General features: G+C 40.1%; 2 protein-coding genes across 5 annotated transcripts; one reads left to right on the forward strand and one right to left on the reverse strand.

Moving 5' to 3' along the window:
* The first annotated feature begins 28,759 nt into the window (after positions 1-28,759).
* Positions 28,760-95,906, forward strand: STK26 (serine/threonine kinase 26). Its single transcript, XM_055563770.1, has 12 exons — positions 28,760-28,924; positions 29,027-29,177; positions 73,134-73,364; positions 83,680-83,736; positions 88,511-88,619; positions 88,705-88,862; positions 89,718-89,903; positions 91,011-91,159; positions 92,242-92,335; positions 92,754-92,816; positions 92,899-93,035; positions 94,132-95,906. Exons 2-12 carry the CDS (start codon positions 29,136-29,138, stop codon positions 94,154-94,156), a joined length of 1,251 nt encoding a protein of 416 aa, XP_055419745.1. The 5' UTR covers positions 28,760-28,924; positions 29,027-29,135; the 3' UTR covers positions 94,157-95,906.
* Positions 95,907-97,697: 1,791 nt separating this feature from the next.
* Positions 97,698-115,744, reverse strand: FRMD7 (FERM domain containing 7). 4 transcript variants are annotated; one of them, XM_055563025.1, is made up of 10 exons: positions 115,569-115,744; positions 114,918-115,015; positions 107,932-108,046; positions 107,221-107,368; positions 103,180-103,275; positions 101,679-101,842; positions 100,219-100,287; positions 100,025-100,100; positions 98,835-98,942; positions 98,536-98,734 (listed from the first exon to the last, which is right to left on the reverse strand). In XM_055563025.1, the coding sequence occupies exons 2-10, from the start codon at positions 114,937-114,939 to the stop codon at positions 98,663-98,665; spliced, it is 870 nt and encodes a 289-aa protein (XP_055419000.1). In that variant the 5' UTR covers positions 114,940-115,015; positions 115,569-115,744; the 3' UTR covers positions 98,536-98,662. The 4 variants fall into 4 exon arrangements, with proteins under 4 accessions (XP_055418999.1, XP_055418997.1, XP_055418998.1 ...); XM_055563024.1 differs by having other exon boundaries at positions 97,698-98,942; positions 107,932-108,043; XM_055563022.1 differs by having other exon boundaries at positions 97,698-98,942.
* Positions 115,745-144,179: the final 28,435 nt, after the last annotated feature.

The following is a 144,179-nucleotide window of genomic DNA, read 5'->3' on the forward strand; positions in this document are numbered from 1 at the left end:
ATAAATATTTCTGAAACAAGCTAAATACATTGTAACAGTTTAAACAATAGCTGAATGACAAAATCAACAACAAAAATAAAAACCGTCATTTTTGAGTACTTACATATAGACAGTTTGCTAAATGTTTTATGTACATTATTTCATTTAATCCTCACAATAATTCTTATAGGTATTATTTTTTATTCCCATTTTACCCATGAGAAAAAATGAGGCACAGAAAGGTTGAATAATGCTTCCAAGATCAGAAGTTAGTAAATGGTACAAACAGGATTTGAAATCATGTTTTTCTATTCCAAAGTGTTTGCATTTTCTAATTTACCTCTTTGCTTCTCACTCATACACATTTTTCTTACTGTCTATTATATTTCTCTTCACGTGTTTATTACTTTAAATAATGATCAATTGTAAAATGCAGAACTAAATGTGATTTAATATTTCAACCTTAGAATAATTTATAACAACTTTATGTAAATAAATTCAGTCATGAGACAAAATCCTTTTCACGTCTGATCTGAGAATCATAAATTATAGTTGTCATATTCACAATGAGTCAAAAGCACATCACAATCAGGTCTGTACATTCCATATACTGGGCTTTTTAAAAAGTCAATATTCTATTTATTTTTTTTGGCTGTGCTTGGTCTGCATTGCTGTGTGGGCTTCTCTCTCTATGGTGAGCAGGGTTCATCTCTAGCTGTGGTGCATGGGCTTCTCATTGTGGTGGTTTCTCTTGCTATGCAGAACAGGCTCTAGGATGCACAGGCTCAGCAGTTCAGTATAGGGCTCAGTAATTGTGGCTCCTGGGCTCAAGAGTGCAGGGTCAATCATTGTGGCACAGAGGTTTAGTTGTTCTGCGGCCTGTGGGATCGTCCCAGATCAGGGACTGAACCCATATCTCCTGTATTGGCAGGCAGATTCTTATCCTCTGCACCACCAGGGAAGCCCTATACTTGGCTTTTTGACACTGTCAAGTCGGGCACGGTTTACACTTTTGATATTGCTATTGAGTTCCAAATTGTCACATTCCTGATTCAGAACTTAGCAGAGGCCCTTGCACATAGTAGGCTTTCAATAAATGGACTGAACTGAGTCCCAAGTTTCCTTACTGGTTTCCAGGCCCAAGGCCCTTGCCTAAGTTTAAAACTATAATCAACCCAATCACCAGGATTTGAGGCCATTGGTTTCTTCCCTTTGAAGTCAGTGATGAGAAGCTCTTTCTTTGACCTCCCTGCCCTCTAACACTCCCCCACCCCTACACCTACCCCTACACCGTCACCTCCGAAGCCCTGGACAATTTTCAAGGTGTTCTCCTAGGTCCTGGAGTTTGATCTGATTTCTAGGTCCTCAGGTTCCTAAATTTCTGGGCACTGACAAAAGATCTTCCCTGTTCTCAGAAGTGCTCTGTGCCTTCCAGCCCCTTTGCTGTTGTTCGCAGTTTCCCCTTGGCCTGGGATATCCCCCTCCCCCATGCCTTGGCATCTGCCTGGCATCTGCCTGGCTCTTGTCTCAGATTCCTGAACCCTGCCTGAACCAGGTGCAGACGTAATTCCAGCCCCAGCCTCCAGGTGTGCTCCCCAGACCAGCTGGGAGTACTCATTTCAGCCTACTGGGGTCTCCAACCTTGACCTGGCCCCTTAGGTCTGGTGGCTGGCCAGTGTGAACCTAATAAGGAGGCAGAGGGCCCCAATAGGTGTCCACCAGTATGTCTGTCAGCTGGAGGCCTGGTTTCCAGCATGTGCCGGCAAATATCTAACTTATTTATTCATCCTGCCTTTTGTTTGCATTCTTTGAACACAGCAGGTTCCCCCAAATGATTTCAGACAGAACAGAAAGAACCTTGCCCTCATCAGTCCATGAGCGAAATGGCAAGTCAGGCCTGTAAATAGGATTCTGACCTTTACTAAGGCTCAGCTGCCTGTAGAGACAGGCACATCCCCCACAGAGCTGAAGAGCCCGGACAGGAGGTTGGGAAGATGGTTTGTGCTCCTCTGGATACATGATGCTGTTTGAAAGGAGGACTAGACTTTGGTGAGAATCCTGGGGACTCCAAGGGGAGAGCAGTGATATGATGTGTTGTAACGAGGGTCCCACTGGATTTAGAAAATGCAGTTGGCCTGATCCGTGGCAGGCCTCAGCATATGTTGTCAACAATTTGCACACTTTAATTTTTTTTTTATTGTCTTCTGAAAACTGAACGTGCTTTATGTACTATTCTGGAATACAAAATAGCCAAGGGCTTCAGTGTTTGCCTGAGGTACATTTTCACTTGTGGCTGATGAAAGATAAGTCTGAGACCCCCTTCTTGCTACGTCAGCAAGAAGTACTCGCTACTTGCACCTTCAGCTAGAAATGAAAGCTCCAGGTGGTTGGAACCCTTACTCTCCCTGCTAATGGCCCAGCCCAGCAGAGGAGCTCCTTCCTATAGTGTGCCCTCGCAGAAGGACATGTCGTCACTTGCCTGGATGCTTGTTGTTTTGTAATTGCCTCACCCTGACCATCCGCCTTTCCCCTCCTCACCAACTCTTCAACTCCCCTGCAAGCCCTCACCACAGTCCAAACTTCCACCAGTGCTACTGAAAATTACTAGAGCACGTACATGGTGGTTGATTTCAGCCCTACAAAAATATTTCTACAAGTAAAAAGAGGTAACCTGTTGATTTTGTTTCCAATATATTGGCGTTTTTTCCAATAGAGCTGAATTCCATTTGTTAATGCTGCATTGCACTATTGATTGGAAAGACCAGGGAGGCATGTTCCCTGAAGCCTCTCTTCACACAGTGAAGGGCAACTTAAATTGGATTACTTTGCTTAGCAAGGGGTCAGCTCCTCTCAGACATCAGAGCCTCTGAGACAGTCCCTTCCATTTTAAGTTACTGATCTTAAGAAAGTTCAGATCCCTTTGAATAATCTGAGATGTGTGAAATAAGGTTAGTCACAGGATTTCCTGCCACCAGAGCTCACAAACAAACTTTCCTCACTTCCTCTTTTTTAAAGTTCAATTTAGGCTCACTGGTCTAGTTGCTTTTGTTTCAGTGGTTACAGTCTCCACCCTGTACCAATGGTTAAAAGGTTTGACAGAATCTCAAGTTCTCTCTTGGTCTGTGTCTCCTTGTCTGTCTGTCTGTCTCTCTCTCCTTCTCACATGCACACACACACTCTAGAGGCATTATGTTGAAATAAGACATTCTATCCATCAAAAGCTTAGAAAATTTAGTTTCTTCTAGTTTCAGTTTTGGCTTGGTTCTCTCTCTTCTTAACAGGCTTTGTTATCTGTCTTCCATCCACAGAATTTACCATCCTCCCATCCCAGCCTATCTTCTGCTTTGATCCTCTCCTTCCTCCCCAGACGCTTTGGTTTTTAACCCCCACGGAGCTCCAGGCCCTGAACTTTTACTAGCTGCCTGCACATTCTTTCTGTCCCCCTCCCCTCCTCACCCCCACTCCCACTTTCTCATGTAACCTCATCCCACCTAACCTCTTCATGAAACGAACTTCCCTGTACCATCCTCACACAAGGCCCTAAGCACAGCTAAACTGTGAGCTTCTTGGAAGGGGGGGATTAGGTTTTATAAATATGTGTACTCCTAGCATTGTATCAGGCCCTCGATGTTTGTTGAAAGAATGGAGACAAAACAAATGAATCAGATAAAGGTCATCCCTCCAAGGTATGAGGATGAGATGGTTAGATAGCTTCACCGACTGAAGGGACATGAATCTGAGCAAACTCCGGGAGATAGTGAAGGACAGGGAAGCCTGGCACGCTGCAGTCCATGGGGTCACAAAGAGTCGGACACAACTTAGTGACTGAACAAACAACAACTCCAAGGTAACAGTATTTTAGTTCAGTGAAAAAACCCTGTTTCCTCAAGGCCATGAAAGATAGAATCTAGTGGTGGGAATTTTAGAATCTCAGGCATGCTTCCCCCACTTTAACATAGCTCATATTCTTAAGATGTCATGTGTAATGGGGCTGGAGATTCCTTTACTTGGAGTTGTAAGTTCTCCATTTTCTCTAGACTGTCCAGGTTTTCCAGTACTATTCCTCTGCTCATCTTATCCACTGAGGACCAGCACAAGTAATTTATAACTCAGGCTTCCTCCAATATAAAGACATTCCAAGCTCCATACTTTATACCAGTGAAGTTTCTCCCAGGTACAGTTCACAAGGCTTAGTTTGAACAGATATAAGGCACAGGTGGATTCTATTCAGATCCATCACCTGGAATTTTTTCTAATCATGGGCCTTTTCATAGTGTGATGGGACTCAGGTTGGTTCACTTTACTTCCACCCACCAGTCCAGGATGGAGCTATTATCTTTGGTTCTCATTCTGGTTTCTGGAGGTCTATAGGGCTCTGTTTTGTTTGAGCCCTATATGGAACCTATTTGCTTCTGGTAGAACCCACTTCTATGTATGCAGTCTCTGCCTTCATCATCAACACAACTGGCACACTCTGACTACTCTGCTCTATGACCTTTGCTTTTTACCTCCTACTCCATCCAGCCCACAGCACAGGCCTTGCTCTCTCCATGAACTGTCCCATGCACTTTTCTGTCTTAGGAGATTCTGCCTGGCATTACTCACCATCATGCCTCTAGGATGCTCACTTTGAATCTTCCTTTTTCCTTACTTAATTCTTTAGCCAATTTCTTCCCCCTGGCCTACATTCTCCTATCATAGCTTGTCTGCTCCGTAAGTTTTCTTTAAATGCCTCAATTAATAACTTCATAACATACCAACTACGGGTCAACTTCACCTCTTCTCCCCATTCATGATCTAGCTAAGGGGTCCCTCGACCACCTAACTAAACAACTTAAGGGCAAGGAATCTGGTCTATGGGTCCACATGTCCCACACAGCAATAAGCACAGGGCTTTACAAATATCGAATACTCAATGAAGCTTATTGATTTGGTTTTCTTGAATAGCATCTCTCATTTAGAGCTCCACAATGCACATGTTTTAAACAAATTTGGATTTACTTCAATTTTACTGGGAAAACACGTAAGGCCCCACATTTATCAATGGAAACAACAATTTCCAACTCTATGTAGTGGTGGTTGGGGGCTGTTCAAGATCACTCTTGAGGGAAGACATGAAGCTTCGCAGTTAGCTAACTGATAATGGAGGGAAACATTTACACAGTCTTTGCCAGAGTATTACAGCGGGTGCAAGCCATAGACAGGAAAACCACTGGCATCACTTTCTGTTTGAGTGTAAGTGGAGACTAGGCAGTGCTAACCCAGGAAGGGGTGCCCAATGGGCAACACCAAATGTCCATCCTGATTTATTCAAATTTGGACTGATTAAATGAAAAGCAAATGTGCTTTCTTCTCTTCGATGAAAAGAATGAATCTGAATTGCCTTAACGAAGGTATTCCAACCGTGTCACATCCCAGACAGGTAGAATTCTGCCTCCTAACACTTGGAGGAATTTAGTTTCAGTTTCTGAGTACTTTCCTTGAGTCAGTCTCCCAGGGGATGATATTTCTCCTTAAATAACACAAAACACCTTCACCTTTTAAAAGGACTTGGGTTTATTAAATCTGATTTACAATGAGCACTGTGACAGTTGCCAGATGGCAAATATTCAATTACTATTGGCCCTTCATAAGCAATCATCATTTCTACAGGAAAGGGGTGCCTCCCTAGTTTCAAATCTTCTTCTAAACTGCTGGAGACTTTTAGTCAGTGCCACACAATATCTCAATTATAAAATGTCTTCTGTTGCTTCTTGGCAAAATGAATTGTGTAATTCTCCTCTTTTCAGTAAGGCTTGGACCTAGTACCTTCCCACATGTCACAGAGTTGTGCATATGGTAGATAATTAATCATTGATTATGAGTTTCATGTAAAAAACATTTTTTTTTACTACCTACTATGTTCCAAACACTGCAGAAAGCAAAAAAGCTGGGTATAAGTTTCACAGGACAAGTCTTTGGCCCTTATCTCAGAGTCCAGTGGGTCAGATGAACATGTAAATCAATGATTACTAAAGTTATTAAATGCCATAACAGGAGTTTATATGAAGGTGAACAGAAGGACTATGTCAGGGTTAGAAAATGTCACTGGAGACATTTGTTACAGGCTCTTCCCACATAATAAAGTAGGCAACAGGAGGAAGAGATTTTTCCAATAAAATAAAAAACCCAGAAATAAGAAAGGTCATGAGAGATTCAAGGAGGAGAAGAAGGAGAAGAGAGCTAGTTCTAGCCAGAACACAGGGTATATGAAAAGGAGAGGAAGAAAAGGACGAGGCAGGGCCAAACTAAGGAATTTGGATTTTATTCTGAAGGTGAGGAGCCATTGATGAGCTTTGACCAAATGAGTGTCATATTCAGATTGACACTTTTAAATAGTCCACTCCACTTTATTTTTTAGAGATTTTTAATTTCATATTGGAGTATAGCAGATTAACAATGTTGTGATGGTTTCAGTGTACAGCAAAAGGATTCAGCCACACATATACATGTATCCATTCCCCCCTCCCCAAACTCCCCTCCCATCCAGGCTGCCACATGACATTGAACAGAGTTCCCTGTGCTCTACAGTAGATCCTTGTTGGTTATCCATTTCAAATATAGCAGTGTGTACATGTCCATCCCAAATTCCTTAACTATTCCTTCCCCCATCTGTCCCCCTGTTAAACAGCCCACTTTAGCAGCAATACGTAGGACAGAGCAGAAAATCACAATCAGACCAGTTAGGAGACTACTGCAATAATCCAGATAAAAAGCAATGGTGGCTTGGGCTAGGGCCATAGAAGTAGGGATAGGAATTTCAATAGTGGGTAGATCTGAGAAGCACTATGGAGGTAAAATTAATAGCAGCTCATGACTAGTAGAAGAAAAGGTTTGAAGGAAAAGTCAGACACAAGGATTATAGACCAGGAACCCTGGTAGATGGAGATAGTGTTAATGAAAATTAGGGTGGCATGTCAAGAGCCTAGAAGTTGGAATCAATGTTGAAATGTTTATCACTTAACAGCTATGAGGTTTAGGACAAGTCTCTTTACCCTAGAAACTCAGTGTTCTCACAGTAGAAGCAAAAATAGCTATGACTTACCTCATATACCTATTATAGGAATTAAATAAAGTCGTGTATGAAAATATGCTTTATATGCTGGAAGGCACCATATACAAATGTTACTTGTTCTTCTGTTGACTCAAAAACTCACATTTCTTGAATCCAACAAAACAAAATCATGACCTTTCCCCTTAGAACCAGATACTGACACTGTCTACATAATGAAAGAAAGTGTTGCTTGTTCGGGACAGGTAGGCAGAAGGGATCATTCAGGTCATAATGACGAGTCAAGATGATAAGTCAGTCATCCACACTCTCCAGCACCCTCCCCCCATGCTGCCAAGCAGGAAATGGCTGTCAGGAGTTATTATGCAGGGGACAGTTAACAGCCATACTTTTAACATTCCATCAAACCTAGTACTTTGGTCTGCTTTTAGTCACATAGGTAAGGACTCTTTGTTTATGTCCTAAAAAAGCAACAGCTGTAACTTGGCGATTTGACATTTGTATATGCCAGCTAATCAGCAGATTTTGAACAAGGAGCAATGTCCTCCGGCTCAAGGAGGACACAAACATAAATGTTATTTTCTCTGAACTGTCAATTAAAAGTTTACTAAATAATAATAAGCATGACCTTTCAATTGATCATCAGTGATGTCTTGCCCTCAAACTCCTATCTTGGAAAGGAATTGTACCTTCATTCTCTTCTTCTAAATTGTGTTTTTGAGGGAAACTACAGGTTGACCAGATAACTTACACAGTTTCTAGGTGAATAAGTAACATTGGCTTCTGTTCCCAGCTTTGTTACATCTGCTGTCCTTCTACCCTGCTCTGAGTTCTCATGGTACTAATTCCAGTGTCCAGTCTATACATTAGATTAGACCTCATCTTTCTAAAGTATAGCTTTCAGGTCTCTGTTGGAACATAGGGATCCTCCTGTCTTCATATATTTCTTGGGCTTATTTCTTGTGTCATTTTAATCAGGTTTATTTCTAGCATCAGAGACATTTTATAGAGTTTTTATTTTGAGGTGGCATAAATCTGACTCCACTAAAAGTAGCCTTCCAATTGAGAATATATTAAACATACTTGAGACTAAGCAACCTTAATTTTTAATTTATATATAGTAATAGCTAACATTTCTTGATCATTAGTATGTCTCAGAAATTCCACTAAGTGCTTTACATGAACTATCGCATTTAATTCTCAAGGCAACCCTGTATGATAGGTACTATTGTTACCTTCAAAGATCAGCAACTTGAAGCTCAGAATAATTAGGAAACTTGCCTAAGGCACAACTGGAAAATGGCAGAATTATAATTTGAACCCAAGTCTGTCCGATATCAGAAATTGGTTTCTGAATCACTATGAGATGCTGTTTATATAATACCATTTCATGTATTATTATTATTGCTGACTAAAAGCCAAATGTGGACGTAAGACAGGCTTTTGTTACAGTACTGTTCTCTTTTCTCTTCTAGGACCATCCCTACTTCACCCCTATGTGTCCCATCCTGTACCTTGGGATATGGACTACTATCTTCCCATCAAAATATGCCAGTCAGGTGTCTTCCTTAAGGCACCTCTTTTAATTACATGTTAGTGGAAAGGATCTGATAAAGTAATTCTACCTGGGTGCTAATGACTGACAACAATTTATTACTTCTCTCAGATATTTGTTTATTAACAATGGATTTGTGCCTTAACCCAGAGTAAATAAGAGGAAACAAGAAAATTTCAGATCAGGGTCTTGATAATGCTACCACATAGGTAGTTTGTGATGTCATGGGTACAGAAGGTTGAGCCTGATGCTCATCACCTCTCTGTGAATGAGAAAGCTAATATGATATGTACAATATTTTGCTATTCACTCCAGAGAGAATATAGAAATTAATAAGTAGAATTATCACAGGGTTTATCTGAGGCTACATTAATAATTGTTACCAGAGTCATCAATAGAGATGAAACTAGCATTTAGACAGGAATTGTATAATTAGAAAACTACTATTGGAATGAGATATTTATGGAGCATCCTCTAGGGTCCTCAAAGTATCATTTGGGTAAATCATACTGTCTCTTTGTCTAGATGATTATCACCAAAATTTCTTTGTATAACTGCATATACAAAAATCTATATAACCCTGAGGAGTTACCATCATATTTGTTTTCAAGTAACAGGGTTGGAGGCATCGTGTAGATTTATCCATATTCTGTTACTCATGTTCCATTGGGACCTGCAATTGTGAAATAGTTGGCTGAGGTTAGGGTTACAGACTATGTCCATGAAACTGAATGAGGCTAACTTAAACAAATGGGAATTGAACCGTCAACTTTGACCTCAGTAATTGCATGCTCTAAACAACTGAGATTTGTCAGCATCTGAATAAGACTTAACAAATTGATTCTTTGGAACTGAAAGTTTGACTTTTCTTTAAGAGCACCTAGTCAACTCAACCAAATAGATCCAACACATATTTAATTTTTAATATGTCCACTGCATACTATGCACCACTGATACATAAAATGTTATACTTTCTCCTCAGATATAGAAATAAATAATACCTAAATCATAGGAATAATTTTCAAAAACCATGTAATAGTTGTGAAAACACTCTAAAGTACAATACATGGTAGACCAATATTCTTGTCATAATTAGAAGAGCCTATCTTCTGTTATAGAAAACTAGAATCAAAAGTATACAATAACAATCAGATACATATATGGGAATCAAAGTGTTAAGAAGAGGAGTAACAGGATCAGATCTGTGTTTTTAGAAATGTTACTTTGGTGGAAGTGTGGAGAATGGATTGGCAGGGGATGAGGGACACGGGAGTGGAACCAGGAGAGAAAGAAACATTGGCCGCAGGGAGACCAGTTATTAGCATACTGTTGCAAATAGCTCAGGCAAGAGATGATGGATTCAAGAGACATCATAGAGAGTAGAATCAGTAAGTTTTGGCAATCAGTCCATTGGTGGGTTGTTGTGGGGAGGTGAGTATGAAGAAGGGGGGAAATAGTAATTCTTCACATCTGAGAAGTCAGAACTATTAAATAAACCATCACTTTTCTTCCTCATGTACTGTAAATAATAGAGAAATTCAGTTGGCTGTTCTGTATCTAATGATTGGGCAATCAAATTCTTTCCCTTCCATTTGTTTTCTGTTCCTTCTGAGAGCAGTATCAAGGAGTCACAAATCTCTCATATCTGAGTTTTGTTCCCCGGATGTGGTGTATGGCACAGGGGTACCTTTCATGGGGGCCTGGATAAACGTCCTATGGAATGGGTTGGTCCCCATGCAGCACTCATTCATGGATCTCAAGAGCAGTCTAGTCAAGTAGAGAATCTGATAATTGACCAAGCGTTAGTCAGAACTTCCCTGGTGGCTCAGACAGTAAAGAATCTGCCTGCAATGCAGGAGGACCAGGGTTCGATCTCTGCTTTGGGAAGATTCCCCTGGAGAAGGAAATGGCAACTCACTCCAGTATTCTTGCCTAGAGAATCCCATGGACAGAGGAGCCTTGTGGGCTACAGTCCATGGGGTCGCAAAGCTGGTAACTGGCCAAAGAGGACTCCAAAAAGGTTCAAGTTGGAGAAGTATACCAAGTGCTAGTTCCTAAGAGGAAAAAATGAATCACGAGGTCAGACATTAGAGCGGACTGAGGAAGAGGTAAGAATGAGTATGAGATAAGCTGGGGTGAATGGTTCAGGACAGCAGCCATGAATTCTCAAAGAATGAGGGAGACCTGTTTTCATGCAATGTGGGTAGGCTGGTACAGGCAAATACTTGATAGCTTAAGGCACTGAACAAGCCCAAACACTGTATATGGAATCTGTAGTCTCTGCATCAACGGCTGAAGAAGCTTACATTCTTAGAATTCTAGCAGAGGTTCCTATTCCTGTTTCCTTTTCCTAAGATTTGCAGTAGAACTATATATTCTCAATATGTAAGAGCACAAGTTTCTTACACCTCCTTCAAATTCATGGGACAGATGATTTGTAATTCAGAAGTCTAAATCCAAGGCTATCTATCTTTTTCATTCTATTAGGTTACTATTTTCAAAGACAAATCCTCTGATTTATAAATACAGACTACTTCATTAACTGTGTTTAACAGGTAGCAGAGGCTTTGTTACTGACAACTGCCAGGCAGTGACTTGGAACACAGCCCTTGGTTTTTGAATTTGCTGTAACATGATACAGAGCACATAGCACATATTTTACTTCAAGAGAGATCTCTAATTTTGTTAAACTTCTTGCTCTGGCTGCCACAATCTGTGCATGCTGCTCTAGGCTCTCCAAGTTCATATTGGCCTTGTGGTTGACAAAGAATACAACAAGGGAGTAGGAAATGCTCAGAAAAAAAATACAGTGACTGTTTTCCCATTCCTCCCAATACAGTTGTAGTTATAAAAGGGATAAAAAGCTTAGGCAAGAAAAAGCTTGTGAGGGAAAATCCAAGCTGGGAATGGCTCTGTAATCACAGCTGTCTCCGATTCCTTTTCATCTGAGTCTTGACCTTTGTTCTGCTGTAAGAGTTCTCTCGGAGAAGGCAATGGCACCCCACTCCAGTACTCTTGCCTGGAAAATCCCATGGATGGAGGAGCCTGCTGGGCTGCCGTCTATGGGGTCGCACAGAGTCAGACACGACTGAAGCGACTTAGCAGCAGCAGCAGCAGCAGCAAGAGTTCTCTCCATCCTCTATCTGGGGCAGTCGTTGCCACCACCATCCCTGGTCTCCAACAGTCCTCTGATTGCCTAAGCTCTCAGTTACAGGCAATTCCCTCTGGTCTACCAGAAATAAGGGTGGCATTTTTCAGGTGAATTTTTTATTAAGACAGAAAGAGGAGACAAAAGCAAGGAGACTCGGATGCTTAGAACTGGACAGGATTCTTCGTTCTTTGACAATGATTCTCAAAGTGGGCTTCCAAGGTCAGGGAACTCATTAGAATTGCCAGTTCTCAGGCCCCATCCTCAACTTCTGAATCAGACACTCTGGGAATAAGGCCCAGCCCTCTGTCATTTAACAAGTCCCTCAGGTAATTCTAGTACAGGCTCAAGCTTGAGAACCACTGTTCTAAGGAAACTGCAACCTAGTCCTAGGTAGCGTTGACCAGGCTTCTAGTTCTTTCCTTGTGTCAACTATGTTTGGTTCTGTTCGCCTACAGCCTGCTTACTAGCAGCTGACTCTACTTTTGGGCCAGTGGACTTCATGTGGTGGGCTAGCACATGTACCAAGTATTACTACCACTCATCATTCCAGAAGATTCCAGATTTTTTTGCTTGTTTCTCATGTGCTCTGCACTATACTAAGCACAGTATACTCAGTGTTTCACTTAATCCTCACAATATCTCCTTAAGGGAAGAATCTGAATCTTCCAAATGAGGAAATGTAGACTCAGAGAAGGTGACCTGCTGCAGGGATGCCAGGTAAAATGAGGCAGGGTCAAGGTTTCATACCTATGTGTCTATGACTCCAAAGCCCATATGTACAACCTTGATTTCATACTGCCTCTGCACAGCTATGTGGCTCCTGTACCAGGCACCACAGTCTGGGCAGCTTCTGTCATCACAAATCAATTCACTGTCTTGGCTAGCTGACTCCTCTCCTTCCGCACTAGCCTTTTCATAAATTATACCAGGACAAGTTACTTCACCTCACTGAGCTTCAGTTTCCTTGCCTGTAGGCTGGAGAGATAACCCTTACCTCAGAGAGTGGCTTTGAGAACCAAACAGGTAAATGTGTGTGAGAGTGTTGTCAATTGCAATAGAAATGAAGGGTATTATTAGCTCCATTCTACAGATGAGGAAATGTAAGGTCACTGTGGTTACCTGATTTAGATAAAAACTGTTGGCTTTCCACCAGATATTTGAGGGTGTGAGGCGGCCTCTGCTCCCAAAATATCTTTACCTGGAACTCCAAGTAGAGAGACAGCCACATTTCATAAATATTCTTTTTAAGATGAATAAGATGAAAATATTCTCAGGTCAGGATATCAAACAGGCAGATATCAAACAGATATTAAGCAGGTCAGGGTATCAAACAGATACATTTTGACCAAGAGAGATGAGAATGGCCTAGAACTGAGGCATTGTGAGGAAGTACTGGCTTAGCCACTAGCTTTTGAAAAAAGCTTTGGGTAGCCAGAGGACCCAGGGTCAGAGTGAGGGGAATGAAGAGAGCATAGAGTCTCTGCTATGAGAAGTGGGACAGCTGAAGGATTGGGCAGGTTCGCCACTTTGCTGATGGCACAATTATCCATTTTACTATTTAGATCCACATTTAGCAATTAGCCTGCAATTAAAAATAAATAATTTTTTTAAAAGATGGAAAAAAGGAAAACAAATTTTGAAGAGATTTTTAATTTTTATTATTTTTGTTGTTGGCCGCACGGCACTTGTGCAATATCAGCTCCCTGACCAGGGAGTGAACCTGGGTCACAATGCTGAAAGTCCAGAATCCTAACCACAAGGCTACCAAGAAAGTCCCTAAACAATTTTTCATTGTTGTATAATATACTTCAGAACAATCTTCTCTCTTCATTTGTCCCTTTCCCCTTCCTCCGTATGTCAGCTTTCCAAGTTTTTTCATTTTGATCTTTTCATACTTCCTTCGACAGATAAGGTTAGTTCTCTGTAACTAGACATTCATACTCCAAGACTTTCCACTCTCTTTTTCATGGTATGCGTAGAGCACATACAATGTTTCAAAAAGGTAGAGGTCAGCAAGCCAAGGGAGGAAGTTCGTGGATTCCTAAACCCAAGAATCCCTCAGCAATAGTAGATGGTCTGTGCTTGAGTTCCATAAAGATTGATCTGACAGAGAAGATATCATGTAAGTTTTCATGTGATGGTTTTTACACAGGAGTATTATTTTAAGCTATGTCTTTCTCCTTGTATGAAATTTATTTTCTTTATTTATTTATTATGAAATAACCCCAAATAAATACTGACTAGAGGCTGGATATTAAAGCAAACCCCCTCTACCTGCTCTCTGTGTGGCAATTCACTCTTCTGCAAGTAATGTTTGGAAAAAGATCCATTTCTACAGGGCTAAGCTTTGCTTAAAATAGGATTCTGTGTATCAATGAAGACATTCAAGTATAGCACAAATTACAACCATCTTGAAATGCCCACAGGGAATTTATGTACCATTCCCTACTTATGTCATAATTAAAAGGAAAAGCCACACTTGGCCAAATTTCTGGCCCATCCAGCCCAGAATTTGTACAGGGAGACTCAGAGACATTTTGGCAGTAGGAGTGGAAAGGGTGTGGTGGTCCTCATTAATGACAGCCTCAAAGATTACGGATATTTCACAGGATTCTCTTCACAAGCTATTTTGGTTTTATATTCTACCAATATAGTCTAAATCCTTCTTGGAATCTCTTTTCAGCTCAACATGTACTTTTGCTTTGGGTGGTGAGCATCCTAGGTTTTTCTGCCTACTGTGTAAAGTCTCACTTCCTTTTGTTTGCCTTGGATTTGACTTTTTTTTTCTTTAAAAAATTTTTTTTTAATTTTTTTATTTATTATTATTTTTTTTTACTTTACAATATTGTATTGGATTTGCCATACATCAACATGCATCCACCATGGGTGTACATGTGTTCCCCATCCTGAACCGCCCTCCCACCTCTCTCCCCATACCATCCCTCTGGGTCATCCCAGTGCGCCAGCCCCAAGCTTCCTGTATCCTGCATCGAACTTGGACTGGCGATTCGTTTCTTATATGATATTATACATGTTTTAATGCCATTCTCCCAAATTATTCCCCCCTCCCTCTCCCACAGAGTCCAAAAGACTGTTCTATACATCTGTGTCTCTTTTGCTGTCTCGCATACAGGGTTGTCGTTATCATCTTTCTAAATTCCATATATATGCGTTAGTATACTGTATTGGTGTTTTTCTTTCTGGCTTACTTCACTCTGTATAATAGGCTCCAGTTTCATCCACCTCATTAGAACTGATTCACATGTATTCTTTTTAATGGCTGAGTAATACTCCATTGTGTATATGTACCACTGCTTTCTTATCCATTCATCTGCTTATGGACATCTAGGTTGCTTCCATGTCCTGGCTATTGTAAACAGTGCTGTGATGAACATCTGGGTACACGTGTCTCTTTCAATTCTGGTTTCCTAGGTGTGTATGCCCAGCAGTGGGATTGCTGGGTCATATGGCAGTTCTATTTCCAGTTTTTTAAGGAATCTCCACACTGTTCTCCATAGTGGCTGTACTAGTTTGCATTCCCACCAACGACTCTTTTGACTTTTAAGGTCTATTCCGAGCTCCGGCCAGTGAATAGTTCTGATTACTATTTACTCTGTACATACCCTTTATGATGCTTTCATAAAGAGGATACGAGTGGGACCTACCTTATAGGGATAATAGGTATTGAAAGATTCAATACACGTCAAGTGTTTAGACCAGGCACAGAGTGAGTACTAAATTAGCACTAATTATTAGTGAACTTTGGCCATTGCCTCTATCTTCATCTTCCTGGGTTAAAGAATCCTAACACTTTGAGGCTGTCTCAGAATAGCACCTTCTCACTCCATTCTTGAGGTACATTTTCCCTTTCTTAAATTAAAACTCCCAGAATTAAATATTCTGTTCCAGACAAGGCTGTACGAGGTTTAATTGTTTTTTCAAAAATAGGATAGTATGGTATTCTGTTTCTAGTCTGTTTTCTATTGACACACAGCATCTTGTTGACCTCACCAGCCAAAATGGCACAGTCAGCTGAAATTGTTCTAGAAATATCTACAACTCCTAGGTCTCTTTCCAGAGCCATAAGTAACAACAGATCTTATTATAGGTATTGTATAGTTAGGATTTTTTAAATAAATGTTTTACCTTGCTGAGGTAATGTATTGTACCTTTTCCCTACTCCCTCAATTTTGAGAGGTTTGCTTGCAATTTATCCTGTGCCAGCTTACCACTTCACTACTGAGAAGAGCTTAGTGCCAGCTACAATCACAGAAACACCACTGTGTATACCCTAGTTTACACAGCTCATAACATTTAAGTAAGGCAGGGACCATGGGAATCTTAATGCTGACACCTCTCCATCCAGAGAAGCACCCACTTTTTCCAATCCTCCATTTCATTCTGTAAGTTAGCTCAGCTTTCATGGCAAAATGTTTCCCCAAGTCCCGTAACAACTCATTTAAGAGCAACAAAAATGTCAACCGTATGGAAGCTTGTCAAAAGCTTTTTTAAAAGTCTATGTAAACTCTATCTCCTGGTTTCTCTTTGTCAATATGTTATTTACTAATAGATTAGTCAGACATGATTTTTCTCTCACAGAAACCCTGCTGTCTTTCTTCCGAAAGGTCATGTTTGTCTGTGACTCTAGATTTATTATTTGGCTATAAAACAATGACTCAGAGATTTCCAGATTTTGCTTTTTAAGAAAATTTTTTAATATAATCATTAAATGTCAGTGCTGGAAGGAACCTTAGAGATGGACCAATTCTCTCCATTTTACAACGAGGAAATTGAGGCCTGAAAAGGCTCCTGCCAAACTCATTTTTCATTTATCAGTCTTTTAACAATTTGAATAAAATGCTTATTCTAGATTGTGTTAAAATATTTGGGCATATGTTTTCTCTAATGTCTCAAATGGAATGTATTTTCTTACCAGGGAATATACAATAAATATAATTTATAGAAACAAAATGTTCTCAAGAACTCTAATATTTTTAAGAGAAGCTTCATATCCCTGGTGGCTCAGAGGTTAAAGCGTCTGCCTGCAATGCGAGAGACCTGGGTTCTGATCCCTGGGTCAGGAAGATCCCCTGGAGAAGGAAATGGCAACCCACTCCAGTATTCTTGCCTGGAGAATCCAATGGACGGAGAAGCCTGGTAGGCTACAGTCCACGGGGTCGCAAAGAGTCAGACACAACTGATCGACTTCACTTTCATTTTCAATATCTAATATTTAACGGTTGGCACTTCCTTTAGCTCACAGATTTGCTTTCGATTGCATTATTCCTATTAAGAATTCTACTCCCCAAACATACTTTTCTTGTTATGGTTAAAATCACTTTGGAAAGCTTATATTGTGTTACTGTGTGCCAGGGCTTCCTTCCCAGGTGGTGTTAGTGATAAAGAATTCACCTGCCAGTGTAGCAGACATAAGAGATGTGGGCTTGATCCCTGGGTCAGGAAGATCCCCTGGAGAAGGAAATGGCAACCCACTCCAGTATTCTTGCCTGGAAAACCCCATGGACAGACAGAGCCTGGTGGGCTACAGTCCATGGGGTCGCAAGAGTTGAATACGACTGAAAGTGACTAAGCACTAGCACTAGGCACTGTTCTAAGCATATCACATAGATCTTCATTTAAAGTTCAAAGGTAGACAATAGGAATCCACAACGCTTGAAGACAAGAAGTGGATACGTTTGGGCTGAAGGAGGTAATGACTGGATGAGGGCATCAAGAAGACTTCTGGGGTGCAAGCAGTGTTCTGTTTCTTGATCGGGGTGACATACAGCAATGTGCTAATTTTGTGAAATTCACTGAGCTGTTTGGCACATGATCTGTGTAACTTTCTGTATGTATGGCATACTTCAATAAAATTTAAAGGAAAAAATAACACACATTATGGACCTTAAGTCAACTCAATTAGATAGGTATTATTATTATTACCCACATTTGACAGATGAGGAAACTGAAATACAGAGAACAAAAGAATTTACTGACGATCACGGAGCTAGTGTGTAAACAAGACCGGAATTTGAACTTAAGTAGTCTGACTCCACAGTCCATGTTCTTACTTAGTACACTATATAGCACTTTCCTGGATTGATTTTTTTTTTCAATAGCAAAGTGATTTGCTTTCTAATATTATAATGACTTTGTATTTGATCATAACTGCATTTTATTTTATTATAGTAACCTTTGTGTTTTCCCTCATCATACATCACCACCTCTTGCTTCAACAACATACATGCACGTGCACACACATATACACAGGAAAATGCTTTAATGACATAATTTCCATGCTCTTACCATTTCTTTTTGTGCCTTTCTGTGTCCCTCAGAAATATCCATGGTGACTTTCCCCATGAAACTGAAGTATATAAACCCCTACCTGAAATTCTAAGAACATTCTCAATGTAGGGGGAACAAAACACCTCCCAAATCCTCACAACTAATCTCTAAGAGCAGAAATCACACTGTGGTTTTCTGTTTTAACCTAAGCATTTTAGGGATTCCCCCAAAAAAATCACAAAAGAAAGAAAAACATCTTAAGCACTCTGGATTCCAATTGACTCTACCTCTGATTGCTATGTAACCTCTGGACAAGTCAAAAGGCTTTCATAAATAAGCGGAAGATTTTCAAAGATTCACGAGGGTTGCTGAGGAGTACTGGAGGCCCGGGGAAGGGGCAAATGTACAGGAGGAAGGAACTACCGCTGTTTGTGCAAGTGTCAGTTCTGCATTGGATCACATTAGAGAAGGTTACGTTCATCAGCTCAGTTAATCTTCATCATCAGCATTTGGAAAAGGCATTCATAATCCCCATTTTGTAGATGAGGAAAACGAGGCTCAGACCAGTTCACACAACTAATAAGCTCTGCCTGGCTCCAAAGCTCATGTTATTTCCATTACATTGCATTACCTTTCAAAAAGCTGATGTCCCTTTGCCTGTTCTCAAGTAAAACTATCAAAGAGAGAGAGAAGAAAATGGTGTGAGTAAATATACGACATATTTTTCTTTTAAAAAGCACTTACTGAGAGAATGCTCTTACTCTTTATACACAACACAAAAGCTGCTTTTTGAAGGACGAGAAAGGTGTTTGGAACAATAATACTGATCAGTTAATTCCACTCATCACATTGAATCACACTTTTTCTTTAGTCTCTTTCCTTGGAGAGCACTGAAGAAAAAAATTAGTTCAAAAATGTTATGGGTCTTATCAGTTTCAAAACAGAAATTCTCACTATAAATACTGTGTCCAAACAATAGTACAATTAGAGTAAATTAAATAAATTCAAATTCATAAATCTATGATCCTGTCCATGAGGTATTCACGAGTCATATTTTTCAATATTCCATATATAGGTAATAAAGTACTCTACCCTTCATTCCTTATAATCAGTAAAAGCAGAGTGGTTACAAGCATGAATTCTTTTTTATATCTTTTTATTTATTTTTTAACTGGAGGAAAATTACAATGTTGTGTTGGTTTCTGCTATACAACAATGCAAATCAGCCATAATTACACATATATCAGCTCCCTCTTGAGCCTCCCTCCCCTCAACCCATCCCACCCCTCAAGGTCATCACAGAGCACCAGGCTGGACTCCCTGTGTGACACAGCAACTTCTCACCAGCTATCTATTTTACATATGATAGCGTATATATGTCAATACAGGCATGAATTCTCATGTCACACTCCCTGGGTTCATTCTGGCTCCACTTCTAAATAACTATACGACCTTTACTTGTAGGGTTGTCAGATTTAGCAAATAAAAATGCCGGACAGTCAGTCGAATCTGAATTTCAGAAAATAATATTTTAAAAGTATATGTCTCATCTAGAATTATTCATTGCTTATTGAAATTTAAATTCAATTGGGCATCCTGTAATTTATCTGGCAACCCTACCTTGGATGAGATACTTAATCTCTCTGTGCCTCAGTTTCATCAACTGTAAAATGGGAACGATATTATGATAGTAGTACCTAGCTCATGGATTGTGGTGAGGATAAATGTTAATTGCAACCATTCCTGACACAGAGTAAGCACTATATAAATAATAGCTTTGATTCCTCTATTTACATTAATACAAGTTTGACTTGAGCTTCTTGCTTTAAAAAGGACAATGAAAGAACTACTTTATACATAATTTACTATGTCCAGAACCAAAGTAGAAGAGTGATCCTGAAGTGTATTGTTATGCATACTCACACTGAATACCTTACTCTTTTCTTAACTAGGAAACATATTCAATAAATAGCCCAGTATTTTACAACCCAGACACAGTTTCTTCTGTTATTGTTCATACTAATGACCTTTCCATACAGCAGTAACCTTTTATGTTTTGAGAGTCTGGTAAAAAAAGAAAAAAATAATCTCTTTTTAGCATATGTTTCATGAAGTAAATCCATCCTTCACAACATATTAAGCACTCATTTCTCTATATTTGCATAGAAGGATTCTGTATACTGTTGATGCAAAAGTTACTTTAAAATTTAAGAGCTGGTATATTTCAGTTTCTTGTAACACCTGAGAAAAACCCAAACGCATAATAAAATGCATTGTACAAAATATTTAAAATGCAATCTATTTGTATCTGCTTTCATGATCTCAGATTGTAAATGTCTACCACTATTTTCACAATTTATACGAAAAGCATGATTTATCTGTGTTAATTTCAAGTTGGCATTTGGCCACTTGAATGCTTACCTTCACATATGGTAAACTATAGGGATGTGTGAAGTTTCATAAAAGGTCGATAGCACAGAAAAAATGGAAGAACCAGAATGGTATGAATGATTCTGAAAAATTGAAGACATATTAACTAAAGTTGCTGTGCACTTTCACAGCAGGCAAACATCATGATTTTGCCAGTAATCTGTGCTTTAGATTGCAATAAATTGTTCCTGTTTTTCTTTTCATTGTAGAAGACACTAACTTGGCTCCATGAAACCAGGCATGCATGTCATCTCCCACCTCATTTTCTTTTGAGTGTAGGAGGGGAAATATAATACAAACTGTTCTGGCGCACAATAATCTATTTTACAGTTGCATGCAAGAACACCATCCCAGAAAACTTGGCAACATAGCATTCAGATCTCTTCACATCATTTCTGTCCTTTGCTCATTCCTTTCTTTATTGTCACTATCATGCATTCAAAGGGTAATCTATGTATGCAGGGACACAGCAGAAGTATTTAGTAATATCATCTTATGGACATGAGATTAACTATCATTACTTTGAAGAAAAGTGTATAGTTTTTGCAGATAGATATTATGTCTGTAGGCATGACAGCATTTGACTGGACCAAAACATAGAATAATTATTCAAGAAGTGATTTTCTATATAGGAAGTGAACAGTCCCAACTTGATTTCTATTTTTTATGCCCTGTATTGACTTCTTGCCATGAGGTTACAAAGCATTTCTCTTTGCAATTCTCAGATGTGTATTTGCAATCTGACCTCTTGTTATTTTCAACTGCCTTCTAGACATCTCCACTTAGACGTCATACAGGCACCTTAAATTCAGTGTCCCCAAACTAAACTCCTTATCTTTCCTTCAAACCTGGTCCTCCTGCTAGATGCCCTGGCCCAGTTCCAGGCATCAACATTTACCCATTTCCCTAAGCTTGATGTCTCTGGCATTTTAAAATTCTCCCTCTGGTCTTGTCTACCTCCAATCAACCAAATGCTGTTGGTGTCACCTCCAAATTGCTTCTGGAATCTATCCCCTCCTCTTCACTCTCACAGCCATTAATTTAGTTTAATCCTTCTCCTGTATTTTTACAATGGCTTCCTAATAGACTAATAGGTCCCTCTGCTTCCAATGTCTCCTATATCCAATTTATCCTATATATACTAAATAAAGCGTGGTTATTTTTTTTTTTTCTTGAAAATACAAATCTGGAGCAAATTCCCCTCTTCCTTGAAACCACTCAGTGCTCCTAGGAGCCTACGGGATCAAGTCTCAAGTTTTTGGCATGGCAGACGAGGCTCACAGTCTGCCCCTCACTCTTCTTCCAACCTCATTGCTGGGCTGTCTCATTTAACAGGCCTCTGCTTGTTAAACCAAACTACCAGATCGTCCTCAAAGAGAGCTTGTCATTCCTCTGAGCTAGTGGTTTATAACCAAGAGGACATATCATAATCTTACCTGGGGAGTATTTTTTTTTAATAAAATACAAATACCCTTTCTTCATCCCAGACCTACAAAATCAGAATCTATACAAATGGAGCACAGTATCTGTAACGTAACTAGGTCACCAGGTGAAGGGAACACACACCTCGCTCTGGCATTTGCTCATGCTGTTCCTTCTATCTGGAATGCTCTTTCTTCTCCACTCCCTTTCCCCATTTCTCTACCTAGCTACCTCCTATCCATTTTTCAAGGCAAAGTGCAAATATCACCTTTTTTGAGAAGCCTTCCAGGATCCACACAAATAAAATGAATTGCCCTCTGGTGCCTGTTGCTGTAACCTTTTTGAAATTACTTGCTACTATCATTCTGTATCACTTTGAGTGCTCCTTGGTTTTTTTAAATTTTATTTTTAAAGTACTTTTCACATTTTTTAAAGGTTACTGAGTGTTCCTTGTCTTTTGTGTGTGCGTGTGTGGTATGCCTTGAAAGAAAGCAAACTCTGCATTTCTTTCTACTCCAAGCACTTAGCACAGTTACTGGCACTGTGCTCAAGAAGTATGTGAGAAAGCAAAGAAGGGAACAGAAGAGAAAGGAGAAAGGGAAAGGTGGTGTAGCCTAGACTGGCTCTGGGGCCCAAGTGCAAGTATATAAAAAACAATTTCCATCTTCCATTTCTCAGTGAAAATCCCCTGTTGCAGTCTATAGTTGCACTCTTGTAATGCGCCTCATGGTGGAACATACTAAATTCTAACTAATCTTAAAATATCGATTTGGTACAGAAAAACAAATGAGTAGAGTGGGAGCTTTGCTTGTCTACAATGCTGAGTTTCTGCCCCAGAAATTACTGGTAGTCCCTGATAACGGTCCTGTAAAGACTGCCTGCTCTGCTCCAGTTCTGTTCATGTTCTCTGAGTACAGAAGCAATAAAACCATGGCAGCTTCTACCGCAGGGTGACAGAACCTCAGTGAGCAAGTTGAAGGGTAATTTTTACACAGCTGCCTTTCTTAGAGGTCCTGGCGACAACTTCCTTTTCCTCAGCGCGAGCTGATGGCATAGTCACTTCCTATTCGGTCTCAACTGCCAGTTTTTTTTTCCTGTTTTTAACTGCCACCTTTGACTAGAACTGTTTTCTCAAGAAGCCTACAAATTAAAGAACAAGTGGTCAATTCATTTCAAAAAAAGTTAATTCCAAGGGGGAATGTATCACCCAAATTGGTTGTCTAGCATCGTTTCATGGTAACCCATGAATGGTTCTCCTGTGACTAAAATATGCACTCTGGAGAGTACAAAGAAGCTACCTGACTTCATTACAAAGAGCCTAGTCTCCCAAAGAATCTCTTCTAAGAAATTCCCCAGTCTCCTCATGTACCCTATAGCAATACAAAACACAATTTTAGGATGAGTGGTACAGCGAGCAGCGGTCTGTCGTCATTGAGGAGACCGTGAGTGAAGGCTGGCAAACTTCTGAGGCCTTTCACCTTGGATCCAAGGCCTCTGATGATCAACAATGAGACCGTGTGAGTTTAGGCAGGCAGCCAAACTGGAACCAGGAAGTTATTTCTTATCCTTCTATCTTTCGACTTCTATCTCTACATGTGAATAAAATGTTCAGGCCAGGTCTACCTCTCAGTTTTGGAACCAACTGGTAAAGGCAAGAAGTAATGAGCTCAATTCTTTTCATATCTAAATGCAAATATTTCGAAGCGTATATGTAAAGAAATGTTCTAAGCAGGAAACCGCTTAAACAGCATCTGCTTCCACCCACCTCCTCTGTTGCTCTACTCCCCTCAGTAGCATCAGGAAGTAAAGCTAGCAAGAAAAGTCAGCTGTGCTATTACTATGGCAGAGTACTGTGTGAGCCCCCAAAAGTGCAAGGTTATTCAGGAGCATTAAGCAATTACACAGGTTTAATTCTCCTTGACCAAGAATTGATTCAATATGTTTTTCATTGGGATGCTTTGCTGGAACAATAGTGAGCCTACAACATCTGCAAGAACTATTATTATTTTGTGGTTTCCAATTTGATACCCACAGAGAGTAAAGAGAGTTACAGTGTCACGTACACAAAAAGAAAAAGAAAAAGAACCCGTGAATGGTATATTTCCAAATATTAATAAAGTCTAGTATCTTACATCAAAATATTCCTATCACTGGATGGCGAGGTTCTAGAATTACCCAGATAATTTTCTGTAGTTTCAAATACTCCGATAATTGAAAGAAATTCAGATACTTGTATCAACTTCTCTTCACTTCAGACACATATGAACTTTATCCATTTTAAGGTAGTCATTAGTCTCAAAATGTGATGGTCCACGATATGAAACCCTACCTTTAAATTTGATAAAGTGGTGTAAGAGGTCAAATTTATCTCAATGAGGTAATATATTTGAAGGCTCCCAGGTAATGCCTTGTACATTAGAACATGCCCATGATAAAATTTTTAAAACAAATCATTAAATTTTTCCTAAAGTTATTTTCTGTTCAATAGTAGTTTTCATTAAGTAGTAGTCACTCGTTGGTGGCAGATGATTTATAGTTTATACAAAGGTAGCTTAAAAATACTGCTTTGTTTCCAGTACTCCCTTGATGTGGCCCAGTATCCTGTGGGATTATTTGTTTGTTTTAACCCCACCCACCACACTGAACTGAAATATTCAGGGAATAGGGATTCTTAGGTCTGTTACCTGGTTAGTAACCCCTAATGCAAAGAGTATAGAACATGGTGTTTCAAACGCAGGCACCACTGACGTTTGCTGCTGCTGCTGCTGCTGCTGCTAAGTCGCTTCAGTCGTGTCCGACTCTGTGCGACCCCATGGACGGCAGCCCACCAGGCTCTGCCGTCCCTGAGATTCTCCAGGCAAGAACACTGGAGTGGGTTGCCATTTCCTTCTCCAGTGCATAAAAGTGAAAAGTGAAAGTGAAGTGGCTCAGTCGTGTCTGACTCTTAGCGACCCCATGGACTGCAGCCCACCAGGCTCCTCCATCCATGGGATCCTCCAGGCAAGAGTACTGGAGTGGGGTGCCATTGCCTTCTCCACCACTGACGTTTAGGGCTGGCTAATCCTGAGTTTTAAGAGCAGCCCTGTGCATCAGACTGGGCTTCCCTTGTAGCTCAGTCAGTAAAGAATCTGCCTGCAGTGCAGGAGACCTGGGTTGGATCCCTGGGTTGGAAAGATCCCCTAGAGAAGGAAATGGCAGCCCAATCCAGTATCCTTGCCTGGAAAATCTCATGGACAGAGGAGCCTGGTGGGCTGTAGTCCATGGGGTCGCAATGAGTCGGGCACGACTGTCTCTGACCCCTACCTGCTACCAGTAGCGCCCTTCCCACCCCCTAATTTCTGACAACCAAAAATGTCTCCAGGAAGCAAATCTTCCCCTGGTTGAGAACCATGGTCCTAATGCATGACCCCATTATTGCCTACATTAAAGTTTGGCCACTTTTGTCTATCTGCACTTTAGCTATGGGCCCAATCCACTCAGTAAATATTTATAAACATAGGAAAAGCCAAGTATTTAATATTGGGGGCATGACAAATGTCAAGAAACTGAGGCCACAGGTTGTTAATTTTAATTATTAACTTCTGTTGGGCTCAAGGACACAGTCTAACTTGGAATTCACTGACTTTGCTTAATATATAATTAAGCATATAATTAGTATATAATTTTACTTTATTTATATGGCTATTAAGTATTCATAGCCACTCAGGTCACATCAATCAAGCAAGTACCAAATCTGATCTCAGACACTATGTCACACCCTCTGGGGCTACTCAGAACATAAGATATGGTATCTCCCTTCAAGCTGTGGGAACACATTGTAATATATTATCAGACTTTAGGCTGACATTTTGGAGTAAAAATATTCAAGTGCCCTTTTGTGTGGGGGATAACAAAAGCATCCTTGAGTTTCTTGTCATTTTATTTAAATTAAGAAATAGACACATGAAAAAGCATAAGCAAATTACAAATTCAGTTCAGTCCCTCAGCCGTGTCCGACTCTTTGCAACCCCATGGATCGCAGCCTGCCAGGCCTCCCTGTCCATCACCAACTCCCGGAGTTCACTCAGACTCACGTCCATCGAGTCAGTGATGCCATCCAGCCATCTCATCCTCTGTCATCCCCTTCTCCTCCTGCCCCCAATCCCTCCCAGCATCAGGGTCTTTTCCAATGAGTCAACTCTTCGCATAAGGTGGCCAAAGTAATTACAAGTAACTCCATGTAAAAACCCAAGAGATCTCTATCAATAATAATAACAACACATAGTTTATTTAATAGCACAAAAGCTAGAGAAAGGTAGAAACTTCAGCAAGATCTCAAACACAGTGTTTTTAAGGAAATGCCTCGATAGTTCAGGTCTCAAAATGTAGCATTCAGTCTTCCACATGTTTACATAACTCTAGCACAAAATCATGTCAGGAAAAGTCACTTCTTAGATATGTTTACATTATTTATTAAAATTATACAACTTGCCCTTTTAAGTAGTTGTGAAATTAAAGTAACAGAAAAGAATTTAGGAGACAGAAAAATGAAAGAGTTGAACCAGGCTATCAATAAAACACTATACCAACTAGCACTATACCAAACTCAGTGAAGAATTGAAAGGAAATCCATCCATTCATTCATTCAGTATATATCTACTGAGGGTTTCCTGTGTGCCAAACATTGTTCTAGGCTCTGAGGATACAGCAATGAACATAACCAACAAAAATCTTGCCCTCAAAAAGCTGACATTCTATCCAAATAATTCTTATGTAAGAGAAGCAAATGAAATGCATAAGAGAAAAGAACTACAATGTGAGTGCTGCTCCCACCAACATGCAATAGGAAGAGTCTGAAGGAAGACTTGCAGCAATGCGGAAGAATCAGTGGGGATGGGACATGAGATGAGCCTTAAATGATGGAGCTTGATTCAGACCCTTGCTACTCAAGATGTGCTCTAAGAATCAGCATTATCGTACCACCCAGGGACCGGTTAGCAATGCAGAATCTTGGACGCACTACAAGCTTGCTAAATCAAAATCTGCACTTTAGAAAGAATCCCAGGCAACTGCTATGGACACTGAAGTTTACATGGCACTGTGGGTTTCTGGTCAGGCTGGCATTAAGAGTGAACCGGACTGGTGGGAAATCCAGACTGGATTGAGGCCTATCATCAGGTTGGAAGTACTGAGGGCCTGGAATTGAGGATATCCTTTATCATCTGAATGGATAAAGACAGTGTGCTGTATATACATGCAAAGGAATATTATTTGGCTATAAAAGGAAATCCTGCCATTTGTGACAATGTGGATGGACTTTGAGGGCGTTATGCTAAGTGAAATGTCAGACAGAGAAAGACAACTACTGTATGATCTCACTTATACAGGGAATCTAAAAAAACACCAAACTTACAGAAACAGAGGGTAGATTGGTGGTTGCCAGGGGAGGGTGATGTGGGAAACAGGTGAAGGTGGTCAAAGGGATTAAATTTCCAATTAAAAGATTGTTACATTCTGGGGATGTGATGTATGGCATTGTGACTTATAGTTAAGGATACTGTTTTGTATACTTGACAGTTGTTAAGACAGCAGATCTTAAAAGTCAAAAGGACCTGAGTTTGAATTCCCAGCCCTCCCACTTCTTAATTATGTGATATTTGGGTCAAGTTATTCAAGCTCACTGAGCCTTTTTTTGCATTTCAGTAAAATGGAAAAAAGGTAATATGACCTCAGAGGGCCCTTGTAAAGATTCAATAAGGTAAGACACACACACACACATATATATATAGCACTTAGCGGTCCCTGACAGAAAGAAAATGGAATTCATTAATGATAGCTAAATATATTGATAACAATGATATGCTATCTTTTGAGACAGATTCAAAAGGAACAAGACAAACATTTCTCGTCGGCCAGAGCCCCAACACCATGGTGGGTACAGCCCTACAATAACCTGCAAGTTAGGGAACTCCATCCTCATTTTAAACTGGCACTTGTGATTTCCCAAAGGTGCCTTCCTAATGAGATGACTGCAATTGTTATTATTATTATTATTATTATTATTATTAATCTCGTTACTGTTAGGTTACTCTCCGAAGAGTCTGCCTCCCTGCTGGAGTGGAACTTCAAATGGGGTGGAGGCAGGGACTTGCCGAAACCACTGCTCTGTATGCTGAATTCAATAATATGTCCTGCGAATGACCCAATCTCATTTCCCAGGCCTCTATTTCCTCATTCATTTTTCTGCCGAGGTGCCATCTGTTTTCCAACTTCCGTCTCTTACACGTGCTTGTGATGAGGAGAAGCCCCAGTCTGGTCGCCCTCCCCCACAACCGCCCAACCGGTAGCCCAAGAGGTAGGGGTAACCCCAGTTCTAAGGCACCTGAAGCCTGACGGGGGGCGGGGAATCCGGAAAGAGGAGAGCGGCCACGGACCCCGCCCAGCGGCGCGGCCCCAGCTGGGGACACAGGACCGCGGGAGAGAGCAGGGGTCGGCCGACTCGGACTCGGCGGCTGTCTGTGCCCCCGCCCTCGACCACGTCGAGGACTCGAGAAGAAATTCCGACACCCGCCAAGTTTCAACTCAACACTTCTCCGAGGCTGCGCCGCCCGTGCCCTCGCAAGCCTGCCTGCAACGTGGCCGCGTCCGGGACGCCCTCGGACCCCGCGGGTCACCCGAACTCTTCCCTTCTCTCTCCAGGCCGAGGCGTGCTCCATGCCCCCCAGTCCCCGAGCTCTCCTCTCAGTGGGCCAAGAAAGCCTCCCTCTTCTCGGGCTCCAGGAGCCCCAGCCGAGCCCCTTCCCAGCGCAGTCCTAGCTCTCCTGACACCGCCCGGCGGCGGGGCGGGGGCAGGGCCAGCGGCGGAACCGCCCCCAACCGCCTCCCGGGCCCGGCGAGCGGGCGGGTGGCTGGGGTGCCTCCACCTCCTCTTCCTAAAGCGGCGAGGCGCAGACGAGCGGCATCACTGGAGCTCAGGTCCCGGCCACTGCCACACACGGCGTCCGGCCCTCAGGAGCAACAGCAGCGGCAGCGGAGGCGGCGGCCAGAGCGGCGGGCGGGCGCCAGAAAGGTAGACTGAGTCCCGGGGAGCCTCGCGGCGGACCGCCCACCTCCCGGCCCCGGGCCGCGCGCGCCCCCCGCCCGGTCACCCAACTCGTGTGTGTCCTTCCAGGCCCGGGTCGAAAAGCCTGAGAGGGCCGCCGACCTACCCCCGGAGGAGGAGCCAGTCGGAGCCCGAGGCGCCGCCGCCGCCGAAGCCGCGCGGAGCTGCTTTCGCCTTCATGGCCCACTCACCGGTGGCGGTCCAAGTGCCCGGGATGCAGGTGAGGACGCCCGGGCCGCCCCCGCCGTCCACGTGACTGCCCGGGAGCTCGGGGCGCGCTCCGCGCTGGGCGCCGGCGACGAGAGGCGGCCCGGGGCTTCCCCGACCGAAGCCGGGCCAGGCGCTCCGGCCAGGTGACCCGGACAGAGAGCTCTCGGTGTTTCCCGGCGTGTAAGCTAGGCGGTGCAGTGCGCCGGCCGGGCGAGGAGGGACTGGGGCGCGCGGCTCGTTGGGGATGCCGGGGGCTGAGGGGGGGCGTTAAAATAGGCAGGGGCGGGACACCTGCGCCGGCTGAGCTGGTGCGCTTGTGGGGGTGGGAATGGAAGCACTTCACTTGGGAGAGATGGAGGTGTCTCGGAATTCGTGGGGTAAAACGCAAGTGGTGCTTACACACACACACACACACACGACACAAGTTGGGGCAGAGCAAGGCAAGGGGGTGTCGGTGGTGGCGGCTTTGAATTGGGCTCTTCCTGTGTGCGTAGAGCAAAGAGCGAGGTGACTTTTTTCCCCTTTTGGGGCTGCTGCTTTGGGGCCAAGTTATGTCTCGCTCCCCCCACTGGGCCCAGCCCGTAGTGGGGTGTGAGAAACGCAGGGTCCTAAGTTAGAGCAGCCGAGGTGATGACTCTCCCGCCCCCGCCCCCTGCCTTTCCCACCGGAGGGCTGTGGCAGTGTGGTCGTTGCAAAGCTTTTTGTCCTCGACGACAAGATATTACGGCCTGGGACCTAACTGTTTATCTTTTACATCTTACCAGCCCTCCCCCCTTACATTTTCATTTTATTAAAGAAGAAACAAGCTATGTCCACAAACTTTATGCATTGTTGGGTTTTTAAATCGGTGCATTTCAAGCTATCTACTAAATGTTATCCAAGTTGAGTAGCTTTTAAGCTTTCACGTTTTATTTTTTTCCTTTGCTAGACAGCCTAAACACCCCCACTTATGAATAGGTAAAAGACTAGAAACACTTAAGCCTCATTATCTTCTAAAAATGTGAAAGCAAACGTTTTCTAAGTTCAGAAAAAATGTTTAGTAAATAGCTTATGTTGCTAGTAGAAATCAAAGCGCCATGGACTGGGGCCTCAATTTACTAAATAATGCATGGAATTCATCTTTAAAAAAAAAACAGTTGGTCATATTTGATGCATGATCACACGAAAAAAGTGATTTTTAAAATGCTTTCCCCCAAAAGGACTGTTTGTATCGGACATATATCTAACCTAGGACTCCTGTGTGTCCTAAGTACCAGGCCTTTCAGCTAAATATAGGACAAGTCTGGGTTGAGTCCCAGGAAATCGATGTGTAGTTAATTTAAAAAAAAAGAAAAGGAAAGGAAGCAAAAGGGAAATGCGAGACATTAGGGCCTTTTAAAAGGTTAATCCATTCAAGCTTTACAAAATGCCTCAAACTTCCTTCTTCTCACGCCACCCTCTCCTTCCCTCTCTCCTTCCCCCCAGCCACTGCCCCTCACCCCATTCATTCAGTTCTGCCTTCGATTATATCCAGAGAATTAGTAGTTTGCCTTATCAACTACAGTTTTGCTCTGTCTGATGTGGAAGAAAGTGGGAAAAACTTTCCCACCGTGCTCTCCTTTCCTTCGGGGAGTAGAGCAGTCCGCATGTGAAGTTCGTCTCTGTCTCAGTACTGCTCGCTCGCTCCATTGTGTGCACGCGCTGCCTGCGTGCGTGCGTCAGCAGAGTGAGCACCTCCCGATCAAGTTTGGTTCTGGGGAACCCTGCGTGCTGTGGAGAAAATGGTTTCTGGTCTTTATTGCATTTGTCTTGACTTTATTTGATTTATATGGTTTCTGGTCCTTATTTGATTTGTCTTTATTTGATTTACATGGTTTAGGGTTTAGGAACTCCTTACTGTTCAGTATTTCTTATGGCTCCTTGCTTTGTTTCATTATCTGATTTCCCTATCTTTTGAATTTTTAAATTTTTAAAAATCTTCATTAAGGTGGGTTAGAATGTGAGTCTCATATTTTAAATGATAAATTCTGCCTTTCATTTTATTCCTACCCAAAGTTGTGATGGCTTTGGGAAGGGCAGTCATCTCAACATTTGCAAAGAAGAGAGGAATACTTGTCACTGTCTCTGTCTGAATGAAATGGTAAATTCTTACCTTCTTATTTCCATGCTCTCTGTAGATGTGGTTCTTAAGCATTTGGGACAACAAAAAAGTTTTCCACAGTTAAAATTATGGGGTATCCTAAAAACAAATTTGATGATTTGCAGTGTGACTCTTGTGCCTAGACTACTGTGACTATTCTTTTGTTTAAAAGTAGTGAAGATGAGATGCAGGAATAGATCACGAGCTTGTAAAATTTTCCTCGAGTTTTCTGCAAGAGTTAGGAGCAACTTTTAGATCTTCACAGTAGTGAGAAAACTTGAGTTAGCCATGTGTTCCTGAAATTAATGTATAGTCTTTCCACAAATCAGGGTGAAGTGGTTGACCGGCCAGTAACTTTTTAACAGTTTATTTTAGGGAATTATGAAGATTGATGGAAAAATGATTTTTCCAGAAATAAAAACAAAATTACTTTATCCGCAGTGTTTTTCTCCCCCTGAGGAGAGACGTGAAGTCGAGCTACCTGTTCTATCACTTAAGACTTCCAGCATTCCTGATGTTCAAACAAAGAAATTTCTGTTGCCTCTAGTTTAAAATAGAAAAGAAACTTGGAGTGACGAAAGAAAACCCAGGATTTGGTCCAGTTAAAACCCTTCCTTATGAATTAGTTATTCAGACTCATATTGTTAATATTTCTTAATATTGTGGAAATGAAATGTTTGCCATATTACACCAATGTGAAGGATATGAATTTTTTGATGCTTAATTTGTGCTTGCTTTTGTAGTATATCGCTAAAGGAATTTTCCATACCAGGAGCTGAACTCTTGAAAAATATTTAAAGCACAACTTAAACAAAATAACCAACAAACCTGTTTCTTTCCACTCAAATATTTACTCTCTAATGATTTAAAACATGTTTTTTCTTTGAAGTTCACAGTTGTAAATCATACTTAAGTTTAAGATATTTCTCCTTAGAAACTGCATGAGTATTTATGAACACAAGTGTTCTAAATTGGGTGTTAAATCTTTCATAAAGTGTGGGTGAGAGAATGAAGTTAAATGTTGAATTAGAGTACTAACTGTTGTTATGTTATGCCTCTTGTGAAAGAATTTTTTTAAACTTCCTGCTAAAGAATTTAAACATTAGCCTTCATGTATCTTTAAATATGATCAAGGTGGTACAGTTTTTAAACGTTTGTTATTTGAGATGTGAGATGGAAATGAAGGTTAAGGCTTAATGAACACATTATTGAAGACTTTTATCTAAGAGGTGGAAAACCTTTCCTTGCATTGGTGAACCTAGTTACTGGGTTCTGGGAAGGATACAGAAGTATACTACATAATGTCTGCCCTTAAAGATCTTAAAATGTTGTTGGGGAATTAAATCTAGTACATGAAACATGAAATAATGCAAAATCTAGGATACTTACTCTGTAATAGAGGGTTTTGACTGGAACAGTTGAAGTCTTGCCCCCAAAAGATTGTTAGGGTCCATATTGGAAGGGTATTTCCAAGCAGGGAAATACCCTGAGCAAGTGTGTGTATGCACGCAGTCTTGGTCATGGGATAAAAATCACTTGGACTATGATGAAGAATTGCAATAGAGAAATAGTAGGAGGTAAGATTAGAAGACTTGATTGGGTCCAGATTGTGGCAGTTCTTGAATGCTGGGGAAGGGTTTGGCCTTCGGACTAGCCGCTATTGTTAAGTAAGGAAGGCTTAATGCACAAAGTTATATATAGGAAGAGAAATCTTAAGATTGGATGAATAGATTACGTGGAGGATTGAAAGACTTCAGGTAGTTTTATCAACTGAGGCTACTTCAATGAGGCAGTCATATCTGTACAGATGCAATGGACCTTACATTGATTGCCTTCCATATGCCTTGTACTATGAGGTAGAAAATATAATTACTAGACTTAAAATTAGCCAGTTACAGAAGAAAGCATCGAAGCCATTGTGATGTCGAATATGGGGAACTGGAACAATTATGATACATCCAAGAAAAAGCTGGAAAGTCAGGGAGAAGAGCCAGATCTGGTAGAATATTAATGATTTCTGTTGTAGGCTTGTGAAGTTTGAGGTAACAGCAGGATGACAAAAATGTAGAGCTGTATGTCTGTTACCTTGACTGTGGAGATGGTTTCAAAGGTGTATGTATATGTGCAAACCCATCAAATTGTATACATTAAATATGTACAATTTTTTTGTATATCAACACGCCTCAGTAAAGCCAGTTTTAAAAAATGTCCAGCGAATGCTTGAAGATATAGATCTGGAGCCTTAGTCATTCATCAGACATTTACTGAGCATTTACTTTTGGCCGGTTTCTTTAATTGAAGCAGAAGGATGGGGGCCACGAAGGAGGGAGAGGTCATAATGTCAGAGAGCATGTTGGAGTAAGGGCCCTCATGAGGCAGGAAGGTAAGGTGGAGGACTGTAAGAAAAGGAATGGTGACTTAAGATGCATTTGGGGATGAGAAAATGCGTCAGGATCAGGAAGGAGTTAACTGGGGGTGGGGGAGGAATTCTTTATTTTACTCTTATCATGAAACCTAAATTGGAGAAGGAATTCAGCTTGGTGTCAGAATCTAGTATGTAGGTTTCTTACCTTCCTTCCACCTTCTGAAGGGACTAATCAGCTTTGTAATTTGAGATAGAAAGCAGTGCTTGCACTAATACGTAAACCCAAACCATTGTCTTGGTTGGTAGGTGATTGATACAGAGATGTTGAATATGTTGCTGATGATGGGAGAAGACCAGCTGAATCAGAATGGTCAAAGACAGTTCTTAGCTGGGAGAGTTGGAGGTAGTTGCAAAGTATGGGGTAAGCAGGCTGGGGCTGAACAGAGAGTAAACAGGAATTGCTCATGGTAGGACATGTGCCTTGAACACTAAGGAGGGTCTAAAATGGCACAAGAGGACAAAGGTCCATCATGTACCTCCATTGCCTGAGTCATAGCAAATAAGAGAATATAATTTAGCTGGTACCAAGGAACCATTGAATATTGTGATACTGTGGTTTTTTTTTTATTCTGCCTTTCATTTATTCAGTGACCTTGAGCACATCATCTACAAAATGGGGAATAATAAAAGCTGTGTTTCCTTTGCCTCAATGAGATGTTATTAGGATGAATTAACTATCATCTGTGGAGTATATTTTGAACTCCTTCATCAAAGGTGTTATGATGTATATATGGGCAGTTCATTCTGCAAAACAGTGCTAGGCTAATTACATGAAAACACTGTCATTATCTCTTCTCACTCCTGCTTGGTATAACCTACAGTTTTTCTATTGAAATCCAGCCTCCCACCCCCACCCCAAAACACCCACACAAATACCACCAACACCAGACCTGAAGTCTTCTGCTCAGCTTTCCAGACTTCCTATCATCTGGCTCCTCTCTACAGATCTATACTTAGTTATTTCGACTCCCCAACAAGAAAGCTGTTTTGTTCTACCATGCCAGTTACAATTCAGTAATCACTAAATGGCCAGACCCTACCTGATTTTCAAGGTCTCCATCTTACTTTCTCCATGAACTTTCTCTGAACATTCCAGACTACAGTAATCACTCCTATTTCCCAGCATCTATTATATCCCTTGTCAGTAGCAGACAGTCCAGTCCTTGGTTTATATCCTGCCTTAGATTTTTCCTAATTATATATGTTATACTTGTCTCTCAAACTAGGTTGTAAATTTCTTACAGGCAGGGACCATCTATTTTACTTCTCTTTTCCATTAGGTATGAATTATGTGTAAAAGTGTAGGTGAGAACAGTACATATAGACTAGAAGTTTCTGACTTTTCCATTCTGTTTTTGTAAATATATTGTGTTCTGCATGAATTCTTGTAGATCGTGAAGGCTAATTTATGTGTGCACACTGAAGACATTTTCTACTTACTAAAAATGCATTATATGTGATAGGTCTAACAAAATATACTGGTAACTAATCAGCTGTCCACACACTGAAACTCTTATTCTCGTCTTCCAGGACCTTTGAGAGAAAGAGGAGCCCTCATTGCTCTCCTAGTAACTAGGCTGATTTCAGACAAATTTATGTCTTTGAGAAAAATAACCTTTTGTCCCTTGCCTGTGTCCCCCCCCCCAAAAAAATACAAACAAATAAATAAAACCTCTTTACTTCTCTGTCCCAGCCATCATATTAGAAAGAATCTGATAAATTTCACTGATATTGAGGTGTCTTTGATTAATGGCTCACTGTGTGCCCTCTCCCATGGGTGTTGTCCCTCCCCCAAATCCCATATAACTCAAGCAGATCTTCTGAAATGCACATTCAGAGAAACCAGGAGACCTAGTGCCAAGCAGATCCCATCCTTCTCCTCTGTTCCTGCTTGTCTCTCCCCATCACCTCTCACCGAGAATAGAGCTTACTCCCTGTCAGCCTCTTCTGGACTTGTTCCAGCATACCTCTGACAGCAACCCACTGAGCTTTCTTTTCCCTTCATTTATCATATGGTCATGGATTAGAATGACCCGCATCCTAAAATACCAGATTAGCCATTGGTACAACAGCTTTGGATATTCTAGCAAAATATGAACAAAACCGTGGTTCACCCTTCCTGGGGACTAGAGTAAACAAGATTGTAGACAGCTTAGGTCTACAAGTTAAAAATATTCTAATTATCTTTTTTTAAATGTCCACTTTCCTCCTTTGTGATCAAGTAATTTCATGAAAGCACTGCTGAGGAAATCCAAGGCACTGTGTTTTATCTTTTTCTCATGGAAAACATTTACAGAAAAACCCTTTTCAATGTTTCATTAAGATCCTTGTAACAAGAGATAGTGTTCTTAGTGGTATTTTTTTAAGTGAGGAAAAATCTGTAAAACCCTATCAATTTAAAATGCGAAGGACTGAAAAAAGTAGGGTTTAAATCACCCATCATTGAATTTTTCAATTTATTTATTACAGAACAATAGTGTGTCTAGCTGAAGAATAACAGTTGCTTTGAATCATAGAAATTGCTTCCCAGTATCAATTTAATGAAGTTTTACTGGATTTGAAATCCATACCACAGTAGATATGTTAGGGAATTTCTAAGCACACTAGTGAATTACTCTACCAGATTTCAGTAGAGCCTGGTAACACAATCCAAGGCACTGAATTTTTGGCAGGTGGAGGAAAGACTTCAAGGACATGTAGATGCATCCAGATTTTTCTTTGAAAATGCATTTTTGCGTAGCTCTGTGAGTGCCTTTTTATCCCCCTCCCCCAGCTTTCCTTTAAACCATTGGCTTTGGGACATATCACTTTACAGTATGTTATATTAAGCTAGGATTTAACTGCTTGCTGCACTATAGTATAAATAACACAGCAGTGGGTGGTGGGGAAGGGATGGACAACATAGATAATCAGGTGGGGCATAAGTTGGTTTTAATGCAAGAAAAGTTGGGGCAGCTGAGCCAGTAGAAACCAAGAGGTCAGAATTTCTTCCCAGAACCTAGGTTCATCATTATTGTTGCCCCCTAGAACTGGAAACAGAGAAGGCAATGGCACCCCACTGTAGTACTCTTGCCTGGAAAATCCCATGGACGGAGGAGCCTGGAAGGCTGCAGTCCATGGGGTCTCTGAGGGTCGCACACGACTGAGCGACTTCACTTTCACTTTTCACTTTCATGCATTGGAGAAGGAAATGGCAACCCACGCCAGTGTTCTTGCCTGGAGAATCCCAAGGACGGGGGAACCTAGTGGTCTGTCATCTATGGGGTCGCACAGAGTCGGACACGACTGAAGCAACTTAGCAACAGCAGCAGCAGCAGCAGAGCTGGAAAAGTTTCTGGACCCCCCCTGGTCACAATTTCCTGCTGCCTGTCTTAACTTTAAGTAGAAGCATAAAAGAAACCAATCAGCAAAGCATGCACACAGGCTACGAAGTATAGGGATAGAAAATAGAACTTTGACCTCTTGTGGTTAAGGAGGCTATAGTCAGTGTGTCTAGCAGCCTCGGGGAAAGAAACATACTTCAACTGTGTGCTTTTTAAGTGCTTCTGACATCATGAGAACAGTTAGCAAATTCATTGTTTAGGGTCCTGTTTGCTTCTGTAGTTTTATTTCAGATCCTCTGTCTGAACTTTGCTCTGAGCCTTCCGACATGCTCCCTTTGTCAGTTAATGGTAATATAGTAGACTTCCCAAGTTGGATACTGGTGATCCAGGTTTAATGTTTTTACACATTTAGTCTTCCGCACATCTAACAATGCAGAGCAATAGTCCATCATATAGTCATAGTGTTAGTCCCTCGGTCATGTCCAACTCTTTGCAACCCCATGCCAGGCTTCTCTGTCCTTAGAATTCTCCAGGCAATAGTAATGAATCCCAAATGAGATAGAAATGGACATAGTAGCATTCCAAGGCGGAGAAGGCAGTGGCACCCCACTCCAGTACTCTTGCCTGGAAAATCCCATGGACGGAGGAGCCTGGTGGGCTGCAGTCCATGGGGTCGCTGAGGGTCGCACACGACTGAGCGACTTCACTTTCACTTTTCACTTTCATGCATTGGAGAAGGAAATGGCAACCCACTCCAGTGTTCTTGCCTGGAGACTCCCAGGGACGGGGGAGCCTGGTGGGCTGCCGTCTATGGGGTCACACAGAGTCTGACACGACTGAAGCGACTTAGCAGCAGCAGCAGCATTCCAAGGAAGATCAAATTAAGGAAGGGAACTATCATTTATACAACACCTTTATGCTAGGCACATGTGTTTTTACCACTGCCCTACATTGCTTCTAGGCAAAGCAGCCCTGAACAGACCCTTAAAGGAGAGTGGGAGACTGGCAGGAGAACAGGCATAAAGGGGCACATACAAAGTTCCTTCTATAACAGAGGTTGCCATGAACTATGTCAAGCTCAAATTATGAAAGGCTTTGAATGCCAGAGGGCTTCCCTGGTGACTCAACTGGTAAAGAATCCACCTGCAGTGTGGGAGACCTGGGTTCGATCCCTGGGCTGGGAAGATACCCTGGAGAAGGGAAGGGCTACCCACTCCAATATTCTGGCCTGGAGAATTCCATGGACTGTATAGTATATGGGGTTGCAAAGAATTGGACACGACTGAGCAACTTTCACTTTCTTTGAATGCCTGACTGAGCCAGTTATTTTTAACTCAATCTACAACAAGGTGTGTTCTTTTTTAAAAAAAAAAAATCAAGAAAGTGAACTGATCAAAGCAGTGGTTTATTGTTTGGTTTTGGAAGATTAGGCTTGTAACCTAACAGGCTGGATTGGAGAAAGGCTAGATATAATAAGTGGATATTGTAATAGCCCAGGCTTTAGTTGTTAAGGGTGTGATCTAGGGCAGTGATGGTCAAGCTTGAGCATGTATCAGAACTACCTGGAGGCTTTTGAAAACACAGATTGCCAGGCCCCAGCTCCAGTGTTTCTAATTCAAGTAGGTCTGCAGTGGCCATGAGCTTGCATTTCTAATGAGTTCCCAACTGCTCTGCTGGTCTGGGGACCACTCTGAGTACCACTCAAGGAAGACTGCGAGACCTTGATGATTGATTGGACATGGGAAGGGGAAAAAAATGACAGTAAAGACTCAGAGATATGGCTGAGTTTGGGAGAAAATGGTTTTTGTTTTTTTTTTTTAAACTGTTGAATTTGTAGCACTGGCCACACAACCAAGCAGAAGCAAGTAGTAACAGGTTAGTTCAGGAGCGAAGAGGATGATGGGAAGTGCTACCTGGAGAGAGAGAGAGTAGATGAAATTGTGACAGATCAAAATAACATGATTTTCAGTCATCCTTCCAAGAAACTGGACTCAATTTTGTATTAATTTTTATAGCCTCCAAAATCTCGCTGTCAGCCATAACTTCTGTGTCCCTTGATCCAGGTAGGTTTGACAGTTCAGTAAATGCTCTTACCTTCAAATGTAAACACTTCTCTTAAGTTCATGAAATCTATATATGTTTATACTTGTGAAAATGCAAATTGGCTAAAGAGAAATAAAATGCCACTTTCCTAAATGCCAGTAAGTGGCACTATTTACCCCAAAGATAGACATTTTAAAAACTTTTTCCAATTTTTATACAGCTCATCATTTTTTTTGTACAGAACTCCTTTCCCTCACTCTGTATTATCCAACCCCCACCCCCCCAAAAAAAACCCCCTAGAAGTATTAACTCTGAGCTGCTATTATGTCAAAAATACCCATTCGGTCATCACATTCCAAAGCCAACTTGTGTTTACATATGGAAATTCTTGGAGGGGAGAGGAAGTTGCTTCAGAATCATTAAGGAAATATCAAACCACTTCCTAAATGGCCTTTCTGACTCCATCTTCTGCCCTCTAAAATATTCTCTATACCTGTCAGATTAATCTATTAACATCTGCCAACAGGTATCCTGTAGGAAAGCCTAGAGTTCAGTTTAAACAAAGGATTAAGTAAGTAAGTAAGTATTAGTAGCTCAGTCGTGCCAGACTCTTTGTGACTCTTTGTGACCTGGTGGACTGCAGCCCACCAGGCTCCTCTGTCCATGAGATTTTCCAGGCAAGGATACTGGAGTGGGTTGCCATTTCCTTCTCTAGGGGATCTTCCCAACCCAGGGATCGAACTGGGTCTCCTGCACTGCAGGCAGATTTTTTACTGACTGAGCTACAAACAAAGGATTAGAACTGAAAATAAGAGAAGCAAATGAGCCTATTTAATGAGTTTGCCAACACCAAACAATGTGAGCAAACTTGATCCCCCACTTCATTCACCAGCTTTGGACCTAAGTCACTTTTCAATATCAAAATGAACACACAACCAACCAAACCAAAATTATCCTTGAGAATCAAAGATTTGCCACCAATGAGGATGTTCAAAAACATTTAGAAATGAGCCTTTAAACAAACGCATTTCAGGTGATGTTTAGTTACCATTAAAATAAGTTTCTTGAGGGCTTTCTCCCCCTTTAGGGAATATAATTTGTTTGAGTTTAAAATTCTAAGTTTTCCTTATTCGTCACATCTCTTATGGGGTAGCTGTCTCTTTTCCAGGATACTTAATTACTTTTGTGATCCATTTTTCATTACTCTGTATGGTAAATTATATTTTTATGGGGAAAAATTCGTGGGGGCCACGTGTATATGCACATGTAATGTATATCATACGTGGAGTATATTTTGTGTTTGAAAAACCTTCAAAATCTGTTCAAGAAAATAAGGTTCAACTTTGGCCAGTATTTAGTCATCTGTACCAATTTTAGACATAACTATTAAAATAGAAAAGTGCATTGTCAAAATAAAAATGAGTAAAAGATAGGATGGTCACTAAGTTCAAGAAGCAGAAAATTATGACTTGGCAATGTCATATAAGACGGTCTGCATATAAAAGAAATTCAGTAAAATTGATGTAAAAAGTATGTACTCAGTAGAAATCCATGGATTTGCTAAGCATTTTTATTATATAGAAAATATATAGAATTCTTTATCACCTTTAAAAAGATTTATAAAAATCCTTAAATATGTATTTATGAAAGATAAATACATATGTCTATATGTACCTATGTCTACACACTTTACAGGGTTACCAGGATATTACACATGTTGCAGTTTTATCATGACTAGTTCTTTTTGCTGTATTTAATATTTAAACTATTACTGTTCTTAAAGAAAATGGACTCACAGCGGTCAGTTCCATACAGGAAACAAATCATGGTAAACAACTTTTAATGAAGTTTAGTACCAATGATAATCTATTTTAGTGAATTAGAATTGAATTGAACATTACGTAGAATGGTAGTATCAAGATTCTCAATTCTATGCTTAATTTCCCCCATAGAATAGTCTTACAAAGAATCATTGCATCAAAGGAACTGCTTTTGATAAGTATAAATCTGTTTGCCTATTAGCAAAATCAGAGGCATGTGAGTAGTATACAAATGACTTCTGGTTAACAGGAACTCGTGATCATTGTCTAAGCTCTTATTTTGAAGTTATAGTTGTTATAGGTACTTTACACTAGATTTTAGGGTGATAGGGAATGGAGGGGATAGGGCATTGGATTCTGTTTCAATGACAAAATCTTGTATAGGAGAGCTGCTTTTTTTAAAAAAAAAATTTATCTCTTCATGAAAAATGGTGACTGTCACTGAAAGATCTTTTTTTGGGGGGGTTCTCTGTCACAGGCTTTCCAAAGGGCACATAAAATGAAAACGTAGGATTTAACTAGTTAAATAATGAATCAAATTTGAGGTTTTAGCATAGGTGACACCTCCATCGTCGACTTTTTGGACTGTGATTTCTGGTAATAGCAAGTGAAAAAAACTATTACCGCTGTTGCTATGGATCTTCTATCTGCTGAGGTTCAGGCATCGTTTTGGAGGCTGCAGTGTAAACCCTGCTTAGGGAAGGTAGAATTTTATAATACCAGAGGATTACTGCTGCCTCATGAGCAAACAGAAAATGTAGGTGAGGGAAAAGGTGTTGGATTCTGGAAGAAGAGAAACAGTATTTCCCAGGAAGGGAAAAAGTAGTCTTTCGCTTTAAAGATTGAGAATTCTCTATATGTTTTTTTAGAATGGGAAATTTGTATACTTTCTGCAGAGAGGAGAAAAAGCTAACAGAAAAGGAAATTGGGGAGGTAATAGTAATTCGTTTCTTTCTTGTTGCTTATGAGTTCTGTGATAAAAGTTACATTTACATAATTGATTTGTTATGGCAAGAAATGTAAAGAGGCTTTTGGTTGGGAGAAAGCTTGTGAAAGATCAGGGGAAAGAGCTGACATCATAGGGATGGTGGTTTCAGCTGCTTTTCTGTTTAAGATGTGCAATTTTGGTGACGTGCATACTGGGCCAATAAATTGTTTCTAGACACTTGGAGTCATTTGGGGTGGCCTTTTCCCGCTTCTGAAGGCAAAATGAATATTTTTCATTAACAAGGAAAAGTGCTAGATTATCATTGGATTCTATTTGACTAATTTGGGCTGTTATTTGGGGGAGGGGAGGCTGAAGAGAAGAAACCTTTCTTTCCAATGACTGGAATTGATGTTATTGTTACTTCTCCAGTGGGTTCTGACCTTAAAATTCTCCCTTAGGGAATGATTAAAACAGTTTTTGGGGGGAGCATTTCAAGGCTGTGTAGCATCTCAGATTTACTTTAAAATAAGTTTGCCTAATAACTTTTTAGCACCAGTTGATTTATGTCTTGACTGAGAGAAGACTTCTAGAGAAGCATGTAGTCCATTACTTTTTTCTAAGAAGATCTATGGGTACCAAATACTGCATTATTGTTGCCTTTTAACTCTCCAGTAATTTAAAAGGTATAAATTTCTTCATATTAAACAACAACAAAAAAAATTCTATTTTGCCCAGGGATTGCAAGCCCCTCCCCACGTTCAGGTTAGAGACAGCTTTCTCTTGTTGGCCATCCACGTGCCTAGGTGTTTTGGGAGAATCCATCTGTATGACCAGAAGCATTTTGATATGATTACTTTTAGGTGTTATTTTTTTAATAGTGCATCGTACCATCATAGTGTAGGTACGATCCCGATTGAAAGAGCAAGCACAGTTGTAGATGATTTTTTTAAAACCCCTTTAGCTCAAAAGATGATCCATATATTGTGAAAGGATATTCTTATTTAATATGGCCACGTGATTCCAGAGCTTGAGAATTTAATTCCTTTTTTTCCTAGTAGGACACTAAATTGTTTTCTCCTAACTACTAGAATGAAGAGTATGGTATGTTCTGTTCCTTTATAGCATGAAATAATGCCTGCATGCATCTCCTCAAATGTAAAACTGAGCCTTGGGGATTCTGCTCAGAAGTCTGGACTAGGTTATTATTTATAAAAGATATGCGGTCATATATTCATTCTAAGCAAATTCTGAATTGGATGTAATTAATTTTCTACTGAGGCAATTAATGTGTAGTTACTTTTGTACTATGTGTAATTAAATTTCTAAGAGATAGCGAGCGGGGCTATAATGTTTGACTTCTGTTTTGTACAAAATGAAGTTTCCTTGAAATTGTGGGTTTTTCATTCTCCCTTGTAAGTATTTTTGAATGCCTGTATTTTTTAAACAATAGTAATGATCACCTTCTTCCAGTCGTGTTTTCAGAGTTTTGTTAATCTAATGCAACCTTTCTCCATTGGAACTGTCATTCTGAACCATAAAACAGAGACAATGATATGAGTGAATGTTTTCTCAATTCTGCCCAAAAAGACACAACTAAAACCATCCTAGATGCACTAGAGGAGTTTATTTATTACACACAGTAGATTTGGTGGAGCAACAGTTGCAAGCTACAGCCAAGGGCCAAATCCCGAGTGCAGTCTGTTTGTGTATAGGCTAAAAGCTAAAAAAAAAAAAAAAAAAAAAAAAAATCCTTTTTTTTTTTTTTTTTTTTTTACAATTTTAAGAGTTCTTTAAAAAGAATATGTGACAGAGATCACAGACTGTACCTAGCCCACAAAACCTTAAGATATTTACAACATGCTCCTTCATAGAAAAAGTTTGCCAAACCCTGTCTTAGGGCATGGAACCTCATTGAGAATTGCTGGAAGGAAGCAATTTATAGTACTTTCTCTGGGATTAGGGATACAGTAAGATATTAGGAAAGTTTCTCTTTGTTAAGGTAACTGACTTGTGTATTGGTCCCATTATTATAATGCTTAATTCAAGGAAAGACTCCAGATCATAGTAAATAGGGAGATGTGTTCTTGTTTTCTAGACAAAAACTATATTTAATAGTTGAATGATGTGGAAAGTTGTGTTGGAAACAATAATGAATAGCAAATTATGTATATGTATATACAAATATATTTTAGTGTTTTTCTTAGTTTCTACAACAAATATAAGTAAATTTTAAAGGACTGTAAAGGAAAGGATTGATTGCTTTTATCACTATTTTAAATTAAGGGGCTATATCTATTAGAGAAGGAAAGTGAATAGAGAGTGTTAAGTGTCAGATATAATCACAGTTGTTTCCTCCTTGTACTGAATAAGTGTCTTCACCCTACAATTAACATCTCAGGTACCTTGTCAGCAGTAAGAAGAATAGTACTTAATCAAAAATGCATTCAAGTTATTAGATCATAGCATATGAAATAATCAGGCTGCACCAAATGCCACTTAACTACTTGATTTAGTGGGGGAGGTGCCATCAGCCATAAAACATATATTGGTAAATCACAAAATTACCAAGGGAGAAAAAGACCAGCAGGCATTCTTTGTAATTTGCTGCTGATTTCCTTTATCCCCATATTCAGTTAATCGTGAAGTTCTAAGCAGTGTTTTTTCTCTTGGAAAATGTCAGACATCATCCCTTCTTTTATCAAGCCATTCTGGCCTCTTGCCACTAAGTACACTTGAGGCAATGTGCAGACATAATGTAACTACCTGAAACAGACTTTATTTTTTTACTCATTTGCTGAATGCGTTCAGTAGCTCACTGCTAACCTGCTCAGAAATTTCTAGGATGGGTGAGTCAAATGAGGCTGCTGAGATGGTCAGGAACGGCTTCACTGGCTGGCTGAGCTTGCTTTAAGACTGGATGGCAAGAAGGGAAGGAAAGGAAGGAAATGAAATTAGACAAGACAAGAAAAGACAAAGGAACTTCTAAGGTTGTGTTTTTCAAAATCTTTTATGGGTCCTTTTGGGGTGGGCGGTGAAGATTTGTTTGGTGAATGGTACTTTATCTCTGGTTAGGGCTGTAAAATGATAGGGTACAAGTCAGCTCAAGTTGTAGATCACAGATCTTTTCGGGTAGTGTACTGTTCAAAGCATTTTAATTACTTTGAATTGCTCATCAAGCTTATTTTGGCTATGGCAATTCAAAAACTAATTAAGGAACGTTGCCATTTGTCTCCATCCTGAGGTTACTTGTTTGTCATTGCCCTCCCCACCCCATCCCCAGCTAGAAAACTCTCATTATAAAATAAAAAAGACAAGTATTTTATAAAGATCACTTTCAGTTCTAAAATCCTGTGATCCTTTAAAGTTCCTAAAAAGATCACATAGTGTATTTTTTTGGAGGAAAAAAAAATCTGATTTTGTACATGTATGCAGATTTCATACATGTATTCAGATTTCATACTGGATGTTGGTTATCTTTGTTGGAGAATTACAGTTTTGTTGATTGCAAAATGAACAGGACCATATGCTTCAACTAATAAAATATATTATCCTAGCCGTAGTGGTATGGAGAATATGTAAACAGCCTTATGTTTATAGTAGTATTTCTTAAAAATTAAAAAATTCAACTCATATTAGTAGATATCTCATAATTTCAGTAGCATTTACCCCTTTATTTGAAAATTATTTTTTCTAATATTATGCTTTGGTAACATGAATAGATTTCAGTAATGTCAACACAGATCAATGGGGATTAAAAACTGGTGAATGTGTACCTTTAGGGGTAGGGATTAGAACATTCACAAATGCTGTTGACAGTGGGGCAGGATGGAGGTTGGTTTGAGAAACTTTAGTTCAGGGAAAGCTGATGAACTTTGAGAAGACACTAATTTATAACAAAAAGAAGATGAGTTCTCTAAGCTGAAATTCTTTGGGTAAATGGAAATATGGCAATATGTAGGGCTTTATTTTTTTGTTTTTTTTTCCAAATGAGCTGGTACTTCCTGTACAGAGGAAAGGGAATAATGATAATAAAATCATCATCAGTGAGGATGTTGAAATCCAGCCCCTGTTTTGTTAACGTAACAAATTTGGTGATGCAAGCTGATTTTTTATATATGTTGAGTGTATCTTGGTGCGAGGCACAGGGCTCACTTTTATGCTCATTTATGGTAGTTTGGGCTTCTCTGGTGGCTCAGATGGTAAAGAATCTGCCTGCAATGCAAGAGAAAGTGAAAGTGTTAGTCACTCAGTCATGTCTGACTCTTTGCGATCCCATGGACTGTAGCCCACCAGGCTCTTCTGTCCCTGGAATTCTCCAGGCAAGAATACTGGACTGGGTTGCCATGCGTTCCACCAGGGGATCTTCCTGACCCAGGGAGCGAATCTGTATCTCCTGCATTGCACGCAAATTCTTTACCCTCTGAGCCCCCAGGGAGCAATGCAGGATACCCAGGTTCAGTCCCTGGATTGGGATGATCTCCTGGAGAAGGGAATGGCTACATACTCCAGTATTCTTGCATGGAGCATTTCCATGGACAGAAGGGCTTGGCAGGCTAACAGTCCATAGATTGCCAAGAGTCAGACATGACTGAGTGAATGTCACTTTTTTCTTAGCTTAGATTTTCAGGTATAACTGTTACACCCACACATTCACATCTACTTGGTTTCTGAGTGTATTCCTATTTATTAATACACTGCTACAATTATTTTAAAGAAGTAGATGGGACATTAAAAACAATAAACATTATTCTTTTAGCCATGCACCCACCCCACACACACATATAAACACACACCGTGATATTTTTCACTTTGGGGAAATGAAAAGTGGGAAATGAATTGTTGAAAAACTGGAGACCATTCTTTTAGAGTATTCTATAATCTCCTCTCTGGTCCATTCATAGGGTTTGACAAGATTAAGATTGTTTGCTATTGACATCAGCATGCCATTGGTATCATTTTCTTGGGATCAAAGAATATTAAAGCCAGTAGGACCCAAGAGATAAATTTCCTTAGCCCTAAGATTCCACTGGGTAACTCCTTGCAAATACTATTTGATTAAATTCATTCAAAGTATAGATTTGATTAAAGAGAGAAATGTTGGAGGGAAATTATACTGCAGCCACTTTCTCATTAAGAATGAAAAGGTAAGTCTATGTAAAATTACACTTTTTCAATCAGTGTTAATTTTCTAAAAGAACTCATGGTATTAATAATTTAGTGCTGTGCTTACAAGATTCAAACCTATTGATTTTAATTGGAGTTCTGCATCAAGAAGGAAGATAGACAGTGAGCAAATCAATTTTATTTTAATCCAATGCATTTTAATAAGTGTGTTGAAGATTCACCATAACATTATCCATGATAGTTCGATATTTGCTCTAAGGGGCCTCTACCTTAGATTCTATCCCAAAGTGTTTATTTCTGAAAGTGCTAGAATGACATTCTTTAATTTTGTCTCCAGTATGGATAGCATAAAATGAGGCTGTCAGTGTTCATCATGTTAAAGTGCCCTGTGCTGATTTGATTAAATAATGCCCTGTTTTATCATTTATATATTAGCAGAATCTTTGTCTTCTTTTCACTGTATGGCCTTGTCCCCCTTTCCAAATGAATATTTTATAGTTAAAGCTTGTTATCAATCCCAGAGCATATTTATGTAACATACTGTCTATTCAGTAATAATCTCTTTAGTTTTAATCTTAACGCTTATGGTTAAACCTGATCCTTGATTGAATTGTGCATTTCTTTCTATATGTGTTCCGCCCAACTAAATTAAAAGCAATGTTCAGCAGAATGAGACACAGACTGTGGCTCTTTGAGGCCTCTAATCTTTACATTAGTGTATGATATCATGCGAGACTCTCCAGGACAGACAGCAGTCCTGTGACTCTGTTTGATAGTGATTACAGATGTGCTTCCAGTATCAGATTTGCATATGCCACTGGTATGCATGCTTTTGTGTATGGTTCCTGACAACTTTCCTTTGAGTACAGCTCCATATTATTTTAAGAATTGCTTTTTTGCTACTCAAAGAGCTCCCCAGTAGAAAGGAAAAATTCTGAATTTCCTATTGGAACAATGGGATAGTATGTACTTTTCACTTGAGTATACAACTGTAGAATTGACCATGTGGCCAGTGCCAGTTTATCCCTTACTTTAATGATTGCTTCAAAAGTAGAGTTGGGAGACTTTCCTGGTGTTCCAGTGGTAAAGAATCTGCCTGCTAATACAGGGGACATAGGTTCGATCCCTTGTCGGGGAACTAAAATTCCACATGCCAGGGGGCAACTAAGCCTGTATGCCACACCTACAGATCCCACTGCTCTAGAGCCCACCTGCCGCAACTACTGAAGCCCACGTGCCCAGAGCCCATGCTCCATAACAAGAGAGGATACTGCAGTGAGAAGCCCAAGCACCACAACTAGAGAGTAGCCCCTGCTCTCTGCAACTAGAGAAAGCCTTCATACAGCAACGAAGACCCAGCACAGCCGAGAATAAAATAGTAAATAAATAAAATTAAAATTTATTTAAAAAACTAGAACTGGGAACTGCTAGTGATAGAAGAAGGGAACAAAGGGATTTGGCTTCTAGAATATCACTAATTCAGTGTCAGAACAGTAGGGACTTACTGATCACTGGGCCCACCTCTCTCTCTCATTATACAGATGGTGAAGCTGACATTTAATTGTTGATTTCTTGTAATTTCTGGGGTAAGCACAATTATGCCAATTTTGCCTGACCTCTCTGCTCTTTACCTCTGTAATACTTCTAAGAAACCAGATCTTTTTTCCCTTAGAATGGCTGTAACGTCAGAGAGAAATGAGCTAAATGAAGCAGTGGAATCTGCATCCAGCATTTATTATGATGACAGCCTTGACTTTTGGTTATTGAAAGAAGAATGTGATTGTTTGCAGGATGTTTCCTTCCCTTTACCTATGAATATAGTTAAAGATTTAGGGAACTTCCACTCCCACAGAGTTAGTAAAAAAAAGACAAGATTATTTCCTTTAATTTAAGAGGTCTTAGATCCAAAGATGATTTACTTGGCTGAACAAAATAATCTGACATTTCCACTCTCAATTAAAATAATAAGAATTTAAAGGTCTGGGAAATGGAGCTAATAAATGTGCTGCTTGTCATGACTTTGTTTCTTACTTGAGGATTTCTAAGATGGGGGAAATTAAATTTCTTCTCATTCTTTCTGTAGTTCAGTTTTCTTAAGAAAAATGTGGCATGTGGTAAAGTGACAACAGAATCAAAGAAATGTTTCATTCTTCTTTACTCAATATAAATTGAACTGTCTTACAAACAGATGTAAAGAACTGCATTCTTCAAATCCCAGAATGTGTCCCGCTTACTTCATTGTTCTTTTCCTCTGATCTGAGCTTGGGTGAAAAGAAGAATGCAAGTTAGGAGGCAGAGGAAGCTCTTCTCTTATCCTCTCTTGAGTAGGAGGAATTCAGATGAAGGAGTATTATCAATTATGCTTTTGTTCTTAAAGATGAAGTAGATTCAAAATTATTAATCAGAAGAAACTCCTCAAACTGCTATGTTATTCATACAGTTGTGTCAAAATCTTTTGTAATAATTTTAACAAAGTTATCCTTTACTAAAATATTTGCATTCCAGGTATTTTCACTAATGAGGTACACTTAAAAGTAAGAATAATAAAATAAAGGGAAGATGAAAAAGTACTTATAAATTTATTTCTGCCTTATGAACATATTTTTCTTGTTGCTGTGCACAGTATGGCTGAAAGTTTAAATTGTTGCCTTAAGAGTACAAAATAATACTGTGTGAGACTTTTGACTTTATGCTTTGCTATTAAGACCAGGACTGCCTTATTGCTACCTCATCCATCTCAAAACTGCCTTTTAAGTGGGTGAGTAAAGACAGGAACTCAACTGTGAGTTTATAAAATGTGGTCTAATGACAACAAGGAAGCCCAGGGTTGTTTTAACTATATCTCTAACTACATTTCAATTGTCATTATATATACATAAAATTGAACAATTTGACTTCTAGTTTATGTTGCAAAAGCAGGTTATAATTACCTTTGAGAGATGTGAGTATTCCATAAAAACAGGTTAACTAAAAACATTCTCTCTTATGCACTTACATATTTTGAGCTCTCACAAATATGGAAATACAAACTCAAATGACCACCTCAAGAGGTTTGACTTCAAGCCCAGTTCTTTACGTTCAATTTGAAACACATACAGACATACTTAATTTTTTATCTTAGTTCTTATTCCATTATATGCAAAATGTAGTGAAGCTAAATATTTTACTTCAGAAATATAAATCGCAGAGGTCTCAAGAATTCCATAAAATTTATCAGATACTTGTAATATGAACCTGAGATAAGATAGAAAAGTACTCTGCTAACATCACATTCTTCAGAAATTAAGAAAAATTTATGAGGAGCTTGTTTTATCCTTCTCATTATTAAAATAATCTGAGTACTCACATGGTCATTTAAACAATTCTATGCCTGTATAAAACCTAGCACAAAAGTATTGTCTTTATTCTTAGATAATTTAATCAATTTGAGGGTCTCACACACTGAACAGAGCTGAAAACTGTAGTGTTAATGGTTACTAAAGTCTACAATAAATCACTGATAAAGCTGGAATTCGAGCTGTTGGCTTCCAGACATTGGGTCCTCTGGGAATCATGGTATGGAATACCATCGCTACCTTGCCTCCCACACTTTAAAGGCTAGTTACTGACTTGGAAAAAAATGAGCCAGAAAGTCAAGATTACATATGAGACACATCTCTGTAAGATTGTAATATGAACTGTTTGGTAATTGTCCATATATACAGAGATCAATCAGTTGCACAGTGGTTCAAAAATTTTAAGAAATCATGTCTCAAAGAATAGGAAAGTCCTATTTTAAGATTTTCAAATTCTTTTAAGTTTAAAATGTTGGTTTTTTCCAAATTCTTTGAATGTAGGGAAATTACTACGCAGATATTGGATAGTTGTGTGATCTGTGCATGATGGAAAAACAATTTGGTTTTATAGCCAAAGAATATAGTTTAGGTTACAAATTAATCCAAGCTGTAGTGAAAGAACCTTATACTTAAGAATCAGGGGGCTTGACTTCAAGTTTGAGCTTTGCCACTAGTTAATTGCCTTATGTCATTGAACAATATATAACCTCTCTAGACTACAGTTTTTCTCCCTGTAAGAATACATTTTGGATCACTCTAAATTCCTTTTATCTTGCTAAATTCATTCCTTGCCAAATTCTTGTTCATCCCAGGGACTCTGTAATTCTTTTAATTCCAGGATTTGTTTCCTTTTTTAACCTCTCCCTGTGTCTACCATCATGACTTCCCAGGTGGTGCTAGTGATAAAGAACCCGTCTGCCAATGCAGGAGACATAAGAGACGCGGGTTCAATCCCTGTGTCAGACAGATCCCCTGGAGAAGGAAATGGCAACCCACTCCAGTATTCTTGCCTGGAATCCTATGGACAGACAGAGCCTGGTGGGCTACAGTCCGTGGGGTTGCAAAGAGTCAGACAGACCGAAAGCAACTTAACACAGCACGTGTCTACCATCATTTTGACATAAATGGCCTTAAATTTCACATCTTGTGTTTGGTGGTATTAACCTAGGACACAGAAGGCATACAATAAATGCTTGTTGCTGATAGGGGTGATAAGGAGTTGCATTAAATGACCATTTCCTTCCAGCTCTAAAAGCCTGTGACTGTTTCAGTTCTATCCAAAGAGAAGTCTCTTGCGCTTAGATCATTATAGCACTTAAAACAAATAATGTCCTGTGGTATTGAACTCAAGCAGTGCTAAGGGGTAGATGGCTGTGGACTTTTAATCTTTATTTTTTTTCCTTCTGGCAATATCTTTTTTATTAAAAAAATTTTTTATAGAAGTATCATTGATTAACAATTTTGTGCCAATTTCTGCTGTACAGCAAAGTAACCCAGTCATGCATACATTCTTATTTATATTCTTTTCCATTATAATTTATCACAAAATATTGAATATATTGAATAGTTCCCTGTGCTATACATTAGGAATTTATTGTTTATCCATTTTAAATATAACAGTGACAATTTTTAAATGTGGTCAAAATAAAGAAATTCTTGGTTAGGAAGCATACGACAAACTTTTGAAGCAGTGTTCATAGGGCAGTTGAAAAATCTTAACATAATAAAACAAATTGAATTTGAGGCTTTTGGAACCACTTGAGAAAGATTTCTGTATATTCTATATTGTTAAACGATATGTAATAGTATAGACGTGAAAGTAATCTTGAAAAATATTTCCTCTTTAGCTTAGGAGAACTAATCTGAGCAATTTAAAGAGTGTTATCTCCAGTTTTTAGTATATTATTAACATTTTTAGTTACTCTCTGTGGTTCATTGCCCATTCCTTCTGGTGGTTAACACTTGAGAAGTTCAAGAGAGTAAGAGATACTCATTTCTAAGCCTGGATAGCATTAGCACATTCTTTGCTCATAATTTCCTGTGTACCCCTCCTCATTAGTGAGTCACTGATAGGCCTACACACAGATCTTACCTTGTAAAGTGCAAGAAGTATCTTATAGCCAAGAATGCTCATAGTATGGATTTTACTAAGGTTGGGAGGCAAGTGCAAAACGCAGTTTGAGGTCAGCCTTGCTTACTTCTTGGTTTCTGAAGGTTCGTTCACCTGAACTCAACCCTTCCTGGTCAAAACTTCAGAGAAATGTATCTTCATCTTCCTAAATCTATTGTTTTCACTTTCAGTTCCAGACTAGAGGGCTCACGTAGATACATCAGATTTAAAGAAACTAGATTCTTCAGCGTTGGTTCTTTCCCAGCTTTGACTTTCCAGATCTTCATACTGCTAGAACTCCAAGTCAAATTTTAATTCTGCCTGCAATTTTCTTGTTTCTTCTAATCACCTAATGTCCCCTGATGGCGTTCAGGGCACAGTAACCTCAAAATATAGCACCTTGACATGTTGAATATTTTAACTTGAAGAAGTTGGAGAAAGACTCACCCCTCCCCTGCTGCCTTAAAGTAGGTTATGAAACTGTCATTTGAGAGGTCCTCTCCCTATACCCAGATGGAAGGGGCATCTTTATCTCCAGAGACAATGGGATGCCAAAAAGCATTGGAACAAACAGGTGTTGCTAAGTTTCCCACAGTGTGTTATGTTCAGCACATACCCTTTGCCCAGTCACTCTTTCCATGATGTTCCACTCTGCACTCTTCATCAAACTTAGTATAAAAACACACAGGTTTAGCTATTTCTTTCAATCTTCGTTTCCTCATGGAGGTTAAAACTTTTATAAAATTACATTCATTTCTTCTGTTCATCTGTCTTAGTTTAATTTTCAAACCTAGCCAGAGACCCTAACAGGATTGAGAGAAAATGTTGTTGTTGTTGTTGTTTTGCCCCTGCATCCCACTGCACAGTTTGTACCCATTTTCTATAAGCACCTAGAACTAAACTTTTACTCTTTGTCAATGATGACTGTTGATTCAAAATGGTCATCAATTAAATCTTAACTTATTATGTATCCTGCTATTACATAGACTGTACTGGGTACAAATTGTTCAAGAATACATACATAAGGAATATGGGATATGTTGCATGTGTTTTGCTGAATATTACATTGATAGTCTTATTTGAAGTGTCCTTCCTTAGAAGAAGTATAACAGACTCAATTTTTTAAATATAGGTATGTATATATAAATACCAGAGATCTCTTGGTTTTATTTTAATCTCCAAGTTGTCCACTTTGAGTGTGCAGAGTTAGAAGAGCACTATATGCTTGCCTGGGAAAAATAGGGGAAATTAGTTCCCTATAATGAAGGATACCATTTTCAGATCTGTTTGCTCAATGGTTCCTGAATGCTCATTTTAAGATTGGTGGCAAAATAACTACATACGTAATAGTTTGGAATGGTTTTTTAAAAAATACTGATTCCTGGGCCCCTGTCTCAGAGATTCTGAATCAGTAATTTTGGGAGGCCTGTGTATCTGCATTTTAAAAGTTGTACTCGTGATTCTAATGTGTAGCGAGGACTGGAGATCACTTAGAAAAGACTTTAAGAGAGTTCTTCCAGCCCTCTTAATTCTGTGATTTAAGTATGTAAGAAGCCTTTCATCTGCCCCTGACTTGCCTTTTTTACTTTACTTAAATTATAGTTGATTACAATAGTATATTAGTTTCAGATATACAACATGGTGACCCAATATTTTTATAGACTATACTCCATTTAAAGTTAATACAAAATAATGGCTATAATTCCCTGCACTATACTGTATATCTTGTTGCTTATCCATAGTAGTTTGTACTTATTAATCCCCTACCCTTATCTTGCCCATCCCAAGCCCATCTCCTCACTGTTTGTTCTCTATATCTTTGAGTCTGTTTCTGTTTTGTTATATATGTTGATTTGTTTTATATTTTAGATTTCACATATAAGTGATAACTTTAATACACTATTTATCTTTCTCTGACTTATTTCACTAAGCATTATACCTTCCCGGTTCATCCATGTTGCTGCAAATGGAAAAGCTTCACTCTTTTTGATGGCTGAGTAATATTCCATTGTATACATATACCACTTCTTCTTTATCCATTTATCTATTGATGGACACGGGTTGTTTCCATATTTTGGCTATTTTAAATAAAGCTGCTGTGAACTATGGGGTACACATATCTTTTTTCAGTTGATGTTTTCATTATCTTTGGATATAGAGTCAAGAATGGGATTGCTGGATCATATGGTAGTTGTAGTTTTAGTTTTTTGAAGAACCTCCATACTATTTACATAGTGGCTACCCCAGTTTACGTTCCCATCACCATTGTACAAGGGTTCCGTTTTCTCAACATCCTGCCCAACATTTGTTATTTGTGGGTTTTTTGATGGTAGCCATTCTGACAGGTGTGAGGTAATATCTCATTGTGGTTTTGATTTGCATTTCTCAGATGATTAGTGATGTCGAGCATCTTTTCATGTACCTATTGGCCATCTGTATGTCTTCTTTGGAAAAATGTATATTCAGATCCTCTCCCCATTTTTAAATTAAATTGTTTGCTTCTTTTATATTGAGTTGATGAGCTGTTGATATATTTTGGATACCAACCCCTTATCAGGTATATCATTTACAGATATTTTCTCCCACTTAGTAGATCCCCTTTTCGTTTTGTCAGTGGTTTCCCTTGCTGTGCTAAAGCTTTTATTTTTTTTTATTTTTTTTTACAGCAAAATAAAATCCTTTATTTCCTGAGTTCAAAACTCTTATATAAAATTATTTTATAAAATTATATATAAACTCTAATATAAAATTAAAAAACAGTATGGTCACATTATGAACTTGTCTAGTCATAAGTACACAGTTACAGAGTTTCCCAAGCCATTGGCAAAGTTTGTGGCTCTATACTTATAATAAATTGTGGAATACACAAGAGGGACCAAAAATATACAGGAACATTCTTTTGAAAGAAAAAGAGTTGATGTTATGGCTTTTACATTTTTTTTCTTTTTTTTTTAAATTTTATTTTATTTTTAAACTTAACATAACTGTATTAGATTTGCCAAATATCAAAATGAATCCGCCACAGGTATACATGTGTTCCCCATCCTGAACCCTCCTCCCTCCTTCCTCCCCATTCCATCCCTCTGGGTCGTCCCAGTGCACCAGCCCCAAGCATCCAGTATCGTGCATCGAACCTGGACTGGCAACTCATTTCATACATGATATTTTACATGTTTCAATGCCATTCTCCCAAATCTTCCCACCCTCTCCCTCTCCCACAGAGTCCATAAGACTGTTCTATACATCGGTGTCTCTTTTGCTGTCTCGTACACAGGGTTATTGTTACCATCTTTCTAAATTCCATATATATGCGTTAGTATACTTTTAAATTTAATTATGTCCTGTTTATTTATTTTTTTGCTTTTATTGTCTTTGCCCGAGGAGACAGATCTAAAAAAAACTATTGCTACATTTGTGTGAAAGAGTTATCTGCTATATTTTCTTCTGCAAGTTTTATAGTTTCCAGTCTTATATTTAGGTACTTAATACATTTTGAGGGGTTTTTTTGTATGTGGTATGAGAAAATGTTCTAATTTCATTCTTTTTTTTTAATTTATTTATTAAGAGAAAGATAATTGCTTTACAGAATTTTGTTGTTTTCTGTCAAACCTCAACATCAATCAGCCATAGGTATACTATATTCCTTCCCTTTTGAACCTCCTTCCCATCTCCCTCCCCACCCCACCCCTATAGGTTAATACAGAACCCCTGTTTGAGTTTCCTGAGACATACAACAAATTCCCATTGGCTATCTATTTTACATATGGTAATATAATTTCCATGTTACTCTCTCCATGCATCTCACCCTCTCCTCCCCTCTCCCCATGTCCATAAAGTCTATTTTCTATGTCTGTTTCTACATTGCTGCTCTGCAAATAAATTCTTTAGTACCATTTTTCTGGGCTTCCCTAATAGCTCAGTTGGTAAAGAATCCACCTGCAGGAGACCCTGGTTCAATTCCTGGGTTGGGAAGATCCACTGGAGAAGGGATAGGCTACCACCCACTCTGTTATTCTTGGGCTTCCCTTGTGGCTCAGCTGGTAAAGAATCCACCTGCAATGCAGGAGACCTGGGTTTGATCCCTGGGTTGGGAAGATCCCTGTACAAGGGAAAAGCTACCCACTCCAGTATTCTGGCCTGGAGAATTCCATGGACTATAAAGTCCATGGGGTTGCAAAGAGTCAGACATGACTAAGTGACTTTCACTTTCACTTTCATCGTTTTTCTAGATTCCATATATATACGTTGCTGCTGCTGCTAAGTCACTTCAGTCGTGTCCGACTCTGTGCGACCCCATAGACGGACTCCCACCAGGCTCCCCCATCCCTGGGATTCTCCAGGCAAGAACACTGGAGTGGGTTGCCATTTCCTTCACCAATGCGTGAAAGTGAAGTCACTCAGTTGTGTCTGACTCTTAGCGACCTTATGGACGGCAGCCTACCAGGCTCCTCTGGTCCATGGGATTTTCCAGTCAAGAGTACTGGAGTGGGGTGCCATTGCCTTCTCCAATATATGTGTTAGTATATGATATTTATCTTTCTCTCTCTGACTTACTTCATTCTGTGTAATAGGCTCTAGGTTCATCCACCTCATTAGAACTGACTTAAATGCGTTCCTTTTTATGGCTGAGTAATATTCCATTGTGTATATGTACCACAACTTCTTTATCCATTCATCTGTAAATGGGCATCTAGGTTGCTTCCATGTTCTGCTGCTGCTGCTAAGTCACTTCAGTCGTGTCCGACTCTGTGTGACCCCATAGACGGCAGCCCACCGGGCTCCCCTGTCCCTGGGATTCTCCAGGCAAGAACACTGGAGTGGGTTGACTATGCCTTCTCCAGCTTCCATGTTCTAGCTATTGTAAATAGTGCTGCAGTTAACAATGGGATACATGTATCTTCTTCAATTTTGGTTTCCTCAGGGTATATGCCTAAGAGTGGGATTGCTGGGTCATATGGTGGGTTTTGTGGTCATGTATGGATGTGAGAGTTGGACTGTGAAGAAGGCTGAGCACTGAAGAATTGATGCTTTTGAACTGTGGTGTTGGAGAAGACTCTTGAGAGCCCCTTGGACTGAAAGGAGATCCAGCCAGTCCATTCTGAAGGAGATCAGCCCTGGGATTTCTTTGGAAGAATGATGCTAAAGCTGAAACTCCAGTACTTTGGCCACCTGATGTGAAGAGTTGACTCATTGGAAAAGACTCTGATGCTGGGAGGGATTGGGGACAGGAGGAGAAGGGGACGACAGAGGATGAGATGGCTGGATGGCATCACTGACTCGATGGATGTGAGTCTGAGTGAACTCCGAGAGTTGGTGATGGACAGGGAGGCCTGGCTTGCTGCGATTCATGGGGTCGCAAAGAGTCAGACACGACTGAGCAACTGAACTGAACTGAACTGATGGTGGGTTTCCTCCTAGTTTTTTAAGGAATCTCCCTACATACCATCTTCTATAGTGGCTGTATCAATTTACATTCCCACCAACAGTGTAAGAGCGTTCCCTTTTCTCCACACCCTCTCTAGCATTTATTGTTTGTAGACTTTTTAATGATGCCCATTCTAACTGGTGTGAGATGATATCTCACTGTAGTTTTGATTTGCATTTCTCTAATAATGAGCAATGTGAGCATTTTTTCATGTGTTTGTTAGCCATCTCTATGTCTTCTTTGGAGAAATGTCTGTTTAGGTCTTTTTCCCACTTTTTGATTGGGTTGTTTTTCTGGTATTGAGTTGTATGAGCTGCTTGTATATTTTGGAAATTAATCCTTTGTAAGTTGTTTCATTTGCTATTATTTTCTCCCATTCCAAGGGTTTTCTTTTCACCTTGCTTATAGTTTCCTTTGCTGTGTAAAAGCTTTCAAGTTTAATTGGGTCCCACTTGTTTACTTTTGTTTTTATTTCCATTACACTAGGAGATGGGTCATAGAGGATTTGATTTATGTCATCAAGTGCTCAGCCTATGTTTTCCTCTAATGAGAATTTTATAGTTTCCGTTCTTACATTTAGGTCTTTAATCCATTTTGAGTTTATCTTTGTGTATGGTGTTAGGAAGTGTTTTAATTTCATTCTTTTACATGTAGCTGTTCAATTTTCCCAGCACCATTTATTGAAGAGGCTGTCTTTGCCCATTGTATATTCTTACCTCCTTTGTCAAAAATAAGGTACGTGTAGGTGCATGGGTTTATTTCTGGGCTTTCTATCTTGTTCCATTGGTCTGTATTTCTGTTTTTGTGCCAGTACCATACTGTCTTGATGACTGTAGCTTTGCAGTATAATCTGAAGTCAGGAAGGTTGATTCCTCCAGCTCCATTCTTCTTTTTCAAGACTGCTTCGGCTATTCAATGTCTTTTGTGTTTCCATATGAATTGTGAAATTTTTTCTTCTAGTTCTGTGAAAAGTGCCGTTGATAATTTGATGGGGATCACATTAAGTCTGTAGATTTCATTTGGTAGTATAGTTATTTTCACAGTATTGATTCTTCCTACCCAGGAACATGGAATCTCTCTCCATCTGTTTATGTCATCTTTGATTTCATTAGTGTCTTATAATTTTCTGTGTACAGATCTTTCGTCTCCTTAGGTAAGTTTATTCCTAGATATTTAATTCTTTTTGTTCCAGTGGTGAATGGGATTTAATTCCTTAATTTCTCTTTCTGATTTTTCATTGTTAGTATATAGAAATGCAAGTGATTTCTGTGTGTTGATTTTGTATCCTGCAACTTTGCTAAATTCACTGATTAGCTCTAGTAATTTTCTGATAGTTATCTTTAGGGTTTTCTATGTACAATATCATGTCATCTGCAAACAGTGAGAGCTTTACTTCTTCTTTTCCAAACTGGATTCCTTTAATTTATTTTTCTTCTCTTATTGCTGTAGCTAGGACTTCCAAAACTATGTTGAGTAATAGTAGTGAAAATGGACACCCTTGTCTTGTTCCTGATCTTAGGGGAAATGCTTTCTGTTTTTCACCATTGAGAATAATGTTTGCTGTAGGCTTATCATATGTGGGTTTTACTATGTTGAGGTAGGTTCCTTCTATGCCCATTTTCTGAAGAGTTTTAATCATAAATGGGTGCTGAATTTTGTCAAAGACTTTTTTTTTTACATCTATTGAGATTATCATATGTTTTTATCTCTCAATTTGTTAATATAGTGTATCACATTGATTCATTTCCATATATTGAAGAATCCTTGCATTCCTGGGATAAACCCAACTTGATCATGGTGTATGAGCTTTTTAACGTGTTGTTGAATTCTGTTTGCTAAAATTTTGTTGAAGATTTTTGCATCTGTGTTTATCGGTGATATTGGCTTGTAGTTCTCTTTTTTTGTGTTGTCTTTGTATGGTTTTGGTATCAGGATCATGGTGGCCTCATAGAATGAGTTTGGAAGTGTTCCTTCCTCTGCAATTTTGGAAAGAGTTTTAGAAAGATAGGCATTAGCTCTTCTCTAAATGTTTGATAGAATTCTCCTGTGAAGCCATCTAGTCCTGGGCTTTTGTTTTTGGGGAGATTTTTGATCACAGCTTCAACTTCAGTGCTTGTAATTGGGTCGTTCATAATTTCTATTTCTTACTTGTTCAGTCTTGGAAGATTGAACTAAGAATCTGTTCATTTCTTCCAGGTTATCCATTTTATGGCCATATAATTGTTCATAATAGTCTTATATAATCCTTTGTATTTCTGCATTGTCTGTTGTAACCTCTCCTTTTTCATTTCTAATTTTGTTACTTTGATTATTCTCTTTTTTTCTTGATGAGTCTGGCTAAAGGCTTGTCAATTTTGTTTATTGTCTCAAAGAACCAGCTTTTAGTTTTATTAATCTTTACTATTGTTTCCTCATTTCTTTTTCATTTATTTCTGCTCAGATCTTTATGATTTCTTTCCATCCACTAATTTTTTTTGTTTGTTTTTCTTTTTCCAGTTGTTTTAGGTGTAAAGTTAGTTTATTTGATGTTTTTCTTGTTTCTTGAGGTAGGATTGTATTGCTATAAACTTCCCTCTTACAACTGCTTTTACTGCATCCCATAGGTTTTTGGTTGTCATGTTTTCATTGTCATTTGTTTATAGAAATTTTTTGATTTCCCTTTTGATTTTTCAGTAACCTACATGTAGATTCAGTAATCTACATGTAGATTCAGTAATCTACATGTGCTTGTGTTTCTTACAGTTTTTTTTTCTTGTAATTGATATCTAGTCTCATAGTGTTATGGTTGGAGAAGATGCTTGATATAATTTCAATTTTCTTAAATTTACTGAAGTTTGATTTGTGACCCAAGATGTTGTCTATCCTGAAGAATGTTCCATGTGCACTTGAGAAGATGTATTCTTCTGCATTTGGATGGAATGTCCTGAAGATATCAGTGAAATCCTTCTCATGTACCATTTAAGACTTGTGTTTCCTTATTAATTTTCTGTTTTGATGATCTGTCCATTGGTGTGAGTGGGGTGTTAAAGTCTCATACTATTATTTTATTACTGTCAGTTTGTCCTTTTATGTCTGATAGTGTTTGTCTTATGTATTGAGGTGCTCCTATGTTGGATGCATATATATCTATAATTGTTATGTCTTCCTCTTGGATTGATTCTTTGATCATTATGTAGTGTCCTTCCTTATCTATTGTAATATTCTTTATTTTAAGGTCTATTTTGTCTGATATGAGGATTGATACTCCAGGTTTCTTTTGCTTCCCATTTGCATGGAATATATTTTTCCATGCTCTCACTTTCAGTCTATATGTGTCTTGAGGTCTGAAGTGGGTTTCTTGTAGACAGCATATATATGGGTCTTGTTTTTGTATCCATTCAGCCAGTTTGTGTCTTTTGGCGCATTTAATCCATTTACATTTAAAGTAATTATTGGTACATATGTTCCTATTGCCATTTTCTTAATTGTTTGGGGTTTGATTTTGTAGATGTTTTTCTTCGATTGTATTTCTTGACTATATAAGTCTTGATAACATTTATTGTAAAGCTGGTTTGGTGGTACTGAATTCTCTTAACTTTGGCTTGTCTGAAAAGCTTTTGATTTCTCTATCAATTTTGAATGAGATCCTTGCTGGGTATAGTAATCTTCGTGGTAGATTTTCCCCTTTCATTACTTTAAATATATCCTGCTATTCCCTTCTGGCCTGTAGAGTTTCTGCTGAAAGATCAGCTATTAGCTATTAAACGTATGGTCTTTCCCTTGTATGTTACTTGTTGCTTTTTACTTGCTGCTTTTAATATTTTTTCTTTGTATTTAATCTTTGTTAGTTGAATAGTATGTGTCTTGGTGTGTTTCTCCTTTGGTTTATCCTGTATAGGACTCTTTTCACTTGGACTTGATTGACTATTTCCTTTTCCATGTTGGGGAAATTTGCAACTATCATCTCTTGAAAAATTTTCTCATACCCTTTCTTTTTCCCCTCTTCTTCTGGGACCCCTATAATTCGAATGTTGGTGTGTTTGATATGGTCCCAGAGGTCTCTGAGACTATCCTCAGTTCTTTTAATTCTTTTTACTTTATTCTGCTCTTCAGAAATTATTTCCACCATTTTATCTTCCAGCTCACTGATTTGTTCTTCTGCTTCAGATATTCTGCTATTGATTCCTTCTAGAGTATTTTTAATTTCAGTAATTGTGTTGTTTGTCTCTGTATGTATATTCTTTAATTCTTTTAGGTCTTTGTTAATTGATTCTTGCATTTTCTCCATTCTGTTTTCAAGGTTTTTGATCATCTTTACTATCATTATTCTGAATTCTTTTTCAGGTAGTTTGCCTATTTCCTCTTCATTTATTTGGACTTCTGTGTTTCTAGTTTGTTCCTTCATTTGTGCAGTATTTCTCTGCCTTTTAATTATTCATTTTTAAACTTATTGTGTTTGAGGTCTCCTTTTTCCAGGCTTCAAGGCTGAATTCTTTCATTTTGGTTTCTGCCCTCCTAAGACTGGTGCAGTGGTTTGTGTAAGCTTCATATAGGGTGAGATTTGTGCTGAGTTTTCTTTTGCTTTTTCCTCTAATGGGCAAGCCTGAGTGAGGTGGTAATCCTGTCTTCTGATGATTGGGTTTGTATTTTTGTTTTGTTTTTGTTTGGATGAGGCATCCTGCTACTGGTGCTACTGGTGGTGCTACTGGAGGGTGCTACTGGTGGCGAGGTCTTGTATTCAAGTGGTTTCCTTAGTGTGAGTTCTCACTATTTGATACTCCCTAGGGTTAGTTCTATGGTAATATAGGGTCTTGGAGTCAGTGCTCCCACTCCAAAGGCTTGATCTCTGGTCAAAAACAAAGGTTGCACAAGTGGTTTGTTATGGAATTAAGTGAGATTAAAACCAATACCCAAAAACGAACAACCAAAGACAAACCCCAAACAAATGGCAGTTACAAAATCAGGCAAATAATAATTAAAATAATGGGGTATACACATATACACCAATAAGCAAAGTCAAAACAGTCCAACAAAAATAAAGTAAAATAGATTGACCTGGTGAACAAAGGAAACCAAAAAGTATATCTGCCAGTTAAGAACAAAACTAACTACAGCACAAACTGAAAAACAAAATTAAAGCAAGGTGCCAAGTAGGGAATAAAGCAATGAAAGCAAAACTAACAAATATGTTGAGAGGAAAGGAAAGAAAGGAAGAATAGATATTCAAAGTTAAATAGAGGTAGGTAAAGAAGATTTATATACACTAAAGATTAACTGGAAGGGGAAAAGAACAATAGGAAAAGCAAACAAAGGAATAAATGTAAAAATAATAATAGGTTTAAAAAAATTAAAATTAAAAAAGAAGAAAAGAGGCAGAGGTTTGTAACAACAATAAAAAGGGTGATTAAAAAAAACTCAAAAGCTTAATTAGATTTCATAGTGCCAATAAAATCAACAACTACAACAGAGGGAGGAAAAAAGAAAAAATATCCAAAAGAAACTAGAGAACAGGTGAAAACATAAGAATAATAAATATTTTTCCTGAGTCACTGCTGTCAGGGTCCTTTCCCTCACTGGGAGTCACAGTCCACCTCACCTCCCTAGAATGCCCTCCAACACTGTGCTGGTCTCTGGACTTGCTGTGGGGGCAGCTCAGATTCTAGTCTGGTCCAACTCCTGTTTGTTCTTGCCTCCAGTGTCCACAGCTATGAGCACTAGTGCATCTTCTTTTGGGGGAGCTCTGTGTCTTTTTATATATTCTGTAGACACAGAGTCTGCCTAGTTGATCGTGTGGATTTAATCTGCAGCTTGTACAGCTGGTGGGAAGGTTTTGGGTCTTCTTCCTTAGCCACACTGCCCCTGGGTTTCAATTGTGGTTTTATTTTCTCCTGTGCATGTGAGTCATCCACTGGGGTTTGCTCCTGAGGCTGCCCTGGAGGACTTCGGTCTGCCCCAGTGAGGGCCAGTTGCAGAGGTGGTGCAGCTGCTTGGGTCTCAGGAGTTCTGGCAGCACTGGGTACTCAGGGGAGTTGGCAGCTAGGGCAGCAGGAAATCTAGTGCTCTAGAAGAGTATGGCAACCAGTATTGGCTGGTACACTCCAGTCTTCTTGCCTGGAGAACCCCCCTGACAGAGAAGCCTGGCAGGCCACAGTCCACAGGGTCACAAAAAGCTGGACACGACAAAAGTGACCCTGCGTGCATAGATGCAAGACTTTTTTTCCCTGTGGCAGCTCTTCCCCAGTGAAGGTTGAGTGTGAATGTGGCTCAGCTGCTTGGGTTGTGGGGACCCTGGTGGCACCAAGTGTGCAGGGACACAGACTGCCTCAGCCACAGGAGTTATGGCCCTATCAGAGTCTTTTTTGAGCTTCTGATAGCTGGTGTTCAGAAGGCCTCTTTGGCTAGTCTTTCTCTGTAGCTCTGCCGCTTCAGGCATTTAGAGGGCTCCCTTGCCTGGGGTCCTTCTCTGTTGTTTGCCCTGTCAGGCACATAGAGGGGCCCCCCTGGCTGGGGCCCGACTCTGTAGATCAGTGCATCAGGCACTTAAAGGGGCACCCTGGGTGGGGTCCTACTCTGTACTTGCGCGCATCAGTCACTTAAAGGGGCACTCTGCGTGGGGTCCTACTCTGTAGTTCTGTGTATCAGATGCTTGATGGGCCAGCCTCTCTATTGTTAAGCTGCCGATGCTGGCATGTGGGGAAAGAGAGGCTATGGTGATGGCTCCACCCCCTACATGTGACTCAGCAGTATCACCTTGCTTCCATGGCTGCCTGGCTTTCCTTCATAGGCATTTCCCACCACAGTCTCCTCCCTCATATCCCATCAGTCTGTCTCTCCACAGTCAGCAGAAGCCCTCACCCTGGGATTGCTCCACAGTCCCTAAGCTCCAGCTCCCAGCCGCTGCGGCTTCTAGGGGACCTGCATCCCTGTCCAGGGTACGTGTGGCTGCGGCAAGGACTGTCTAATCCTCATTCCATTTAGGCTGACAAAGATCAGCTGTTTCACTCTCAGCCTTAAGTGTTTCTCCTCTGACTCAATTTCCCTGATGTGGGGATTGGACTTCTGCTTCAGTTCCTACACCCGCCAAGGGTAGGTCCAGTCTTACTAACACTCCTGTTCCCCCCCCACTAGTTCCTTCATCCTACAGAGTTTTGCGTGGTTCTATATATTCTTTTCCACTGGTCAGGTACTCCTGTCTGCTCTCAGCTGGTGTTCTGCATGCACTTCGGTGTCTGAAGGTATATTCCTGATGTGTCAGTGGAGAGACATGTACTCCACATCCACCTACTTCTCTGCCATCTTGTTCTCCTAATTTCATTGTTTTACATGTAACTGTCCAGTTTCCCCAGCACCACTTATTGAAGGGACTGTCTTTTCTCCATTGTATATTTTTGCCTCTTTTGGCATAGATTAATTGACCATAAATGTGGAAGCCTATTTCTGAGCCCTCTATTCTGTTCCATTGATCTGTGTGTCTGTTTTTGTGCCAGGACCAAACTGGTTTGATTACTATAGACTTGTAGTAGTTTGAAGTCAGGTAGCATACCTCCAGCTTTGTTATTTTTTCTCAGGATTGCCTTGGCTATTCAGGGTCTTTCATGGTTCCACGTAAAGTTTACAATTATTTGTTTTAGTTCTATAAAAAAAAGTCATGGATATTTTGATAAGGATTGTATTAAATCCATAGATTGCTTTTGGTACTATAGACATTTTTAATAATATCAATTCTTCCATCCCACGAACACGAAAGATAACTTTCCATTTGTTTGTATCATCTTCAGTTTCCTTTGTCAGTGTTCTATAGTTTTAAGAGTATAGAAAGTTTCACCTCCTTGGTTAAATTTATTCTGGGATATTTTTTTCTTTTGCTGCAATTGTAAATGGTATTTTAAAATTTCTTTTTTGATAGTTTATTAGTAGTGTAATATAATTATGACAGATTTACATTGTTGTACAGCAGAAACCAAGACAATATTGTAAAGCAATTTTCCACCAATTAAAAAATAAAATCAGTTAAAAAATGAAAACAACAGATTTCTGTATATAATCTTGTATCCTGTAACTTTACTGTGTTATTCTCTTTTTTTTGGTGGAGACTTTAGGGTTTTCTATATAAAGTATCATGTCATTTGCAAATAGTAACAGTTTTACTTCTTTCCTTCCAGTTTAGATGTCTTTTATTTCTTTTTCTTATTTGATTGCTGTGGCTAGGATGTCCAATATGATGTTAGATAGAAGTGGTGAGAGTGAATATCCTAGCTAGTTGGATGGCATCACTGACTTGATGGACATGAGTTTGAGCAAGCTCCAGGAGTTGCTGATGGACAGGGAAGCCTGGCATGCTGCAGTCTATGGGGTTGCAAAGAATCGGACATGACTGAGCAACTGAACTGAATTGATTCCTGATTCTGGAGGAAAAATTTTGACCCTTTTATCATTGAGTATGATTTTAGTCATGAGCTTGTCATAAATAACCCTTATTATGTTGATATATGTTCACTCTGTACCACCTTTGATGAGGGTTTTTATCGTGAATGGATGTTGAACTTTGTCAAAAGCTTTCTCTGCATCTGTTGAGATGATCATATGATTTTTATCATTCCTACTGTTAATGTGGTATATTAAGTGATGGATTTGTGACTATTGAACCAATCTTGCATCACTGGAATAAATCCTACTTGATCGTGGAGTATGAAGTTTGCTAATATTTTGTTGAGGATTTTTTAATCTATATTCATCATAGATATTGGCCTGAAATTTTATTTTCTTACAGTGTATTTGTCTGGTTTTGGTATTACAGTAGTGGCGACCTTACAGAATGAATTTAGGAGTGTTCCATTCTCTTCAGATTTTTGGAATAGTTTGAGGACAGGCATTAGCTCTTCTTTATATGTTTGGTTGAATTCCCCTGTGAAGCCATCCAGTCCTGGATTTTTGTTTGCTGGGAGTTTTTATTATTATTACAAATTCAGTTTCACTAGTGGTAATCAGTCTATTATCTATTTCTTCTTAATTCAGTCTTTGCAGGTTTCATATTTCTAGAAATTTGTCCATTTCTTCTAGGTATCCAATTTATTGGCATGTAATTGTTTGTAGTACTCTCTTCAAGATTTTTTTGTACCTTTGTGATATTGATTGTAATTTCTCCTCTTTCATTTCTTATTTGTTCTTTTGGATCCTCTTTCTACTTGGTGAGCCAGTTTAGAGGTTTTCAGTTTTGTTTATGCTTTCAAAAAACAAGCCCTGGTTTCATTGATTTTTTTCTATTGTTCTTTAGTCTCTGTTTATGTCTTCTCTGATCTTTATTATTTCCTTCCTTCTGGTGACTCTTGGCTTTGTTCTTTTTCTGTTTCTTTAGACAGTAGGTTAGTCTGAGATTTTTTTCTTGAGGGAGGCCTGTATCACTGTAAACTCCCCTCTTAGATCTGCATTTGCTGCTTCCCATCGATTTTTGAAAGTTGCGTTTCCATTTTCATTTATCTTGAAGTATTTTCTGATTTCCTTTTTGATTTCTTCATTGATCCATTGGTCTTTTAATAGTTTATTGTTTAGTCTCCACCTGTTTGTGCTTTTCCCATTTTTCTTTTGTAGTTCATTCCTAGTTTTATACCACTGTAATTGGGAAAAAATGCTTGATGTAATTTCTATTCTCTTAAATTTGTTGAGAGACTTGTTTTGTGGCCTTGTGAGCTATCCTGGAGAATGTTTCCTGTACACTTGAAAAGAATGTGTTTTCTGCTGTTTGGGGATGGAATGTCCTATAAGTCAATACCTATTAAATCCAACTTGTCTATTGTGTCATTTAAGACCATTGTTGCCTTATTGATTTTTTGTCTGGATGATACGTTCATTGATGTAAGTGCAGTGTCACAAGTTCCCTACTATTGTTGTATTATTGTCAGTTTCTCCTTTTAAGTCTGTTAATATTTGCTTTATATTATTTAGGTTCTCCTGTACTGGTTACATATATATAAATGAATATAATATCTTCTTGTATTGATCTATTTATCGTTATATAATGCCCTTCTTTGTCTTTTGTTATAGGCTTTGTTTTAAAGTCGATTTTTCTGATATGAGTATTGCTATCCTTCCTTTCTTGTCATTTCCGTTTGCATGAAATATCTTTTTCTACTCGCTCACTTCCAATCTGTGTGTGTCTTTAGCTCTGAGGTGAGTCTCTTGTATAGCATATATATGGGTCTCATTATTTTATCCAGTCAGCTACTCTGTGTCTTTTTTTTTTTTTTTTTACTGGCGTATAGTTGATTTACAGTGTTCTATTAGTTTCTGCTGTACAGCAAAGTGAATTAGTTATATATAAATATATACCCACTCTAGATTTTTTTCCTATATAGGTCATTACAGAGTATTGAGAAGAGTTCCCTGTGCTATACAGTAGGCACCCTATGTGATTGGAGCATTTATTCCATTGGCATTTAAAGTAATTATTTATAAGTATGTCGTTATTGCCATTTTATTACTTCTTTTCCAGTTGTTTTTGTAGTTATCTGTTCATTTCTTCTGTTTCTTCCCTTGTTGATTGATGATGTTCTTTAGCGGTATGGTCCTTTCTTTTTAGTTTTTTTTTTTTTTTTTTTAATCTGTGGCAGATTTTTGATAGGTGGTTACCATCAGGTTCCTATATGTTGACCTATAATGTACTTGTTTTAAACTGGTAGTCATATAAGTTCAACCACATTCTAAAATATCTACATTTTAAAATCCTGTTCCCCTAGCATCTCTGTCTCTATAAAGTTGCTTCTGTGAGAGTATCCCTATGCAGTCTACGTGTACCCAGTGGCTTTGGTGGGAGAGCTGAATCTGACGTGAGCAGGAGTCACACCTTCGCCCAGGGTGTGCTGGCAGCTATCACCATGGTAGAAGGTGGGGCTAGAGATGGAATGGCTAGAGCCAGGGCTTCTCCTATGCTCAATGGCCATCACCACCCCATTGGGGGCAGTTGGCACCCAAGGTACTGGGGCAGAAGCCCTGAGGATCAGGTCCTAGCTGGTTCCATTTCAAGTGTGTGCATCCCCCCGGGCAGTGGCACCTCTGCCCTAGTGGAGAGCAGCGCTGAACAACAGGGACTAGCAGAGGACTGCGGGACAGGCCAGGGTAAGTGCTGAGACCGTCCTAGCAAGTTAGTCAGAGCCCCAGGCAATCTTCAGGCTGTTTCCTCGTGTGCATGCTGGTAATGGCTTCCTTCTCCCTGTTCAGAGGCAGGGATGTGTCCAAGGCAGCTTCCTTCTCTCTAAGAGTGAACACTCTTATTGGTGGTGGCAGCCTTTGCAGCAATGCACTGCACTGGAGCAAGAGAAGCTGGAGTGGGCACCCGGCCAGGCTGGGGAACAGGCTGTGGCAGTTGCGGGAAACCAGCCAGAACCCCAGGTAGTTTTCAGTCTGTTTCCTCTGCCTGGTTCCATGAGAGTAAGCAAGTGTGTGCATGTGCTTCATGAGCAGAGTGTTGGTTTGGTTTCTTACAGCCCTCTGCTAAGTCCCAGTGGTTTTCAAACCAGCTAAGGGGGCTGTCTTCCCAGAGTCATGCCCAACAGATGTCTTTAACCCATCATTCCCCAGGGAGGATCCCTGAGACTGTGAAATCCCCCTCCTCTTGTGTGTCCCGTACTAGAGGCACCTGTCCTGGCCAGATTGCATTTCCTCCCTTCCTACCCAAATCTGTGCATTCTTTGTTTGTAACCTTGGTTGTAGAGGAGCCGTAAAGATTCCAGATTGTTTTCAGCAAGAGTTGTTTCACGTGTAGATGTCTTTCTATGTGTTCGTGGAAGAAGGTGAACTCAGAATCCTCATACTCTGCCATCTTGATCTCCCACCCATCTGCCCCTGACTTTCCATGAGAGACAAGATGATGATCCTCCATTTTTTCCCTTTGGACTTTCTAAGAATATTTCCATAGTAAAAAGCTGTTATTATCATTGTTGTTTTAGTGGTGATCATACCCTCTAAGACTTCAGTTTGCAAAAATGTACCTATAGCTGAAGAGTTCAAATCCAAGCAAAGGACGGGTGATAAAGGTCAGGAATAACGAGAATGTCCTGAGGCGGATCTCTGAGGTTTTCATTTTCACAGACCCATTTTTGTGCAGCATGTATAAATCATCTAACATTAGTTGTTGAGTAAATGTGACATGAATTTAGCCATTCATCCTTTTTGCTGTTGCAGAACTTAGAGCTTCTTCCTGGGCTATGGCTTTGAGAAGGCAATGCAAACACAGATATTTCAATAATTCATTTGCAATAGAGATAGATTTAAACATTTTAATATTCTTAAAAGAATATTTGATTTGGGTTGAGAGGGAGCTGACTTGATTTTCTTAGAAGAGTGAATGTGAATGATTGGGCAAACCAGCGTCTTTATAAGGTGGTTTTTAAATTACATTGCTTGGAGTGTTTACCATTTATTTACTTGACTTTTGCCCTTGCTTGAAAAGCCGGAAGGAAATATGTCTTAATAAAGACTTAGGATACTTTGGTTTAAGAACCTGGTGACGTGGTGAATGGGGAATTAGGACTTAGGTATTGTCTATCCCAGATTTAGGAAGTCAGGGAGGTGAGGTTATAACTAGTGAAAACTTGTTTTCAAGATTCCCTTCACTCTGAAAATTGGGGTTTTGCATGAGAAAACCCCCAAACAATAATATTTTAGTCCCCCAATGAAAGATTGGGAAATGCAAATGTTCTATGAATGATAGATCTTTCTCTTTTTCCAATTTTGTATTTCTTGATTTAAAATCTTAAATTACACTGATGAGTTAGGATTCACTTCAGAGCATGTTTAAAATTCAAAATGTGACTTGATTTTTAAATCTTTGATTTACATACTTTCAGGAACCCATTTATTATAGAAAGCAAGAACAGCTGTGTTCTCCCTTGGGGTGGTTGTTTCAGTCAAATCCTTTTAAAACATGAATTAGGAAGATTAGGATTTAATCTTTGTTTCTTCCAACAACAAAAAAAATCTCATTATACAGTTAATATACCTCCTAGTCCAGAATGTGTTATCAGAAAGTACATATTGTCTACTTTTTAATCAACGGTATATTTATAACTTTTAGAGTATTTTGTATGTTACATCAGGAAACCTGAAAGATTTGCTCTTTTTATTTTTCCAAATTCACTGAATTTAGGAAACTGTAAGGTGATGAACCTATCACTGAGCCATTTGGTGAGTATTTTTGCCACAAGCTACTAGAAAGAAAAGAACCATTACCAAAAGTAGGAAGAAGTAACTTGTGGGTTAGCTATTATGTGATAGTAATCACAATGTCTTGGTAAGAAATTAAGCACCAAGTTAATCAATAATGATGGTACTCAAGTTTTGTAGAAGGTATTATAACAAAATGTTGGCATTAAAGAAACATTTGCAATTTACAGAAGTCTAAACTATTTTTTAAAGCCCATATGGGCAGCTGAAGATGTATTTGTCCCATGTGCATACTGGAGGTGGGTGGAGATAACAAGTAGCTTGCCATACCAAAGAGACTATGGCATACATGGAAAGTTGTCTTTTAAAAATGGAAAAAGTCCAATCAAGGAGAATGGGGAAGTTTGTAAATTAAGCAGGTCATGTGTAAACTGTCTTTTAGGCAGGTCAAAAAGAGAAAAATTGGTGAAATTCTTTAAAATCAGTCATAAGTTTTTAAGTTACTCAAAAGCGGGCAGTTTACTGGGTCTATTTGGTGATGATGGTACAATGAACTTGAGAGAAAAATAATGTTAATGATCTATTTGTCTAATAAAAAAGATATTAGGGAATGATGCTAATAACTCTATAATTTGCCTTCTGAAATTGATGACCAGGTTAAATTGTAATAAATGAACAAATAATCTAGGTGCAATTAACAAATTAAATATAGACAAGTTAGAACTATATAACATTCTTCTATATTTTGAAGGAATCCAAAGTAAAGTTTTAGATGTAGACTAATAAGGCAGTTAAGTATAAATTAGATTGACATGTACACACTACTATTATATTTAAAATAAAATGCCCTTCCATGAAAAAGTAAAATTAATTAATAACATGCCCTTTGGTTTGGAAATAAGGTTTGGAAATCCTTATTTCTACTTGATCAGCAGTATATATTCAGCAATATGAATTTAAGTAAGGTTAAGGGTTGCCCATTGAAAAAGACTCTGATGCTGGGAGGGATTGGGGGCAGGAGGAAAAGGGGACGACAGAGGATGAGATGGCTGGATGGCATCACAGACTCGATGGACGTGAGTCTGAGTGAACTCCAGGAGTTGGTGATGGACAGGGAGGCCTGGCGTGCTGCGATTCATGGGGTCGCAAAGAGTTGGACATGACTGAGCGACTGAACTGAACTGAACTGACTGAAGGGTTATCCTGTGGGAGTCAAATTTCAAATAAAAATTGTGCACTATTAGATATAGGATATTTCTGAGTCAGGGAAGGACAGTGAATTTATAAAATCTAAGTCTTGCCAATATATTTGTTAACCTGAAAACTTATGCTTGATTCAGATTTTGCTGTAGAAAAATATTGACTTATTCTGGAATTTTATTTTCAGCCATTGATGAGAGCATTACATACAGATGAAAGTTGAAAGTGTTAGTTGCTCGGTCATATAGCCTACTCTGTATGACCCCATGGACTATAGCCCACCAGGCTTCTCTGTCCATGGGATGCTCCAGGCAAGAATGCTGAAGTAAGTAGCCATTCCCTTCTCCAGGGGATCTTCCCGAACCAGGAATTAAACCCAGGTCTCCTGTGTTGCAGGCAGATTCTTTACCATCTGAGCTACACATACAGATAGGATCCCAAATAAAGAAGAAAAAGGAAAAAAAAGACTTGTAGATTCTTGGGTCTTTTGTGTTCTGTGTTGTTTACATGGTGGTTTTCAAGTACAGGTGCTGTGATTGGGTTTTCCAAGTCGGAGAGTTTAAAGGTAATATTTTGCTGGTGGAATGTAAGAATTTTAATGACGCCCCTACCTACAGTAGGTTAGGTATTCTCTCACTATCACTACCATTGCACTAATGTGCAAATTGTATATAGTCAGCTGCTTTATTCTAAAAAGAGTCTGGCCCTTTGGCATGCGCCAGAGACAACATTTGCTGTATGAGATTGTTTCTGATAGCAGGATCAGCTAAGCCCATTTAATTTGGTTTTCCAATAGAATATGGACTACCCGTTTGGGTTACAGTTGTTCTAACAAAGCATATGTGGAGAGTCAAGGGAATTTGTATGCTTTCTTTTAGATAAATGTGGTATTGTCTTACATGATTTATTTTCCTTCATTTAAAACTTGGATACTAAATGTTTGTGTTCTTCCCTTTCTTCTCTCCCTGCCCCCTCAGAATAATATAGCCGATCCAGAAGAGCTCTTCACGAAATTAGAACGCATTGGAAAAGGCTCCTTTGGAGAAGTTTTCAAAGGAATTGATAACCGTAGCCAGCAAGTGGTTGCTATTAAAATCATAGACCTCGAGGAAGCCGAAGATGAAATTGAAGACATTCAGCAAGAAATAACGGTTTTGAGTCAGTGTGACAGCTCATATGTAACGAAATACTATGGATCATATTTAAAGGTAATGTGTGCACTGGATCATTTAGGTCATGAGGTACTTTCATTATGAGTCTTTCTTTTTTTAATTCTGTTTTTTGAAAGGCAGTGTCTTAAATTAGGATTTGGCAGCCTTCGGCCTTCAGGCAGAATCCAGCTCCATTTGTAGGGCCAAAATAGATTTAGATTTAGCAGCTGTGTCCTGAATGCATCCAGTATTCAGCTGCACCATTTTTCCACACCTGAACTTTTGGGTTGATGGGGGAGCAGAAAGGCAGCTGAGCCTTGACACACAACCTTTGTCAGGAAAGAGCTTTCTTCCTGGACTTTCACACATTATTCTCAATGGCCCAGTCTGTCTCAACCTCAGAATTGATGGCATATGTACTGTAAGTATGTCACTTGTTCCATTGAGTTATGGTGGTTATTTACACATCCTCCCTCTAGATTATGAGCTTCTTAATGTCAGGGAGTTTAGTTCAACCTGTTATGTTTTCACATCACATAGCACAGGGCATGGCACATCTTAAGCACATGATAAATACTTGTTGAAATATAATTAAATAGAATAATATCTAACCCCACCACCAAAAAAGTTGGATTTTTAGTTTCCAGGATTATAGAATTAACAGACACCTAAAGTTCCAGCAGATGGAGGTATTTCTGCATCACAGAAAACTCTTTGGTGAGTTCTTGGGTTCCAGAGTTAGAGTCAAGATTTGTATCTATTGAAATATAAACAATAAATAATTAGAAAAATCTAGCTTAGATTAGACTGGAGAAGGCGATGGCACCCCACTCCAGTACTCCTGCCTGGAAAATCTCATGGATGGAGGAGCCTGGTAGGCTGCAGTCCATGGGGTCGCTGAGGGTCAGACACGACTGAGCAACTTCACTTTCACTTTTCGCTTTCATGCATTGGAGAAGGAAATGGCAACCCACTCCAGTGTTCTTGCCTAGAGAATCCCAGGGACGGGGGAGTCTGGTGGGCTGCTGTCTATGGGGTCGCACAGAGTCGGACATGACTGAAGCAACTTAGCAGCAGCAGCTTAGATTAGAGTTTAAATTATTTTAAAATTTAAAACTATATCCCCATATTGATATTTTTTCAAAGGAAGGCAGTATTAGTTAGATCTTTGATTTTCAGGGCTTATAAGAGGGAAGGGTTTTTTGTTTGTTTGCTTGTCTATCTCTAGGCCAGAAGGGTGTGTTTATAACCCATTAGGCTCTTGGCCTGCACAAAAGTTAATGCTGTCTTTTTATCCTTTTATGTTCTGCTGATCAAATATACCCTGGGATAAACTGTATTAGTTAATACTCATATAGATATTCATTATCAATTTCCCTGGCTTTTTTTTTCTTTTTTTTTTTAAATTTTTTAACTTTACAACATTGTATTGGTTTTGCCATATATCAACATGAATCTGCCACAGGTATACACGTGTTCCCCATCCTGAACCCTCCTCCTTCCTCCCTCCCTGTAGAGCCTAATTTTTTTTGTTTTTGGCCAAGCTCTGTGGCTTACAGGATTGCACTCCAGCCCCTGTCAGTAGGAGTGCAGAGTCCTAACCACTGAACCGCCAGGGAATTCCCAACAGAGGCTAATTTAGTCTAAGAGTATGTGAATTAGGTGACTGTGGAATTAACGCATAGTAGAATGAATCATTAAATAACCAGTCACTGTGTGTCACACTGTACTAGATTATGGAGATGTAAAAGGGAACAGCTCCTGCCTTTGAAGAGCTTACAATCCCGTTTTCCACTACAGTGGTGTAGATTTTGTGATTGAATGCATACAAGGTACAAGGTACCATTTGCATAAATAAGCAAATGGTCACTTCTATCATTTTTTCCCATTATGGTATGAAGGAAAGACTCACAGGAGGAAGTAATACTGCTAGTAACTCATATCCAATATACTTTGGAGTGTTAGCCATTACTCTGTTTTACTGTATACATAATTACTTGATTCTTTGTGGTATACTTTGCTTTCATATTCTTTCCTAAAAAGCTTATTTAGCAGGTCAGATTCCCTTTTTCAGTATCCTATTGGCCTCCAGTCTCAGTAGTTTTAGGTCCCCCTTCTAATTCCCGTGGTTGTAGGCAGCCCAGGAAATTTGGTGGTGGTAGTGGTGATGGTGGTGTGTCTGTGTGTGTGCATGCTCATGCTCATTCTGGTTTGCTCCTTCTGGATTGAATCATTATAATTTCAGATCCACTCTGGAGCAAATCTGAACACTTGGTATTTTTAGGCGTCTCTACCAGATAAGCTACTTTTGGTAACTGACTCAAAATATTAAGTAAGCCCTATTTAAAATGTGTACTGATATGGTATTGACTTTTACTGGTTGCTTTTGCTGTGCTGTGCTTAGTCACTCAATCGTGTCTGACTCTTTGTTTCCCCATGGATTGATTATAGCACATCAGACTCCTCTGCCCATGGGATTTTCCAGACAAGAGTACTGGAGTGAGTTGCCATGCCCTTCTCCAGGGGATCTTTCCAACCCAGAAATCGAACCAGGGTCTCCTGCATTGCAGGCGGATTTATTACAAGCTGAGCTACCAGGGAAGCCCCATTGGTTGCTTACAACCTTTATTTGTATTCAATACTCCCATGGAAAATGAATTGTAACTCTGTTTGCACTATTTATTCCTAAGATTTCACATTTTAAAAAATTTCCCTCATAGTATACACATACCAGTCATCCCCCAAATACTTAATCTTTTAACAAATATAACTGATAGTCTGTTTTCTCCAAATCTTGATTGCAGATTATTTTTAGGCCAGTTAAGGATACAGAACTCTTATCCAAGATATCTTCTTAAAGAATTAAACTGCATTATTTTTATCTCTTTAACCGATCATTAAAGTACATTATAAGAAAGACTACTTTGAAGAATGTGTTACTTCATGATAAAATTGTAGAAATTCAAATGGCTGATATTGATTATTTGTATCTAGATTATTTGTACACATACACACATATTGTCTCATTATGAGTATACGTATATACACAGAGAGAAAAAGAATTATAATTTTATAACTCTTTAATACTGTTTATTTAAATTACTTTCTTAAATCAACCCCTTGTTTATTTTCCATTTATATTAAGACATAGTGTGACTTTTCAGGCTTGCTTTTTTAAACTAAAATCGCATCAAATATAACAGGGTTTAGCTTGGTGCAGTCAATGTAACTCAAGGCTGCATCCTCTAAGTACCATCAGAGAACTGCATCATCAATTGACTTCTGTTCTTATTGTGGCCCATCCTTGGATTTCAGATAACATGGGGGATTTTGTGAGTCAAGCTAATTGAGTAAAGTAGAATACTGAGTTCTTCTCAGGTTGTCCTAATACAGGATATAATCAGGACCTCACTGTAAGCTGGAGGAAAAGTTATTACATTTGAGAGAAAATTATATGCTCTCTGAAACTGTATATAGTTGTAGTGCTTTTCTTGAGACTTGCAAAAATGTACTGGGTATTCATTTTGACTGAGCTCACTGTATAACTTTGTTTTTAAAAACAAGAGTAAAAACCAGATAAACACATCAGTATGACCACAGTATTTTCCTTTAATTTTAGTTCAGTGCAGATTTTCTTGACAGACAAAGTTAGTCTTTATGAAGAGTGCTAAAATAAGCAAAGCCTTCCCTTCTGATCTCATAATATTGGAAGAATCTTTTATAATCTTTAAATATTTTTCTAGTTCGATGTAAATCTTAAAATGAAGGTCACTCAGGCATTGAATAGAATTTGAATCATGCCTTTATGTGCTGCCGAAAATTGCTTTTAGATTTCTGTTTATGTTGAGGATATATGCCCCCCTCCATATACCACAACTCCTGATATTTATTTTTTAAAAAAGAATTGAGTGATTGAAGTAAAATATTCCAGAACAGGATCTGTACACAGCTTTCTCATTATTTTTCCTGAGACTTTTGTGTGTGCTTATTCCCAATGTATGGTGAATGTTTCTGGAATATTTCTGGAATTTTCTTTAAATAAAAAAATTTAGTAATGCTTCAACAGTATGTGAACCATTTGTGCAACTTGAAGGAAACTGAGAGGGAAATATTTCCTCCTTTTTCAGTGTTTTTTTTTTTTTTCACTCAAAATAAGAATCGCTTTAAATTTCCTATAATACACCTATAAGAAGCCTCATATTAGACTCAATGCAGCAGATATTTATTAATTGGGTACCTCCTCTGTGTCTTCCTCTCACTTGGCATGTTCACCCTCATCTGTCTCATCTACTTTATTCTGACAGTTTTTAAATTCCTGTCTCTGGTTTCAGCTTCTCTCCTTAGCTCCAGATAGGTGGATCTAACTTCCCTCATATCTCCCACTTATCTGTGAGTAGGTTTATCAAGTACACTAATCCCCAGACTGGGGAGTAGCATTTAAAATGGGTCTTGAATATGATTTTGATAGGGGTTGGGATATGAGAATATAATCAATCTGATTTCGGTATTGACCATCTGGTGATGTCCATGTGTAGAGTCCTCTCTTGTGTTGTTGGAAGAGGGTGTTTGCTATGACCAGTGCGTTCTCTTGGTAAAACTCTATTAGCCTTTGCCCTGCTACATTCTGTACTCCAAGGCCAAATTTCCTGTTACTCCAGGTATTTCTTGACTTGCTACATTTGCATTCCAGTCCCCTATAATGAAAAGGACATCTTTTTTGGGTGTTAGTTCTAGAAGGTTTTGTAGGTCTTCAGAGAACCGTCCAACTTCTTCAGCATTACTGTTCGGGGCATAGACTTGGATTACTGTGATAGTGAATGGTTTGCCTTGGAAATGAACAGAGATCATTCTGTCGTTTTTGAGATTGCATCCAAGTGCTTCATTCCGGACTCTTTTTGTTGACTATGATGGCTACTCCATTTCTTCTAAGGGATTCTTGCCCACAGTAGTAGATGTAATAGTCATCTGAGTTAAATTCACCCATTCCAGTCCATTTTAGTTCGCTGATTCCTAAAATGTTGACATTCACTCTTGCCATCTCCTGTTTGACCACTTCCAATTTACCTTGATTCATGGACCTAACATTCCAGGTTCCTATGCAATATTGCTCTTTACAGCATTGGACTTTACTTCCATCACCAGTCACATCTACAACTGGGCATTGTTTTTGCTTTGGCTCCATCTCTTCATTCTTTCTGGAGTTATTTCTCCACTGATCTCCAGTAGCATATTGGGCACCTACTGACCTGGGGAGTTCATCTTTCATTGTCCTGTGTTTTCGCCATTTCATACTGTTCATGGGGTTCTCAAGGCAAGAATACTGAAGTGATTTGCCATTCCCATCTCACAGGCTAGCGAAGTAATGCTCAAAATTCTCTAAGCCAGGCTTCAACAGTATGTGAACCATGAACTTCCAGATGTTCAAGCTGGATTTAGAAAAAGCAGAGGAACCAGAGATCAAATTGCCAACATCTGTTGGATCATCAAAGAAGTGAGAGAGTTCCAGAAAAACATCTACTTCTGCTTTATTAACTATGCCAAAGCCTTTGACTATGTGGATCACAATAAACTGTGGAAAATTCTGAAAGAGATAGGAATACCAGACCACCTGACCTGCTTCCTGAGAAATCTGTATGCAGGTCAAGAAGCAACACTTAGAACTGGACATGGAACAACAGACTGGTTCCAGATTGGGAAAGAAGTATGTCAAGGCTGTATATTGTCACCCTGCTTATTTAACTTATATGCAGAGTACATCATGAGAAATGCTGGGCTGGAGGAAGCACAAGCTGAAATCAAGATTGCTGGGAGAAATATCAATAACCTCAGATATGCAGATGACACCACACTTATGGCAGAAAGTGAAGAGAAACTAAAAAGCCTCTTAATGAAAGTGAAAGAGGAGAGTAAAAAAGTTGGCTTAAAACTCAGCATTCAGAAAACTTAAGATCATGGCATCCGGTCCCATCACTTCATGGCAAATAGATGAGGAAACAGTGGAAACAGTGACAGACTTTATTTTTTGGGCTCCAAAATCACTGCAGATGGTGACTGCAGCCATGAAATTAAAAGATGCTTGCTCCTTGGAAGAAAAGTTATGGCCAACCTAGACAGCATATTAAAAAGCAGAGACATTACTTTTCCAACAAAGGTCCATCTAGTCAAAGCTTTGGTTTGTCTAGTAGTCACGTATGGATGTGAGAGTTGGAGTAGAAAGAAAGCTGAGCGTCAAAGAATTGATGCTTTTGAACTGTGGTGTTGGAGAAGACTCTTGAGATTCCCTTGGACTACAAGGAGATCCCACCAGTCTATCCTAAAGGGAATTAGTCCTGATTATTCATTGGAAGGACTGACGCTGAAGCTGAAACTCCAGTACTTTGGCCACCTGATGCAAAGAACTGACTCATTGGGAAAGACCCCGATGCTGGGAAAGATAGAAGGCGGGAGGAGAAGGGGACAGCAGAAGATGAGATGGTTGGATGGCATCACTGACTCAAAGGACATGAGTTTTAGTGGGCTCTGGGAGTTGGTGATGGACAGGGAAGCCTGGTGTGCTGCAGTCCATGGGGTTGCAAAGAGTCGGATATGACTGAGCAACTGAACTGAACTGAACTGAGATGTGAGACTGGGGTATAGACAAGGCATTCTTGACTGGAAAAAAAATCTCAGGTAGTAAAGTTCTGGCAAGGTGATCTCTACTATTCCTTGAGGTTCTGTAAAATTTTACATTCTTTCTCTTTTTTTAACTGTAGTGGAATATGCATCACAAAAGTTATCATTTTAACCTTTTTAAATGTACAGTTCTGTGTCATTTCATACACTCCAGTGACTGTGTGGCCATCTCTACCATTCATCTCCAGAATGTTTTCACCTTCCTCAACCGAAACTCTGTACCTATTAATCTATAACTCCCCATTCTCCCCTCACCATAGTCCTTGGTAACCACCATTCTAATTTCTGTCTTTAGTTTCCCTACCCTAGACTCCTCAGATCAGTGGGATCATATAACATTTGCCCAGTGGTGACTTGTTTGTCTTACTTGCATATGCTGGTTTATGTGGTCAGTGTTATATTTGGCTATTTGCTTCATAGACCGACCTGCTTAATTCAACATATACTTGATCTGTGTTCATGTATATGAACTTGATCTATGATCTGTTATCTTGAAAATACATATCATGGGTATTTTACATGTTCTTTTCTTTTAAATTTTTGTTTTTCTGTGAACAAATGAATCCCAAGGTCCACAGTAGCGTTTCTGCCCACTTTGGCCAAATGTCTGCTTTAGTGGCACACAGTGGCGTTCAAAGGCCCCATGGGGTATGGAGTTGATACTCCAGACACCAGTGATTTGTTAAAACTAGACTCCCAACTTCTCCCTGGTAAACAGTATAACTCTGAAGTACTTACTCTTTAGGTTTTCTGCATTTTGGAACAGAGAGCCATTTCCTGACCCCTAACTTACCACCCCGGAGAAGGCAATGGCACCCCACTCCAGTACTCTTGCCTGGAAAATCCCATGGATGGAGGAGCCTGGAAGGCTGCAGTCCATGGGGTCGCTAAGAGTCGGACACGACTGAGCGACTTCACTTTCACTTTTCACTTTCCTGCATTGGAGAAGGAAATGGCAACCCACTCCAGTGTTCTTGCCTGGAGAATCCCAGGGATGGGGGAGTCTGGTGGCTGTCGTCTATGGGGTCACACAGAGTTGGACACGACTGAAGTGACTTAGCAGCAGCAGCAACAGCAACTTACCACCCATGTTGATGCAGAACTTTACACTTACTCTTTCCAACCCATTGCTAAAACGTGTGGGTCGTTTTATAATTGGAAAAGTGGCATTTTCCCTGCAGGGACTTTCTATGCTTAAATGTGCCGGATATATGGTTATGGTTTAGAGCCACTTGGCTCTTTTAGATTTGTAAACCACTATGTAGATATCATCTTAGGCTTTTAAATTATTTAAGAATAAACCAAATATTTGCATTCTCATACGCAAACATCTTTTACCAGAAATCCAAGGTAATAGTTGTAGTTCCCCAAAAGAATACAAACACAGGATCTGGGATTTTTGGTCAGGTTTGGTTTGTGATTGGTGTTTTCATTAAGACCCACTGTGGACAAGGAACGAGTTAAGAGCCTGTGTGGATTAAGCATCCGTGAGTAGGCAGGAGCTCCACCAGCTTGCCGTTCCTGCCTGTGCCCAGTCGCACTTTGCTTCAGTTCCTCTGCCTGCCTCACAGTCATCTGAATGTCCAGACATATAACCATCCTCCAGCGACACTTGTCTGTAGAAGTGACGGTCAGAAGGAAGCACCCAGAAAACCTATCAGACAGCTCTGGTTCCCTGCCTGTTTCGAAAGAGTCCTAGTTCCACCGAATAGCTCGCTTGCAAAGAGGAAGCATTTTCAGACCTGGAAGTTGCTTAGTCATAAGGTTAATGACATTTTTAAGCTTTCTATGAATACTTTTTAGTGATGAACAGACAGTTGGTAAGTCTCTGTTTTCAATTGGTACCAAAAAAAAAAAAAGCCACACATTGTATTTAACTTGGAAAACAGGTGCTCTCATTCACACAGAACTGCAGAACAGATAAACATGTTTTGTAAGATCTTTCAGTTTTTCTCTGAAATGTCACGTGCATGGGAAGCATTCTGAATTCATGAGGTAGAATGTAGTACTTATTAGAAACAAACTGTGGCAAAAGACAAGCTTCTCAGGCTGTATGGCATTGTGAGGAACAGTTCACAGTTATCATGTTCTGAGTGTCTAATTTCTATACTTAAAACAAGTTGCATGAACCCCTCCTGGAACTCTTCTGCCCTCTCACTGTTATGGGGATTCATTTTCTCTTGTTCCTACTATAGATGCTATTCTCTCTCCTAAGCTCAAGCGAGCTTGTTGTGACAGGAGAGAGCGGGTGTCAAGATGGGTGGAGGGCATTGTTCCTCTCTCTCTTAGACATCCTACATAGTGTCAACATCTTAATTTAACTGAACCTTCCCTCCCCAGTCCCCAACTCTCAGCCACAGACTATTCCCCGCACTACAGTGTCCCCTAAACACCCATCATCATTTTTCTGGAGTCCATTCTCTGCCATCATAAAGTCCCAGCCTCACAGAGACACTTGGAAATTTTGAATGGAACTCCTACTTCCCAAGGATTTTAGAGTTTCAGAACTACCAGCAATAGCTTGAGAATCTTTATCCTGCAGCTGGGACTGTAAAGGTGAGAAATGTGTTCCCGGAATCCCAACATGAAGCAAGACACTGAATCCACTTTTCCCCTAGAAACATTGTTATGGTATAAATAGTAGTTTCTCTGGTGTTCTTTCAGGTATACTATGGATACCTTTGTGTTAAGTTGTCCTTTGGAGGGGACTTCTCCAGGAACCTATGCATTATTTTTATGGCAAAATGCTTGCTTTCCAAACCCCAAATATCTTTCTTAAAAAATATGGACTTTTGGAATACAATCCATTCACAGATTGGCTATTTGCCAGTATAATAAAACCAACCATTCCGCTTCTAGTCAATTCTGTGGTCCTAAAAAAATTCAGAGAATACCACTCATGAAGTGTTATGGAGAGAGAGAGATGTCTCCAGTATTTCAAACTGTAGCTGAAAGAAAATTTAATGATTTCCAAATTTTGTCTGATACAGCTGAATAGTGTGTGTGTGTGTACACACCTGTTTTGTAATTCAAATATGTGTGTTCCCTTTATGAGCTCCATTTCCTATTGTACAACTGACAGTGAAGTTAATTTTACCTGGATTAATCATCATGCTCTTCAAACTACACATTTCCTTTCTCTTATCCATTTACCTTGGGGGAGAGGGGGCTATAGTGTTCTTACTAGTTTCTACATTTGTACAAAAAAATGCCCATTAATCATGGCTGATAAAAGTTGTAAAATAGATTAAAACAAAAACTAAAATAAGGTACAGTACCCAGTGTCCTCAGACTCTCAAATCACATGGGAAGCACTCAGAAGCCCCATTCAAAATTTCTAAAGTCTCCATTTACCTCCTCATTCATTTCCTTTCAGTATCATCATTCAAAATAATAATTTAAAGCTATGGTTTTTTTCCTAACTTTTATTAAAGTTGCTAATAGTTTGACAATAAGCAACAATAATGTGTCATCTATAATATTTAGCTATATCATACATTCAATAGGTTTCAGGGAGAGTCAAGACTTAGGACTTGACTCTCATTTGTAATATTCTATGGAAATATATATTGAGTTCCAAACAACTAATTTTAAACCTATATTTTAAAGCCAGTACATTAGTATGTCAGATTGAACATTTATGCTAGTATGTTATTTGGCTCCAGTTTATAATTATTAAGCTATTTCATGGTTTTCACAGGGTTCAAAATTATGGATAATAATGGAATACCTGGGTGGCGGTTCAGCACTGGATCTTGTAAGTATTTTTAAACAATTACACACACATCCGTACTTTCACTTTTTTCTTTTTTTTTTTTACCAGTGTTTTAATTTTATTTTATTTTTAAACTTTACATAATTGTATTAGTTTTGCCAAATATCAAAATGAATCCACCACAATTGGAGTGAGCATTGGCTTTTGGGCGAGCTAGGTGATTGCTTTAGTTAATATGTTCACTCTGCCTTCAGGACTGCTACTCTTAACATATATTCAGCTGTATTGCAGGTTCTGCACATTGCTGGCATTCTTAAAGTATGTAAGAAATGCAAACAGCTTAATAAAATTCCCTCCAAATTAGGAATGAGTGTGTGAGAGTTGCCATCAGTTTCATGTTTTACTTTACATGCTTATCCCTGAGAAGACTGAGTGTTCTTAGATTTTTGAAGAGATCTCATCCAGATAACTGTTTCTAAATGTGGTTCTTGGGTTTTGACCAAGAAGCCCTACAGACCCAGCTCTCTGCAGAGTTCTCTCTGCCTCTCTATAGGTGACGTGGAAATGTGATGGCATTTTTGTCACAATGACTTGGAAATGCCACAGCCATTTTAGCAGACCAGGCTGCTAAAATCCTGCAGCGTGAGGGAAAAGTTCTAATAAATGAAGATGTGTTTGTGCACAGAATGTTATCGAGAAACACTGGTTGTTTTCCCCCAAGTGGTGTGATTCTATGAGTGTTGTCCCTCCCCCTTTAAAATTGTTATTAATATGACATTGTATTTAAAATGCAATATGAATGACTAGAGACAACTTTGTGTAATAGAATGACTACTGGGCTGGCCTATGCGAGTTTGAGTTTCTAGGGCTGCCTCTGTTTATAACTAAGTCTGTGACTGTGAGCCAGACACATAAATTCCTTGGGCTTGACGTCCTATAAAACGAAGTTGCACTAAGTTGTCTTCCATCTTTAATATTATACGACTTTTATATAATATGCTCTGCCTTTGAAATTGGAGTCTGCTGTTTCTAAAAATAAAGTGTTTTGATGATTAAGATCACCGAGTAATGTTTTAATTCTTTTTTTTTTTAAGTAGAGATTAATTTCTCTGACTGAAAGTGATCAAATATTTCTTAAAGGCTTTAATATTGACTCTCAGTACCTCCAAAGTTTCAAATAATCCTATGAACAGAAATGACCATAAGCGATTTTTCCTTCCTTTAGACAGAACCATATTTAAACCATTCAAAAGAAATGGTAATTAAACTTGATGGAGAGCCTCATCTTCTAGGAATTCATCTCAGTTTAATCAGTTGCTGAGTTAGGCCATCCTTCCTTGTGTCTAATCTAATTCTTACATCCTAAAGCTCCATTTCATTTTTTTTTTTCTTTCTCGCTCCTGTCTGGTGAGAGAACATAACTGGTATTTCTTTAGCTAATAGTCCTTCATGCATATGGAGTCAGGTCTCATTCTCACCATTAAATGATCTCAGCTCTATTTGTCTTGTCATGTAGTTTGATTAAACAATAGTTTATCCATTAGCTCCACAAGAAGCCTCACGATTGCTCTAGGAGCCTCCTCCTACTTTTTAAATATTAAGAATCCTTTCCAAATTTATCACAGTTACCTTAACTGGCCCCCCAAAATGTTTACCATGTCACTTCCCTGTTTTGTAGGCATTGGCAAGACAAGCGCACTGCTTTCATCAGGATCTCTGATAGCAACGGGAAGCATTGGACGGTGCCCCAGCCCTAACTAATACAATCTGTATCCCCCAAGAGTAGTTGGGGCAGTTTTATGAAACCTCTGAATGAAATGATTGTGAGATCTTAATCTCATTCTGAGCTCTGCCTAAGTCAAAAAATAACAATTAGCATAAATTCAATGAACTTAAAATGTTTTTAGCTGTGTAGTGGCTAAAAATCAAGAGACCTAGATCCTGTTCCCAGTTCTGCCATTGACTAGCTGGCTAATATTGGGCAGACTATTTAACCTGTGACTCAGATGTTCAAATAAGAAATTAGATGAGTAATCTCTCTAGTTTTCTTTTTCTAGCTTTAATACTCAATACTATTATGATTTAATTATAAACCTCATTGACTCGACTTTGTAGGGAGAGCAAATGCTGAGAATATACTATTCTTCATTTAGGAGAATGCTATCGTTTGGAGGAATCTAAGAAAGGATCAGGGTTAGAGGAGGGCAGTGCTACCAGGGACAAGAGAAATTAAAAGGAATGCTGGGCAAAAAGTGTTCATCCCGTTAAACTGGTGCCTGACTAGTGTAATATGATTATGACCAGTAATTATGTTCAACACTATATCGTATATGGACCTTCCCCAAAGGCTCAGCTGGTAAAGAACCAGCCTGCCAATGTAGAAGATACAAGAGATGTGGGTTCAATCCCTGGGTCGGGAAGATCCCCTGGTGAAGGAAATGGCAACCTACTCCAATATTCTTCCCTGGAGAATCCCATGGACAGAGGAGTCTGGCGGGCTGCAGTCCATGGGGTTGCAAAGAATAAGACACACCTTAGCAACTGAAAACAACAACTATATACCTCAAGATTTCCTCCCATTCTTACAAAAAAAATCAGTTGTGTGTGAACAGACTTTGAGCATACTGTACATTATTTTATTGAATTGATTATACCTCACTTGTTTCCAATAAAAATTGCAGTGGCTTACAACAAAAACACATATAATAAGGTTAAGATGATAAAACATGAGCACCAGGGGAAAAAGTTGGAAACAATATGCTAACCATAAGAGAAAGCATAGCAAAACATGCTGCATTAGGGACTGGCTGGAAGTCAAAGCAGTGTGGGAGAACACCCCCAAGCCTGCAAATGTCCCTCTCTTGAATATCCTCAGTTGACAACAAAGGCAAATCATACAAAGCCAGCACCCTGCCCTGGGGTAGACGTGTTAGCTATTAGAGACATGGTAAAGTCTTCAGTCTTTGGAGAGAAGCTCCATTGTGCGCTCCAAGGACAGTGGACCAGGATCTTGGCATCATCTCTTCCAAGGTTGCATTGGAAATTTTTAAAAAGCAACCTCTATTCCATCTATTTACTTTCCTTCTCTTTCCAGCTCCTTTTTTTCTCCTTTTCTGATCATTATCATCATGCCTCAGGAAACATTTTAACCACAAGGTTTGGGATAGTTTTCTGTCTGACATGAACAAGAAAAACCCAACTCTGCCACCACCCCACTCCCATTTCCCTGCCACGGAAGTGCCCTTCCCATCCTCCTCCAGTACCCAGTTAAGTGAGATTGCATTGAATTTTAAACTGGACCTAAGTATACCAGATAAGCTAATGTGTCTGTAGGACCACTTTTCTGTTAGTTTTTACTTAAGTATATTTTTAAAATTCTGTATTATTCAGACCACTTTTAGAAATCCTTCAGAATGATAGCTAGTACCTTTTATATGGACCTTGCCCAATTTTCTAAGTGACTGAGAATATACCTCCTCTGGCCCTGTCAACATTTTATAATCAATGATACTAAAGTACTAGTCTTAAGTAGTATTACTTGACATTTATCTTTAAGTTGTTTGGTAGTATCTCAGAATTTCATTACCAGCAATCAATAAAATAATATACCATTTTCACCTTTTAGGTGACTTTAATCACTGGTGTTTAAATAGATACTTTGGGGTGGAAGTTGATACATTTGAAAGTAAATAGATACTGTGACCTAGGAAAGGCACCTACTGAACTATAAACATCCCTGAAGTATACTATATATCCAGAGCATAGTTAATATTAAATAGTGAGACGAAGTATGGGTTCTATTTTAAGCTGTTAAATTTCAACATGAAAGTGCCCTTTATTCAGAATAAATATGGCATTCATGAAAGATGAAATACAGAAGGTGCCAAAGAGCTGTGAATCCCTCCCAGTGTGAGGCAGAGTGGGCAATATTTGATTTTCACCACCTCTTCCCTCCTTCCAGCAAACAGAACTCTACCTCAGCTCTGACTTTAGATTCCCACCCTTTCCTGTAATAATATTATACAGTCCACTGTTTGTGCTTTATGAGGTACCAGAATTTTAAAATAACCATTTATTTTAAAGAGAGATTTTCAGATATTCCATTACAAATTCTCCTGAAACTTAATCATTGCTTTCCTTGTATTGCAGTTGAAACCACTGGCTTTAGTACAGGGATGGGGAAAGAAAGGGAAATGTGTTATGTTTATTTGAAAAACGGTATCGCTCCATGATTTGAATTTCTTTTTACAATGAAAGTTTGAATAGTTTAATTATTATATTCCTAGCTAAAACTTAAATCTGAGTCTCCAAAAAGTCTCTATGCTTTATAATGTTTTTGAAATATGTAAATGTTAAGAATGGTGCTACAGCAGACCCATATGATCAAATTGGGTTGCTGCAGAAATCTTATGGACCATCTGATCTAAAAATCAGTTCAGTGTAAATATTTAATGTTTTAAACAGCAAATGCCAAAATTTAAGTAGTTGATATATTTTTTCCTATCTGTCATGACTGAAGCATGTTCCTTAGATCTTTAATGTAAATATTTAAGAACCTCAAGATTTGAAGCTAATATATAGTTATATTATCTTTCAAGGTTAAATCTAATCATTAAAATCTAATCATTGAAAACCCTTTTAGCCCTTTGACTTAACTCTCTTCACCCTTAAGAATTTTCTCATTTGTTTAAATACTGGCTCAATAAACAGAACTGCTTCATTATATATAAGCAATTCCCTTATTTCAAAGATAATGTTAAGTTTGAACTTTATTGTTCCAAACTTTTACATGTATATGTGTGTCTTTCCCCCTAAGCTGCGAGCTGGTCCATTTGATGAGTTCCAGATCGCTACCATGCTAAAGGAAATTTTGAAAGGTCTGGACTACCTGCATTCTGAAAAGAAAATTCACCGAGACATAAAAGGTATACAGAAGTCTAATATGAACCTGAGAAAAATAGATGCATTCTGAGGAAGCTGAGGTTTTTTTTCATTTCCTTTCCCTCCTAGCTGCCAACGTCTTGCTCTCAGAGCAAGGAGATGTGAAACTTGCTGACTTTGGAGTGGCTGGCCAGCTGACGGATACACAAATTAAAAGAAATACCTTTGTGGGAACACCATTTTGGATGGCTCCTGAAGTTATCCAGCAGTCAGCTTATGACTCAAAAGTGAAGTGTTACCTATAAACTATTTTGTTTTTAATATTGTTTTATATAGCATCCTATCCTATTTAATAAACTGCCTTAATTCTCCTTCCTCTTAGAGTATTTCTAAAACTAGAGTCAAGTCAAATTTTGCTGCTAAATCATAAGTTCCTTAGATGCTGGTAATACTGAATATTTGGATCTTCTTCCCTTCAATGACCTTCCATCCTACTTGGAATAAATCCAAAGTCCTTACTATCACATACATGGCTCTCTGCTGTCTGGCCCTTGTCCACCTCTGCCTCATCTCCTACCACTCTCCTCCATTTTCTACCCATTTCAGCCACAGTGGCCTCTTTACTGGTCCATAAACACAGCAAGTCCCCTTCAGCCTCAGGACCTTTGCACTTGCCTCTCCCTCTTACTGGAATAACTTTCCTCTCAATCAGGTCTCTGCTTAAACATTACGGACACAGAATAGTCTTCCCTAGCCATCCCATGTAAATTTGCAGCCCTTTTACCTTATCATTCATTATTCCATTATTCTGATTTTGTATTTTCTTCACAGAACTTAATACCATCTGACATCCTATTGTTTATTCATTTATCTTTCTCTTCTACTAGAACATAAGCCTCCTGAGAGCAGGAATTTTTGTCTGGTTTAGTCACCACCCGAATTCTCAGTGCTTGGAATGCAGTGCCTGGCACAAAGTAGGGAATTTGATACTTTTCTAAAAAAATGAATTCTATCAAAAAGTTATTAACACCACATTTCTTGAGACATTTTAATATTGTATGACCATTAGACTCCACGGGTTATTTTGTGGCAGAATGTTAGAATGGAATTTCAAGATAATTGTTCTTTGCTCCTTACCTTAGGCTGACATTTGGTCACTGGGAATCACTGCTATTGAACTAGCCAAGGGAGAGCCACCTAACTCCGATATGCATCCAATGAGAGTTCTGTTTCTTATTCCAAAAAACAATCCTCCAACTCTTGTCGGAGACTTCACTAAATCCTTTAAGGAGTTTATTGATGCTTGCCTGAACAAAGATCCATCATTTGTGAGTATATGTGCTATGACCATTGTTTTCTGTGATCAGATATACATAGAGCCAATGTGGTTTGTTCAACAGTAAGGAATACAGTGCCTGTGGAAACTGTCTACAGACCATCCAGGAACCTGACTGTCCCGTCTGTGTTGCTAATTTTGTTCGGTTGTTGACAAGATCTGTAGTTCTTCTCTCCTTCCCCTGCATCTTCTCTTTTTGCTATGTTCCCTAGCACCTTCCTCATTCTGTTGATTGTTTCCTATTTCAAGGGGAAAAAAAGTTCATTTTCTAGGATGTCATTAAGAAAGTATAACTATGCACAATGATTTTTATTCAGCTGTTTTCATTTTTCATGAAAAGTTGTTGGTGTTTCATGATTTTTTATTTAATGTTCAGAAATTCCAACATGAAGTCGTATACTTTTCCTGAAGTCTAGTGAGCTCCATTCATTTAGTTGGCAAATTTGATTACAGTTGTTTTTTTGTTTTTAAAATAAAGTTGCCTGATAACTGTGAGAAACTAAAATACACAAGAACTATCTAAATTGGATGTAACTATCATAGGTTGCTAATGAATATTCTGATATTAATAAAATATTAGGGAGGAAATATCCCCCACAGCACACGGTATTTTTATTTAGATGCAATATGAATTAATGTGTGATGGAGAAGGGATTAATGTGGGGGTCATATGATGTGTGCAGATAATAAGAAAGTTATAGCCTTGCTAGTTCTCATCCTTTTTTTCCCAATTTACAATAAATATAATAAAAGTATTTTAATGCATGATCTTGTTTTAAAATTTTTACTTAATTATCGAAGTCCTGTCATGTGTTTCTCTGCTTTGAAGAAAGTCCTGCCTGCCTGTTTGCTGTTACGTAGGCTACCTTTTGCCACTGGATTTTAGCAAATTGATACCAAAGTAGTGAATTTAATTTGGTTGCCTTGAGCCACTTCGGAAATAGAATTAGCTGTTGTCCTATGGCATTTTAGTTATCCTCATATCTATAGACAAACTTTTATACCTTTCAGCTTAATAATTGATAATGATTTCATATCACTCTTTGCAATCATAAAAAGCCTAGAAATAGTGGTGCATCCTTCCTTTTTTGTTCCTTAGCGTCCTACAGCTAAAGAACTTCTGAAACATAAATTCATTGTAAAAAATTCAAAGAAGACTTCTTATCTGACTGAACTGATAGATCGATTTAAGAGATGGAAGGCAGAAGGACACAGCGATGATGAATCTGATTCTGACGGGTCTGATTCGTACGTACCAGTTGTTTACTTTTTATGTAGATAGCCCATTTCAGTATTTCACATCTTTTACTGTGAGCTGATATGCTTTCTCTAGCATAAAATATAAACCTATTCTAAAGTGTGACTTTAGAAATTGTGAAAATCTTTTAAAATTGTGGTCTGTGAAGTACAATGAATTTGGAAACACGTTTTTGTTTTTTTTTTTTTTTTCTCCTTAGAAGTGAATTTCTTTAGTTTCAAATGGTCTCAGTCTAACCCCTAGTGGATACTTGAGTATATTACAAAATTTTGGAACAAGATTGCATTTAAGGTGTTTTATTAGCTTGCCCAAAGTGATAAAGAGCAATGTCTTCTCATACTTTCCTGGCAACCTGCAAAACCTCTCTGGAGAACTAACGTCTCTCACCTCTTGACCATGTACCAAACTGTGATCAGACCGGTACATTGAAATATTCATTTATATCTGATTTGTACCCCCTAAAAAGTTGCATTATTTTTTAACTACAGCATTTATACTAACATTTGAGCCTCTAACTCCTTAACTTAATTTAGACTACAGAGTCTGTAGGCTACACCAGAATTAGCTCCTCTGCTAGTTGAATTGACACAAAGGCAACACCAAATCTCTTCAGATAATATCTGCATTTATGAGAAATTGTCCAACTTTTGAAAGGTCTAAAAAGTACCAAGGTAGTTGTCTTTACTCTGTTCTAATGGTTGTTGGCCTTTGCTGCCCATTAGTCACTCATGGAGCCTTTAAAAATGTAAATTAACTATACTCCAATATAAAATAAGATTAAAAAAAAAAAACACAAGCCACACTACAGGAGATCTTGATCTAGTCAGTGATGGGATTGGGCCAGGACATTATATATAGTAAGAGACCTTCACATGTGATTCTGATATACACTTAGAGCTGGGTACCATTGCTACTCTTTGGCAGAAAGCAGTGTGTATTTGAAACTGAGATCAAATGATTTTTTTATACATTGGGACAATTATCCATTCAGAATCTGTCTGCACTGATTTGATATTTTCCCCAAGCTGTGTCATTTGGGAACTTATAGAAATATCTTTGGCAATCTCTTTAGGGAGTCCACCAGCAGGGAAAATAATACTCATCCTGAATGGAGCTTTACCACTGTGCGAAAGAAGCCTGATCCTAAGAAACTACAGAATGGGGCAGTATGTATACAGAGATGATCACTTCCTTTTGGTAGACTTTTTTGAACTATAAAATGAGACAGTGTGATGGCCAGAAATTGTTAGAATTTAATACCCCTAAATGCTTGTCTACCTCACTGTGGTCCACAGTATGTTTCATTTGCCATGTCCACAGTATGTTTCATTTGCCATTCATTTCAAACTAATAAGAAAAGGTCATAGAAGTCATTTAAGTGGCCATTGGTATGTTTTAAAATAGAATTGTGCATATTAATTGTAATCCTAGAAGTTAGAGGCCTCTGGACAATGGATGGGAATGAGTGATGTGAAGAAAGTATGGAGACTTGCCTTGTATTGGGTCTTTTTTGAGGAGGACTCCAATGAATGCATGAGTGATTATTTTAATTTCATGTGTATAATCGATAATATTTGTTCAAAGGAGCAAGATCTTGTACAAACCCTGAGCTGTTTATCTATGATAATCACACCTGCATTTGCTGAAGTAAGTACAGACTCATCAGCTTTGGCTATCTATTTTAAGAAGTTTAGTAATTTTAAATGTTATAGCTATTGATCTTTCTCAGCTTAAACAGCAGGATGAGAATAATGCAAGCAGGAATCAGGCAATCGAAGAACTGGAGAAAAGTATTGCCGTGGCTGAAGCTGCCTGTCCTGGCATTACAGATAAAATGGTGAAGAAATTAATTGAAAAATTTCAAAAGTAAGCTTGAAATGTCATTTTTAAAAAACTATTTTAACATTTTCTGTTGGATGTTCATTTATGATGTGATAATATGATTACCTACTTATTTTGGTTATTCCTAACAAATTCTTAATAGTCAATTCTTAATTGTCATATAATTGAAAACTGTTTTGTTTGCCGCCCATCTGAAATATTAGCTTTTGGAATTATCTGCACACATTACAAGGTAGTTTTCCACTGAATGAAATGGCCTGGTTGTTTTTCTCCTTTTTTTTTTTTTTTTTTTTTGTTAGTAGTATAGACAAAAGGTCAGGGGGCATATTCTTATTTGGACCCTTGTAAATACCATTTAGGAATGCTTTCATTCTTGCTGCTGTTCTTATCACTGTGCTATTCACAGTTTCAGTGCTATAGTTCATTAAGTTTAAACCCCATAGGAAAAGTTAAGGAAAGGATTTTAGGTAGAGAAACTCAAATTAAGATTCTGAAAAGTTCTTATGGTTGATTTCAGTTTCTATACTGTCTCTTGAACTGTTGCTTTAACTTTGTTCACACTCAGTAAAGTTCTTACATTTAATTGTTAAATTCCCTTTTAAAATGCATATACAAACACAACTTCTTAGCTCAAGCAAGTTATAAAGCAATACTAATCTTAGCCTTAATCTCATTATATGGCTTCTCAGTGTATCTTTATATTTCTTTGTATTTGTAATGCCACTGGGATCAAGTTGGAACAAACTAAACAGCTGTAAAACATACTCTCCTAGATCTTTTTAGGTGATAAAGCCTATTTATATTCATCAGCTAAAACCCCTCTTAAAATCCCTTAGTTTTTCTTAAATTAATTTATTTATTTTAATTGGAGGCTAATTAAAATCCCTTAGTTTTTAACGAAAACCTCCCTTCTCTTTTCCAATTTGCAAACAAATCAATTGGAAGTTGTAAAATCAGACACAGAAGGGATTTTTTTAACTTCCTTATATTTTAGCATCTGTATGATGAGACCCAATACAGTTTTGTCTGCTGAATCACTTCCTTCACTGGAGAGTTTATACAGATATAAGATAGACACACGCATACTTATACATCATTTAAATTTTTCCTAATTTTATAGGTGTTCGACAGATGAATCCCCCTAAGAAACTTCTCGTTATTGGCTTCTATTTCATATGGACCCAGAGAAACCCACCAAAGCTACTTCAAGCTTACCAATGCTTAACTCATGAGCTCCATGTGCCTTTTGGATCTTTGTGACATTGAAGATTTGGAAGAAGCTATTCAACTATTTTGTGATGGTGTTTATCATTTTCTATTTTAAAGAGATTATTTTGTAAGGAGTAACTTTTAATACTATAGTTTCACCTGTATTCTAGTAAATGTTGAGACAGTTTTGCTTTTAGGTATCATTATTACTTAAGTTACTAGGATGAATACTTTTCATGTTTTGATCTTTAGTTAACTGTACACTCATGAAACATACAGGTTGTTTAAAGTCATCGTAAATATTCAACTTTTATAATCATCAAACTTCAAAAAGCTTTTTTTAAACACAGCATATTCTAAAAATGACTATTGGTGGGGAAGCAGAAACAAGTCACACATTCTTAAGATAGAAGTTTTTGATAAGCTCTTAGAAATGAAACCTGGAAAAGTATTGATGTTTCTACGATGTGGGTATGATATTCCAGGCAGCTCAATAATGATTACATTTGAGAGCCCTGCGTCTGTAGTGTTTAGAGGCAACATGTAGCAACAGAAGTACCTCTTGTGTGCAGTATTTACTTTCTCTTATAGAAGAGATGGTTGATCCTTATTTAACATGGTTGGGAAGTTAAAGCAATACCAATTAGCCAAGGATGAATTTTCAGTAATACTGGAAGAATAAGGATTCATTTTAAAAACCAACTCAAATCGCATATTATATGAGTGGATTTGGGGAGCTTAAAAGAAGTTGATTATCGTGTGATTATAAATACCTGGTCAACAGGTATGAATATAATTTACACCAGCATATTTTTGTCATGGTCTTAAAATGTCCTATAAACTATTTATACATTTTTGTTCTTCATAACTATCCAATACATAAGCATCATTTGTTCATTTTTGAGAGGGTATTTAAATAAGCATTTTCTAATTCATATGAAAATAACCATAGTACTGGATGATTTCTGTCCATACAAAGGTAAGTTAGATTGTACAGTTAATTTTCAGTTATATTTATGGTACTGTTACATGGGTAATACCCTTTTCTTTTAAGCCCAGTATATATATTATGCCTGCCTAAGTTCTGAAGTGGGGCTGTATTTCAGTAGTTGTAGAATTATTGATATTAATTAGTTTTGATAGTTTGTTTTATTGTTTGGATCTGCACAATTTGGGTTTTGCACAAAAGTCATTTTAATAAAGCTCAATAATTGCCAAATATTAGAAGATGTTCTTCAAGTGAAGAATAAGTTTTTAGTCAAAGTGGCCATTACCTCCTCCTCTTTTGTAATAATACAGACACTTGAATAAGTTGTTGTTGTGTCATATGCCAAGAAAATGTTTTCATTGGTGCCTATACTGTAATAATTACTTGTAACACATTTTATTTTGAAGTAATAGTTCAGTGAAAATTTTCACCTGCTAACTAACTGAAACTCCATCACAGTTTATAATTTGTAGAGGCCTGGTAATAATTTTGCAACTCATGTATTAAATGAATATTTTTATAAAAGTAAAAGCAACAAATTTTTAAATTGATTATTTGAAACTTTGAGCACAGCTGCATTATGAATAGAAAATCGTATTGCTTATTCATTTTAGTTATTAGTCCTGTAAACTGTTTCTGGGTAAGCATACTTCAATGTTTTGGGGGGATTTAAAAATAAATATTTAAATTTCATGGTCCTTAATGTTTGTTTTCTTGAGGGGTATGGTATTTTACTTGTTTCAAATTATTTCTCCTTTCCCCTTTCATTTATTGTTGGAACTTTAACTCAGAGTTTCCACTGGAAACTAGAATTCTTCACAATTTTATTATGCATTGATTATAGCTCCAATGGACTATAATTTGAATATCTGATTTCTGTCCTGCTTGAATATCTGTCATGATTTCTGCCTCCTGTCCTGACAAAATTATTAAGAGTCCTCTTTCACTCAAAAATTTCCTTATTAGGTTAGACAGTAAATTATATGGTCACCCTAATATAGTTTTGTAGGAAATCTTATACAGATTTGAACCCTGTATTTCTCTGGGGGAAACAAATTTTGCAAAGTTTTATGGAAATTGAGATGAGAAACAGCATATAATCATAAAGGAGTTTGGGTTTTTCCTATAGAAAAGGTCAGAGATTAACTTAATGTAGCTTTGAGTATCTATATGATTAATACATAAGTGATTGGGCTTCATATATTCTTATTATGAAATAGCTATTGTAGACTTGTGAGTTATTGGATTTGGTTCCAGGAGCAGGAAGGACAGTGCTAGAATTTTAAAAAGCAGTAGAGTGAGGTTTATTAAAAGGGATTTTTCTGGTGTAAGGACTAGGAGAGTAAGAAAACTATTCCATCTATCTTTTATCCATTCAGTCATATATAAAAATAACTTGCTTATATAATTGCATCATTTCTTTGATGTAATTACCTAACATTATCTTGTAAATATGTTGTACTTATCATTAAAATAAAAAAAGAAGATAAAGTTCTCAAATAGAATGCTATATACCTTTCAAGGGGGAATAATAGAGAAATCCTGAATGGGTCAAGAATAGAATTTTGGTTCATTAACTCAGCGTGGAGTATTATCCTTTTTCTTTTCAGCTACCCCATTTCTGCCACTTCTCCATCCCTGACTATACATTTTCACCTGCTTCCCTCCTTTTCCTTGTTCTCCAACTGTGCCTTCCCTTAATTATAGGCTAGAGACAATCACTTCTGAAATTGATTAAAACAAAAGGAAGTTCATACTTACAACTTGTTCTTTAAGTAAATGGGTTTCCATCACTCTTTATTAAAATGCTTTTCATCTCATTTCCTTGCCTACATGCATGCAACAAGATATGGCAAAAAAATTAATTCTTGCAGAAGAAATTAGATAAACAGACCAACATGTTAACTTTTATCTTTCACTACATATTATAGCTAGTTAAGAATAGAGAATAAGTCAAACATCATATTGTCCTCATCAGCAGATGTCTGATTTTAGAAACGGATCAGTTCATGAATTTCCAAGGTTTAGAATTCTGCCACGTCCTAGATTAATTATAAACTTGTATTCTGTTGAAAGGATCTATGTTCCTTCTGTTCCTGAAGTACAAGAGGGCCATGCTCCCCCTAATATATGTTATAAAAATTGAAGTCTTTTAACATAAAACAGGACCATTTTTACTGGGCCCCACACAAATAATGAGGACTGAAACCTTGAGTTGCAGTGTTGTTACCGTGACCAACACAGTCACAGTCTGTTATCACTAAATGATATCAGAAGCCAGTTTTGTATGCCAGTCCGTACTGTCACTGTTCTTACTGCTCTTCAGTGTTGAGGAGCCTGACCTTCATTTATAATGTCTCTATGGGGAAATGTATAATAGAGATGACAAATACCCACCTCACTCTGCCTCAGGGCTGGTGAGGAAAGGGCATGTTCCAGAATGATTCAGAGGGAATAGAAGAGAGGCTTGAGGAATGAGGCAGTAGCTGGATCTTTCATAAGCTAGGTGCCCAAGCTTAGAAGAGTCCCTTAATACTAGTGAATAGTAATAGAGAAAATGGTTTTTGCAGAAAGTGCCTTATGTTTCACCTAAGTGAGTAACATGGAATTGGTCTGGACATGTTCATAGTGTTCACATTTTAGGCTAAAAAGTAATTACATGGTTTTTGCAAAGTCCTATCTTCAGCAGTTGATGTATCGAGAGAAACATCTTCATCTTCTTCATCTAGCTGTAGACTACCAGAAGACAAGCGGATTCTGGCCATGGGTGACCTTATTCCTTTGTCATACAAAGAGTAGTAGTCTGGTTTAAGAATCTCTGACTCAGAATCACTGGATTCACTAGGCACATACCTTTCTGTAGCTCCCTGATCCATTAAAACTGTTGGAAACTCCTGCTCTGCAAACATATATGTTAACAGGTCAGCTTTACGACTGAGAGCAGGACAAGGCCCTAAAGGTCTAAATTCTGACCCAAAAGGAAATCGGATTGTTTTCATGTCTGATTGGCTCTGGGAACGTTTAGGGGTTGGCTCTTGAATGTTATATGCAAACGCATCTTCTATAGTTGGATCTTGCTCTTCTAGATCTACATTCACATTGCTCCTACCAGTAGTCCTGGCCATAGCTTCTTGGAGTTCTTGAAAGTCTTGCTGAAAGCTCTTCATTCTGATGTTCCTTGGGCTTCTTTTGGCTGACTTCACTGCAGTAGACTGTAGACAGCTGTCGGGTCTTTCCCTTTCCTCTGCCATGATTGGAGACCGTCTGGGCACCTGGGGTGGTCTGTCCACATAAAAGAAGACTTGGGGAGGCATAATATCAACCTGCTGACCAGTGCAAGGAATATAGGGCACATCTGTGTAAGTAAGCTGCCTTGCTGGACTCACTTTGCTTGTAAGGCCAGAAGATGTGCTCATGGGATTGTCAGCAAACTTAGAGCTTGTTTGGAAGGAGCTTAGAGGACTCCTTTCCTCAAAGTAGTCTCTGGGATCAGTGTCAGGATCAGGGTCAGTGGTAAAGACTGGGTCTGTATAAATAAAAGGGAAGGAGGAACTGCTTTGGGACTGATGTAATGATATGGGATCTGCCTCTGGTTTGGAATGCTCCAACTCAGCTGCAAACGTCACCTCCACTGCGGAATTTCTCCTCCTGCTATCCAGCACAGGCTCAGAGGCGTGCACTCCATTCACAGTTCTGTAGTACCCACTGCCATAGCCTAGTCTCAGATCTTCCACCTTGAGAGAAAGGACAGGTGAGTGAAAGAAGGAAAAAGCCATCCGGTTGGGGTGGGGACAGGCATCTAAATCAGCCTTTGATTTCGCAAAGGTAGTTTTTCACAAAGTCATTTCTACCCATGTTCTCTGCCAGGGTTGATAAATACATACATAAAAGGTTCTAACTTGGACCACATCCCAATATATGTGCTGAAAAATAGACATAACACTACTCTTTCTCAACACCATCACACTCCCAGCCTCCACATTCTCTATCTGCTTGAGCCCCAGCACTGGACTTCAAGCAGTATGGCTGAGTAGCTATATTCACGAGCCAGGAGTTCTGCCTTTTGGTCTTGGCTTGGCTCTGTCTTTACTTGCTGCGTGACCTCAAGTAAGTCTCCTAACCTCACTGTTCCAGCCTCCTCCCTCCCTTCTGTAAAATGGTGACGAGGAGGGCTGTGAATGGCAGGAGACGATTAAACATTTGATGGTACCTTCCAGCATTATAACTCTGTGATTCCTTTCAGATAAAAACTGCCTCTGACTTGAATGAAGACAGAGTTTATGAGACCTCTAATTAGATTTTTTTTAGGGAGAGCAAAAGAAAAATGAACATGGTTCATACTATAGAACTCAAATGAAGCTATCATCTCACAGTTCCAAGAGAATAGCACTTTGTTCTTAAATTAACAAAATTACATAGCAAAAGTACTTTAAAATATTAACCCAAGATCTCATAGCTTCCAATAAGACTTAAGATTTTCATGGGTAAAAAGGCAAAGCTTTTAGTTTCAAAAATACAAAGCCATAGAAATTCATTTGGATCTACATTTTGCAAGATGTTAGCAATACAGGTTGCAATTTGAAGTTATACCAGATCTTGTCAGTCCATACAGTACACACAGCAGTGTACCCAACAGTCTTCTATTGGCTGGAGATAGTTAGTTGACAGACCCCAGGAAGTTAGCCTATTTGATCACAGTAACCTTTTTACACCTTTTTACATACTGGGAGATTCTGGCACAATCAATTCTTGGAAGCATTTGAAATGTGGATGCATTACACTTACGTAAACAAGAAGAAATTTTCAAAAACCTTACTTGTTTTGACACATCAGAGAGGAGGTCTGGGGAGGACCTGCACTGTCGTTCATGGTACTGAGATGGGTAATGTTTCCTGAAATCCCCAAACAGAGAAGGAATTGAAATAGTCTTCATGTGAATACAGGATCCCTCTAACACTCTAAATTTAACTTAAAAAATTACCATCACAGAGAGAAACAAAACCAGGTTACCTTTCAAATGGCAAGCTCTTCAACCTCCCTTTTTTCCCATATTCCAAAAGTTGCCTTTGGGTTCTTCCACTGTGAGAAAAATGAGATAAACTATTTTATGAATGCTCTTCATAAGCCAGTAGGCTACTAAAACTCAAAAGCATCATTTATTGTTGAAATCAAAAGAGTCTGGATGAGCGACATATGTCATGAATCTCTGACCACGTCGCTGTGTTGTGCTTAGTGGCTCAGTCATGTACGACTCTCTGCGACCCTATGGACTGTAGTGCGCCAAACCAGCATGTTAATAATACTCATTTATCCAAGAATCGGGCAGAGCAACCTCAACTACTCAGAACCCAGAAAACTTTTTAAAGCATCTGAACAGGGCTATTTAACAGGTACAAACTCTGGCCATGAAAACTAATATACTTTCCTTTAAAGGCCTTTCCCCTTCCTCCAAATTTACACATAGTTTCTATTGAGGCTATGTGTCTGGTTTCCCAACCCATGACAGGAGAAAAACACCTAACTAAACAGTAGAAGAAAGTTGCTCCAGTCAGACATACACTAGCAAAGAAAACCAGCTGACTGCTGGGAGAAGCACAAGAACCAAAAAAGAAATCATGAGCATAATAAAACCCCAAAAGTCAGGGCCATTTATCACCATGGTGCAGGCTCTGACATGCTACCCCCGCCCTGAGGTCGCCGCTGTACCATAGCGGCTGGCAGAGGATAATAAGCACTGTTTATAATCTCAGGTCATTAAGAAAAGGGCAAAACATTCTTAGTATCATCTGTTTAAGAAGACAGATTTGTAGAATACATTTTGGAACGATTCCATAAAAATATGTACACTGTAAAAATCCCACTTTTTACTGAGGCAGGCTTCTACTACTTGAAAAATCCTTTACAGGAAGCATTGAATTAGAAATTTTATCTTAGCTAAGAGTTTGAAAGTGTCTTTCAAAGAATTCCTAGGCTGGTGGGTTCAAGTAAACACAAGTTCTTATTTCGACCTCGCTTCCTTTTCTCCACGGTGTTAACGTGTACTATGGAGCCTCTACTACCATATTGTTCAACCTCTTTAATCCCTTAGCCCCTACAGGGCTTTCTCACCCTATCTGTTGCCTAACCATAACCAAAACGATGTTGTTGAACTAGCCCTCCCATGGCTAGCATGTAAGTTGCACATAAGGAAAACAATAGGTTCATTGACTACATTTTCTCACAGTATATGCCCCTCTATCCTTGTAGAAATTCTGATCTAACCCCTTAAGTGGGGTGTACTCCTTCCCCGGCCTCTGTTAGAAAATACTGACTTAATGAGTTACACAGAGAATGACCAGTTAAGGATATCATCCTTTATGTGATTGAAATGGATTCTTTATTGCTTCTAGAATTCAAACTGTTCCTACTGCCTTCCCTGTTATTGAAAAGAAGTTGTGTGTTTAGTTTGCTTATGTGCAATATGTAATTACCTGTAGCGGAAACTGGAACCCTTGCTGCAGAGCAGGGTTTTGGGCTTTGATTTGGGCTCTTCAGAAAGTCTGAAGAAAGCGTGGTACTCCACACAGGTTTTCCAGAAAGCTTTGCAGGCATCTCGGCTGGCCATGGTGAACTCCAAAGTATCTTTGCACAACACCTGTATAAACCAATTTCCATCAAGCAAAACATCCTTCAAGAATATCAAAGACCTTCAAAGCCCAACGCCTGCCAAACTATTGGTCCAGGGTCCACATCCAGCTTCTGATTTTCCACTTGGCTCCCTTTAGGCTTCACACCTACTGAAATCAAATGATTGGCAACCTTCCGAGGAACAGACAGGGCTACTGCTGAAAAACAGAGCCTTCTCTATGAAGCAAGTCTTACTCTGCACACCCTCCTCACCTCACACCCCCTTTTACCCCCTCTTCTCTGCCAGGAACATTTTATGAAGTTGTAAATTAGGTTAAAATGAACATCAAAGGGCACCCTTTCAAGGTGACAAGAAGTTATAAATGACCAACAGGAAAGGGGGAGGGAGGAGATTTTTCTTACAAATGGTAGGCTTTATAGGATGACTGCATATACACGAGTCTTTGTAACATACCAGCTAGAACATTTCTCCCTCTTTATGCTGCCTTGTTCTATGATGCTGTGTGATGCTCATTTAGCTTCTCCTAATCTGCGGCAGAGGAGCTTGGTCTTACAGACCTAAAGTACAAGTTTGCCCCATCCCCTGACTCACTATATACCCCCAATACACTTTGCTCCTCCCCTTCTCCCATTCCTCTCCAGGTCTCTGGATACAGCCCTGGGATTCTCCACAAGCTTCACACTAGATTCAGTCTTCTGAACTGCTCACATGAATATTTTTATCTAAGGCTAAGATCTGTAGAATGAATTATCTTTAGGTCAAAAAAGTAGCTGATACATATCTTCCATTTCCTTTATAGTCATAAAAATTCTTTCTAGCCCCTTTGTCTCACCCTGTACAATGCAGCCTTGCCCAATAATTGCTTCTTTGGCTTAATATGTACCCAATCCCCACATCCTGCTTTGGGAAAGAGTAGGTGTTCAGTTATTTGGCACATAGTAGGTGTTCAATTTTTTTTTTTTTTGCTTCAGGAAAGATGAAAATACTTTATAAAATCAAGCAAATAACTTTGAATTAATATGGACACAGTCTTAGATCTGGGCTCCCTCATTTGACTTATCAAATCCCTGAAAAATGATGTCTAAGGAGACTTGTCTTTCATCCCAGCCACCCCATTTTCCTATCACTTTACTCATTCTGAACTGCCAATAGGATTTCTTAGTGTTTTGCCTTTAGTGAAAATCTGACCAAAGCCCTGGTTTATTTATATAGAGGCAAAAGAGGAAGCACATCACTGGCTGGGGTCAGCCAGCTTTCACCACTCACAATCCAATCATTTGCAGAAACAAACAAGAAATCTCAAGTGAGTAGAAAGTAAAAGAATTTATTCAAAAGCTACTTACCAAGATGTTGGCATGAAGTTTGATGAGAAAATGCTTTCTCTTAAAACTTAATTTTCGGATTTTAGCCCAGTTGAAAGTATTGATCTTTGTATTTCCCTATAACAAAACACATGGCAGATTTCAGGATGAATATCAGCACAGGCTGGTTTGTAAGCCAATGTGAACCTGTTGGAAAATGCATCACATGAACGGGGCTGTCCTTGATCTATCTCTTGTATAGACTGATCCAGTTGTATTAGGTAAAGCGTCTGCCCACAATGCGGGAGACCCTGGTTCGATCCATGGGTCAGGAAGATCCCCTGGAGAAGGAAATGGCAACCCACTCCAGTACTCTTGCCTAGAAAATTACATGGATGGAGGAGCCTGGTGGACTACAATCCATGAGGTCACAAAGAGTCGGACACGACTGAGCGACTTCACTTTACTATGGCCAGAGAAGGCATTCTAGGTGGGACACAAACCTGCTCTGAAATGCAAGTAAGAAGGGAAAAGTTTCTAACCAGGATAGGGAGGTCACAGAAAAAACTACTTTGGCAACTAAGGTCCATCTAGTCAAAGCTATGGTTTTTCCAGTGGTCATGTATGGATGTAAGAGTTGGACTATAAAGAAACTGAGTGCTGAAGAATTGATGCTTTTGAACTGTGGTGTTGGAGAAGACTCTTGAGAGTCCCTTGGACTGCAACGAGATCCAACCAGTCCATCCTAAAGGAAATCAGTCCTGAATATTCATTGGAACAACTGATGCTGAAGCTGAAGCTCCAATACTTTGGCCACCTGATGCGAAGAACTGACTCATTGGAAAAGACCCCAATGCTGGGAAAGATTGAGGGCAGGAGGAGGAGGGGACGACAGAGGATGAGATGGCTGAATGGCATCACCAACTCGATGGACATGAGTTTGAGTAAGCTCCGGGAGATGGTGATGGACAGGGGAGCCCAGTGTGCTGCAGTCCACGGGGTCACAAAGAGTCAGACACGATGGAGGGACTGAACTGAACTGAGGGGTCCTCTGCTTTTCAAAAGTTTGCTTTATGCCACTTTGCTTTTATTACATGAAAAACCCACATTATTACCTGTTTTCACTAACTCAAAGAAATCCAAAGAGGAATTTTGCTCTTACAAAAAAAAAAAAAAAGGGCAAAAATAAAAATCAGCATTTGTTTTGCATCAAGGTGTTATAAAGTAGTGCACATGCCAAGCAGTAAGAGTGGCATCTCTATGCTCCTTCCCCAGGAACTACACTCCACTCAGCAGCTCAGCATCCAGCCAGTACTTTATCTCGATTTATCTTGTGCATCCATTAGGAAGATGTGTCCTCGGGTTAATGCTTCTTCACTTTACACCATGTCAGCTAGGAAAGGTTTCATAGGAATGCTCTACTTTTGAAGCAGGGGAAACCTGCACTTCAATAGCTTCTCATTGGAAAAGACCCTAATGTTGGGAAGGGGACAACAGAGGATGAAATGGCTGGATGGCATCACTGACTCGATGGACATGAGTTTGAGCAAGTTCCAGGAGTTGGTGATAGACAGGGAAGCCTGGCGTGCTGCAGTCCATGTGGTCACAAAGAGTCGGACACGACTGAGTGACTGGACTGAACTGAACTGAACTGAATAGCTTCTCTAATCTCACCCCTTCCTATATTTCCAGATTGAACTGCTTAAAAAAATCCCATTTATCCTGCCACCTCATTTACTCTAAGACCTTCAATAGCTCCTCACTCACTGCCTGAATCAACTCGAAACTCTTTTGGCTGGATTTTCTTGCCCTTATATTGACTATAACTTTGATCCCATTACTCCCAGAAAACACCTTTCCATCCAACTCTGTACCTTTCCCACTGCCCCCACAGGTCTCCTCATTCTCCTACCAGAATGACTTCCCCACGGTCAAGCCTTCTTGCCAGCTCTGGTGGCACCTCGTCTAGGATATTCTATATCACTGTCACAGCCCACACACATTTCCAACTCCTCTGAACTCCTTTAGCTCTCCTGGACTACCCGAACAGATTAACTCTTTTGGTTTTTATTCACATGGTCCAAAATCAAAGGAGGTACAAAAATAAATATATTGAGAAGTCTCACTCCCACCACTGCCACTCCTATCTCTGTCCCCATCTAACCATTCTCTACAGGTAACCACATTTTTCTGTTGTGTATACTCCTTGTGCAACTAAAGTAAATATGATAGATTAGCTTTTGATTATTTATTGTCTGATATTGACCATTCTTTCTCTGGTCTTTCAAAATAAATTGTGACTATCTTAAAGACAGGAGCCATGTGTCATGCCTAATGTTAGCTTCTTAATTATGTCATCCTTTATCCTTTTCAGGGCTTTCGCCCATGTGCCCTTTCCCTGGAACACCCTCCTTCATCTGCCAACCTTATCCCTTTGGTGTTGCTTAAATGTTAAGTCCCTATCACATGTGTTACCATATCATCCTGTTTCTTCTAGCACAAAGCATATCACATTTTTTATAATTACTTGCTTAACTGTCTTCCTCCTATTAGCATTTAAGTTCCATGAAGTCAGGATCATTCCTGTTTATCTCTGTACCTCTAGTGCCTGGCGCAGAGTGGATGTACGATAAATATACTGATAGAAAGATGAATGGATTGCTTCCCAACTATAAATATACTCAAAGTCATTGAATTGTACCATTAAAACAGATGAATTTCATGGTATGCAAATTACAGCTCAATAAAACTTTTTAAAGAAAATAATACAATGAAGAACATATAGAAGGCACTCAATACATGAATATTCTTTGACTAGATTTCATGTAGGACAAAATAGGCCATCTGTATTGTTCCCAACTGTCCGCAGAAGTAGTCACACTGAAAGAGATTACAGCTAACATGATGATCTTGCCCCCCTACCCTCACCAACTTCTCTCATGCAACAGGAAATAGCAAGAATCAGGACCAGCGAGAATGATCCATGTATATGTAAAACTGAATCCCTTTGCTGTATACCTGAAACTAACACAACATTGTTGATCAACTATACTTCAATATTAAATAAAAAGCTTAAATAGTTTTTACAGGATAGTGGTTATATTTCTCAGAGCTGTATAATATATCCTTGTTGCTTATCTTTAAAAAAAAAAATTAATCAGAGTTAGAGTGGCCTGGGTAAAAATTCCCTCCTGGGTGAACAGGTATGCCTGTTATCCATTGGGTCTTCTGGCCAACAATGTGAGTCTCATGCTGTAAAGTTTACAACCAAATAAATTAAAAAGTGAAGATTTTTGTAGCCAAGTCTGTACCTGACCTGCTTTGTGACTTATTTCAGTGCTATAATTCGGTCCTGGAGGTCAGTGAGTCAAAAGCCATCCCTTGCTTTCTCACAAGGGGTTCACTCCCAAACGTGTCCAGGTATCTGCCTATCATTCTGAAGGTTCTTAAACTTTAACTTGGATCTGAATTCACTGAATATTCACAGATATAGAAGTCTAAACAGACTGAATAACTGTTGAATATAGCCTCTGGCCACATTCCTAGGCGTGAGGATTAATGATGATGGAGGACCAGAGAGCCCTGAGTTGGTTTCTAACCTGGAAAACAGAATCTTGGGGAAAGGATGAGTCTGTTAACAGTAAAGATTTCTTGCAGGGTTGGGCACTAATGCCCTATTTGTGGGCACTGGGCACCTCCAACTTAACTAGTAACTGAATGAGAAACTCTTTGGGTTTTTTCTGGCAGATTTAGACAGGCTGAATGCACTTTATGTCACAGCCTGGGCTTTTAGGATGCCAAAATCTGTATTCTTTAGGGTCTAAAAGTTCTGAAGAGTCTTGACTTCATCTCTCCACCATGCTGGCTTGATCTAACGTGAACTTCTGAGAAAACAGTCAGTTCTAGGTTGCAAAAGGAAACAGCACATCAAGGGGAGGGAACTTACCTCAAACTCTTCCAAGCACTGCCTCCCTTTCTGGCTGGTAGTAAAATTGAGGGGAGGGGTCACCTTGAGAATGGACACTCAAGTTTGAGCCAAGATAACCCCCAAAGCTGAGGACTTTAAAGGAAAGGAGCTGTTACCCGTAACACCAGTACACCCATGTGAGCAACAGCCAGGTGGATCTGCATCCCTTCACCATCACTGGCGGGGTGTGGCCTGATGCCATACATGTCCAGCTTCCTCGCTATGTCCAGTAGCAGAATGTCAGATTCAGCTGGGCTCCTGCCACTGCAAGAAGAAAGAATTTATGAGCCTAATAAATGCAGCAAGAATGACACCTCCACCCCGAGAGTTCCAAGAGGAACTCAATGTTTTCTTGAGCCTGTGGTGTTACAGAAGACTCTTGAGAGTCCCTTGGACTGCAAGGAGATTCAACCAATCCATCCTAAAGGAAATCAGTCCTGAATATTCATTGGAAGGGCTGATGCTGAAGCTGAAGCTCCAATACGCTGGCCACCTGATGCAAAGAACTGACTCATTGGAAAAGACCCTGATGCTGGGAAAGATTGAAGGCGGGAGGAGAAGGGGACAACAGAGGATGAGATGGTTGGATGGATGGCATTACCGACTCAATGGACATGAGTTTGAGCAAGCTCTGGAAGTTGGTGATGGACAGGGAGGCCTGGCATGCTGCAGTCCTTGTGGTGGCAGAGTTGGGCACGACTGAGCGGCTGAACTGAACTAAACTGAAGTTTCTCTGACTTAAAAGCTTGCTTTTAAGTGTCTGTCCCTGGCTTCAGTCTTTCCTGCCAGTGGAATAGGTGGAAACAGGTGCCAGTGAAAGAACTTACATGTGCTTCTGATGGAAGTGCACGATCTTGCTCTCTAAATCATCTTGGTTCGGTAAGTACCGGGTTTGTGCCAAGTGTTTCCTATCTGTTTCTTCATGAAAGTCTCCCAGTTCTGCTGCATGACAGAAAAGTGACATTTTTCACATTACCATTGATGAGTTAAGCAACAGAGCACCCAACAGACCCCTGAGTGCCCCAAAACAGCCCTTTCTTGGCGGCCAGTGCAGCCCTAAACCTCCCACCACACACTTGATGTGTATTTGTTTTGTTTTAGGTTATGAGTAGTAGGGGAAGAACTAACTGGTTCTTCTTCAAATCAGAAGCAGTGGGCTTTTATGAAGTCTCAACAGAGGAAGTCACAGACACGGTGTAGGTCTTAGAGGCTCCAGGATCATAGATGAATGTTATTTTTCTTCTCCCACATTCTGTTTATGATCTCTTCTATTCCTGATCAGTCCCTGTTGGGAGTTGAATTGTGTCCTCCCTCTCAAAGTTGTATGTTGAAGTCCTAAACCCCCAGTACCTCAGAATATGCCTGTGTTTAAAGACAGGGCATATAAAGGAATTATTATGTTAAAATGGGGCAGTAGAGTGGGCCCTAATCCAATTTGACTGGTGTCCTTCTGAGAAGAGGAAATTTGGACACACAGCCAGACACCAAGAATGCAGGTACAAGAGGAAAGACTGTGTGAAGATGCGTCAGGAAGGCAGCCATATGCAAGCCAAGGTGGGAGGCCTCCGAAGAAACTAAAACTGCTGACTCTTCAATCTTTGATGTCTAGCCTCCAGAGCTGTGAGAAAATAAATGTCTGTCATTTAAGTCGCCTAGTCTGTTGTTGTTTGTTATGGTAACCCTAGCAAACTAAGACAGCCCCCTAACCTCACTCTGTACTGATCAGACATTATTCAGAAAGGAGACTATAAATGCCAACTACAATGTAAGCCAGCCACAGCCGTTCATCACTCTGTACATTGGAAATCTAGTAAAACTCCGCTATATGGAATCCCCAGTAGGTGAATCATTCTGGAAATCATTCTTGCTTTTCCAAATCACTGGAAGTTTATTCCTGGTCATAACATTCTGTTCTAAATGTATCCAATTTATTGCTATAAATGTCTATTATAACACTGTGCCTACAAATGCAATTGAGGTAGATATTTACTGCCCCTACAGTAAATGGCTTGACATTGTTATTTATTTATTTACTGGCTGCACCATGCAGCATGTGGGATCTTAGTTCCCTGATCAGGGATTGAACCCATGCCCCCTGCATTGGAAGCCCAGAGTCTTAACCACAGGACCTCCAGAGAAGTCTCCTATTTTGGTTTTTGAATTCTTACACGTTATTTATAATTTTTAGGCCTTTTCACTCTCTGTCAGAGTCATAAGAATCACTTCCTTGTCATTGACTTCCTCTGAAGAAGTCTCTACTTGGTTCCAAATAATGACTTCTAATCTACCATAAAATGGGAACCCAAAACCGTTTTTACAATTAAAATTCACATTTTAAATGAAAAAAAAAAAAAAACCTAATCCAGATATACAAACCTATTAGGATTTTATGAACTATAAGAGTAAATAGACTCTCCATGGAATAATGTGGTGCTCTCCTATTGAGTAAAATTCATGGACATGGGGCATCAATTTTGAGTACTACAAAGTTATTTTTCTTTTGTCTTGGTTTTCTATTGTGTTTTAGACAGATGGCATGCTCATTTTTAGACAGATGATGCATGCTTGTATATTTAAAAAACTACATTAGAATGAAAATCTATATATAACAAGCTTTTTAAAAAATGCCAAATCAATGGCTCTTTTACCTATTTCTGTTTAGCCCACATTGGTCATGGGGTTTTTGTTGGCTCCAAGGCTGCAGCATTGATAATGAATTTACTTAAGGTTGTGCATGACCATTGGGTACATATACTTGTCCCTATGGAATTTGTCTTTGGATGTTATCTAGATAAAAATAATGGTGAAAATCTAACTTGCCTTCCAGAACAGGAGTCTGTTATATAAAAGACATTGAAACCCAATGAAGAAGTCACCTGGAAGTAAAGGCTGTGGCTGAATCACAAAATGTTCACATTTTTTAAATTGTAAAAGAAATAAAAACACATACATCATTTTAAAAAAGAGAGAGAGAACACGTACTCGCATACACAAAGAAAATGAAAAGTCAAGCCACAGATTGGAAGAAAATTTCACAAATTACATATCTCATAAAGGATTTTATAAGAATATATAAAAATCTCTTAAAGTCCAATAAGACAACATATTTTTAAATTGGCAAAAGATTTGAATAGGTATTTTACCATGGACTGTAGCCTATCAGGCTCCTCCGTCCATAGGATTTTCCAGGCAAGAGTGCTGGAGTGGATTGCCATTTCCTTCTCCAGAGGATCTTCCTGATCCAGGAATCGAACCCAGGTCTCCCGCATTGCAGGCAGACGCTTTACCATCTGAGCCACCAGGGAAGCCCAGGGAAAACATAGGCATGGCTAACAAAACAGATGAGAAGGTACTCAATATTAACAGTCATTGTGCACGCATGCTCAGGTACTAAGTCCTGTCTGCGTCTTTGCGACTCCATGGACTGTAGCACACCAGGCTCCTCTGACCATGCATGGGATTCTCAGGGAAGAGTACTGGAGTGGGTTGCCATGCCTCCTCCAGAGGATATTCCCTATCCAGGGATCAAACCCACGTCTCTTAGTGTCTCCTGAATTGGCAGGTGGATTCTGTACCACTAGCGCCACCTGGCGGAGAAGGCAGTGGCACCTCACTCCAGTACTCTTGCCTGGCAAATCCCATGGACAGAGGAGCCTGGTAGGCTGCAGTCCATGGGGTCGCTAAGAGTCGGACACGACTGAGCGACTTCACTTTCACTTTTCACTTTCATGCATTGGAGAAGGAAATGGCAACCCACTCCAGTGTTCTTGCCTGGAGAATCCCAGGGACAGGGGAGCCTGGTGGGCTGCCGTCTATGGGGTCGCACAGAGTCAGACACGACTGAAGCGACTTAGCAGCAGCAGCAGCAGCAGCGCCACCTGGGAAGCCCTAAATTTACCTTGAGTGAGTGAAGTCGCTCAGTCGTGTCCGACTCTTTGCGACCCCGTGGACTGTAGCCCACCAGGCTCCTCCATCCATGGGATTCTCCAGGCAAGAATACTGGAGTGGGTTGCCATTTCCTGCTCCAGGGGATCTTCCCAACCCAGGGATCGAATCCAGGTCTCCTGCATTGCAGGCAGACGCTTTAACCTCTGAGCCACCAGGGAAGCCCAAACAAGTTTACCTTAAGACGAGACAATTACATTCTTAGGAGTCTGCCCAAGAGACATGAACACACGTGTCCACACAAAGACTTGTACATGAATATTCATAATATTATTCATAATAGCTAAACTGGAAATAGTCCAGACATCCCTCACCAGGTAAATAAACAAAATGTGGTATACCCATAAAATGGAATACTACTCAGCAGTAGAAAGGAACAGACTGCTGTGATTCATGTTAGAACATGCATGAATTTCAAAAACATTATGCTTGTTAAGAAAAGCCCAATGCCAAAGACCACATATTTTGTCATTGTAATTCCACGAAATGTCCAGAAAAGGCAAATCCACAGAAACAGAAAATAAATTAGTGGTTGCTGGGCTGAGCATGGGCAAATGGTCATGAGAGATCTCTTTTGGCATGATGGAAATGTTTGAAAACTGGGTTGTGGTAAAGGTTGCGCAACTCTGTAAATTTACAAAAAACCGTTGAGTTACAGGCTTACAAATGAGTGAATTTTATGGTATGCAAATTATACCACAACTAAGCTGTTTTAAAAAAATAAATTAGACACACACACACATCACACACCAATCTTTCTGTATATTAAGCACAAGCCCTATGCTGACTCTAAGGAAAACATAGGAAAACATAAGACCATGCTTGTTTTTCTCTTGACAATCTAGGAAGAGACCTATGACATACAAATAGGTAAATATCATTAATGACAGAAGGCAGCGCAGAGCATCTGCACCTTCACTGTGAGCCCGCTAGTCCAAACTACCACCCTCTCTCTCTCCTGCCACCGCCTGTTATCTGGTCTCCCCACTTCCACCATCCCTCATAAGGTCTATTTTCTCTCTTTTTTCAATTGAATAAATTTGACTATAACATTGGGTTACTTTGATACACTTATAGGTGGCAATGATTGCTGTTGTAGCGATATTCATCACATTACATAATTATAATACAATATTACAGTCTACATTCATTATACTTTACATTAGATCACTATGGCTTATTTCTGACTTGCTACAAGTTTCTGTTTTCACCACTGCAGCCAGCGTGATGTCGTTCAAACCTAATTCAGATCATTTCACTCCTCTGCTTCAAATGCTATAATGGCTTCCCATCACATTTAGAGTAATATCCTATGTCTTGAATATGCTTTTTAAAATATTTTATTTTTATATATTTATTTGCCTGCACTGAGTCTCAGTTGCAGCACGCGGGAGCTTTAGTTGCAGCATGTGGGATCTAGTTTCCTGACCAGGGATCAAACCCGGGCCCCCTGCATTGGGAGCCACTGGACTGCCAGGGAAGTCGATTTTAATACACTTTTAAGACTCTCCATGATTACTGTCTCCCTTTTTTCCTCGGTCCCAGCCAGCCATAAAGCCTACTTAATATTTCTTGTATATTCCCAGCATGTTCCCATCTCAGGCCCTTTGCACTGGATGCTCTCTGACTGAAACTCTCTTCCACCCAATTTCTGCATGGCTTGGTCTTTTACTTCCTCCAAGTCTTTGTTCAGCTGTTACCTTCACAGTGAAGCCTACCCTGACCACCTTTTTAAAAAATTCAGTACCTGCCCCTTGAATTTCCTTCTCTCCCTTCCATATTTCATGGCCTCCAGTGCACTTATCACCTACAAACATATTAATACATTATATATTTCCTTATTTTGGTCTGATTGTCTTCCACTGGCAAAATGTGAGCTACATGAGAGCAAGGATTTTTGTCGTTTATTTCACCGCTATGTTCCCAGTGCCTATAGTAGTACCTGGCATGTGGTAGGTATTCAATAAATTTTTGCTGAATGAATGACAAAGAAGAGTTACTAAGGGTATTCATAAACGTTTGGAATGTACAGATTGTGTTTGTGAGGAAGTCTGGCTAGAGCCAGAGGGGTATGTAAGAGAAATTTAAGCAGATGACAAGGTCAGAATGTGGAGGCCCTTGAATGCCTGGAACATAAATATTAAATGAATAAATAAATGAGCAAATGAATGAGCAGCCTGGTTGGGTTCTGCACACTGTCTTAGCATCCAGTGAAATAATCTGACCTGCATGAATTGTGAAGAGCTGACTCCTTGAAACTTCAGCTTTTTTCTGTGGAAAGAGCTTCTATTGGCAAACAAAATACCCTCTAGAAAACCTGAAGTGTTCTGTGCTATGCCTCAAATGGCCACTAGGGAATGCTCAAATCCATAATGCTGAACCATTAAGAATGAAATTGGGCTCCCCCACCAAAGACTGTCTGGGGAGCCCCAATCAGAATGACTGCAGATTTAGCAGGCGGATAAAGTGGAGAAGGATAAGTCTTCCAATACGGTTTTCTCCATTTGCCTTACCCCATTTCCCGACCCCACCGCAAGCACAATACTGGACATGTAGTTAGTGTCCTTGGCATTCAAGGCCCTTCAAAATGATGCTTAGTTTTTGGCCACCTCCCTTAAACAGATCCTATGCTCGAGCTGTACTTAAGCTGTATCCTCTGTATATACTTCCTTCTTGTACCATCACTGCCCCCCCCCTTTTTTTTTGCTTTTTTCTCTGCTTATCATTACATATCCAATTCTTATGCATCCCTTTAAAGCACAGCACAAAAGCCACCTCCTCCATAAGCCTTCTCTGATAACTATCGCTCTCACTGCTCACTGCCTTCCTGAGATCCTGGGCTGTCACTCTGCCTCAGTTACGAATCACTTGGTAAATAATGACTCAGATACTGTCTCTATCCAAGCCCTTCATCCTGGAGTTCCCACTGAAATAAAAAATCGACCATTTCTGGACTGTCAGGGAGGCAATGGATAGAGGTCAAAAAATAAAACCAAAAAAATGAAGTTATGATCCTGCAGGAATAGGAAGAAACAGCCTATTCTCCTTTGAACAAATATTATAGATTATACACATGGAATTAAAATAATCATAATGATTATTTCCAGCTGCCTCAACCCTACTCTTGGGGATGAGGAGAAGGCTGACCTGCCCAGCTTCACCCCCTCCCAGGCAAGGCCCCACTGTTCCCTGGGTCTCCTTTTCCCTTCCTTACTCAGCCTCGTCCACCGGCTTGGCTGCTAGAATATGGGGAACTCTAATAGACGCCTGGGGCCTTTTTCCCTTTTAGCCTCTCTCCACCTGCTGGACTCTGTGCTTTGTTCTCTGGAATCATGATAAAGAACAACACAGAAATCACATTAAATGTGACAATGTGCTGCAGAAAGCACGTACCACAAATGGCTTCTGGGGGAAGCAGAAGGAGTAGGGGGCCTGCCTAGCAAAGTCCGTGCCTGGATTAGTCCAGACCAGCTCCTGGTGAGCAAGCTGGGGGCAGTGGGAGGGCAAGGTTAAAAGGAGATAGAAGGAAATCAGCATTTACTTTTAATCTACATAAGCACTCGGTGAGAAGGCATTCTTGTCACTATTTTAAAGACTAGGGAGAAACAGGCACAGACAGAGACAGACAGGGGACTTCACCCCAGGCTACAACAGTTAGAATGCAGAGATAGGATTTGTATCCAAATCTCAATGACTACAGTGACCAGCCCCTTTCTACTGGACCATGTCATTCCCATCTATCTCATCCTTGCTTTCTCTCCTCCACAGAAAGGTCCCAGCACGATGGTGGGGACGTTGAGGGTGCTCAGCTCCTTTGCTGGGTTCTCTAGCTAATTGATGGGCCCCAAAGCCGACATTTGCTACTTACATTGTAAGATGTGGGAAACCATCAACGCTGTACTGTTGTCACTGCATGGCAGCCTTCCCAGAGCCAAATCCTTCTTTATTTGAAGAGTAAAAAGGTACCTGCAAAGAAGTGGGGGGAAATCTCTTGAGAAAGAAACAGGAACAAGACAGAAGCATTTCCCTTCGCCCAGACCCAAGATGTTTCAAGAAAGACACGGTGCCCCCAGTCAGGGAGATGCCTATTGGGGGTGGTGAGTAATGCATAGGCTTCGCTTCAGCCCCTAACCAGCAGCTAGACCACGACTCGGCTGAGCCAGCGCTTTGGCAGGCCTCACAGCCGTTAGGAATCACCCTGGCCAAATCCTCCCGCCAGCTCAAGGGAGTTGGCCAGCCATCCTCTGGTGGTTTCTGCCACGTAGCAAGGCCACATACCCCGCCAGAGAGAAAGGGAGATTCAGCAAGAATAAGACTGTGCAGGAGGCCAGGGCTGCTCTGTTCACAAAATGCTCTCAAGTCCTCACTATGGTAACAACTTAGAAAGTTGGCACCATCACCCCATGTTCCAATTATGGAAAGACAGAGGTTAGGTGATCTTGGCAAAGTCCTATCACCCCGACAGAGTGAAACTGTGGCCAGATCTCAGGTCTGCCATCCAGTTTAGGCTGGCTCCTACCCAAAAGACGGTGTTTCAGAAATCAAGAACCTGAGGACATGCTTCTGCCCCTTCACGTGGACCCCTGTCTCTGTATCACCAGGGCCCAGCCCAGCCCTTTGCACAGAGCAGGTATGGAATTACTGTGTCCCGAATGGAATGAAGCCAGACTGCCCTTTTCCCCAGCTGTAATCATTCGTGCTAAGTCTCTTCAGTTGTGTCTGACTCTTTGAGACCCCATGGACTGTAGCCCACCAAGCTCCTCTGTCCATGGGATTTCCCGGCAAGAATACTGGAGTGGGTTACTGTGCCCTCCTCCAGGGGATCTTCCTGACCCAGGGATTGAACCTGTGTCCCTTGCATCTCATGCATTGGCACTCTTTACCACTAGCGCCACCTGGGAAGCCCTCCACCGATAATCAGGGATCCATAAAGTGCATGTTGGCATCCAGAGCTTTTCCGACAGGCAAAGAGCATTTGTTCCATACTTTTAAGCCCTTATCAAAGGCAATCAACTTTCAAAAAGATGTGTATAATTAAGATTCTACTGCTGACTGTGTCCCTTCTTGGTCCAAAACTGTTTCCAATATTTTATTTTAGACATTAAAACATTTATTGAGTATCTACTGTGTGCATTTCCCTATATAAGATGTAATTGATAATTTTCTAAATAACATTCTATCTAGATGTTTTAAAACCAGTTAGGACTTGAAGACAATGTGGTGAATCAAAATTAACTGCAGGTGATAGATGAAAAATCAGACTGGGAGAAAACAGATAAATTAGTAGATGATTATTCACTTTACAAAAGGGTTCATTATGAAAGTGAAAAGTGATGCTCCCCTAAAGGATTAGAAATGATTCAATTAGAAAAGTTATATTTGAATGCCACTCTGAGAAACTCAGGTATTGGCCTCAAACAACGCTTCCTTGTAAAGTCAACTACAGTTAAGTATTCTCAAATGGACCAATGGGGAAAAAATAAAGGAAGTCTAAACTTTGCCATTGCCTGCTTTCAAATATAAATGTAAATGAGAATAATCAGCCTCAATTGCTAAAGGGGAGGTGAATTTCATTTTACTCCTAACGAGAAAGAAACTTCTCATTTGACACATTCCTTGCTGTTAAGGAGGCAGCTGCCTGCTGCAAATACCAAATCCTTCCTCTGAACAGCTGATGAATCATTTATCATCACATTGATTCTCTCATTCTTTCTTTTTTTTTTTTCCAAGAAAAAGTTTATCTCCATCAGAATTGGTTACAATTTGAGACTGGACTGAAATGGGTAAGCAAAGGCAAACTGATAGAGATACCAAGTTATGTGAAAAGGGGCCTAAAACTCACAAATTTGGAGAGGATTGAGAGAGAGAGACTGCTATGTGAAAAGACTGACTTCTACAAAGACCTCTCAGAAAAGAAGCTCCCTGTACAAGAAAGGTAAAGAAAAACTGGCCATGAATGATGTTGGGACATATGTCAGGTGAAATATTCTCTAACATCCCAAGACCTTGGTCAAGTCACTCTAGTTCCCAGGACCCGTTTCCTTATATTCCTTTTATGTGTAAAAGTCTGGAGTCTAAAGTCTAGAAAGCAGAGTAAGGTTTAGGAGAGTGTTTCCCTGGTGGCTCAGATGGTAAAAAATCTGCCTGCAATGCAGGAGACCCAGGTTTGATCCCTGGGTCAGGAAGGTCCTTTGGAGAAGGACATGGCAACCCATTCCAGTATTTTTTCCTGGAGAGTTCCACAGACAGAGGAGCCTGGGGGGCTCCATGGGATCGCAAAAAGCTGGACACAACCTAGCAAGTGACACTTTCATTTTTTTTCTATGTTGACAAGGTGTTTTCGAAGAAGTAAGTTTACATTGTCATTTTAAAGGGAATTATTACAAATATAAAAATACTTCAACATTTCATACTTTATACCTTTTAAATTTTTACAAGTATACAAATATTTTATTTGTATAATATTAATAATAGCAATTATTAATATTATACTTAAATGTCAATCATTTATAATTGTGCAAAATAAATAATTTATTTCAATTTATTTTTATATTTTTTACTTTTCTACTTTAGAAAGGTTTTATGAGTCATTATCACTTCCTACCTATGGGATACACACACACACACACACACACACAACCATTTTCAATATGCAGGGAACTTAGCTGGCATCATACTTGTGCTTCAGGCTGCCCTCTGATGGGAACACAGACGCAATGGAGGCAAACACTCTTACTGTTGTAGCAGGTAATGGCATATCCCCCAAGTGGGCACCCAGGCTGGTTACCACTTTTAGAACACCACCCCTCCTTCTCCCTCAAGTCCCTATCCTTTGAAAGATTAACACTTTGGGGACCAGCCAGGCCCTCCTGCTCACCAACTCCTCACCATCTCCCAGAAAGAGACTATGATCCAAGCCTTCCAAAGAAGGCTAGAAGCCTGTTCCCTGATAAAAGGATAATGATTAAATAACATCATGCATCATACAAGTACTATACCTTGTAAGCTCTTCTCGCAGATGTCCAGGGTCCACTGGGAAAAATTTCACCATAAATTTGAAAACAACTTCCTTAGGATCTTAAAACACAATATCTCCATAAGTTTTATTTCAACAGTTACATGTCTTCAGAAACACACACACACACACACTCCCCTCTTCCCTCCCCTCCTCTCCTCATCACTCCTTCCCATGGACTTTTCACTGAAATTTCAATTTTTCACATTTGTGAAATGCTGCTATTTCTGGACTGTGCCTCTATGTGGATAGCAATTGGGAAAGTCCTCGTGCCCCCCTTCCTACCCTCTCTCTCTCTCTCTCTGAGTTTCTTTTTGTAAAGATGTGCCACGTTTGGGGCCTACTGTGTCCTCTCTTAAGAAGTGTTGCATTTAGAAAAATATACCACTTGCTACTTGGGATTCTGCATTCCTGGCTGAGAGAAGGACCCCACTGTAGAGGCAGGTGATTTTCAGCTGGCTCAAAGATTCTTAAAGGGAACTAGTAGTAGGGACTGAGACCTCCGTGTATCATAAAATCTACATTAAGAAAACATCTTGGGGAATTGGGATTGACAAGTACACACTGCTATATGTAAAACAGATAAGCAACAAGGACCTACTGCAAAATTAATTACTTTAAAAATCCGTATCTACTTGCCCTCACTCCTACTTACATTTGAAAATAAGAAACTTTTTGCATCAAAAGCCAGTGTACACATGCAGCACTAACACCATTCATTCAGTAAATATTTGTTGAGTGTCTGTTGTATGCTAAGCATTGTACTAGCAGGTCCTGGAAATAAAAATACAATTAAGCATTCAAAGGCTGGTAGAAGAGGCAGACTTCTAGACTGACAAATACAGCACCACAAAGTGGTGCTTTATAACACTTTATAAGCCCAAGAGGGAGAAAAGAGTTTGGAGGAAGGCAAGGAAGGCTTCCTGGAGGAGCTGACACCTCAGTAGGGCCACCAGATTTAGCAGATAAAAAGACAGGATTCTCAGTTAAATTTGAATTTCAGATAAACAATGATTGCATGGGACATACTTACACTAAGAAAATTAGTCTTCATTGATCTGAAATTCTAATTTAGTTGGGCATCTTCTATTTTATCTGAGAAGCCTACACCTGAGGCTAGATTTGTTAAAGTCAGGAGAGGTAGGAGTATGAAGTGGTCAGAGGCAGAGGTAAAGGCTAAAAAGCCAGTCAGAATTCAGTGCTTTGTGGGTCATGCAAAGGGGTTTGGACTTTTTTCCAAGGGCCATAGGGAGTCATGGAAACACTTTAAGCAGGAGAGTGATGTGGTAAGGTTTCTATTTGCAATAGTTCCTTTGGGAGCAGTGCACAAGATGGATTGTAGGGGTGAGGTGAAGGAGTCAGTCGGGAAGCTGCTGGAATCATGTGACAGATTATCATCATCCAGTGCTAAGTCACTTCAGTCATGTCTGATCCTTTGTGGACTGTATAGCCCACCATGCTCCTCTCTTCATGGAATTCTCAAAGCACAAATACTGGAGTGGGTTGCCACTTCTCCAGGGGATCTTCCTGACTCAGGGATTGAACCCACGTCTCTTACATCCCCTGCATTGGCAGGCGTGTTCTTTACTACTAGCGCCGCCTGGGAAGACCCACATTATACAGTGGGAAGCACCAACATGCAGAGAGCAGGCAGGGGAAGACACACAAAGACAGCTTTCCTCAAAGTGTGGCCTGAAATCAACCTGCAAGCAGAAACACTTATGGAGGTTGTTAAAAATGCAGATTGCTGGCCCCCAATGCGGGGGTGAGGCCCAGGAATCTACATTTTAATAAGACCCTGCCTGCCCCACCTCACAGTGATCCTAATACACACTGAAATTTCAGAACCACCACATAGATTGTAACATATGTGGTAGGTGGATTATTTCATACATATAGGCACTGAAATGTGAACTGAAATGAATGGACAATGTCTGTGATAGAATGAAACTAAAACACCTTCTGGAAGACTGCGAATGGCATGGCTGATTGACATCAGGGATGCTCAAAGATGTTCGGGGCTAGAGTCAGAGATGTAGAGAAGGCAATGGCACCCCACTCCAGTACTCTTGCCTGGAAAATCCCATGGACGGAGGAGCCTGGTAGGCTGCAGTCCATGGGGTCGCTAAGAGTCCAATACGACTGAGCGACTTCACTTGCACTTTTCACTTTCATGCATTGGAGAAGGAAATGGCAACCCACTCCAGTGTTCTTGCCTGGAGAATCCCAGGGACGGGGGAGCCTGGTGAATCCCAGGGACGGGGGAGCCTGGTGAGCTGCCGTCTATGGGGTTGCACACAGTCAGACATGACTGAAGCGACTTAGCAGCAGCAGCAGTCAGAGATGTAGTCCTAGGGCCAATCCACAGAGTTCTCTAAATTTACTCAAAAACCTAGCAGCCTGATTTTCTTCATCTCAGGCAAAGTTAAAATGATTTTTCAAAATTGGTAAATTTATTGGATGATGAAGGATTAAAATAATACATCAAAGCCCTTTTCTCGGCTTATATTAAGGTGTGGAATAGTGCGGTATTGTTGAAATATTTTCAAGTTATAACTAGGAATTCTATTCCTTAAGTGATTTTCCATACTTACTTTTTACCTGCTTTGTAATGGGCTTCAGCAGTTCCAACCAGACCTGTAATAACATTAATGAAAGAATTGGTAGAACGAGGCACTGAGTACACTTTTTTTATATATAACATATTCAAGTCAACATGAAGCAAACAAAAATCAAGACTCTTCAGACTTCTACAGATAATAAGGAACAGCAACGTTAAAGAGATGCCATGCCTGCCCCACAGTCTGCCCCCTTGTATTTTCCCAATGACAGTGCAGATTGTTGATCTATAAACCCTTGGCTGTTGACATTTGAATCACTGCTCCCCTGCCACAGAGGGATGACGGAGGTGTCATATGCCAGGCTTATTAGTGGCCGCAAAGACTAATGAAGGCGTTTGGCTCCATATTTGAATCCTACAGCCTCCAAATGCCAGCTTAGTAGTCATAATGAGCCTTTCTGGGAAGGGGCCAGATAAGAGATCTGCCAAGGCAGGATGCAGCAGGGAGAACATTGGGAGTGGTAGGACATGAGAGAGGGCCAAGGAGAGTGCCCTGAACACTCATTGGTGAGGTTAGCAGTCTTCATTCTGGAGGCTGAGTTCCAGCCTCTAGAAAATCAGAACCAAGCACAGAGAGCTCTTCACACAGTGAAGACACAAAAGAGGAGCAGCGGGTGGAAGAGTTTATGTTTGGCAAACTGAAGTGACTTTTAATAGCCAAGGAGGGGAAATAGTGATTAAATCCTGTCATTTTGCAAGGCTTTAAATGGTTTTTCATTTTGCAATCAGGGGGTTGAGCCCTACATACCTAGCTGCAAGCTGCATTTAGAAGCAATTCTAGACACAAAGAACCCTATAATGAAAGCAACTTACATTATTTCCAGAATGGCTACAGAATTCTAATCCAAAATACTCCTTTTCAGCAAGATTTAGATGGCTGCAGCTCAAGTTAAACAGCGCCTTCCCGGATGACTTTTGCTAAACAAAACAAAGAGATCATAGCAGTTTTCCATTCTAGGCTAATACTGTTTCTGCAGTGCCGGGGTAGGGCAGGTTGCGTGGGGAAGGGGAGAAGCACCTAGACTGTATTCAAACAGTTTCCTTTAAGCACAGTTTTCTGGTACCCTCCCAAATGAGGTTGAATCTTACATACATATACAGGCATCTATCTGTAGATTGTTTTAGAGGTACATTTTAAAAAGCCTCAGATGAATGAGAAACCCTCTTGGAAAAGACAGCCTCACCCTTAACTACTTAGGCTGGATCTACAAATCCACCCTTTCAATGGAATTCTTTCATCAGTTCATTCCACAGGCAATTTGAAGGATTTCCCCCAAATTGACAGATAGTTTAATCAAGATGCAATTCTGACCTGTTTAAAATCCTTCAGTGACTCCCTTCAGGATAAAGTCTGTACTCCCTAGCAGGGAGGCTGGGCCCTCCTCCCTCTCTGGCGGCCCCGCCTGCCCCTCCAGCTTCATCTCTTGCCCTTCCCCCGGCCCGCCACTTTCTACTAATCGCAGCCTGCTCCTGGCTCCCCACACAGGTCAAGTAGCTTCATGCCTCCATGCCTCTGCTTCTGTCATTCCTTCTACACAGAACGCCCTTCCCATCTTTCTTGGCTTTGGCTTCCTCCTACTCAGCTCAGATGCCATCTCCCCAGGAGAGCATTCTCTGATCCCTACAGGAGCAGGTGGAGCCAAGGGCACACTCCATGCTCCCAGACACTCTTGCTTACCTCAAACATGACATTTCTCACATGGGATGTCTATCTTCCCTGTTAGACTGAATTCCTTCATACCAGGGGCCTTGCTTTAATTTTCTTGTTACTCACCGGATCTAACTCAGAGCCTGGCACATACTAGGGGCTCTTGAATGTGGGTTATTTCAACATGAAATTGACCAACTTCCTCCTCTGAGTTCCACCAGGAGATTTGATTTTGCAGCTTTTTCCACCAAATCTGCGTCTAACATACTCGTTTCATGCAAGGCCACATGTATTATTTCTTTCTTCATAAAGTCCCCTCACACTGTGAGCACGAAACAGTCCCTTTCTCAGGCTTCTCTGAGAACGGGAGCTGTGTAGAGCTGAAAACCTGAGCGGAGTGGGGCTGGGGCTGATCTTCAGCCACCATCGCTGAAGCTGAGGGTTGCAGTGGCGGGGAGGACAGTGATGGGAAAATTGGGCCCTGGCTGATAGGCACAAAGACACGCTGTTGAAAACCCCTAGTTAAAGCCAAGTCACGAGGTGCCTCTAGTGCTGCGAAGGAAGCCAGGCTCAGGGAATATAGTTGGAAATCACCGACCCATAGAATTAATGCCAACCTTGAGAGGTCAGAGAGTCCAGACACCCTCCCCCACCCACCAACACTCTCCCTCAAGGCAGTCTCACACTGAACAGAGCTCACATCTGGGATTTAATAGCTTCCAGGAAGGCAACATCCCCCACCCCCTTCCCCCAAGGACTCAAAACACTCCCCTCTTGCTTGGACCTCTCTCTGCTTGGTTACGTGGTCCAAATCTCCACCAACTTGAGATTCATGAGGGTTAAGCAGGGTCCTGGTTTTAAATGCAAATAGGCCGCAAAGGGTGAAAGTTACTGCCTCCTTAGCACCTGGAGAGAGAGCTGAAGACAAGGAGGTTTGATTTTATGTGGGAGGTCTCATTGGAGCTGTGGTCCGGGAAAAGGGGGCCAGCCCACAGAGGGGAGGTGGTTTGGGGGCTTGAAAGGCATTGGGGGGCAGTGGGGGAGGGGTGTCTGGGAGGGGGCAGGGAGGGGGTGTTTTTGCCTCTGTGGCAACCTTGCCTAGGGCAAGTGCTGACACAGACCATTCCAGACAGATGAAATCGCGCCTATTTTTAAAGTCCTCCAGACAAGGAGCTGCCACAAGATTTTTATTATGAATTAAAAAAAATTCTAAAGAGAGAGAGATGACAGCAAGACTTTTTCCAACACCAAAGAAACATTTCAGTCATGGGGACCAAATTCCGTCATAGACTCCAGTTTCTTTGCAAACAATTTAAGAAACTCAAGACTTTCCTTTTTCCTTCTCATTTTTTTTTCTTTTTTCTTTTTTCATTGGGGTGCTTAATCCTCCGCATCAATGCTGCCACATTCCATGCGTTTGTATACTTAAATGTTTCTGCAGTCACAAAGAATATATAGCCGTTCCTGTAAGGTTTCCAATCCAGGCTGCCTTTTTGCTCCCTTCTGTAAGATTCCATACCATGTTTACAAGAATAAGCCCCTGATTCGTCCACCCCTGTATATCTTGCCAACTGGCTCTAAAAGGCTTTGGCATTTGTGCACTCAGAGGTCAGGGGCTCACGTGGCTCGAGTTCTCCACCCCCATCTCTGGGAGAGGCATTTCCCTTCAACCCTCCATAGTGTACATTGAAATTGGCCAGCCTAGTGGAATGTGTTGCACAATAGGTAAGGTCTTGGTTCTGTCTTAACATGCAGCCTTTACTTTTTTTCAACCAATTCTTCACTCTTTATTATTTTCTCATAATATCTCCGTTTACAACTTTCCTATTTTTTCTGGACTTCTGATTCTCTTTTCCATTGCTTGCTCTTGTTTAAGCTCCTTAGGATCTAAATGCTTTATCACCGGCCCTCCCACTCAAGAAATAGAAACTCCAATTTTGAATGCTGCCTTACTTTCATCTCTCTTGGATTACAGTAGTATTTGCCTTAAGAAAAATCATACACACACACACATATAGTATAATTTAAAACTTTTCAGAACATGTATTTATAATCTCCAGTCTACAAACTTGGCCTTAAGCATTGGACACTGATTTCTTGGGGATCCAAACTCATTTTCTCATGCAAACGATACTTATTCAAGCGGTGTTGTCTCTCTCCAAAAAAACAGTCTACCAAAGCTTCTTTGCACAGAGGGCAAAGAACAGGTGGTTAAACAAGCCTGGACTGTAATCCTGCTCTACCTATTGACTAGGTTTTTGAATGGGGCAAATCATTTAGCTCACAGATTGATCTCCCTTATTCAGGCGTGTGTCTGAGTAGCTGGCATTCTATACAGTGACTGGCAAAGAGTGGACATTAAATAAATGCTTACTGAATAAATAGATGAATAGATCCAAACATTTAACTTGATTCGTGTGCATTAGCACAACAGTCCTCTCAAGAGGAAGAACAAATTAGTCACTATGTGACCTAGGGCAAATTACTGAACCTTCCTGAGCCTCGGTTTACTCATCTGTAAAATAGAGAAAATAATAGTATTCTTTTATAGAATTGTTGTGTGGATTAATCAAGATAATTCACATCAAGGGCTTAGTATAGTGCCTGGCACATAGCAAGCAGTAAGTAATGTACACAGATAGAAGAGTCTGGAAGAATACATACCAAACTGTTAACAGCATTATTTCTGGAGAGGGGATTAGATTAAAGGGAACTTTACCTTTTTAGTTTGCACATTTTTAGATTTTTCTTAAGTAAGCAGGGACAGTAGAAACTCTCTTGTTGCTGTTCAGTCTCTAAGTTGTGTCCAAATCTGCAGCCCCCTGGACTGCAGCACACCAGGCTTCCCTGTCCTTCACTATCTCCTGGAGTTTGCTCAGATTCATGTCCATTGAGTCAATGATGTCATCCAACCATCTTAAATACTTCTGTTGTCCCTTTCTCTTCCTGCCCTCCATCTTTCCCAGCATCAAGTTCTTTTCCAATGAGTTGGCTCTTCGCATCAGGTAGCCAAAGTATTGGAGTTTCAGCTTCAGCATCAGTCCTTCCAATGAATATTCAGGGTTGATTTCCTTTAGGTTTGATCTCCTTGCTGTCCAAGGGACTCTCAATAGTCTTCTCCAGCACCACAATTGGAATGCCTTAATTCTTCGGTGCTCAGCCTTCTTTATGGTCCAACTCCCACATCCATACATGACTACTGGGAAAACCATAGCTTTGACTATATGGACTTTTGTCAGCAAAGTGATGTCTTTTCTTTTTAATATGCTGTCTAGGTTGGTCATAGCTTTCCTTGCAAGGAGCAAATGTCTTTTAATTTCATGGCTGCAGTCACTGTCCACAGTGATTTTGGAGTCCATAAAAATAAAATCTGTCACTGCTCCCACTTTTTCCCCTTTTATTTGCCATGAAGCGATGGCACTGGATGCCATGATCTTAGTTTTTTGAATGCTGAGTTTTAAGCCAGCTTTTTCACTCTCTTTCACCTTCTTTAAGAGGCTCTTTAGTTTCTCTTCACTTTCTGCTATTACAGTGTTATCAACCTCTGCATATCTGAGGTTGTTGATATTTTTCCCAGCAATCTTGATTCCAGCTTTTAATTCATCCAGCCTGGCATTTCGCATGATGTACTCTGCATATATGTTAAATAAGCAGGGTGACAATATACAGCCTTGACATACTCCTTTCCCAATTTTGAACCAGTCCTTTGCTCCATGTAAGGTTCTAGCTGTTGCTTCTTGACCTGCATACAGATTTCTCAGGAGACAGGTAAGGAGGTCTGGTATTTCCATCTCTTTAAGAATTTTCCACAGTTTGTTGTGATCCACACAGTCAAAGGCTTTAGCATAGTTAATGAAGCAGTTGTTTTTCTGGAATTCCCTTCCTTTCTCTATGATCCAACAAATGTTGGCAATTTGATCTCTGGTTCCTCTGCCTTTTCTAAACCCAGCTTGTACATTTGGAAGTTCTCAGTTCACATACTGTTGAAGCCTAGCTTGAAGGATTTTGACCATAACTTTACTAGCATGTGAAATGAGCACAAATGTTGGGTAAGTTTAAACATTCTTTGGCACTGTCGTGCTTTAGGATCGAAGAAACTATCTTAATCAACTTTAACTCAACAATGCACAGAAGATGCTTTCTGTTCCCCCTTTAAAACATTGACAAATGCTTGTCATGATGAAAGATCATGGCTAGTAGGGTACTCTGATATGACTTTGCACTTCTATATCCATTGACTGAGTCTCAGGCTTACTAATAATTATTTTCTTGAATATATTTTTGACAATTCTACTTATATTTTAAGTACACAATTTCATTAAATTGTATGTATATCAGAAGAATTAGGATCACAATAACAAAAGGGGTTTCTATGAAAACTAAGTTGATCACTTTGCAAAAAAAAAAAAATCAGTAAGGGGGGAATCCCCACAAATATGCTGTCAAATTAGTTTGGGGTATGACAGCAGTAAAATATTGGGGGATAAAAATCTGGAAGGATTCTGTACTCAAATTTTTCTATGTTAAATGAGCAAATACTGGCAATCCTAGATGATGCATTATGAGTGGGTGTCAGAGAAGAAAAATGGAAACACCAATCAGAAGCCCTTACTCAAAAACCCTTGACCCTGCATCAAAAACTTCACATATAAATATATGTTTTATGTCAAACTAAAAAATTTAAGGTGTTTGTGTGCAAATATACATACTTATTGTGATTCCTGCTTTGATGTATTTTATCAGTTAACTGACCAACAACCACCTTTGACCACATTAGATAACAGATTCTATCTAATGTACCCGCATGTTGATTGTTTACTTCAAAAGAACATAGGCTATACAATTAAGGCTTCAGAGAAGGATAAACTGGAACAAAATACAGCATATTATTAACAGTAGCATAATAGGACATTTTAATTTTTCCTTATACTTGTTATATTTTCCAGAGAAATACAATACACATTATACACAATGCCATACAAAGAGATGCTTCTCCTGTTTCCAATGCTGATTCCCACATTCAAAATACTTCTCATGCTCCCCTCAGGAAATTGTTCTTGAAGTCACAGAGAATAATCACTCACTCTTCTGACTTTGTGGTTATGCCTCATTTTTTAATCCCAAAATATGACGATACTAGTTCCAGAGGCTATCACAGCACAGTCTGGGGGGCTGAGACAACGGGGATTTATTTCTCACAGTTCCAGAGGCTGGAAGTCTGAGATCAGGGTGCCAGCATGGTCAGGTTGTGGTGAGACCTCTTTTTCTGATTTGCAGATGGTTGCCTTCTCTCTGTGTCCTCACTTGACAGAGACAGAGACAGAGACAGAGAGAGACCTGTCTCTTCCTCTTTCTATAAAGCCATCAATCTTATATTAGGGCCCCACCCTTATGACTTCATTTAACCTTAATTACTTCCTAAAAGCTCCATCTCAAAATACAGTCACCTGAGTCACATTGGGATCAGGGTTAGGCGTTCAACATATAAATCAAGATCGCTGGGAGAAATATCAATAACCTCAGATATGCAGATGACACCACCCTTATGGCAGAAAGCAAGAGGAACTAAACAGCCTCCTGATGAAAGTGAAAGAGGAGAGTGAAAAAGCTGGCTTAAAACTCAACATTCAAAAAATAAAGATCATGGCACCCGGTCCCATCACTTCATGGTAAATAGATGGGGAAACAATGGAAACAGTGCCAGACTTTATTTTCTTGGGCTCCAAAATCACTGCAGATGGTGACTGCAGCCATGCAATTAAAAGATGCTTGCTCCTTGGAAGAAAAGCTATGACAAACCTAGACTGCATACTAAAAAGCAGAGACATTGCCAACAAAGGTCCATCTAGTCAAAGCTATGGTTTTTCCAGTAGTCATGTATGAATGTGAGAGTTGCACCATAAAGAAAGTTGAGCGCCAAAGAACTGATACTTTTGAATTGTGGTGTTGGAGAAGACTCTTGAGTTGAGAAGACTCCTTGGACTGCAAGGAAGTCAAACCAGTCAATCTTAAAGGAAATCAGTTCTGAATGTTCATTGGAAGGACTGATGCTGAAGCTAAAGCTTCAATACTTTGGCCACCTGATGTGAAGAACTGACTCACTAGAAAAGACCCTGATGCTGGGAAAAATGGAAGGCAGGAGGAGAAGGGGACAACAGAGGATGAGATGGTTGGATGGCATCACCAACTTGATGGACATGTGTTTGAGCAAGCGCTGGGAGTTGGTGATGGACAGGGAAGCCTGGCATGCTGCAGTCCATGGGATTGCAAAGAGTCGGACACAACTGAGCGACTGAACTGAACTGAAAGTGAAAGTGTTAGTTGCTCAGTCATGTCCGACTCTTTGCAATCTCACGGTCAGTCCATGGAATTCTCCAGGCAAGAATACTGGAGTGGGCTGACATTTTCTTCTCCAGGAGATCTTCCCAATACAAGGATCGAACCTGGGTCTCCCACATTGCAGGCAGATACTTTACCATCTGAGCTATCAGGGAAGCCCTGAACTGAACTGAACTGATATGAATCTGGTGGGGGGAGGGGACATATTTCAGTCCATAACAATCACCCAACTTGATAACCCACTTTCGTTACCATACTTGCTCTTTAAGACTTTGTACTCTTTCCAAACATTAAATCCACTCTCAACTTATGAAGATCTGTGAGTCATTTTGGAAAGAAGGCCAGAAAGGAGTTCCAAAAATGTCCTGAAAACCTGCATATAGGAGGAGGCAGCACGCCATGGTGGGCAGCACAAGAATGTGGACCCTGAAGCCAGACACACCTGGATCTAGGTCTGACCCTCTTCCTGTTAGAGGGGTGACCTTGGGCAGACTATTTAATCTCTCTGAGCCTTCACTTCCTCAGTTGCGAAACAGTACTGCCAGAAATAAAACACAAAAGGGCCACATATTATATGATTCTATTTCTATGAAATGTCTAGAACAGGCAAATCTATAGAGACAGATTGGTGGTTGCCAAGGACTGGGCAGAGGGGAACAGGGAGTGACTACTAATTAGTTTGGGGTTTTCTTTTGGGAAGGATGATAATATTCTGGAATTAGATAGTTGTGATGGTTGTACAACACAGTGAATATATTAAAAACCACTGAATTTTACAGGGTGAATTTTCTGGCCTGTGCATTGCATCTTCATGTTAAAGAAGGATCATAACAAGTATCTATTAATGATGAAACTATTCATGTCAAATACCTTATACAATATCTGGTCCAAAGGAAGAGCCCAAGAAATGTTGACGGTATACAGGTTGACTATGTAATTTATCATCCAAACTGGGACACTTTTGAGGGCTGATGGGGCATTAGTAATTATTATATTGTCACAACAGGTGTAAACCAGGACTGGACAAACACTGTCCTGGGCAAATTCTGAGGGATGGTCACCTAGCTAAATGCATTTGGACAGCTTTGGGTCTGTTTTGACGAGGGCAGCATTTATTTGAATATTCAAGATCAGGAATATTAAGAATCACAGACATGACTATTAGTTTACCCACAAAGACACCCATGTCTGATGATCATTCCTCCAGTAGCGAGTGAATGAGTTGCTTTTCAGTCATTTTCACCCTGATTCCACATTTTAATAGGTACAGCTCAACCATAACAACCACACAAAAAGCCAGGGACGGAGAGAACTGCCTCACCAGTCTTAACCTTTTCACTACTAAACACTTTAAAAGTCAATCCCTCACCTCTCCTTGAGCTTGTTTTTCTCCATTCTTTATTGTCTGTTTTTGCTCCTTTTGTTTTCCTGTTGTAATTTCCCCCAGCCAAGACTCCAGGCATTTGCCCTTTTCCTGCTCCATATGCCTTTACTCTTTTGTGACCCTTTTCTACTACTCTTTCAGTTCAACACACCTTATTGAGTGCCTGTTCTGTGCCAGGTACTTTCCTGAACTCCAGGGATACTGAGGTGAACAAGACTCAGGCGTTACCACCGAGGAATACATAGGCTGGCAGGCAAGGCAGGCGCATCAGCAGGTGATCGCTGTGATTGGGGCTCATCAAGGATGTATGCAGGGGGTAATGTGACATCACACCTGCTGCTGCTGCTGCTAAGTCACTTCAGTCATGTCCGACTCTGTGCTACCCCATAGATGGAAGCCCACCAGGCTCCCCCGTCCCTTGGATTCTCCAGGCAAGAACACTGGAGTGGGTTGCCATTTCCTTCTCCAATGCATGAAAGTGAAAAGTGAAAGGGAAGTTGCTCAGTCGTGTTCGACTCTTAGCGACCCCATGGACTGCAGCCTACCAGGCTCCTCTGTCCATGGGATTTTCCAGGCAAGGGTACTGGAGTGGGGTGCCATTGCCTTCTCCAGACATCACACCTAGAAGGTAGCTAACCCAGAGCGGCGGGTGAGGGGGTAGCATAATGGATTCTTCACAGAGGGGACACTTCATCCAAAGCAGGAAGCAAGAGTTGGAGGTAGCCAGATGAAGAAGAGGGTGAGAGAAGGCTGTCAGAGGCAGAAGAGATTAGTAAACCTGCTGTGAACAATGAGGCTATTAGCAGTGTGGCATTCCTAAAGGAGTAAGGGAGGTACAGGGACTGAGGAAGTGAGCAGGAACCTCACCAAGACGGGCTCCTTGGGTCAGGCGAAGCCGTATACCTGAAGGCAGGGCTCGGGTGGAGTAGCTGAATGAATTTCAGCAGGGGATTGATAGGGTCAGAGTTCTGTTTTGGAAACACCATCCTGGCAGTAGTTAGGGCAGAGCGTCCCAAACAGGAAAGTGCATATGAATCACCTGCAGCTCTTGTTAAAAACGCAGATTCAGATTCAGTAAGTGTGGGGTGGGGCCTGAGAAACTTCGTGTCTCACAAGCTCCCAGGGGAGACCAGGACTGCAGGTGTGAGGACTATCCTTGGAGGAACAAGAGTGGAAGGAGTGGATGGAGGAGGGGGCAAAACCAGTGACGAGCCAACCAGGCAGGGCTCTTGCAGCAGTTCAGGTGGAGAAGCTGGTCGCATGGATGAGGGCAGTGATCGTGAGATGAGAAAGAGGCGGGATGGGAGACATGTGTCCAGGGTAATAAGTGCAGTTGAAAGGTCACAGAGAGGGAGAGGCCTGCATATCCAGGTGCTCTCTGCTGGCTCCCCTTTTGCCTTTAGGCGGAGTCAGGGTTTACATATTTGTTTGTTTACTAATTGGCTCACCAACCACATGTACAGCAAGGACAGCATGAGAAGGCTCAACTGGCAGTGAGACACATCCTTACAACATGATAACTTTACATAACGTGACATGATAAGCTGGGCTCCGCTTGCCTCACTCCCTTTCCACCATCCCTTGTTACTGCATTCTTCCCTTACGCACTTCTTTGAGGGGGGGGATGCTGGGAACATTCCTCACCCATGACAACATGCTTGAGCCTCTCCTTTGACACTTCCTATCCTTTGGAAAGAAAACCACAGCTTGTCAGATCAAGAGCTTTCTGCTGACATAAACATATAAATTATCTTTTTGACACCCCATCTCTGATGTGTTCCTGGATTCCTTTTAGAGTCACCTACCTGGAAATTACTTTCAGTCTTTTATGGTGCAGCTGAGAGCTTTGCCATGTATTATCCCATTGGCAACTTACCCCAATCACCCCCCCAACCCCTGGCGCTGGCCCAGAGTCAGTTCATCCAGAAGCCTAAGCACATGGCCACTCAGCATCTTTATGGAGACAATAGTGAACCAGTCCCTTCCAGCCACCCTGATGGCTAATTTCCATCTCTCCTTTTGCTCTTCACATTCTGAATCCTGAATGGCATTTTGGAGCTCAGAATCAAGTGGAGTTGTCCAGTGAGAAGATCTGACTTGTGCTGAGCAGAATAGTAAATTTGGCAATGTTTTTGCATTTTGGTACTATTTAGTGAATTCCCAGGCAAAATCTGTTTTCAGTGATCCCGATTTAATTTCAGCAATATAAAGAAATCGTGTTCTGCATCTTGGTCTACATTCCCTCACCTCCATCCAGCTCTCTATTTATAAGCAACAATAGGCACGCACCTCCTTTGCAGAGTTTGGACCCTTCCCATGGAAGGGTCCTTCCTTCTCCTTTCCTATTATCTGCAGGCTACATCCAGAAATCTCAGAACCCTTTAGGGGTTAAACCCTGGGACTATTCCTTTCAAAGGGCTGTTTCTTTTCATTTAAAATGCAAATATTCTGACATTGCAACAAGCAACAGAAAATTAAACCTATATCATATACATCTACCAATACAGTCAGACGCAACCAGTTTTCTAAAAATGAAGTTGAACAGATTTTCCAAACTTACACTGTGTAAACCACCCGTGGAACTAGGAAACAGAGCTCCTTCGGGGCAGGGCAGAAGAAATTATTGGCCAAGCTATAACCTTCCTGGAGGGTTGAACTGGTAAAAAGAGAACTGCTGAGAGTGGTGAGAGGCTAATTACCAGGTAGCTGCAGTTCATTCTAAAATGGAGCCCTCTCTGCAGGCAGTCTAGTTTTTCAGCATCTGGTGGAGAGCAAGGTGCAGTCAGACACATCAAAGAACAAAGAATAAGTAGGAAGTCATCGGAGGCCCTTTCCCTAGAGCCCAGAGGACTCAGCAATAAACCCTGGAGGGAAGCACAGTTTAAATGGGTACTTAAGATTTCCTCATGGTGGTAAGCAGAGAGAACAAGCCTTGTAGTTGTGTGTGCACGTGTGAAATTCACACCAAATTACAACTGGTTTTTATTTGATTTCTGAAAACATAAAGCAGTTCAAAGTACTGCCTGTGTGATCGATGGAAGGTTTAAGGTTGCTTGAGATTAACTGCTCAGAAAGATTTCCGGCCCACGTGGCTATCCTAGGGGGGTCCTAGAAGAATCAACCTGAGCAGCTGTCTGACCACTACTCTTTTTTTCTATTGAAGTGTAGCTGATTTACGATGTTGTGTTAATTTCTGCAGTTCTGTGAAATGATTCAGTTATACCTGTATACCACCCTCTTTACCTGCAGCCATGTTGATACTGACTAAACTATGTTCAGAAGGGAACTCTGGAATCAGAAAGCTCATCTAGGCCCTGATAGATGATACTACCTAGCAGACACCCTTTTCAAGCTCTAAGGGAATGGTGTGTCACTGCCTGAGGCCTTAGGTTGGCCTGCCAGTGACCTGGACATGTTGCATCTGATTCATACTCTTTGCTGGATGGTGTCTAAGAGACTCTCATTGCTCAGGATTACTCTTCATACAAAGGAAAGGGGAAAAAAACACAAGATTACCTCCCTAATAGCAATCTTGCCCCCACTCCTGGGACATTGAAATTACTGTGCCTATATTGGAAAGGCTGTTCAAAAGTGACAGTGTAATAATAGCATTCTCAAGACAGTGCTTCCAAGTCCTGTCGAAATTACTAGCTACTTGGATAATTAAAACAATTATAATTGTTTGTTTCCACGTAATGCTTTAGCACTAAATCCACGTGCTGTGAGTGATGCACAACTGGATTCCAAATGGTAGTTTGAATTTTCCTTTAAACTTGAGGTTGATAAAACATTCTGTGCATATCTAACAATCTGAGACATTCGGGACACAACAGAGATCATTTGATGTCACATAATCCGGGCCCTTCATTTTAGTAAGTGGGGAGACTGAGATCCAGACAAGAGAAGAGACTTGTCCAAAGGTCTTCCAGCAGATAATAGCAGATCTGGGATTGGAACCCAGGTCTTCTGGCCTCCAGTAATGGGCTCATTTCATTACACCAGACGTCTTTACTTAAATATAAAGGGGAAACTAATGTCTAGGTGTATGAAGGACAAGAAAGAGATGAAAACCTAAACTTGTTCATTTAAGTCACTCTTTCCTTTCATGTTTGCTGTTTTTTTCTTTATCATCTTTTCTCACCTTCTAACTGTAGTGCTAATTCACTTCTCTCTCTTTCTGCTTATTACTCCAATGTTTCTCCCTCTTTAGTTTCCCTTCCTTGATTGTTCTACATTCCTGCCTCTGCTTTCTAGAATCAGTTTTGCTTCATTTATTAAGTGTTCACTATGTTGCCCAGCAAGACTGTGAGCACATTGGAGGCCATTCTGTTCTGACAGGTTGTGAATTTCACAGAAACTCTATAAAGAACCCATTAAAGAAGAATAATGCCTTTTAAAAGGGCTACTTAATAGGAGGCCATGAAACCCAATGTATCAGGGTTACTGTAGTGAATCTGTGTTGGCTGAACAGAAAATCTTTGAGAAAAATATTTCAGAAACTATCCCAAGTTAAATTGAATCAAGAGACACATGTGGAGCTTAGGATTCTATAAGAAAGTAATATTTCAATGTATAAAATATACACCAAAATGTTAAGTCTGGATGATGAGATTATCCTTGCATTTTGCTGCTGTTGCTAAATCACTTCAGTCGTGTCCGACTCTGTGCGACCCCATAGACGGTAGCCCACCAGGCTCTGCCGTCCCTGGGATTCTCCAGGCAAGAACACTGGAGTGGGTTGCCATTTCTTTCTCCAATGCATGAAAATGAAAAGTGAAAGCGAAGTCGCTCAGTCGTGTCAGATTCTTTGCGACCCCATGGACCGCAGTCCACCAGGCTTCTCCATCCATGGGATTTTCCAGGCAAGAGTACTGGAGTGGGGTGCCATTGCCTTCTCTGATCCTTGCATTTTATTTTCTTCTTTTTGCTTACCAGAATATTCTAATGAATTTATATTCCTCATATAATGGAAGCTGGATTTGAAAATTGGAAAAAAAAACTTGAGAAAGACAAATACCATATGATATCACTGATTGTGGAATCTAAACTACGACACAAATGAACCTATCTGTGCAACAGAAACAGACTCTAGGATGTGGAAAACAGACTCGTGGTTGCCAAGGGGAAGGGGGTTGGGGGAGGGAGGGAGTGGGAGGTTGGGGTTAGCAGATGTAAGCTTTTATATATAGAATGGATAAACCACAAGGTCCTACTGTATAGCACAGGGAACTGTATTCAGTATCTTATGATAAACCATAATGGAAAAGAATATTAAAGAGTATATGTATAACTGAATCACTTTGCTTGCTATACAGTGGTAATTAATATGACATTGTAAATCAACTACAATTTTAAAAAAGAACCTAAGCATCAAATTTTGAAAAACAAAATGCACCTCTAAAGGACTTTTGAGTAGCAAAATGAGTGGTCATGTGAGCCATCACTCAGGCTAATCTGCCTGTCTGCAGTGTCTCATTCCCCCACCCTTTCAACACCCCCATGGTTAGCCAGGTGTGCGCGCTTGTCAACACCTGTGAACTAGGTTTGGGGACCAGCTCTGCCCCGCAGCAAGAAGTCTATAAGAGGCTGACACTCAATTTGGCTTCTTGCCAAGCTCCACTCTTGCAGAAGTCACTTAGGACCTGTGATTTCATTCCTGTTTCCCTACGCAGACATCTGCCTGAGTTCTTGACCCTGTTCACGTAGTCTCTATTTGGGTTCCCGATATTTGGTGCTGACTTGGAGCGACAATGGCCACAGGCTAGACTCCACTCAGCTCTGTACTCCCCTTAACTGGTCACTACCTCTGCTGTGCACATCATAGGTGCTTCATGAACTGTGGTTTAGCAATATAACTTAATTCCTGGGTCTGCATGGAGCCTTTTACCCCTTTCTTCTCAGATACCCTGGCATACAGTCATGCAAGTCCTGAGTACTAACTCACTCCTGTGGGCCTTAGGGTAACCCGGGCTCTATAACCCAAAGCCTAAGAGTCACATACATCTCTCAGCCCGGCTTAGTCTGGGGCTGATCAATCCCAGGTTTACAGAATTCTGACATCCTCCCGCCCTCCACAAGGCTACTTCAATATGGCTGATCTTTGGTTAGGGTGTGTAACTCAGTTGTCTGCGATTCTCTAGCTGTACTGAGGGACAAGGATAACCAAGCCCAGAGAAATTTTAACTCATATGTTTTACTAAATACTGCATATCAAAAATTCTAATGTAGAAAAAGAAACAGAAGGCCGGGTATAATGTGCAAAATGTAGAATTGTGGGCACTGGAGAAGGGCGGAGTGGCAGGAATTGTGACTTACCAGCCATCTTCAGTGGAAAACTGGTTCCAAGAGATACTAACCTTTGTGTCTTAAAATTAGTTGCACATTCCCAGTGCAAATTTCCAATACCTTTCTCCTCTAATTGCTTAGGGGGAATTATTTGTGCAGAAGGATCTGGTTAAACTGACTCATTGCTATTTATAAATCAAAACCAAAGATATTCCTCTTTTCTGAATGTTTAATTTGATATTTGCTTGTCCCAGCTTACAAGGCTCTAATCCACATTCCTCCAAATACAAAAATGAACAAACATGTTTATGGTGGCACCCGCAGACAGACTTGGGGAGCCTTTGTAGGCTATTAGGGGTGGAGTAAACCTCTCCTTTGTTGAACCTTGGGAGAGCCTGATCAGAACATTTCTCATCTCTGGCAACCCCATCTCAGTCAGTGAGGGCTTCCTGTGACCACACAGTTTTACTTGGGTGTAGGGCTGGTCCAGGGAAACTGTTACAGTAATACATGCATTGTTTGTGCCACATCCCCTTTGACTTAAGACTTTACTTCCTAGAATGTCTTATTAGCTAACTGATATTTTATTAGCTAACTCATTGGAGCAAGGATTAGCTGCCTGGTGCTGTAAATAAGAGAATTCATTCTTCATAGTTATTGAGCATCTACTATGTATTAGGTTAACTATACTACAGACCACATTGACTGTCACTGATGTCACTGAATTAGAAGAACCTATTGTGTCCTTTTGGGTGCATATCTCCCACTCCACACTGAGCCCCAAAGAGTGACCTATCTTTTTTGGCCTCATGCAATTCGCAGATGCTCTATACCTTATCTTTCTAACCCCATCCATGTCTCTGAACCGTTTCCATTGTTCATCTGTCCCCTGAAAGCTCCCCAAAAGCTCTCACAAGTCCTCTTCACCCAAAGTCAGTTTTTCCCTGAAACAGCCAATCCTGTTGTCTGCATTACCACTCCCAACACACACCAGAGATAACTGATAAAATGTGAAATGCCGAGATGACTCCAAAACAGTGGCTTTTGAAAAACAAGCCTTAAAGAGCTTATAGTGGTCGAGTGCATGGGCTCTTAACTCACAGCGCCCCATTCAAATCCTGTTTCTACCACTTACTACTCTGTGACTTTGGGCAAGTTACTTCATTTCTCTGCCCAGTTTGCTAATCTGTCAAATGGGGATGGTGATGGCATCTACTTCATTGAGGGTTTCAATGAATTAGTACATGTGAAGTTTATATTAGTGCCTGCGTGCTCAGTCACTCGGTCATGTCCAACTCTTTGCGACCCCATGGACTGTAACCCACCAGGCTCCTCTGTCCATTGAATTTCCCAGGCAAGAATACTGGAATGAGTTGCCATGCACTCCTCCAGGGGATCTTCCCAACCCAAGGATCAAACTCACATCTCCGGCACCTCCTGCACTGCAGGCAGATTCTTTACTGCTGAGCCATGGGCGAAGCCCCATATTAGTGCCTAGTAAATGATAAACATTCTTTTGATATATGTAGCTATTATCATTGCTGTTTAGGTTGGAAAGGAATTGAGTAGTAATTGTGGGATAGTGGGCAATGGAGTTGATATTTGAGAACAGGCTCCATTTTGAGAGAAGCCTCTATTTTGACTACTTATATGGCAGCCATTTTTAAGTGAAATTTCTTTAACTGTTTTGTTTCCGAGCTTTTACCCTCATTCAGAAAGTTAGTATGTTCATTGAAAAATCAGGGTAAAAAAGAAACAGAAAAGCAAAAAGAATTAAAGTGCTTATAATCCCATCCATCAAGAGACAGACAGTATTAGGACCTTAAGATAAAGCTTTATTGAGGTAAAGAATTATTGAGATAATTCTCAATGCACAGCCACATTTTGGGTGACCAATTTTTTTTTAAAACTTAGTATTTTATTATTTACATTATCATTTGTTAGTGTATGGGAAACTGCCTTATGGGACATGTAAATTGTTTTCTCCTTTGAGCTACTGCAAACAACACTAAGATAAAGAGCTTAGTACACAAAGATGTACATCCATCTTTGTACACAACTTTAATCATTTCCTTAGGATAAGTTTTTCCCAAAATTGAACCCCTTAGCTTATTTAGTTTGTACTGCCAGTTGTTTGAGACTTTTAATTAAATACCAAGATGTTTTATTTCTGTGTAAAATCTGAATTAAATACTGAAATAGAGACAAATATCGTGGAAAAGATTCACGACAGTGATGGGCCTTGCTTGGGAAAGCAGTGAGAGGTTTTTCCTACTGGATATCAGAAGCCTGGAGGCAGCAGGCTGTAGGGGAAAGAGCTGGGGCTCTCCTGACGCAAGTACTTGCTTGCAGTTGCATGACTGTGGACTCATAGTTAACCTTGCTGAACCTTAATTTCTTCATAAGAAAAAATTCCTTTTATGTCTTGGCCCATGCTTATCTCTCCCATCTCATGGCTCAGTCTCTCAACTCGCTCATAGCACTCTCTGTCCTCAGTTTTAAGATCTAAGCAGACCGAGCATCTCCACAGACCTTTCCCTATAACTCTACCTTTGTCTGGACCAGCCTTCTACTTTGCTCCCTTCCATTCCTCTAACATGTCTAAATAATTAGTACCTGTCACTAGGGCTCAGGTTAGACATTATCTCCCTCAAAAAAAGCTGTCTAACTATTCCCTCATCACACTTGAGTCTGGCTTACGTGCCCCTCTCCTGTTATGCCATTAAAACACTCTTTGCCACTGTCATTGTATACATCGTGCTGTAGTGTACATGATTTTATGTTCTGTTTCTTCCACTAGATTATGAGGTCTTTGAGGTCAGGTACTATTTCTTATTTTTCTTTGCATCCTCATTAGCCAACCTGGTGTATGGAAGCAGGGAGGGCTCATAGGAACTTGTTAAATGAGTGACGAATGAATGAAGCAGGGTAGTCATACCTATTTAACACACTTTTTAACTAATGATTGTATGAAATGATGTAACTGGAAATTCCTGGAGTGGAGGTCAGAAAATGGTATCTCATAGCGATAAAGGTAATTGACAGTAACTTTGGGACCCATCTTGTGAAATCATTTAAAATATTCTGAGTGTGAATTTCTGGAGAACTTTTGTCTTTGCTTAAGTCTGTTGAAAGGTGAATTTCGTCATCATAGAAGGAATCTCAGAGGACAAAGGACCTCTTGTTTAAGACAGCTAAGCCCAGCGATTAGTGGTAAGGCGCCATGCCTAAGTGCTTCCAGGGCCTGGGGTCAGCTCGCCCAGACAGACCTCCCCTCTCTGGCCCCACACCTTGGACCCAGAAGTCAAGGAGGAATTGGGTAAGGAGAAAGACAGGGAATAAAGAAAAGAAGGCTGCAATAAGATTCTGTGGGGGTAATAATTGTAGCTTTTGCACAGCAGCTGTGTTTAGAACAGACAAGCTATACAACAGAGTTCAACAGCCCCCAGACTGGCGCTGCCCTGGACGCCTGTCACTTTCCATTCTTCCTAAGCTCTGCAACCTTCAGCAGATCTTTCCTGTGGTGCCTTGTCCTGGTGCCTCATTGGCCAATTCCTCCCTACCTCCTGTGGTGCCAGTGATCTGTTCAGGGTGGATCTCTCCGCAGTAGAACTGGTCTAACCAAATGTTTTCCCACTTCTGACAGTTTGGCCCACAATTGCTTAGTGGCACCCAGAATCACAAAGGCCAGCCTTGCTCTCTGCTGCTGGGATAACATGCTCCAGGTCCTTTTAGGAAATTGCTGGGTCAGTCCGGCCATCTCCTGGGTGGTTCTGCCCCTCAAGTCAAGCCCTTTTGACCCCAAGACACTGGACTCAGCTCAGCCAGTTTAAAGAATCTCTCAGTCTCTAAGTTGCAATCGGACTTCACTGTCTTAAACCACAAGCTCTGGCTAAGCTCTTATTACTGTAATATATTGTATTTGTGACAGGTCAAATAAGGGTGCAAATACAGAGTAACTGACATTTAATAAAAAGAGAGAAACTCGTTTTGGGATGGACATATACACACTGCTATATTTAAAATGGATAATCACCAGGAACCTACTGTATAGCACGGGGAACTCTGCCTCATGTTATGTGGCAGCCTGGATGGGAGGGGGGTTTGAAGGAGAATGGATACGTGTATATGTATGGCTAAGTCTCTTCACTGTTCACCTGAAACTATCACAATATTGTTAATTGGCTGTACCCCAATACAAAATAAAAAATTTAAATTAAAAAAAAAGAGAGAGAGAAACTACCACACAATCCAGAAGAATCTTGCCCTCAAGCAAGTTTCACTCTGAAAGAAGCTCCGCAGAGAGCTCTAGCTCCAGGGTAGGGAGCCTCAGCTGAAGGGGTGGCAAGGCCCCAGCTACCTGAAACTCTTCACAGAGATTCCCGCGAGTGCAGACTTGAACTAAGACCCAACTGCCTCCCACCCAGCTCCAAAGACAGTTCCCCAGTCCCCACCTCCAGCACCTCCAATGTTCTTGGCTTCAGACTCCTTCTTCCTGTCAGCTGTGGGGCTGGGAAGAGAAAGGGAATGACAGGGGTGGAGTAAAGGAAGGCTTGAGTCCAGGCCTCTTCTCTGAGCTCAAGCATCAGGAGGGCAGCCTGGCAGCCAGATGACCATGGAAGATATAAGGCCCCTAGAAGGGTATGACAGGCGACACCTAAACCACATTTGGCCCACTGCTCCATCTGGCCACTGGCCAGACAAAGAACAAGCACTTTCTTTCTTTCTCAGTTCAATTTATTCTCTGAATCAACAAATCTTAGGCTGTGAGGGGCAAAGCAAACTCAGAAATTTAAACAAAGGCATTCATCAGACAAGGGGGCCCCCCTGCAATGACAAATAAATCCCTGGCAAAGAAATGGCCAACATTGGCTAGCCTTGGTCATTATGATTCCAGGGTGTTTCTTTTCTGATGTGGTTCAGAAGCTCCCTTGCTTGGAGTACTTTGTACAGGCAGAGGGGTGGGGATGAGTTGATATGGTCAGTCTGTTGGTCAGCCTGTCATCCCACAGTGATTGAGCACCTCATGTGGGGCAGACTGCTTGGAACTGGAGGATATGTTATCATGTCCTGGAAAACCAGGAAGCTTCACAACGCATTATAGCAATCCCTCAAGTCACAAGCCCACTACCAAACCAGTGACCACTCAGGGTTTTTAATTTTTTTGCAAAGCGTGAATTTATTTCATAAATGTGTGTTTTATATACATGTTATAATTCACAATACAAACCTAAAATTTTAAATGCATAATTTCAAACAATCCTTTTTTTATTTTTTCACAAATAAAAGTATAGTTGACTTACAATGTTATGTTAGTTTCAGGTATACAGCAAAGTGACTGAGTTTTATATATATATATATATATATATATATATATATATATATATATTCTTTTTCAGATTCTTTTTCATTATAGGTTATTACAAGATATTGAATATAGCTCCCTGTGCTTTACAGTAAGTCCTCATTGGTTATCTATTTTATATATATAGTACTGTGTATATGTTAATCCTAAACTCCTAATTTATCCCTCCCCCCTCCTTTCCCCTTTGATGCAAGGAGATCAAACCAGTAAATCCTAAAGGAAATCAGTCCTGAATATTCATTGGAAGGACTGATGCTGAAGCTGAAACTCTAATACTTTGGCCACCTGATGCGAAGAACTGACTCATTGGAAAAGACCCTGATGCTGGGAAAGATTGAAGGCAGAAGGAGAAGGGGATGACAGAGGATAAGATGGTTGGATGGCATCACCAACTCAATGGACATGAATTTGAGCAAGCTCCTGGAGTTGGTGATGGACGGGGAAGTCTGGTGTGCTGCAGTCCATGGGGTCGCACAGAGTTGGATGCAACTGAGCGACTGAACTGAACTGAACTGAACCATAAACTTGTTTTCTATGTGAATTTGTTTCTGTTCAGCTAGGTTTTGAAACTGGACAGACTAGGGCTTGAACACCATTAATTCACTCATTAATTGAAACAGTAAAGTAACCTTGGATAACTCAACCTCTCTGGACCATGGTTTTACCACCTGTAAAATAAAGATAAAAACAATATTTTAGGCCTCATCAGCTTGGGATATTGCTGCTTGGACATAAGCATCAGGAATGTGTATTTACCACCTAAATTTGGAGCTAAATTCCACAAAGCATCAGAATAGCAAACACCTTTATAGCTCTTAGTAGCACTGTTCTAAGTGTTTTACATATTAATTCATTTAACCTTTCTAAAAATCTTATAGAGTGGATACTAATACTATTTCCATTTAACAGATAAGAAAGCCCAGGACACAGGTAATGGAACTACCCTAGATAGTGACACTTATTTGATTTTTTTTCCCACTCAGTTGACTTGTGTGAACATTACATAAAATAGTGCATGAAAAATTCACCTAGAACATATGCTCTTGATAAATACTATCTATGATTATTAGTCAGTAGTATTATCATTATCATTATTATTAACTGGGTTAGTGTTACTATGAGTAGCTACCACAGAGTAATTAAAAATGTAGTTAAACAGACTGGCCTAGAGGCCAGTGGAGTAGAAAGACCTTGAGCTCACCTCCTCTCATAGGCACACCAAAATTACAACTATTTATAGAACAACTATCGATGAAAAAGACTGGAACCTACCAGAAAAGATCTTCTATAACTAAAGATATAAAGAAGGAACCATAGTGAAACAGATAGGAGGGGTAGCGTCACAGCATAGTCAAGACCAATACCCTTAAATGGGCAACCCGCAAACAGAAGGATAATTACAATTCAAGAGGTTCTCCCCAAGAAGCCAAGGGTCTGAGCCCCACTTCAGAGTCTCCAGCCCTGGGGTTCTGGGCTAGGAATACAAACCCCCAGAACATTTGGCTTTGAAAGCCAGCAGAACTTACTTTCAGGAGAGCCACAGGGCTTGGGGAAATAGACTCCACTCTTAAAGGGTGCACACAAAATCTCACATGCTCTGAATCCTGGGGCAGAAGCAGTAAAGTGAAAGGAGCCTGGGTCAGACCCACCTGCTGATCTTGGAGAGCCTCCCAGAGAGGGAGGAGGCAACTGGACCTCACCCTGGGGACATAGATACTACCAGCACCCATGTTTTGGGAGGTCCTCCTACTACATGACACTGGTGCTGGCAAATGCCCTTTTGAAATCCTCCCTCTGGCTTGTTAGCCTCAGGACCCAGCCCTGCCCACTCCCACCAACCTGTAGACACCAGTACTGGGATGCCTCAGGCCAAGCATCTAACTGGGTGGGGACACAGCCCCACCCACCAGCAAGCAAGCTGAGACCACAGCCACCCCTGGATATGGCCCTATCCACCAGAGAGCCCAGGACTCAGCCCCACACACCGGTGCACAGGCACTAGACCTGAGACCCTCTGGGCCCTGCAGCCAGAGACCCCAGGACCCAGCTCCACCCACCAGTGGGCAGGCACCAACTCTAGGATCGTCAGCCCTGAGCAAGCCTGTTCTAGCCTTGGGGCCAGTGGCACCCACTAACAGCAGGCAGACAACCATAGCCCCACAGCCTGTCAACACAGCCCACCCACCAACAGACCAGCAGTGGCGATACAACCAAATGGGCCCAGGCCCCCTTTACCGGTAGGCCAACACCAGCTCTGGGACCCCTGGATCCTGCAGCTAGACCCCAGGACTCAGCTCTGCCTACCAGTGGGCCAGCACTAGCCCCAGAATCGGGCTGGGCAGGCACCAGCCCTAGGATCTCCTGGACCCTGACTCCAGTGAGCCAGCACTAGCTTTGGGACCCCAGGGGTTCCATAGCCAGCCACCTCATGATCCGGCCCCACCAACTAGCAAACAGTAGCCTCCATCCACACA

This window comes from Bubalus kerabau, chromosome X (assembly GCF_029407905.1).
Source record: "Bubalus kerabau isolate K-KA32 ecotype Philippines breed swamp buffalo chromosome X, PCC_UOA_SB_1v2, whole genome shotgun sequence".
Lineage (NCBI taxonomy): Eukaryota > Metazoa > Chordata > Mammalia > Artiodactyla > Bovidae > Bubalus > Bubalus kerabau.

Coding starts and splice junctions, on each gene's coding strand:
- STK26 (XM_055563770.1), top strand. CDS start 29,136: ATGGCCCACTCACCGGTGGCGGTCCAAGTGCCCGGGATGCAG. Junction 83,737..88,510: donor GCGGTTCAGCACTGGATCTT/GTAAGTATTTTT, acceptor TTTCCCCCTAAG/CTGCGAGCTGGTCCATTTGA. Junction 91,160..92,241: donor GATTCTGACGGGTCTGATTC/GTACGTACCAGT, acceptor CAATCTCTTTAG/GGAGTCCACCAGCAGGGAAA.
- FRMD7 (XM_055563022.1), bottom strand. CDS start 114,939: ATGGTTTCCCACATCTTACAAT. Junction 101,843..103,179: donor AACTTCATGCCAACATCTTG/GTAAGTAGCTTT, acceptor TGGTTTATACAG/GTGTTGTGCAAAGATACTTT. Junction 100,101..100,218: donor AAGAGCTTGCCATTTGAAAG/GTAACCTGGTTT, acceptor TGGGGATTTCAG/GAAACATTACCCATCTCAGT.